The 121,896-nt window shown below is 44.2% G+C and overlaps 4 protein-coding genes across 29 annotated transcripts; 2 read left to right on the forward strand and 2 right to left on the reverse strand.

Moving 5' to 3' along the window:
* Positions 1-26,425: 26,425 nt before the first annotated feature.
* GCC1 (GRIP and coiled-coil domain containing 1) lies at positions 26,426-84,933 on the reverse strand. Of its 25 annotated transcripts, none has more exons than XR_006198287.1 (8): positions 84,832-84,933; positions 73,171-73,236; positions 67,799-67,928; positions 65,613-65,709; positions 61,608-61,810; positions 57,838-58,287; positions 37,991-38,112; positions 26,426-26,549 (listed from the first exon to the last, which is right to left on the reverse strand). XR_006198287.1 is itself a non-coding variant. In XM_042923706.1 (2 exons), exons 1-2 carry the CDS (start codon positions 82,650-82,652, stop codon positions 79,348-79,350), a joined length of 2,328 nt encoding a protein of 775 aa, XP_042779640.1. In that variant the 5' UTR covers positions 82,653-83,300; the 3' UTR covers positions 79,223-79,347. The 25 variants fall into 25 exon arrangements, 1 of the variants encoding a protein (XP_042779640.1); XR_006198284.1 differs by lacking the exon at positions 26,426-26,549 and adding an exon at positions 31,863-32,116; XR_006198267.1 differs by lacking the exons at positions 26,426-26,549; positions 37,991-38,112 and adding exons at positions 56,145-56,219; positions 68,910-69,075 and having other exon boundaries at positions 57,502-58,287.
* Positions 84,934-86,149: 1,216 nt separating this feature from the next.
* Positions 86,150-89,519, forward strand: ARF5 (ADP ribosylation factor 5). Its single transcript, XM_042923805.1, has 6 exons — positions 86,150-86,336; positions 86,875-86,955; positions 87,310-87,419; positions 88,191-88,262; positions 88,805-88,930; positions 89,033-89,519. Exons 1-6 carry the CDS (start codon positions 86,270-86,272, stop codon positions 89,117-89,119), a joined length of 543 nt encoding a protein of 180 aa, XP_042779739.1. The 5' UTR covers positions 86,150-86,269; the 3' UTR covers positions 89,120-89,519.
* Positions 89,520-91,000: 1,481 nt separating this feature from the next.
* On the forward strand, positions 91,001-98,591 carry FSCN3 (fascin actin-bundling protein 3). Of its 2 annotated transcripts, none has more exons than XM_042923789.1 (7): positions 91,001-91,295; positions 92,349-93,045; positions 93,363-93,481; positions 95,038-95,197; positions 95,669-95,839; positions 96,175-96,375; positions 98,211-98,591. In XM_042923789.1, exons 1-7 carry the CDS (start codon positions 91,155-91,157, stop codon positions 98,441-98,443), a joined length of 1,722 nt encoding a protein of 573 aa, XP_042779723.1. In that variant the 5' UTR covers positions 91,001-91,154; the 3' UTR covers positions 98,444-98,591. The 2 variants fall into 2 exon arrangements, with proteins under 2 accessions (XP_042779723.1, XP_042779727.1); XM_042923793.1 differs by having other exon boundaries at positions 91,004-91,295; positions 96,170-96,375; positions 98,211-98,384.
* Positions 98,592-102,054: 3,463 nt separating this feature from the next.
* On the reverse strand, positions 102,055-106,487 carry PAX4 (paired box 4). The gene is given in 11 exon segments (XM_042927632.1): positions 102,055-102,358; positions 102,360-102,373; positions 102,703-102,841; positions 103,093-103,148; positions 103,609-103,678; positions 104,039-104,121; positions 104,345-104,470; positions 105,076-105,151; positions 105,432-105,647; positions 105,906-106,036; positions 106,436-106,487. Coding segments are annotated over 11 exon segments (1,146 nt in total). The 5' UTR covers positions 106,449-106,487; the 3' UTR covers positions 102,055-102,136.
* Between the last annotated feature and the right edge of the window lie 15,409 nt (positions 106,488-121,896).

The following is a 121,896-nucleotide window of genomic DNA, read 5'->3' on the forward strand; positions in this document are numbered from 1 at the left end:
TGCTTGAATCTTCCATGCTCATCTCTTACTTTCTGCCCTACATCAATATGTATGGTGCTTGTTAGTGATACATTCTAAATAGCAGCTCAAGGCTCCTTCCCCTTATTTCTCTTTAAGAAAAACTGATGTGGCCAGAAGCCAAAATCACTACCATTGAGCTATGGGATTATAGACTGAAGTTTTCAGTATGAGTCAAAGTCTCTTGTCAACCTGGCTTGCTGCCTTGGATTCCTTACTTTAGACTGCCATTGATAGCTTCTCTACTGTTTACACTTAAGTACAGAGTGACAAAACCTATGTGAGGGGAGGGATGGACCTGTATGTCGTTGTCCATGGTCCTGAAATGTCATGCATGCTAGGTTTGCTCCTCTGGGAAGAGATGTGGTTATGGATGTGGTACAAGGCACAAACCCGGGAAGGTTTGGCAGAACTAGCTGTGGTCCGAAGAAAAGGATGCATAGAGTAGATGGCTTAACCGCCACAATCCAATAGAATTTTTTGTAATGGTGATAATGTTCTACTCCTGCATCTTTCGATGTAGTAGCCATTATATGTGGCTACCGGGCACTTGAAACATGGCTAGTAGATGAGTAATCAAATTTTTATTTCATTTAATTTTAACTAATTTAAATTTAAATAGCCACATGTGTACCATATTGGACAATACAGATTAGATCATCAGCACCAAGCTGTTTCCTGAAAATGCAAATTCCTGGGCACCACACCAGATGTACTGGGTCACAATCTCTGGGATGAGTTCAGGGATGTGCATTTTTATTTTTTTTTTTATTTATTTATTTTTTAGCGTTTATTTATTTTTGAGACAGAGAGAGACAAAGCATGAACGGGGGAGGGTCAGAGAGAGGGAGACACAGAATCTGAAACAGGCTCCAGGCTCTGAGCTGTCAGCACAGAGCCCGACGCGGGGCTCGAACTCATGGACCGCGAGATCATGACCTGGGCGAAGCCGGCCACTTAACCGACTGAGCAACCCAGGCACCCCAGGGATGTGCACTTTTAACAAGGAAATTCCTGAGACCCTCTATCATACAGGGTCAGCCTTCCAAAACTTCTCCCCCGAGCCCACTGATGCCAGCCACTTTCACCAGTTTCTGAGCTTGTCCTGACTTAGAAAATTTAAAAGACTCAACCCCACTGTCACCCCTGCCTTTATACCTGGGACCCAGTGGCTCAGGATGGTTGTTGAGCTTCCACATCCTCCCTCTTCATCCCAAGATTACTTAAGGGCTACCATTAAGGACACTTATGATATGGAAACTCTAAGCTCCTGTCTGATCCTGCCCTAAGTCACAGTACCCCCAAATTCATATACCATTTGCCTTCCCTACCCATATAGTTTTGTGTATCCAGAGAAGCAGGCATTTCTCTTGGTTTCTTCTTCCTTAAGTCCCCTGTCCTTTCCCTAATTCCCTCTACTTGTAAGGATGGTGCTTTCCTAGTTCCCACCAGTCTGTCTCAAATGAATCTTCATCTCCACAATCTCTATCCACAGTCAGGATATGTGGAGAGCTCTCATTGACTCTCCACCTGACTACTACTCTTCTGACTTTCAAGTTAAACTCAGTTAGAATGAACATCCAGGTTCCGATGAATGACCAACTCATCCATAAATCTGATATATTTTGGAAACACAGAGTCTTTAATCCTCTGTGGCTAAATCCATTTCTCTAAGCTTCACATACTGATCACTTTACCCAGGTTCCAGCATGCTACACCTCTAAGCCCACCTTAATTAAATATTTTTAATTTAATAATGGAGGTCAAAGATAAAACTAAATAATTATTTTCAGGACTGTGAGTTCAATATCTATTAAAGTTTTCCTATCTCCTCCCCACCACCATCTCCACTCATACGTGCACATACACACCACATAGAATGTACGCTGATATAACACTTAAAAAAATCATTTTCCATGGATCACCACATTTGACTGAAAGAATGTATAGACTGTTACCTAAATCATCCCACATAGAGCCTCCACATTGTGGCATAGTTCCCTCTCTCATTGACCCTGAGCTTAGCCATGCGGCTTGGTAAGCCCTTGCACATTGAGACTTGCCTTCTTGGAATTACTGCCATTGCCATGTAAGAAACCCAGGCTCTGCTGTTGAAGCAGCCACATAGAGAATGGAGGCACTCTGCTGAGAGTCCCAGCTGACCTCCATGTGAGGGGGTAGCTGTTTGGGGTCATCCAGCTCCAGTCAAACCCCCATATCATTGTACCTGCATTAGTGACCCCAAAAAACCAACAGAAGAACTGCCCAGCTGAACCCAGATCAAATTGTGAGCAAATAAATTATCATGTTTTAAGCCATCAAGTTTTGGGTCAGTTTGTTACCTAGCAATAGATGACTGACCCTAGGAGATATTACCATTATTCTTTAAAAAAATTTTTTTTAACATTTATTTATTTTTGAGACAGAGAGAGACAAAGCATGAACGGGGGAGGGTCAGAGAGAGAGGGGGACACAGAATCGGAAGCAGGCTCCAGGGTCTGGGCCATCATCAGCCCAGAGCCCGTCGCGGGGCTCGAACTCACGGACTGTGAGATCGTGACCTGAGCTGAAGTCGGACGCTTAACCGACTGAGCCACCCAGGCACCCCAACCGTTATCCTTATTTTATAAATTAGGAATATGAAGTTCAGAGAGATTGGGTAATTTATCCAAGATATTAGAGCTACAAAGCAGCAGAAGAGGATCTAGAACTTCAGTCTTTCCCCAAGTTCAGCACCTCTGCACGCTAGGCTGAATCCATACAACCTCCATTCAACTAGTAAAGGGTCTTCGATGACCCCAGTCCTCCCCAGACTGCATTTTGCCAACCTAGTCCCCAACCTCCAGCATCCCTTTATTGAGGATAAGAGTCCATCAGCTCTCTCTCTTGGCCTGCTGGTGATCTTACTTTGTCACTTTCATTCTGCAAAAAACTAAGGCCGGGACTTATTTTAAGGGAGCTACTTGAAGACAGCTAGTGGAAACATTAAAAGGCGAGACCTACCTCACACGCAAAATGAATATTCTGGTCTACAGTACTGACATAGGTGATCATAATGGAGAAGAGAGAAATCAACTTATCTGGTCTGGAGGAAAACAATAAGAATCACTTAAGGATTAGAAGAAATATATTAGTGAAAAACAGATTTTGGAGTCAAAGTTCTTATTCATAGAGAACACTACAGTTATATAAATTCTTTAATGCAAACCTGAAGAATGAAATGGGTTTAAATGGCAAAACTGTGAAAATGTGCCACAAAACTGAATAAAATTTTTAAATGGAAATGTTGGGGTAAATAAAGCCATGATAAATGTATTAAGAAAAAAAAAACTTGCCTTTTGAGAAGTCTGTAGAGGAATTACTAAAAGAGTGAGGAGATATGAATAAGTTCATTCACTTCTTCTGTAAATTCTTAAATAACGCCATCATGCCCACTGGGCTAATTCATGGATTTAGTTCCAGGTGAAACAAATGATTTGGAAGAATTCCCTGCTTCTTGGCTAGAGATGGGCTTATTTTGCTATTACCAGAAGACAGGTTAACCAGTCTTATGAGTGTTTGGCTTGGGAGCCCAAAAGTTAATTTCAAAATGAAAATTCTCCCATCTGAATGTTATTTTGCCTATAGTGATAAAACAGTAAGAAAGTATCTGGCATAAATTAAGTGAACCAATTTCCAAATCATTGTCAACTCTTAGCATGATGATGTGAAGTCATTATGAAAATTGGCTCACCCACAGGGTTCACACGTCAGTGTAGATGACACATGTGAACTCATAAACAAGCTTTCTCAGAACACATCCATCTTCCTGCAGCCCTCTGTTTATGCAGCAGAGCAAGCAATCACACAGGTGTGTCAAGTAGCCTACACAACCCAGCTTGTGTTTGTTCCAGGAGAGCTCGTGTGCCCACACAATTTCACTGAAGGAAGGAAAGCAGAGTAGGCTGGTGAGGAAGCACCACTGCTTTAAGCCATCATTCAACCTCTCTGTGGCTCATTGTTCAGTAAAAGGTGGGTCGTGAAACTCCTGCTTCCTACTTCACAGAGTTGCAGGCATAAAAGGTGTAACTATGCTTTGAAAAAGTTCAAAGTGCCGTGTGGCTACAAAGGGCTTTGTATCTGGTGAAGGGTATGAAAAGGCAGCGATCCCACCAGCCAGCCACGAGGCTGCAGTGATGTCTCACATGAAGGCAGAGGCATCTGAAAACACAAAAGACCTAACAGGGAGCAGAAATAAAGATACGCTGCTCACAAAAAATGATTGTGCTTATTCTGGGGTCCTCACATAAGAAAATAATATTTTGAAAAACTGTCATGTTAAATTTAAGCCAGCCTTGGGTGACTTCACACTATGCAATTTGCATTTAGCCCACGCTTAATTATATCCTAGAAGAATTCCTCTAATTCTCATTCTTGACAATAATCCTGCAAAATTTAACTTGGATCCGCTTACAAAGACTTATGCACAAGGTCAATGATAATAAATCAATCATTTTTTCCACCTACCTCCTGAATAATGATTCTCTTTCTTCTGCATAGTACAAGGGCTCCGAATCCTGCTTACATACAAGCCACACTTTTTTCCCATATCATCTTATTATCGCCTTTCATAATTTCACACGCACTGACACTGAAAGAAGAGTGCTCTGTGCTCAAGCCAGTCTATTTCATCCCATTAAATAGATGGGTTTTGATTATATTACATCTGGTGCTTTTCTTGTACCTACACCACATGTTTTGGACACTGTTTTTGGCATCTGGAGGGGAACACACACTTACGAATAAGTCTCCGCATCCAAGAAGCTTACTCTAACAGAGAGGGTAAGAAAAAATCAAAATGATAATGCAAGCCAGAATAGAAGAGCTTGAAGACAGGTTTAAAAGGCTCTGGGTGGTAAAGAAAGAGATCCCATCTTGTCTTGTCAGGATGAGGCTTCAGAAGGATGCTTTCTAAATAAACCTCAGAGCAGAAATAGAGGTAGAAAAGATGCATTATTTCCCCAAAACCATATTCTTTGCAAAAATAATCAAGGCATGGGTGGGAAGAGGAGGCAGGACAAATGCAAAGGCTTTGAGGTAGCAAAGCAAAGAACACAGTCAGGGGCTACTAATGGTGAAGAACACAGTCAGGGGCTACTAACAGTGAAGTCTGGATGTGGAGAGTATCACCCTCTACAAAGGGAGCAAGGGAAAAATGAAGCAAATGAGCTCTTGTCATTTTGAAGAGCCTTCATTGCCAGGCCAGCATTCAGGATATTAGAAGGTCTTTGAAGAGTGGAAGGCAGGAAAATACAATATTTCACCCCCATAAAACCCTAGCTCTATTACACAATCATTAACACAAGTGAAGTATTAAATTATAAAATCAAATATACATGTTTGCATTAAAATCCTGATCTGGCACCTGGGTGGCTTGTTGAGCACCTGACTCTTGATTTCAGCTCAGATCATGACCTCACGATTTGTGGGTTCAAGCCCTACATCAGGCTCTGTGCTGCCAGTGCACAGCCTGCTTGGGATTCTCTCTCCTCTCTCTCTCTCTTTCTCTCTCTCTGCCCCTCCCCTGAGCACATGCACGGTCGCGTGCATGCCCTCTCTCTCTCTCAAAATAAATAAACTGAAAAAAAAAAAACCCTTATCAAATACCACTTCACTATTTTACGTATGTCATTATAATATTATTGCTAGCTATACTTATAAAAAGCACTGTCATGTGTTTCATTCTGGGGTCATCAAATGCTCTTCTAGTTATTCAGTATTAGGAAAGTTTTCCCCCAACATAATATCAAATTGATATCTGGGCTTTATTTCTAGCAATTCTGGTTAAAAGAGTACCCTACCTGACCTTCCTGCAGAAAACAAAATACAAGATAAAATACAATAAAATAAATTACCTGGCTATTGAGTATATGGGGAATTCAGTGAAAGTAGGAACTGAGAGGGGTAATCAGAGAAATGAAGCTAGTTTTGGCTTGGGGGGCATTTGCCAAACTGAATGAACATGCTCCTTGTTTTTCCCAGTCCAGTAAAGCCACAGAATAAAGGCCACAAAGCCCAGGATTCACACAACATGGGTGGTTTAATAGGAGATCCCCTTTCATAAAGCCAAGACTGCCAAGGGCCTCACCCCCAGTGTAAGAGTGACCTAGGAAATAATTCTGGCACTCACAGAACTGAAAACAATATCACCTATCCAGAAATTTAGTCTCAGAGAGGGTGGGACTCTTCCCTAAAATTTCTTAACCACAGCCAGCCTTCATGCAGTTTTATAGGCCACATTCACACTACCTGGGAGGTCCAATAAATCACAAGCTATAAAGTCAATTTAGAGTTGTCCTGGGCTGGTAGTTCCTCCAGGTTCCTGACAGAAACAAATTCAAATCCTCTCTGGAGTATTAGATTTATCACAGTTTCAAAGAGTTTATGCAAATAAGTTTCCAAAAAACATGAGGTCACGCTATTAAAAAAAAAAAAAAAGACCCTTCTCCCAAAACTACATAAAACACAGAGGAAAAAACCAGTACCATGTGCAAAAGCCAACAGAAAAGACCTGAAAAAAAAGTCTAAAAGGCTTTGTATCTAAATAAATTTAAGAATGGTTTAAAATATGAGGAAAAAGAAAGACATCATAGAAATGATGAAGCCTATTTTTAAATAAACAAAAAATATATACGTAGTGCTCACTTTTGCAGCATATAGACTAAAATACAGCTTCTACAACTAAAAAAATTTTAATTTTAATAGGCTAAAAAAGCTGAAGTGTGAAACAGGAAGACAGAAACAATCATCCAGAAGGTAACATAGAGAGATCTTGATAGAAATTACAAAAAAGAGACCAAAAGATTATGCCAAACCAGAGCTCTAAAAGGATAAGAGAGGGGTGCCTGGGTGGCTCAGTTGGTTATGTGTCCTACTTCAGCTCAGGTCATGATCTCATGGTTCTTGAGTTTGAGCCCCATGTTGGGCTCTGTGCTAACAGCTCAGAGCCTGGAGCCTGCTTCAGATTCCGTGTCTCCCTCTTTCTCTGCCCCTCCCCTGCTTGTGCTCTCTCTCTTTCTCTCTCTCTCTCAAAAATAAATAAACATTAAAAAAAAATTTTAAGGACAAGAGAGAAAAAGAATAGGAAAAAATATTTGGATTGATGATTAAGAATTTTTCAGAAATGATGGGACATCTCTCCTCCACTGAAGAAGCCTAATGAATCCCAAGCTAATAAACAGAAATCCATGTTTAGACATTTATCTGAATTTTTGCACCCCCAAGACTGGGTCAGTTTTCAGCTTTAGGTGTAATCTCATTTGTTAAAATAAAAAACAAACAGAGAGAATCTTTGAAAATTCCCTGAGCAGACCAAACCAGTTTAGTCATACAAAGTTTAATTTAGCTTATTTTGCAAGACTAATTTGACCTGGGTGGTTTCTTGCTTATGCCTCTGATAATCATATGCAAAACCTAAACTGCAAGGTTGATATTAGGTAACCACTGACCAGTTCCCTATCATCTGAGAGAATTCTTATATTATAACCAATATAATAATTACTATGAAGAATAGTCAGTGCTTTCTCATTACACGAGCTGCTTTATAAAATTACACCCCTGAGCCTTATTTTGTGCCTTGGTTTGAGTCCTTCCAGTTTACAAACTGTCTTACTAGTGTGTGCTCAATAAACTTTTACTGATTACTACTTCAGTGATTCATTAGTTTTACTTTGGCTATTTCTGAATGTTTTTGTAAGATTTTATTTTTAAGTAATCTCTACACCCAACATGGGGCTCGAACTCACAACCCCAAGATCAAGAGTTGCATGCTTTACTGACTGAGCCAGCCAGGAGCCCCTCAACTTCTGACACCTCTCTGGCGGTCCTTTGTTCAACCCCAAATTCTCCACTGCAAGAAGAGGCGAGCATCCTCAATGGCAAGGAAAGTCTGGTTGACAGCAACAACCACTAAGTGTATTTTAAAATATCTTGCCACGTAAAGCCAAAGAAATACCCACCCAATTCCAGTCACCGAAGGTTGTCATGAACTCTCTTTAGGTTCTCCAAAAAGAAGTTTGTTTTGTGTCACGTTATTTTTCTCTCTCATTTGTGGGCCAGATTCGGTTTGTCACTACTTGGATATTGACCACTTTTTGCAAATTAAAGACAAAGTCACCTCGGGCAAGTCTTAAATACAGGCTTATTGGGAACTTGATGATACTGTAAATCATTACAGAGCGTAGGTTCTATACTATTGCCCTCACTGATCAAATAGAGGGCACTGCTTTGAAGCCAGGAAGGACCCCCGGGACTGGCCTAATGCTTTTTGCCTTCAGCTTCTAAAGTTTATCACATTACTAATGTTTGAGCTTCTGGATGCTGCTGGCTAGTTTAATCATCTTGAAGTACAGTAATACCATTAACAGTGTTAGAAATGATTTGTCATTCTTTGCACTATTTCCCTCTGCTTGATTCATTCATTTTATTTATAATTTTGCACTTACCTTCCCATGCTTCTCTTTCTGGCCATTCGAAGTAAAGACCACACTTTTCTTTCTTTTATGATAATCTTTCTTTTATGACAATCTGTTACTATGGAAATAGAGTTTTCAAACAGGGATTAAATGATCCAAGAGTAATAAAGAAAAAAGAAGCACTTTCTAAGAGAAAATTTGTGTTCATATACAATCCCTTTAAACTAAACTGTTACATAAACATTGTACAATTATTAATTGAGCACTATGTATCTAGCAAGCTGCTTGGTCCTAAGCAATTCAGAGAAACATAAAATCCATAAAATTGTGTTCCAGCTGAGGAAATAAGACACATAACACAATGTACAAGCAATGTAGTACTATATATAATTCAGATGTAAAAATTAAATAATGTTTGGGATCATAAAATCAGTAAAAACAAAAAATCAGAGTAGACTAATAAATAAAGGCAGGTGGGCTTAATGTGTATAAGTCAGTGAAATAGGCTTTATGCCAAAATCAGGAATTTTAATTTCATGATCAGAAATTACACTTAGAAAGAAAGTGTACTATAATCAACATGCTGCCCAAGGAAGATGATTCCATTTTTTCATTCAGTGAACATTTTCTGAAGGTCTAATTGACATTGGGTCCTGGGCTAAGAATGAGGGCATGGGAGAATAGAAAATATTGAGACAGTGTATCTTAGATCAGGTTCCCTAGAAGCCCAGCCTGAAACAGGGGTTTGGGTGCACATGATGTATTAAGGGAGTGCTAGAAGGAGAGAGAGAATAAGAGAAACAGAATAGGGCTGGGGAAGGAACTAAACTAAGATATGTCAGCAGGAGTCTGGCTTCAGCTTGATCCCTTGGAAAGCCCTGAAGCATGAACAGTCCCCAGAATTGGTCCCACCTTGAGGCAATATTAAAAGCCTTTTATACTCCCCTATCAGGCAATAATTGGCTGGAGGCTCCCCCAGGAGTAGTGGTGAGTAATTTACCAAAAGGGTTAGCGGTCAAAAAAAAAAGGGGGGGGGGGGGGGGTGGTTAGTGGTCATTGAATAAAGAACAGTTCATGCAACGGTGGGCAGGAGTGAACTGTTAGTAACCAATGCTCACAGTGGTTGAGGGCCTGCTAAAGGGGATCTGCCCTAGCCTGCTAAAGGGGATCTGAGTGAGATACCAGCAGTTTAAACAATAGCTTCAAATTAAGAGAAATTAATTTTGAACTTAGAATCCTATACCTGGCCCTCAAAGTACACTGAGAGAATTACTCAAGAGCAATATTATAGCAACAAGATAAATGAGCTTAAGAAAGAGAAATGCATGGTATATAAGAAAAAATGATAAAGAAATATGTAAAATTTCTAGTTAATTCTAACAATTCTTAATGCAGAAAGCAAGAAAAAATTGGAAGTAGAATTCTAGATGATTACCATATAGCAGATGGTGGGACTGGATGAAGAGGAGAAAAATCAAAGTATCCTAAGGTGAGTAGCTGTGTATCTGGGGTGCAAAAAAAGTACAGATTAACTTTGGGCCTGCACCCTCCAATATGGTTGTTATGGGCTGAACTGTGTCCCTGTAAAATTTATAAGTTGAAGCCCTAACCCTCAGCACTTCAGAATGCAACTGTATTTAGAGATAGGGCATTTAAGGGGGTGATTAAGTTAAAATGAGGCAGTCAGGGTGGCCCCCTAATCTGATCTGATGGTGTCCTTATAAGAAGAGGACAGGTAGATGCACAGAGAGACACCAGGGACTCATGTACACAGAGGGAAGACCAGGTGAGGTCATAGCAAGAAGACAGCCATCTGTAAGCCAAGGAGAGAGGCCTCAGGAGAAATGGAGCCTGCCAACACCTTGATCTTGAATTTCTAGCCTCTAGAACTTTGAGAAAATAAGTGACTGTTGTTTAAGACACCAGTCTGCGGTATTTTGTTATGGCAGTTGTAGCAAACTAATATAATGGCACTCACTGGTTACATGTGGTTGTTGAAATTTGCATTGATTTGAATTTCTTAAAATTAATTGCATTAATTAAAATGAAAATGAAAACTTCAGGTCCTCAATTGCACTAGCCACATTTCAAGTACTCAACAGCCACATGCAGCTAGTGATTACTATGCCGTAATACAGAAAGCAGTCTTCTCTGCAGAATATAGAACATTTCCATCACCACATTAATTTCTATTAGACAGCGCTGCTCTAAAATCTGAAGGCAAATTTTAATTTTAAATATCTGGGATAAAAACTTAAAGGAGAATGATCAGGAAAAGAGAAATAAAAATTAAATGAAGAAAAGGTAATAAATCCAGCAAAAGACCCGAAAGGAAAACAAAAAGTCGAGAGATAATGATAAATATAAGATAAAGTAGTAGGGCTATAATCAACCATATCTATAATCATAATAAACACAAATATGTTAAATTCCCCTTTTAAAAGACAGAGATTTGCAGATTGGGTAGAGGAAAAAGGAAGGAAGGAAGGAAGGAAGGAAGGAAGGAAGGAAGGAAGGAAAGAAGGAAGGAAGGAAAGAAAGAAAGAAGTAGTAGAAAAAGAAGGAAGGAGGGAAGGAAAGGGAGTGAGGGAGACAGGGAGGAAGGAAGGCAAGAAGGAGGTAAGGAAGAAGGAAGGAGGGAATAAGAGAAGGAAAGATGGATGGAAAGGAATTATGAAGAAAATTTTTAAGTAGAAGTATGGAAAATACAATTGGTAAGAAAAAAATAGCAAATGTAGTAATATTAATATTAAACAAAATGGGATTCAAGACTAAAAAAGAAAAATAGTAAATGAAACAAAAAGAATATTTTATACTAAAGAAGATATAATTGATTATGAAGACTCTCAGAACTATAAGGTAAAATTGACGAATCCTTGAATGGCTACATTCAGAGAGGAAACTTCCTACTTACAAATGAAAAATATACTATTGGATGGTAAGGAAATGTGACATATATTAGATCACAGGTAAACTTTCAACAAATTTCAAAAATAAAAAATCATAGGGGCATCTGCGTGGCTCAGTCGGTTAAGCATCTGACTTCGGCTCAGGTCATGATCTCATGGTTTGTGAGTTCGAGCCCTGCATCGGGCTCTGTGTTGACAGCTCAGAGCCTAGGGCCTGCTTCAGATTCTGTGTCTCCCTCTTTCCCTCTCCCTTCCTCACTCTCTCTCTGTCTCTCTCTCCCCCTGTCAAAAATAAACATTAAAAAAAATTTTTAAAAGATAATCATACAAGCCGTATTAACTGACCATATCACAAGAAAAAGAGAAATTAACAACAAAGAACAAAAATATTTATCAAGTGGGAAATATTTTAAATGCTTCTTTATTTTCTTTTTTTTTCAACTTTTTTTTTTTTTTTTTTTTTATTTTTGGGACAGAGAGAGACAGAGCATGAACGGGGGAGGGGCAGAGAGAGAGGGAGACACAGAATCGGAAACAGGCTCCAGGCTCCGAGCCATCAGCCCAGAGCCTGATGCGGGGCTCGAACTCACGGACCGTGAGATCGTGACCTGGCTGAAGTCGGACGCTTAACCGACTGCGCCACCCAGGCGCCCCTTCTTTATTTTCTTGAAAGAGAGAAAGAGTGAGAGAGAGAACAAGCAGGGGAGGGGCAGAGAGAGAGAGAAAGAGAGAGAGAGGGAGACACAGAATCTGAAACAGGCTCCAGGCTCCAAGCTGTAAGCGCAGAGGCTGACGTGGGGCTCAAACTCACAAACCATGAGATCATGACTTGAGCTAAACTAGTATGCTTAACTGACTGAGCTACCCAGGTGCCCTGGAACTGGGAAATATTTTAAACATCCTTCTAAATAATTCCTATGATAAAGAGGAAACTAAAATGTTGTTTAGAAACATGATTTATTTGAAAGCAATAACAATGAAAGCACGTATTGAGTCAAGATTCTTATGTGGAAACAATAGAAACCAACTCTGGCTGACTAAGGCAGAAAATGAATTTATTAAAGGACACAGATTAGCTCACAGAAACACTGGCTTAGCAGTAGAACCAAGCTTAGAGGTGCACAGTTAGGACAATGCCCACCATAGGTCACCAGACTAGTCTGCACAGGACAAGGCTACTGCGACCACCAGGTGCCAGCAGCTGCATCTGGCACCAATGACCCTGACAGCCTGATCCCAAGAACTTGATCTTGTTGCAAATGCCACCACAACCACTTCTGTGCCTTGCTGGCTGCCAATTCAAACACTCGGGTAGGTAGCTTGGCTTTATTTAGAGCCCAGATCATGTGCCTGTGTCCAAGTGACAAGAAAGACTGATGTTTTCAGCTTTTATAGAGAAGTCAGGCTTGGTCTCCCTTGAAACTTAACAACTCAAAAGCAAAATAAGCCCAAAGAAAGTAGAAAAAAACAATTAATGAAGACGAATGCAAATATTAACAAAATGGAAAAGAAAAATAGGATAGACTTAATATTTGAAAAGATCAATGAGGTAGACAAACTTTTATCATGCCTGATTAAGGAGAGAGAAAGGACACACACCAAAAAAAAAAAAAGGACAAAAAAAAAAAAAAGGACAAAAAAAAAAAAGTCCTTTTGTCCTTTTAGGACAAAAAAAAAGGGGGGGGGGGACATAACAATAGAAAGTTCTTATTTTTAAAATAATATTACATACAGGTTATTATCAACAAATTGAAAACCTAGATTAAGTGGGTATTTTTTTTTAGTATAATTGAGTCAAGAGAAGATAGAAAACACAAAGAGACCAACAACCACTGGAGAAAAGAGAAATGTAATTTAAAAAATCTATCCCTGAGAAGGCATCAAGAAGATCTAGATGGTTTTACAAGTGAGTTCTAGAAAAAATTAAGGAAAAAAAAATGTTTTGTTTTGTTTTGTTTTTGAGAGAGAGAGAGAGCGGGGAGGAGCAGGGAGAGGGAGAGAGAGAGTCTCAAGCAGGCTCCTTGCTGTCAGCAGAGAGCCCAAAAGGGGGCTCAGTCCCACGAACTGTGAGATCATGACCTGAGCTGAGACCAAGAGTTGGACGCTTACCTGACTGAACCACCCAGGCACCCAAATGATTCTACTTTAGGCAAACAATTCCAGATTATCATAGAAAAGGTAGAAAGTTTTCCCACTTTATTTTACAAAATAAACATAACTGTGTCATTAAAATTAGACAAAAATTACACATTAAATAAGACAGTTATTGACAATATTATTCAAAAATATAGGTGCAAAAATCCTAAACCAAATACTAGTAAATCAAATACAGCAGTGTGTGTGTGTGTGTGTGTGTGTGTGTGTGTGTGTGTGTATAACACAAATAAGGCTTGTTGTAGGAATGCAAGGATAAGTCAATGTTAGGAAATCTCACTGACAAAGGAGAAAATATCAGGATTTTCTCCATTTTGATACATCTAAAAAATGCATTTGATAGAAGAGAGCAGTCTTTTTGAAGCAAAAATCCCATTTTAGATTTCAGAAAACCTTTTATGAGGTAGGAATGGAAAGAAACTTCCTTTTTCTAGATAGAAGTTAACCATCAGAAACATGCAAATTATTTTAGATGGTGAACTGTTAAAGGTACTCTAATTAAAGATAAGACCAAGAAAATGTATCAGACTAAAGTTTCTGGGTTCCAAGCAACAGAAACCGATTCAGACTAATTTGATCCAAAGGGAGGATGGATTTACTGGAAAGCTTGTAGAAAGTTCACAGCCTCAACCAGAAGACTGGAGAACCTAGTTCAGAAACAGACAGGAATTCTTTGGTCTCTGGAATCAATGAATTGCAGTTTTTCTTGCTTACTTACATATGGTTCAATTTCTTCAAGAGCCAAAGTCCTAGGAATAGTAAGTCTAATTGGCTAAGCTTCGGTCATGGACTTGCCCCTTGACTATGCAGGGCATCTAATGGGAATGACCTAATGAAAAAATATCCAAGGGCTTCTTTTACTTCCATCATGGGAACGTAGGGTCCCTGGATTTACCATTCTTCCATGACTGCCCACAATGGGGGAGAGGTAATTCCACAAAAACAAATAATCAATCAATCGAGATGTGGTTAGGAGAAAGGGATGCTGGGAAACAAACAAAAGTGCTACCACAACATCCTAGCCAGTGTAGGTTTTTAAGAAAGTTTTTAAGAAAAAGGAAATAAGTGGGAAGATCTCAAAGGAAGAAATTAGACAATCATTATTTGGAGATGATGTCACTGTCAAGCTAGAAAGTTCATTAGCATTTACTGAAAAAATATTAATATATAAATAATTTTTTTATTTTTTTTCTGAGAGAGAGAGAGACAGAGACAGAGGGAGAGCTCAAGTGGGGGAGGGGCAAAGAGAGAGGGAGACACAAAAATTCAAAGCAGGCTCCAGGCACTGAGCTCTCAGCCGACTGATCCACCCAGGCGCTCCTAATATATAAATAATTAATAGAAGTTCATTAAGCTGGCTAAGCACAATATCAATACAAAAAATATATATAAATGTCCTTCATTCCAGCAATAATCAATTAGAAAATGTAAGGAAAAAACATCTGGGCTCCTGAGTGGCTCAGTCGGTTAAGCATCCGACTTCAGCTCAGGTCATGATCACGCGGTTCTTGGGTTCTGGGTTCGAGCCCCATGTTGGGCTCTATGCTGACAGTTCAGAGCCTGGAGCCTACTTCAAATTCTGTGTCTCCCTCTCTCTCTGCCCCTCCCCTGCTTATGCTCTGTTTCTCTCTCAAAAATAAACATTAAACGAAAAAAAATTCATTCGCAGAAATAGCAAAGGTTTGAAATATTCAGGAACAACCCTCATGAGAAATGCATAATACTCTTGTAAGTAAAAATAAAATTTACCTGAAAGATACCCTAAAGAAGACCTGAGTAAATGAAATATACCATATTTCAGGATGAAAAAATTCAAAATTGTAAAACTATCCAATTAATATAAAAATATAATCTCAATCAAGATTCAAGCATGGAAAAAAAAAAAGATCCAAGCATGGTTCTTTATGGGATTTATAAGCTTATTATGAAGTTCACCTGGCAGAGAAAAATATATAAGAATACACTTAAAAAAGAACAACAAGGGAGCATTTACCATACCAGGTTTCAAAACATAAAGCTTTAATGATTAAAACATGTGGTGTAGTCAACAGAGGACACAGAGGGAATCTAGAAGCAGACACATATTTATACTTTCTGTCATGATAAAGGCAGCATTTTACATCAAATGGCATTGGCACAAATAGCTAACCATTTGGAAACAAAATTAGATTCCTACTTCCTGTGTTGCACAAAAATAAATTCCACATGGATTAAAGAGCTAAGTGTAAAAACAAAACTATAAAAGTGTCCTAAGAAAATACAACACCCTTTTAATATAATCTTGGAGTGAAAAGTTTTTTTTACCAGACCCAAAGGCTATATACTGACCATTTCACCATATAAAAAATTTAAACTTTTAGATAAAACAAGGTACCTTTTAAAAGATAAGAAAAAGCAACAGACTGGGAGAAAATATTTTTAAGAGCTCCTACAAATCAGTAAGAATAAGACAACACAATTTAAAAACAGACAAGGATAGACCACCTTGGTGGCTCAAGTTGGTTAAAAGTCTGACTCTTGGTTTCAGCTCAGGTCATGATCTCACAGTTCATGAGTTTGAGCTCCATGTCTGGCTCTGTGCTGACAGTGCAGAGCCTGCTTGGGATTCTCTCTCTCTCCATCTCTCTCTGCCCCTCACCCGCTCTCGCTCTCTCTCTCAAAATAAATAAATGAACTTCAAAAAAAAAAAAGGCAAGGATAAAACAAGTATTTCACCAAAACTTTTCACACTAGACTTGTGAAAAGATGATTGGGATTACTAATGATCAAAAGAATGCAAATAAAAGCAACAATTGGATGCTTTTTACAATCAGATTTGCAAATGTTAAACATTCAATGTTAGTGTAAGAGTATCAGGAAAAGGTCTGTATGGAAATATAAGTTGGCTACAGTTATTTGGAAGACAATTTGGCAGTATGTATTGAAATTTTAGATGCATATACTTTTTGACCAGCAATTCCACTTTTAAGTATCTATCCAACAGAAATACACTCTCAGTTATGATCCAATATATGTAGAAAGCTTTTTACAGCAGTATTCTCTGTAATGGCCAAAATCTGAAAAGAATCTAAATGCCCAATAGTAGGAGAAAGGGAAATTAAGCCTATCCTATGTAAAATTATAGAGCAATTTAAAGAATTATGTGGACGTGTATATACTGAGATAGAAAGTGTGTTAAGATACGTTAAGACAAAAAACTCAACAGGGGTGCCTGGGTGGCTCAGTCAGTTAAGCGTCCAACTCTTGGTTTCAGCTCAGGTCATGATCTCATGGTTTGTGAGAACGAGTCCCTCGTCGGGCTCTGTACTGACAGTGCGGAGCTTGCCTGGGATTCTCTCTTTCCCTCTCTCTCTGCCCCTTCCCTGCTCACTCTCTCTCTCTCTCTCTCAAAATAAATAAATATTTTTTAAAAAAGAAATACATTTTATATTATGGCCCAATACATACGTGTGTGTGTATATATAACTAACACAAAAGATTCGTGAAACAATATTTATGCTTCCTTTCTGAGATGAACGCTTTCTACTCCATCCTATTTAACCTAAAAAACAAACACCCCCCAAAACCCCCTAGACTGAATTCATCAGTGGGTTGTGACTCAATTGGAAAAACACTAGTTGAGTGCACCTAACCGACTTCAGTTGTGTATAATTTTGTCAGTTTTCCTGCTCCACTTACCTGATAGGGGGCAGAGAAGTTAAGGAGGATATATTAGAAGGATAAGCATTTGTAGAGTCTAGGATAATGGCAAGAGGAGCATGTGAAGATGGACACTAGGCTGGCTAAGAAAGACAGACAAGTTGGGGCACCTGAGTGGCTCAGTCGTTTGGGCATCTGACTTCGGCTCAAGTCGTGATCTCATGGTTCATGAAACCCCATGTCGGGGTCTGTGCTGACAGCTCAGAGTCTGGAGCCTGCCTCTGATTCTCTGTCTCCTTCTCTCTGCCCCCCCCCCACTTACCCACTCACCTTCAAAAATAAATAAACATTTTAAAAATTAAAAAAAAAAAAAAAGAGGAAGATGGCTGCCTAAGTGGACACGGGGCTCACCGCGTCCTGCTGATCACTTAGATTCCACCCACACCTGCCTAAATAACCCAGAAAACCACCAGAAGACTGGCAGAACGGATTCTCTGGAGCCAAGTGTAGACAAGAGGCCCACAGAAGAGGGTAGACAAGAGGCCCACTGAAGAGGGTAGGAAGGGTGGAGAGGCAGTGCGCGCTACACAGACTGGCGGGAGGGAGCCGGGGCAGAGGGGCAGCCCACCGGCAAAGCAGACCCCCGGAGTCTAGCTGGCAAAAGCAGAGGGGCCGGACGGAGTGTGTTCGGACAGCGAGCGGGACTTAACATCTGGAAGGTTATAAGCTAACAGCTCTTCATGGAGAACGGGAGGGCTGGAGGACAACGGGAAGGAGAGTTGTTGACCCCCAGACGATAGAGATCAGCTTGGCGGGGAACAAAGGTGCTCACCAGTGCCATCTCCCTCGCCCATCCCACAGCCAAAATCCCAAAGGGAACCGCCAACACCCAACGCCGTGCTTTTGCGGACCCATCCCTCCAGCGGTGGGTCTGACTCACTCCCGGTGCCTCAGGACCCCTCCTGAAGTAGATCACTGAAGGAAAAGCCAGCTGAGCTTGCCCCTCCCGCCTCCGTGCACCTTACCAATCCACCCCAGCTAATACACCAGATCCCCAGCACCACAAGCCTGGCAGTGTGCAAGTAGCCCAGACGGGCCACGCCACCCCACAGTGAATCCCGCCCCTAGGAGAGGGGAAGAGAAGGCACACACCAGTCTGACTGTGGCCCCAGCAGTGGGCTGGGGGCAGACATCAGGTCTGACTGCGGCCTCGCCCACCAACGCAAGTTATTCAAGACAGCACAGGGGCAGTGCCCCGCAGTTCTGCACCACTCCAGGGACTATCCAAAATGATGAAACGGAAGAATTCCCCTCAAAAGAATCTCCAGGAAATAACCACAGCTAATGAACTGATCAAAAAGGATTTAAACAATATAACAGAAAGTGAATTTAGAATAATAGTCATAAAATTAATCACTGGGCTTGAAAACAGTATACAGGACAGCAGAGAATCTATTACTACAGAGATCAAGGGACTAAGGAACAGCCAGGAGGAGCAAAAAAATGCTATCAATGAGCTGCAAAATAAAATGGAGACAACCACGGCTAGAATTGAAGAGGCAGAGGAGAGAATAGGTGAACTAGAAGATAAAATTATGGAAAAAGAAGAAGCTGAGAAAAAGATAAAAAAATGCAGGAGTATGAGGGGAAAATTAGAGAACTAAGTGATGCACTAAAGAGAAATAATATACGCATAATTGGTATTCCAGAGGAGGAAGAGAGAGGGAAAGGTGCTGAAGGTGTACTTGAAGAAATCATAGCTGAGAACTTCCCTGATCTGGGGAAGGAAAAAGGCATTGAAATCCAAGAGGCACAGAGAACTCCCTTCAGACGTAACTTGAATCGATCTTCTGCACGACATATCATAGTGAAACTGGCAAAATACAAGGATAAAGAGAAAATTCTGAAAGCAACTAGAGATAAACGTGCTCTAACATATAAAGGGAGACTCGTGACTGATCTCTCTACTGAAACTTGGCAGGTCAGAAAGGAATGGCAGGAGATCTTCAATGTGATGAACAGAAAAAATATGCAGCTTAGAATCCTTTACCGAGCAAGTCTGTCATTTAAAATAGAAGGAGAGATAAAGGTCTTCCCAAACAAAAACTGAAGGAATTCATCACCACTAAACCAGCCCTACAAGAGATCCTAAGGGGGATCCTGTGAGACAAAGTACCAGAGACATTGCTACAAGCATGAAACCTAAGGACATCACAATGACTCTAAACCCATATCTTTCTATAATAACACTGAATGTAAATGGACTAAATGCACCAACCAAAAGACATAGGGTATCAGAATGGATAAAAAAACAAGACCCATCTATTTTCTGTCTACAAGAGACTCATTTTAGACCTGAGGACACCTTCAGATTCAGAGTGAGGGGATGGAGAGGTATTTATCATGCCACTGGAAGTCAAAAGAAAGCTGGAGTAGCCATACTTATATCAGACAAACTAGACTTTAAATTAAAGGCTGTAACAAGAGATGAAGAAGGGCATTATATAATAAACACAGGGTCTATCCATCAGGAAGAGCTAACAATTATAAATGTCTATGCACCGAATACGGGAGCCCCCAAATATATAAAACAATTACTCACAAACATAAGCAACCTTATTGATAAGAATGTGGTAATTGCAGGGGACTTTAACACTCTACTTACAGAAATGGATAGATCATCTAGACACACGGTCAATAAAGAAACAAGGGCCCTAAATGATACATTGGATCAGATGGACTTGACAGATATATTTAGAACTCTGCATCCCAAAGCAACAGAATATACTTTCTTCTCGAGTGCACATGGAACATTCTCCAAGATAGATCATATACTGGGTCACAAAACAGCCCTTCATAAGTATACAAGAATTGAAATCATACCATGCATACTTTCAGACCACAATGCTATGAAGCTTGAAATCAACCACAGGAAAAAGTCTGGAAAACCTCCAAAAGCATGGAGGTTAAAGAACACCCTACTAAAGAATGAATGGGTCAACCAGGCAATTAGGGAAGAAATTAAAAAATATATGGAAACAAACGAAAATGAAAATACAACAATCCAAACGCTTTGGGATGCAGCGAAGGCAGTCCTGAGAGGAAAATACATTGCAATGTAGGCCTATCCCAAGAAACAAGAAAAATCCCAAATACAAAATCTAACAGCACACCTAAAGGAAATAGAAGCAGAACAGCAAAGACAGCCTAAACCCAGCAGAAGAAGAGAAATAATAAAGATTAGAGCAGAAATAAACAATATAGAATCTAAAAAAACTGTAGAGCAGATCAAGGAAACCAAGAGTTGATTTTCTGAAAAAATAAACAAAATTGATAAACCTCTAGCCAGGCTGCTCAAAAAGAAAAGGGAGATGACCCAAATAGATAAAATCATGAATGAAAATGGAATTATTACAACCAATCCCTCAGAGATACAAGCAATTATCAGGGAATACTATGAAAAATTATATGCCAACAAACTGGACAACCTGGAAGAAATGCACAAATTCCTAAACACCCACACACTTCCAAAACTCAATCAGGAGGAAATAGAAAGCTTGAACAGACTCATAACCAGTGAAGAAATTGAATCGGTTATCAAAAATCTCCCAACAAATAAGAGTCCAGGACCAGATGGCTTCCCAGGGGAGTTCTACCAGATGTTTAAAGCAGAGATAATACCTATCCTTCTCAAGCTATTCCAAAAAATAGAAAGGGAAGGAAAACTTCCAGACTCATTCTATGAAGCCAGTATTACTTTGATTCCTAAACCAGACAGAGACCCAGTAAAAAAAAGAGAACTACAGGCCAATATCCCTGATGAATATGGATGCAAAAATTCTCAATAAGATACTAGCAAATCGAATTCAACAGCATATAAAAGAATTATTCACCATGATCAAGTGGGATTCATTCCTGGGATGCAGGGCTGGTTCAACATTTGCAAATCAATCAACATGATACATCACATTAATAAAAGAAAAGATAAGAACCATATGATCCTGTCAATCGATACAGAAAAAGCATTTGACAAAATTCAGCATCCTTTCTTAATAAAAACCCTCGAGAAAGTCGGGATAGAAGGAACATACTTAAACATCATAAAAGCCATTTATGAAAACTCCACAGCTAACATCATCCTCAATGGGGAAAAACTGAGAGCTTTTTCCCTGAGATCAGGAACACGACAGGGATGTCCACTCTCACCGCTGTTGTTTAACATACTGTTGGAAGTTCTAGCATCGGCAATCAGACAACAAAAGGAAATCAAAGGCATCAAAATTGGCAAAGATGAAGTTAAGCTTTCACTTTTTGCAGATGACATGATAATATACATGGAGAACCCAATAGACTCCACCAAAAGTCTGCTATAACACTGATACAGGAATTCAGCAAAGTTGCAGGATACAAAACAATGTACAGAAATCAGTTGCATTCTTATACACTAATAATGAAGCAACAGAAAGACAAATAAAGAAACTGATCCCATTCACAATTGCACCAAGAAGCATAAAATACCTAGGAATAAATCTAACCAAAGATGTAAAAGATCTGTATGCTGAAAACTATAGAAAGCTTATGAAGGAAATTGAAGAAGATATAAAGAAATGGAAAAACATTTCTGTTTTCATGGGTTGGAAGAATAAATATTGTCAAAATGTCAATACTACCCAAAGCTATCTACACATTCAATGCAATCCCAATCAAAATTGCACCAGCATTCTTCTCAAAGCTAGAACAAGCAATTCTAAAATTCATATGGAACCACACAAAGCCCCGAATAGCCAAAGTAATTTTGAAAAAGAAGAACATCAAAGCAGGAGGCATCACAATCCCAGACTTTAGCCTCTACTACAAAGCTGTAATCATCAAGACAGCAAGGTATTGGCACAAAAACAGACACATAGACCAATGGAATAGAATAGAAACCCTAGAACTAGACCCACAAAAGTATGGCCAACTAATCTTTGACAAAGCAGGAAAGAACATCCAATGGAAAAAAGACAGTCTCTTTAACAAATGGTGCTGGGAGAACTGGACAGCAACATGCAGAAGGTTAAAACTAGACCACTTTCTCACACCATTCACAAAAATAAACTCAGAATGGATAAAGGACCTGAATGTGAGACAGGAAACCATCCAAACCCTAGAGGAAAAAAACAGGAAAAGACCTCTCTGACCTCAGCCGTAGCAATTTCTTACTTGACACATCCTCAAAGGCAAGGGAATTAAAAGCAAAAATGAACTATTGGGACCTCATGAAGATAAAAAGCTTCTGCACAGCAAAGGAAACAATCAACAAAACTAAAAGTCAACCAACAGAATGGGGAAAGATATTTGCAAATGACATATCGGACAAAGGGCTAGTATCCAAAATCTATAAAGAGCTCACCAAACTCCACACCCGAAAAACAAATAATCCAGGGAAGAAATGGGCAGAAAACATGAATAGACACTTCTCTAAAGAAGACATCCGGATGGCCAACAGGCACATGAAAAGATGCTCAACGTCGCTCCTCATCAGGGAAATACAAATCAAAACCACACTCAGATATCACCTCACGCCAGTCAGAGTGGCCAAAATGAACAAATCAGGAGACTATAGATGCTGGCGAGGATGTGGAGAAACGGGAACCCTCTTGCACTCTTGGTGGGAATGCAAACTGGTGCAGCCACTCTGGAAAACAGTGTGGAGGTTCCTCAAAAAATTAAAAATAGACCTACCCTATGACCCAGCAATAGCACTGCTAGGAATTTACCCAAGGGATACAGGAGTACTGATGCATAGGGGCACTTGTACTCCAATGTTTATAGCAGCACTCTCAACAATAGCCAAATTATGGAAAGAACCTAAATGTCCATCAACTGATGAATGGATAAAGAAATCGTGGTTTATATACACAATGGAGTACTACATGGCCATGAGAAAGAACGAAATATGGCCCTTTGCAGCAACATGGATGGAACTGGAGAGTGTGATGCTAAGTGAAATAAGCCATACAGAGAAAGACAGATACCATATGTGTTCACTCTTATGTGGATCCTGAGAAACTTAACAGGAACCCATGGGGGAGGGGAAGGAAAAAAAAAAGAGGTTAGAGAGGGAGAGAGCCAAAGCATAAGACTCTTAAAAACTGAGAACAAACTGAGGGCTGATGGGGGCTGGGAGAGAGGGGAGGGTGGGTGATGGGTATCGAGGAGGGCACCTTTTGGGATGAGCACTGGGTGTTGTATGGAACCAATCTGACAATAAATTTCATACATTTAAAAAAAATTAAAAAAAAAAAACAAGAAAGGGAGTCAAATGAAAATAAAGAGGGGTCCAGGAACTGGAGGTCTCAGTGTAACTGAAGAACAGACACGGTGGTATCAGATAGCAAAGCAACTCAAAACTAGTTCTTAGTTCTTAGATTTAAGTGTCAGAGGCAGTGATTCTGGGTGATGACAAGACCCAGGCGTGACCCTCAGATTCAGGATGATGTCATGGAAGGACATCAGAAGGACTGAGAAACTGGAGAGAGAAGACCGTAAGATGTCTGTTGTAAAAGTCTAGGCACACCGTGGGTGTTGCCTGGGTTAGCTGGTAGAGAACAGTGAAAGCTCAAGAAAAATACAAGAAATGTCCTAGATCAGCACTGTCCAATTTTGTCCAATGACAGAAATGTTTTACATCTGTCCTATCCAATTCAGTAGGCACTAGCCACATGTGGCTATTGAACACTTGAAATGTGGCGAGTGTGACTGCCAAACTGAAGTTTTAATTCTAGTCATTTTAATTCATGTAAGTTTAAATAACCACATATAGCTAGGGGCTACAGTAGTAGGCAGTACAATTCCAGATGAAGAATTATCAGGAAGACATATAGTCCGTTCAAAGTACCACAATGTAGTGATTTTAAAGCACTGGGAATCTGTTGATATCATTTACATTGATTTTAAAAAAAAGGCAACGTAATGTTTATTACATTCTGTTATTATTAACAGAATGTTCCACACAGAGAAATGTACTTTAGAGATCCCGAATCCTTGGTCTGCAAAAATAGAAGATACTAGGGCAGGAGGTGTAGAAATACAATTTATCCATATAAGCTAGCACGTAAATCATGTATGATGAGTTCCCCAAGGCAGCAAAAGTGGTGGCAAACCAACAGTGCTTCTATGACCATGGTCATACCCTTGGGGGAGCTTCAAAGTTAGTGATGTGGGAAAAAGGTTGAGGGGCACTGTAGGACTTCACAGGGGACATAAGAAGAAATTATAAACCACTACAATGACTTCAGGAAGATTTATCTGCATGTTTATAGCTCTTGTCATTAAATTTTCCCACTTATTTCCATATGGTTTGTGTTTCTCCCTTTAACTCTAAGAAATTCAATTAACGTTAAAAGCTATCCCAGGTTTTGAAACAAACATTATCTCAGCCTGAACTCAGCCATAGCTCCCCAAGCAACTGCTTCCCAAGTGTAGGAATCTCAAATACAACGAAGCTTCGTACCCACTGTACCCTCCAGGCAGGAACCCTTGAACTATAGAGACCTGTGCACTTTGTCAGTGACACCTGTGGGGAAACTCAGATGAACCTCTGAACACCTCACGCTTACCATCCTGTCTATCTCTTCGATTTTGATGGGGCCTGTGGCATCCTTCATTCCAGGTGGAAGGTGTTTGTCTTAAGGAAAGATTCTGGAACTTAAGGAATCTGACAGCTGATGGAGAGATTTCCTCTATTATGCTCTCAAAATTTTGGTTCTAAGAACAATGCCTCTGCTGGAGGCACTTTTTTCTTGCCCAGAGCCCATTTCCTACACTTCCGGGGTCATGTAACATTCTCTGTAAGAGCAGCCCCTTCTCAAAACAGAGTTTATTCCCATTTTAGAGTTCTATCCTCAGTCATAAGGCTTCTTTAGGAGCAGTGCTAATTGTCACCGTGTCACCCTCCTGCTCCATCTCAGAGCTCCACTCTGTTGAATGTGTGGTCAGATGAAACAACTATGCCAACCAGAGCAGGATTCGCAAAAGGTCACTGATAAAACTTGTACTGATTTTCGGCTAGGCCTCAACATTTACTAGGACCATACAGTTTAAGAAAGAAGCCTCACACTAAATCCCAGGTAGAACCACAGAACTTCAAAATTACTTCGCTCTCTAAACATTTCCATGCCAATCAAAGAAGTTGAAACACTGAATTCTCCTTTACTCCACACTCTGTAGAGCCAGGCTGTTACTCAGGATCCTGGTTCTCTGCCTCCTCCCCACTACTGCCCAGTTTGGGGTAATTTGGCTATTAATTCCTCAAACAAGAGGTAGGAAGAAAGAAGGCGAGAGTTTAAAGTTCACAAACAGTAAACTGCGTGGTATGAACATCCTTTATAAAATCTCCATAGCTCTTACGGTATAGAAGTTGATACTGCTTCAACATATTGGAAAACTCTGCATGTTTAGCCCTATGGTACATGCCTCTGCCATCTCCCTCCTCAACAACACAGATACCAAGATCAAGTATGAGTGATACTTCCTTCGAGAAAACTGCTTCTACTTTCTGTAGTTCGTCCTCCAGCCTCATTGCTCTGACAGAACTCTGTTTGGTATCGACCGTGCTCTAGTAGTCGGCATACTGTATCTTAGTATTTTTCAGGCATGTCTTGCCAGCTAGTCTGTGAGTGCTCATGCACAGGGATCTGTCTAATGCATCTTTATATCCACGCCAGACACGGTGTTTCATACACAGGTAACAGAGTTTTCTTGAATGAATGAATGAATGAATGAATGAATGAATGAATGGCTTTCATTCACCAGTTTACCACTTTTGACCAACCGTTGCCTTGTCCACTAAGTAAGCCTCTTTACAAGTTTACCCCTTTCATTTTTTTGTTACAAGCATCTGGATACTGCTTCTTACCTCCTTACTCCATTTTAGAGAGACATTGTCCCGACACCTTACATTTCCATTCAGACTCAAAGAAGGAGAGGAAGCTGGCAGGAGAGGCAAAGGAAATAGAGAACTCAGTTCCATAACGGGAGCCACGTAATTTGGAGTACAGCTATAACCCAGGCCTTAGAAAGCGTTTAAAATTTTTCTAAGGCCTACGTTTTGAAATGCCCCTCATAAGGGAAAGAAACAATCCTTGCAAATGTTTACCACAAAGAATGTAAATATTAAAATGTGGAAACCATATAGTAATAATAACTAACATTTATTGAGTACTAACTCTGGGTTAGCTACTTTTGAAATAATTGTAATTGTACCGTAGCTTTATAAGCGTTCCTGACAACTGGTAGGTCAAGTTTCTCTTCTTCCTGTTCTTCAGGAGTATTGTGGCTCTATTTTTGGTTTATGGCCCTTCCATGTAAATTTTGCAGTCAGCTTTTCCACGTTCTACCAAAAAAGAAAAAAATCCCTACTGATATTTTAATTGGAATTGCACTGACTTTACACATTAATTTGGAAAGAATCAATGGTCCAAGATATTAAATCTTCTACCAAATCAACACAGTATAGTTCTCCATTTATTTAGATCTTCTTTAATATCTTTCTATAAAGTTTTAAATTTTACTTCATGAAGATTATGTACACCTTTTGGTAGATTTATTCATAAGTACCATTTTTTATTGCTATCATAAATGAGATATTCTTCCTCCTGCTACATTTTCTACTTGTTGATGGCAAATAGTTTATGTAATAACATGATATCCAACCACCTTCTTACTAATTCTTTAAGAAGCCTATAGATTCTTTTAACTTGCTGGGTAGAGAATCATATTATCTGCAAATAATGACTAATCTGCTTCTTAATTATTTCTTGCCTTACTATAAATCCAATAAAATGTTAATGAAAACTGACATTAGTGGGTGCTCTTGCCTTTTCTGGATCTTAAAAAGAATGCTTCCAAGATTTCATCATTAGGAATAATGTTCACTGTACGGTGCTGGGTTTTTTTGTTTGTTTGTTTAATGCCCTTTATCTGATTAAGGGAATGTCCCCCAATATTCAGCTTCAATATTAAGGGAATGTCCTCCAATATTCAGATTTCTTTTTAAAAATCATAGATTTGGAACTGGTCAAAAAAATTTTCTGCATCTATTGGATTCTTTTTCTCATTTAATCTCTTGATATAATGAATGGCATTTATAAATATTTGAACATTAATTTTTAGAATTTTTACACCAATGTTCAAGAATGAGACTGGCCAATAATTTTCCTTTTTGTACTATAATTGCCAAATTTGGGTGTTAAGTTTACGTAAGGTTCACAGAATGAGTAGGGAGGTATTGTCTCTTTTTCTATATTCTAGAAGCATTCGTATAAGGCTGCAATAATTTATTCATTAAAGTTTGATAAAAAAATATCTGGGCCTGGTATCTTTTCTGGGAAGATTTTAACTACTTATTTAGATTACTTTTTCTGCTTGCTTCCTTCTGATGAGTTTGAAATTATAAAATTTATTTCTATTCTTTTAGTAGCTGCCTTTTTAAAAATCATTTTAATGTTTATTTATTTTGCGAGACAGAGAGCCTGTGCAAGCAAGCAGGGGAGGGGCAGAGAGACACAGAGAGAGAGAGAATCCCAAACAGGCTCCATGCTGTCAACGCAGAGCCTGACGCTGGGCTCTAGCTCACAAGCCCTGAGATCATGAGCTGAGCCAACACAAAGAGTCAGACGCTTAACTGACTGAGTCACCCAGGCACCCCAGTAGTTACCTTTATAATTTTAAAATTTCATTCTTATTTTTATCAAAGATACGTGTAGACATAGCTTAGAGGCAAATAATTTTTTGAGTCAAACGCAGCCTCATTTCCTGATCCCCAGAGGTAAATACTTCCAATGTTTTCAATGAATCTTGTACTGTTTATGTCCATGTCTCTACGTAACATGCTAGCATTGCTACTTCTTGATTTTTCTGTTTTAGGCATTGTCTATTGCCTTCCCATTCTGGAAAACAAAGATTTAACACACTTTCACACATACCCCATCTCCTCTTACAAGCTACCACACACGCACAAACACCATCCCTCAATCTGCACAACATAGTTATTTGAATTTGAGATAGGGACAGCTGTTTTGCACACACTCAGTACCTACCCTTCAGTATTTATAAGTTTAACCATACCCCACTCACAGCTGAGTCTGCCCCTTGCCAGCCCAGAAGTCATGAATCATCCTACCCACAGGAAATCTTCAGGTAGAGAAGGAAGCTGGAAGGCCAGCCACTCGGTGGAAAATCTTTCGTCCACTTCTCCTTTGATAGCCTCACCTCCCCCCACTTCCAGAACCCGCCTGGTGACACCGGAGCTATCGGAGCATTCCTCAACAGGTCGCTCCTCAGCTTTCTCCATCTGGATGCACATGATGCCATTTATTTCTTCCAGGTACACATTGCACTTCTGAGAGTGTCTTGTTGCCTTCCTTTTTTTATGCGAGTGCATATGTTATTTCTTTAAGCAATTTTGTACATAATTAATTTATATTCTGCATCTGGTAATTCTAAATCTGAAGTTCTTAGGAATCTAAATCATTTTTCATTGTCTCTGCTGACTCCTCACGCAGCTTGGGAGTTAGCTTTCCCAGGCTGTCTGAGACAATTATCACTCATCCACCTGCTTTCCTAAATGAGCTTTCTACATTTGGCTGCCATTGTCTCCTCACTTGGGTCTACGGACTTCTATCTTTTAAAAATATCCATTTGTTGCCATGCTTGTGATTTGGGGAAGGGAGTGAAAATAAATGCATACATGCAATCCATAATGTTTAATTGGGTATTCCCCATTCTTAAAACGTTTCCTTCATATTTAAGTTAGATTCTAAAGCTATTCAGTGCCCTAACCCTCCCTTGAACACCCTTCCCAATTCACATGCTATGGTCACCTCTTCCAGTCTACATGCCACCATCCCATCTAATTTAACTCTAATGTTTTAATCCCCAACAAATAAGACATTATTATTTTATACACATAAGATTTGTTAGATTCCCAGTTTCTTTGTTCACTAGACCTTCTTCTATTTCAGACCTCACTTCTGGAGATTCTTCGCATTCCTTTGGACTAGCAGTCTCAAAGTGTGCTTTATGGTTCCAAGACCCTCTTAGGAGGAGTCCAACAAGGTCAAACTACTTTCATAACAATAGTAAGGTGTTATTTGTCTTATTCACTGCATTGACACACACCTTAATGGTGCGAAAGCAATCGTGGGTAAAATTGTTGGTACCTTAGCACAAATCAAGGCAGTGGACCAAACTATGCAAGGAATCGTGTTCTTCTCTGTCACCCACTCATAGTAAATTTTCTGAAATGCTAGTTCCCTTAACGGTATACTTGGTGAAGCAGAAAAAAACATATTAATTTTTTTAAATCTTGGCCCTTACACAATGTCTTTTTAATATTCTCTGTGACCAAATGGGAAGTACAAAAAGCACTTCTGCTGAATACCGAAGTATGATGGTTGTCTCAAGGAAAACACTTGTGCGATTGAGTTGCAAGCTGACGTAACCACTTTTTTCATGGAGCACCATCTTTACTTAAAAGAATGACTGACAGATGAACTATGGCTATTCAGACTTGGATAATTGGCAGACATTTTCTTAAAATTGAATGAACTAAGCCTGTTACCTCAAGGAAAACAACTGACAGAATTTGTTGCCAATGACAAAATTCAAGTTTTCAAGGAAAATTAGAATTTTAGAAAACTTATATTTCCCACCATGAACTTGACAGCTTCTCAATACATGGGCTTTTCTAATAAGATCCGCGCAGATGTTATTAATGGATGTGACTTTCATATCAATGTTTGGAAGTCCTGCATTACTCAACGAACCAGTATTTTCCAAATTACCAGTCCATGATGTGACAAAATCATACATAGGTGAAAGATCCATCTAAAGTTGAAGATAGGCAAATAAACTTTAATGTAACAAAATGCAACACGTTTATTGATATGGCTTTCAAATTCCACATGGCAACTAACCATTAGGAAACTGCCATTTGTTGAATTTTGGTATAATACCAAGAATAATATCCTCCATTATCTGAAAAGGCTATTAAAATACTTCTCCCTTTTGCATCTACACATATGTACGAGGACAGATTTTCTTCATATATTTTAACCAAAACAACATACAGCAACAGAATGAGCGCAGAAGCAGATATGAGAATCTAGCTGTCTTCTAATTACCCAGACAATAAAGATTGTCAAAAATGTAAAACAATTTCTCCCTAATGTTTTTGTGTATGAAAATAAGTTACTCTTTATTAAGTAATTTACGTTAACATCAAATGGGCTTTTTTAAAAAATAAATTTTCATTTCAATTTTAACTTCTAATATGATAAATACAAATAGATATAACCCACGTACACAAAAGATCTTTGGGGTCGTCAATAATTTTTAAGAATGTAAAGGAATTTTGAAACCAAAGTGTTTGCTTTAGGGGGTCCCTGGGCAGCTCAGTCCGTTGAGTGTCTGACTTTTGGCTCTGGTCATGATCTTGCAGTTTGTGAGTTCAAGCCCCACATTGGGCTCACTGCTATCAGCATGGTGCCGCTTCGGATCCTCTGCCCCCCCCACCCTTCTCTGCCCCTCCCCCACCGGCACGCTCTATCTCAAAAATAAACAAACATTAAAACAAACAAAAATGTTTGCTTTAGCAGTTCATTCGTTGAGGGCCTATTGGTGATAAACTCTCATACCTTCCATCACCATGTCTTTCTGTGCTGCATTCTAGGTAATTTCTTTCAATCCATCTATCAATGATTATCTCTTCAATCGTTTGATTTGCTGTTTAACCAACTCATTAATTTTTCAAAACTTAACAATTATATTTTCCCATTTTGAAATTTGTTTTTTGGTTTCTTTTCAAATCTTCCCGCTTCCTGTGAATAGTTCCTTATTGCTCTCTCATTTCTGTGAGATACCCGGTTATTTCCTTAAACGTTTCATATACAATCATTTGATATTTTAGATCTCATAATTCTGAAGTCTGAATTTATTAGGACTCTAAATCCTTCGTTTATTGTTTCTGTTGACTCTTCTCATGGTGAGACAGAGGCTTTCTCTTCTGTCATTTTGGTGATCTTTGACTGTGAGTTTATATTTGGTAGATATTAATCTATAGGAATCTCGAGCGCCAGCTGAGGTCACCCTCCTCCAGAGCAGGTTTTCCCTTGCTTTTGCTGGGGGTCACGGAGCACTAGACCTGGAGCTGCCTTATCTCCCTTCCAGGGTCTAAACTAAAATAGAAGTCTCGGGGCACCTGGGTGGCTCACGTTGGTTAACAGTCCAGCTCTTGATTTCAGCTCAGGTCATGGTCCCATGGTCCTATGCTTTGGATTCTCTCTCTCCTCTCTCTGCCACTCCCCCAACTCGCAGGTGCACTCTCTCTCTCCTTCTCTCTCTCTCTCTCTCTCAAAAATAAACAAACATATTTTTAAAAATAAAATAAAATAAGAGTCTCATGTTCCATTCACTCACCTTCATTGGGCACAAGGCTTAGTCTCCTGATTGCATTTCCTTACTGCTCACTGCATCTGTTACTCAAATTTCAACAAACGATTCTTTTTTCTACACTGTTAGATATTTCCCTCATTTCCTACAAACAGCGCTGCATTTGAAATCACGATGTTACTCAAGCACATGTACATCATAATGTAATCAAAACACAACTTTATTTTTGCCTCTCACTGTTCCATTAGGCTTTATTTAGCAGGGGTAATGTTTCCCTACGCCTGGAAGAAAAACAGTCTTGATTCAGAAACTAGAATGTCCAATTCTGTATAATAATTATAACTATGGGCTTGATTTAGCAGTAAATCTCCTCCTCTCCCAGCTCCCTCCTGCTTCAAGCTGAAAGCCCACAATGAGAAAGACAGGCTGATTGGCTTCTTCCCTAATTCACTGCCTTCGGCTTCTCTTCTCTTCCTTCCTCTTCCTTCTCCCGAGCTGATGTGTTGATGTCTTCAGGGTCAAAGCAGGAGGATGGCAAAGAGACATGGGACAAATATTCTTACTTGAATTGATACCCTCATGAGTTGAGGATTAATGAGCTCTTCAGAGCTTACTATATCAATGGACAGCTTTCTCTCACAATGTCTAGCCCCAAATGGGTGCCTTAATAACCTTAGTGGCCATTCATAATCCCTCCCAACCCTGCCCTTAGTCTTTGTACACCAGTGGTATATAACCAGCCTCTATCTTCTGATATCTTCTCACCCATTGCAGATGGTAGGCTCTAAGAGAAACCACACTGGCTTTTTCACCCAAGTGCCCACATATCGTATCTTGTCTCTGAATCCATAAAGACAGCTTTTTCAAAAAAAAAAAAAAAAAATTCAAAGCCAATCCCTCCCGATGTCTGCCACAGGGTGGTTGATCAGCCCTTCTCTTGTCCTCTAGATTTCTGACACCAGAATCAGACTCCAGCCCACATATATCAAAGCTCTGCAGATGGTGCCATGGAAGTCTCCCTGGACCTGAGATGAAGAAGGAATATCTCCCTCTGTGTGGGGAGAAGCTGTGGGATTTATCGCACAGTTTTCTCCAAAGATATCCTCCCCACTGATCCTTTCCTCTCCCATGCAGTGACCTTTGCGTGTCCTTAATCTACTGCCTCATCGACACGGTTCTCAGAATGTTCTCTCTTTGGTATCTATCATATTGGCGCTTCAGTCAAAACTCAGGGGGAAGAATTTTGGCCCAACATTCTGTTACTCATCAGTAAGTATGTTTTATCCAGGAACTAGCTGAGTATTTAGTTCACCAAACTGGAGGAAGCAGAAGCATATTCTAATAAACTTAAGTAACTCATTTAAATGTTGTAAATGCATGATAAAATGCCTTAAAAATAAAACTGCAGCATTTAATCATACACTGAAGGTCCTGAGCTGTGAAGAAGAGTGTAGTCACAGCCACAAATCAATGTCATTTCTGGAAAATAATGATCAAGTATACTATAGTAAAGGACCTGCCTTCTTCATTAGGCAACGCGCTCCATGGACCCCGTTACATGACCAAGTCTCAACCCGCTTTTACCTCATTTGGATGCACATGAGGCTATTTATTCCTCCAGATACACATTGCATAATTATTTTCCGCTCTAGTAAATGAATAGCTTAATTAGCTCCTTAATTTGATTTTAAGAGCCGAAAAATATAAGTGATAGGACAGTCTTTGTAAAAAAAATATTCTAAATAATCACACTTTGTGACTAGTTCTTAAATGTGCAAACTGTACAAAAAGAATAGGAAAAAAAACAACAACAACAGAAAAAAGCAACCTCTACTAAAAGCTGTTTTTGACAATAAGAGGATTTCTTTTGTTTACATTAGAGGAGAAATAGTACAAAAGTAACTGAATACATGCCAGAATAATTAGCAGCTCTTGGCTCATTTAAATTATGTGCACATTGCCATTTTAATGCATTTTTTAAACACCCACTTGCAATTCTATTTTATTCTTGGAAGAAAATTTATGACTTTCCACTAGATATGACTAGTAAAACCAAATTTGTGTCCTGTTTTCTTGGAAAACATATATCTTCCTGGCTTTATAGAGCCACTTTTAATAATAATTAAAAACATAAAATAATAATAATTGTACTTTGGACGTATACAGTACTTCTGCATGAAAACTGGAAGCATTCTTTCATGTAAGATAAATACCTCTGTAAAAATATCATGTTGTTTCTTCATGCTTACTATATAACATGTTCTAAAGATAATCTAATATTAATAATGAAAGGATTAAGACTGTGATTTTCTTTTTTCAGGAAAATATCTCAGTGGCTCCCTAAAAACAAATTCAGGTCATGAATTTTACATATTTTCTTCTACATTTAAGGTCCCTGATGATTAGTCACAAAGTAGTGATTAGCAAGAAATGCATGCATAAGCATGCTTCATGTCCTAGGAGATAAAAACAGGGAACAAAGAGAAGAGATAGCTACTTCTCCTTTTGAAGACATAAATGCAGGAAATTTGGTCATAAGGACACCAGACCCACTGGTTCAAAAGCTATAATCCAGACCAACAAAAGCTTTGTCAGTAAGTGTTACAGCATATATAGCTCAGCTTAAATATCATGAATATGCCTCACTCAGACTTCAGAATACGTGCAAAACATTGACACAACCCGCACACTTTTATCCTGTGCCTGGTCTGCTCAGGCCCCAACCAGAGGCCATGTGAAACCACAAAAGTGAAGGTAGCCATGACACATCCTGAGCCCTCCAGAGGCTCCCAGCTTATTGAGAGATATGACTGGTGCATAGGTAATTATATCAAGGCAAAGAGTTGGAAATTCTCAGAATCAGAAGAATCAGATGGAGTACTGAGGAAATTCACATAAGGGAGCTATTACTTCTGCATGGAGGGACTGAAGAAAGCAAACTCAGCCCTCAACCATATGGCCAAGTAAAGCCATGAAAGTGTATGGGCTGCAAGAGGGGCCCTTTCAGGCTAACGTAAGCATGTATCACACTCAATCATTGGACAGGAATGCAGTCCCATTTCACCAATGTTTGCATAAGCTATTCAAAGACTAAATAAAGGTACACATATCAGAGAATTGTCCATAAGCCAAAAAGAATGAGGCAAGGTCAGAAAACATAAGTAGGTGAGCCAAAGAGACAAAAAGCAAGGATTCTGTTCAAGTAATTAGCCTGACACATGTATTTTTACACTGGGCCCTTTTAATTCTAGATCCAAGCCTTAAATAGGATATTTTAGAACTGTGATCTGGCCATTGGGCATTAGGGAGCTATCATGGGAGGCAGGAGCACGCATGTCATGTGACATGTCCATGGCCAGTCAGACGCTGAGAATGAAGAACAAGCACACGTGTGGAGCCCACAAGTGGGTAGAGAAGACACGCTACGCTGTTAGCCTAAAAAGACCAAAGTTTTCCACTTTCCATTAGAATATTCGCTTCTGTCTTTGCTTTGAAAGAAGAAAAACTAATTATAACAGTGCCATTTTTATTTTTGGAGCCTTATTCCCTTCATTTGATGATCTACAATCAAGCTACAATTGTGGAGACCAGATATATCACCAAGGGGTCCTTGAAATTATGCATTCATCATTTCCAAGATACGTGTGCAGCAAGAACATGCATATTATTTGATCGTATTTTTGACAACCAAATAACATGTATAACATATATTCTTTAAAACTAATAATTTTTGCAAAAGTATATAAACATCTGATTATATTTTAAAATCTCTCTTCCAGCACATGTAGCAACTAGTTCGTGAGCTGATTTAATTTGACATGTGAAAATTAATCAACATCCTATCTTTGATCCATGCATGTAATTTCATTGATTTCAGTGGAATCTATCTTCAAGGGGCAAGGATAGAATCACTCCATAATTATCTCTATCAATCCAGTCGCTAGAGTTATTACAAAAGCCACTTCACTTTCCATATTGACTTTTGGAAACTCAAAGTACATATATTATATTCTGTTGAATTTGTTCCTGCCATATGCAGAGTATGAAATCCATCATGAAATTTGTAATATAAAATTACCAGAACAAAAATGTATCTGAATTGATGAGAGTGAACGTTTCTGAATATTTCAGAGGGAGATACAATTTTACATTTACTTCTTCAGTATATAATCTAGGATAGAGAGAAAGGCCCTCCATGGGCCTCTTATTACCACTTAGCAATAATACCAACAATCCTTGTTTCTGTCCCATCCTTCAGAATGCTGCTCTTTACCTTTTACAAATATCTCCCTAACTGCTTTCCAAAATTCACTCTCTTCCTTGCCTCAGCAGTACTCCCCAGCCATAGTCCAACAATATAATATGGAACTTAATTAGAAACTTAGCCCTGAAAAAGGCACTTCGTGCTTCTGAAACTAGAAGAAGATGTAATGAAATAGCTAATACCAAGAGCATTAAACCAGTTCACAGAGCTCTTTTCTGTATAAGGCATCAGTTAAAATTACTCAAGCCCACAACAAATAAATTGAGCAAGAAAGATGTCATAGAATCTGTTTTCATTATCTTTCTTCAAAAGAACTACAAATTCAGGTATTCTTTTTTTTTCTTTTTCCCTTGAAGCTCCAGTTTAATTCTCTTCTGAGGTAATGTCTTTTATTATTTTTTTTAATCGAAGTAAGGAATTAAGGAATTTCTTTCTTTCTTTCTTTCTTTCTTTCTTTCTTTCTTTCTTTCTTTCTTTTTTTGATGTTCACATGAAAAAGAGCCCAGAGCTCTGCCCAGGGGAATCAGAAACATTTTACATTTGTTTTGCTGTTAAAACCTGCACAGTTTATCTGCAAAGACAATGTCTATTTTCACATCCATTGACAGTCTTACTAAATAAGTGATACCATGAGTACAATCTTCAGGAGCCAAAAAACTAAAATCAGCACATATCACCCAATTTTTTCTATTAAAAGCATTTACTCCTTCTAAACAAATTAACTCAAAATGGATCATGGCTTTAAATGGAAAACATAAAACTATAATTAGAAACAAAAAAATATACACAAAAACTTTGGGTCTCGGAACAGGCAAAAAGTTCTTAGACTTGACCCAAAAAGCATAATCCATTAAAGGAAAACTCGATAAATTGGACCTCATCAGATTGAGGACTTTTGCTTTGCAACAGACTGTGAAGAGGATGAAAAGCAAGCTACAAATGGGAAGAAAATGTTTGCAAACCACATGTCCCACAAAAGACTAAGATCTAAAAAATATAAAGAATTCTCCGAATTCAACAGTTTAAAAAAAAGTAACAATCCTTTAGAAAATGAGCAGGGGCATCTGAGGGTCTCAGGCGGTTAAGCGTCGACTCTTGATTTTGGCTCAGGTCATGATTTCAAGGTTAGTGAGTTGGAGCCCCCTGTCAGGCTCTGCACTGACAGCACGGAGCCTGCTTGAGATTCTCTCTCCTCTCTCTCTGCTCCTCCCTCTCTCTCTGCTCCTCCCTCTCTCTCTCTCTCAAAATAAATAAACTTAAAAAAAAATGGGGAAAATCTGAATATCTGGGTTATGATACTGTACTATAGTTTTGCAAGAGGCTACCATTGGGGGAAAGTGAGTACATGGTACGTGGGATTTCTCTGCATTATTTCTTGCAACTCATGGGAATCTCAAATTATCTCAATAAATGTTCAATTAAAAAAAGGCATTCTTTACTCTCAGCATACTAAAATAGTATCTTCCTCTTTAACAGGAGTTTTACGTCCCTCACACAACCAAATACTGTTAGCATTTTAGTAGAAGTACTCTTATAACTATTACAAATAGTTACATATTGGTACATAATTTTTTCAGTCATAGAAGAAAACTACCTTTAAGTCAGATATGATTCACTACTCTAAATATTTGCTTTTATTTTTGCCATGTATACATTTCAGCATGCCCTACTCTAATAAACCCTTCCTATCTTCTACCACAAGTAGCATGGTGGCTAAAGCTTCAGTCTTTAAAATACAATTATCTGGGTCAAACCCAAGTTTCACATAAATTTATGATTTATGTGTGCTTAAGTTCTCCATGACCCAGGTTCCTCCACTGAGAAATGGAATGAAAAGTAATACTAACCTAAAAGGGTCATCATGACAATTGAATGAGTTCACATGTGCATATAAAGACTTGACCTAGAACTTTATACAGAGAAAATGCTCAATAAATATTACTTACTATTCCAGGACACACATTATTCCTGCTGTTTTATCACCATCAGGGTGACTATGGCCACACACAGATGGGATTCACAAACCGAAGGGGAGAAACTACGGTGAAGGCCATGCCATATGAGGGAGTATCCATTCTTGTGATGATATGGCGCCCTTTGTTGGCAGCTGAATGACTGACTCTGGAAATCTCTTTATGCTCTGTACGAAAAAGCCACTTTGCTCTGTTTCTCTCTTGATGTCCACGCTCCCACAGTCCTGTGACACAAACTCATCTCTTTGATTAAACTGAATTCAGGGTACCTGTAAATAGTAACAGATTGTGTTTCCATGTTTGGTTTGTAGCCTGATTTTTTTTTTTTTTTTTGGAACGTAGAAGAGATGGCTTAGGTTTGTAATGACAGAAAAGGCAAAAAGTTGTAACTTTAAAAAATTGGGGTAAAAAAATAGGTCTCATAAAATTTACCACTTGAATCATTTTTGAGTGTACAGTTGAGTAGCGTTAACCACATTCACTTTTTTGTGCAATAGATATCCAGAACTTCTCATCTTGCAAAACTAAAACTCTATACCCATTAAAGAAAAAAAAAATTCCGTTTCCCTTTCCCCCAGCCCCTGGCAACCACCATTTTACTTTCTGTTTCTATGAGTTTGACTACGTTAGACACATCGTAAGTAAAATCACAAGGTAAATGTCTTTTTGTGACTGGCTTATTTCGCTTAACATAATGTCCTCAAGCTTCATCCATGTCACTCCTTCCTTTTTAAGGCCAAATGATAGGATAATATTCCCTATCCATGGTACATTTTCTTTATCCATTTACCCATCAATGAACATTTAGATTGCTTCCATCTCTTGGCTATTGTGCATAATGCCACTGTGAACGTGTAAATACATGTCCTTGAGACCCTTCCTTGAATTCTTTTTTTTTTTTTTTTCTGCTTAAAATTCTTTTGGATATATACCCAAAAGTGAGATTGCTGGATCATGTGGTAGTTTGATTTAAAAATTTTTGAGGACCTGTTATACTGTTTTCCATAGTGGTTGCACCATTTTACAATCCCACCAACACTGTATATGGTCGCCCACACTTGCTTTTTTCTGGTTTTTTGAGAGCAGCCACCCCAATGGGCATGAGGTGATATCTCACCATGGTATTTGTATTTCTCTTATGACTAGTGATGTACTGCATCTTTTCATGTTTGTTGGTCGTCTGTATGTCATCTTTGGAGAAATGCCTTTTCAAGCACTTTGCGTACTTTTTAATCGGGTTATTTGGTTTTTGTTGAGTTGTAGGACTTCTTTGTGTGTTCTGGATATTAAAAGAATGCAACTTTGAAGGTAGAAATAAATGGGAGTGAATTTTTAAAAATATTATGAGTCAATAAATATTATAATTAAGTATGTCAGCAGCTTGAATGGCTCTTACATGCAGCAAGGTTTGGGACAGAGTCTTAAAGCTTTCTTTGTTTCTCCCTCCAGTGCCTTATCAGCACTTTATATCCAGGACCTACTCTATGTTCTTTGTCAATGGCTTCTCTCTCCTCTCTATTGACCAAGCCAGAAACTCCACTTTTTTTTTTTTTTTTTATCTCCTATTTCCAACCAGTTTTCAAATACTATCCACTTCATCCATGACTAGATAACTCCATAAAAATATTAAGTAACTTCTTAGGAAACAATGAAGGAAGGTCTCCAAGAGCATGAAAACAAACTTTGTTTGTTTTTAATTTTTTAACGTTTATTTATTTTTTAGAGAGAGACAGAGTGTGAGCAGGGAGGGGGCAGAGAAAGAGGGAGACGCAGAATCTGAAACAGGCTCCTGATCTGTCAGCACAGAGCCCGATGCGGGGCTCGAACCCACAAACCATGAGATCATGACCTGAGCCAAAGTTGGACGGGTAACTGCCTGAGTCACCCAAGCACCCCTGCTTTCTGAGTCATAATCAGAATTTGGGCACTTCTTCCACAACTTCTGGCAAGTTGCTAGGCTTTCTAGTATCATCCCAGCACAATTCCTGGTGCCAGATATGTGCGATTGTAAGTTAAAGATCTATCCTCAGCATCCGGCTACCATATTTCTGGTTTCTAAGTTAGCTTCAACCAGGAACAGTGAAAATGACACGATGTAAATGTACCATATCCAGTCAAATATCTCAGAACGCACTATGTGTCATCAGCATCCACCTTGTGTGCTGATAGAATTTGCTTCCTTACACTCTAAGTTTGAATCCTCCTACTACATGAAGCAATTTTACAGTCATCATGTTCAACCACTACCATGTGCAAATCCTTCTCTTTTTAGGTTCCTGGACCCAACTGCAATGTGGTGAGGGCCAGGGAGGGGCAGGAGTCTTCCACACCAACAAGCAATTCTTGGGACACCAATTGGGTGTCCATGAATTCAACTCAATTCTGACACTATTGGGGCACCTGGGTGGCTCAGTCAGTTAAGTGTCCAACTTCGGCTCAGGTCATGATCTCCCGGTTCATGAGTTGGTGCCCCATGTTGGGCTCTGTGCTGACAGCTCAGAGCCTGGAGCTTGCTTTGGATTCTGTGCCTCCCTCTCTCTCTGCCCCTCCCCCACTCATGCTCTGTCTCTGTCTGTCTCAAAAGTAAACATTAAAAAATAAGAATTAAAAAATATATTTAATTTAATTTAATGTAATTCAAAAAGCAATTCTGACACTATCTATCCCTAGATAGCATCAGATTCCATGAGGGCACAGTCCCACAAGACACACACACCCCCCAACTTCACACACCCCATCTGGGTAGCAAGCCCAAATTGTTACCTGGTTTCTGACCAAACCACTAGAGACTGGAGGTCTCCACACCCCCCCTCCTTGTACTTCAGATTCAAATCACATTCCAGGTTGTTACTGTACTTCTGACTGACCGGCTATAAATCTGAGGTTCCCGAGACCCTTCCTTAGATTTGACTAATTAGAGCAACTCACAGAACTCAGGAAACCCATTTACTCACTAGATTACCAACTTACTATAGAAGGATAAAACTCAGGAACAGCCAGATGGAAGAGATGCAGGGCAAGGTGCCGGGCGGTGGGGCGGGGGGGGGGGGGGGGGGGGGGGGGGGGGGGGGGGGGCGGGGGTGATGTACCTTCCAGGCACACTACTCTCCCCAATCTCCCCAAGCTCACCATCCTGGAAGTCCTCCGAACCTTTTTGGTTTTTATGGAGGCTTCATTACGTAGCAACTGATAAAACTCAATCTCAAGCCCCTCTCCCTACCCCAGAGGTCAGGAGGGGCAAGAAGTTCCAACCCTCTAATCACATAGTTAGCTTCCCTGGTGCCAGCCCCCGTCCTTAGAAGCTTTCCAAAAATTGCCTCATTTGCATCAAAAAAGACCCCTGTATGGCCCTCAGCACCTAGGAAATTCTGAGGGTTTTAGGAGCTCTGTGCCAAAACAGGAACGAGACCAAATATACTACATTTATTATTATAAACTACAACATCACACCTCCCAACGGCTGAGCAGTCAGTACTATCTCTACACTGTAACTAGATAAACTTAAGTCCTGGAAACCAGCATTATTTTCTCCAGTACCAGTAGAGTCGAAGTTTCTTTCCTTTCAAATACAATGTTGTTCAAAAGAGCAGTTGGTCTTGGGGTGCCGGGGTGGCTCAGTCGATTAAGCATCCGACTTTTGATTTCGGCTCAGGTCCTGATCTCACGGTTCGTGGGTTTATGCCCCACATCGGCTCTGTGCTGGCAGCGCGGAGCCTGCTTGGGGTTCTCTCTCTTTCTCCCTCTCTCTCTGACCCTCCCCTACTTGCACTGTCTCTGTCTCTCTGAAAATAAATTAAAAAAAAAAAAAAAGAGCAGTTTGTCTTATCTAGGAAGCCAGGTAACAAGGAAGGCCAAATCCCTGGATAGACTTAAGAATACAGGATAGCAAGGCAGCTACAAGCGTTGGAAGTACAGCTTCTCTCCCCCTGACTTTGACCCCTGTGTCATTCCGTCTTACCTGTGCTTCCACCAGACAGTTGCTTACATATCAGCAACTCTGTCCCATCCACAGAGAAACAGAAGTTAGACTTCAGTCTGCAAGCTCATCCCCATTCGATCTAAAAGTTTGATATCCAAGCCACTGCTTTGGGTAACGGTCTAAAAACCAGCAGCCTGGTGAGACACACAGCTCTGTTCAGCCTCTAACAAATGCTTTTGGTCACAGTAGCAGGCTCTCCAAAGAACAAGAAGGAATCAACTGCTGAGCCCTCTCAGTGTTACAGACACCCCACAAAGCAACTGGGCCCCAGCCTCCGAGACACCTAGACATGAAACGAGAAGGATGAGCACACTGCAGAGCTCCTGCGTCTTTTAAATGAACATAATTTTTCAGAGGATACAACGGAGCCTGGAGAAAGAATAAATACGGCACTCTTCAGAACCAGTGACTATGTAAAAAAAAAAAAAAAAACAAACAAAAAGATATGTGCTAACATTTAGCCAATATATTCCTCACCATTGACTATTTTCCCTGTCCATTCTAAGACGTTCATTATCAAATAGCTTTGCCTAAATGCTATCATTCTACCATTTGTTGCAAGAGATGCAATGAAATGCCATCAGCTCTTGTCCATGCTCACGATCAGATAAATGGGTGTGAGAAGCAGTTCTCTGTACATAGAAAAGCTTTCATTATCATGTACTTTTGCTGGCATTTTTTAAAGGGGAGAGGGAGCTAACATTATTCATACATTAAATCAGAGCCTTAAGTGCAGCGCGAGAGAAGGCTCCCAAACTCGGCTGTGTATCACATCACAACACTGACATCTGTTGGCTATAAGTGTACTGGATCATCTAGTCCTTCCTTTCCCTGCAGCCACAGAACAGCTTCTAAACCAAATCTTTTCAGGGTCCTCGGCCATTTAAGGTATATTACGTGCTTCATTCCCAATAGACTGCAAACTTGTGTTCACAGTTTCTCGTGTTAGCCTTCAACTCTCTCATGACACAAGACTTTATGTCATTTTAATTCTTTTCTAAAACCAAGCAGACATTCGTGTATGCAGCATACGCGCTAATCCAAACATAAGCTACAAAAATGAGGGGACTGTCCTTTTACTGATACAATTTTGAAATGTATGTCATGAGGAAGATGACACAAACGTGTTTATTGACACATCAGCATGTCCCCCCACACGAATGCTTCCTGTTATTCACCATGTTAACTGCTCTTTCCTCCTTTCTTGACCCCATTCTCCACTGTGTTCTTTTCCCCGGGATCCCGCACTCCTCTTTTTCTTCCTCTGCCCACTGAACTATGAGAATCCACAAAGACTCCCTCGCCAGGCCTCCAGAGGCCTTCTAACATGCGGTGTCTAGGGAACTGTATCTAAGCACATGGTTTAATATTGCATACTAGAAGAACACCTTGATCTTTCCTCTTCTGTATCTCCTGAGGTTTCAAAGACTAAGAGTAAGAGGGATTACCTCCAAAGCCCCTTATTTAGTGCTGTGGTTTCATCAGTATCAATCAGCATCTGTATCAATATCTATAGCTTTACCATAAAAACTGAGCTTTGTCTCCCCTTCTGAATCAACACCCCATTCCAACTCCCCCATATCTACCAAAGGCAGCACTCTCCTTCCAGCCCCTCAACTGCAGCTGGGCATGGTTTCGTGGTGTCGTGGTTGCCTCCTCTCCCTTCTCCCCCACAACATTCCTTACCCCTTCCCGTGGCAGGAGGCCTGACCCCCTCCCACTGCCTCTCACCTAGACAGAGACAACAAGACACTCTTCCTCTTCCACGACGCCGATTACCATCTATGTACTGATGACTCCCACGTCCCGTCTCCAGCCTAGACCTCTCCCCTAAACTCCAGACCCATGTAATCCCCATAGTCCACAGTGGATCATCTTCACTCGGCTATGCCCCGGCACCTGAAACTCTACATATCCAAAATCAAATCCCTATTCTTTCCCCTCTCCCCCACAAACTGCTCCCTCTCCTCTGTTCCTTATATCTCTGATCGCTGACTTCGCTACCCAAGCCAAAAACCTTGGGGTCATCCACAGCTTTACCTGTCCCTCAGATAGCAATATCCAATCAATCACAGAAGCTTAATTAATTCACCTGTTGATTCCAGCTCCTGGTTTACTCTTTATTTCATTCATGTCTCACCAACCCAACTATAGCAGACACCACCGTCTAACACTTAAGACGTGTGCTCCTTCCTCCTCTGTAGCATGGAATTGTCACCTATCCAGATGGAAACTATATTTTCTAGCCCCTAGTATCCGGGGATAGGGAAGAGAGCATACGATTAATTGTTGCGCATGGAATATAAGCCGATGTTACTCGTACTACTTAGTATTTACAAAGCAGATATACATTCCCAAGGCTCTTTCCTCATCTACCAGCAGAATGGAGTGGACTCCTGGGTCTTGGAAGATGATGGGACCACAAGATAGAAGGAACCTAGGACTCTGAATGAGCACTTAGAACGCTGTCTACCAGGGATACTCATATTGGGCCGTGATACCACTTGAAACGAACTTTTGTTGTATCGAGCCACTGAGAGTTCTGGGCTTTATAGCCTGAAAAGTACTCTCTGACACTAACTAGTTCAGGGCCCCATCATTTCTCCCCCACGTTACAGCAGGTGACTCTCAGCTGATCTGTGCCTTTAGCCTTGGTCTGCATGCCTCTCTTGCTTAGTACAAGCTCCATGAAGGCAGAGGCTGGCTCTGCTTGTTCAGCGTATCCCCATCAGGAGCACAGTACCTGGTATGCACTAAAACTGACTAGGATCCTTTCTTCCCAATCTCTTCCTAGCCCACACTCTTGGTTTCTATTACCTCATGCCCCTTTCCCTTTTACCCCAACACACACACACACACACACACACACACACACACACACACTCACCAAGGTTCGACTTGAGCCCTCCTTCTAGTCCTCACATCCCATTCCTTCCTACCAAGGCCCTTTCCTCTCAAGTCGCTTAGAGCTCAGCTTCTGTGAATTTTTCTGTAACTTCACTGGGAATGATCATGCTAACATTTATCTATCCCATTGCATTATGTACCTTGTCTTAGACCTCCCCTTGCATTTGCAATAAATTCCTCGTGTGTGTGTGGCATGTATTCTGTCCCATCTCCTGTGCTACCTTACACACTCCTGGGGGAAGAATTGAGGTTCACTCTTACACACAGAGCTCCTCAGCAAATGCTCGATAAACGCCACCCACTGAATCCAATAATTTGCTTTGTATCATACATATTCTACGTAGCATCTTCTGGGATGCCTCTGGATCCAAACCTTTTTTTTCCCCCATACTTGAATTAGAGGGATTTTAATAAATCCTACGTAAATTCTACATAAAACTAAATTCTACATAAATCTAAAAGGAAACACAGCATTTACAAAGAAAAGCATCTCTCCATTACCTCCTTTGTGACTATGTAGTTTTCCATAAAGGGGAAATAGATTGTTAGAGTATGAAATAAGCTATTAGGTCCAATGCATAGTTGTCATTAATAACAATTAATAGTAAAAGTTACAATTTAATGTCTATTAAACCAGTGTCTGGCCCACAGTACACACAAGTTGTTTTCTTGCTGTTTCTGAATTTTATCAACTTCTTCCTGAGCTTCCTTTCTTGAGGGAGCCCGTAACTGAGGAAGGGAGCTATACCAGAGATACCTGGACGGCTCACTGGTGAGGCCTTCCAAAAGACGAGGGGTCTGGTGGGCATGCCAGAACATAGCTCGAGAAGAAGCACCAGGGGTGATCAGCCTCGGAGAAGACTCCTATCTTCATAGGGTGGCTGCTGGGAAGTCACAGGAGAATCCTGGCGATGCGAAGCCCGGTCATCATACAGACACCATTACCACCACCGTAATCCACCCAGTTCATATGCTCCGCTCCTCACACAGTCTACACATCAACGTCGGACATGTGGTCGGTCAAGTGACGTGGGTCATCTTACGCACATGGGAGGTGTGCATCTATCATAACTCCCAGTAGGCTGACACACGGGCCAGCCTAGGACCAAAATCCCTCCAAACTTTTCAGTTTAGCGCCCTTCAAAGAGACATACCCTAGCCCTCAAATACAGTTGTTAAAGCTTTCAGGCGTGCCTCACCGTGCATCTGAAAAATCATTTTTCATTTATGAGCTGTACCTTATCACTCTGTGCAGCCACCATATATGTTATGCTGCACAAAAATAATTGATTACTTATGAGTGACAGAGTAATTGGCACTACCCTGGTTATTCAGCTATTTTTATGCATTATAATTACCAGCTTCAGTACACTAGACAGAATTTAATGTTCTTGAAAATTAATATTATTGAAGGACTTAATACAAAAGCATGTAATGTTCTTAAATTAAAAACTTGTCACACACGCTGATAGAGTCTCACACTGTTGGCTATTTATCAACATTTTGTTTTAATCATTTCAAACCTTTTTATCAAGGTACAGAGCCTGGAGCTCGTGTCAGTTCAGTACAACTGAATTCTAGTGGCTCACAGTCTGAATTAAAGTTGGCAATAACAATGTTATATGTCTAATGTTATATCGAAGACCCAGAATCTGTTGCCTACCGACCTGTATTACAGCTATGAGTTCCTTGAAAGCAAAAAAACAAAAACAAAAACAAAAACAAAAACAAACAAACAAAAAAAAAAAGTCATTTATATATGATTCTAATAAGTGGCCGGTGTGCTGAGGCTGTGTGAAACATATTAAATAAGCAGAATAATACACAACAATGATGCCTGTGAACTCACTAGAAGAAATTCCATCTTCCACACCGGGGCTAGCTGTGATTGAGGAGACAGACGCGGCCAAGAGAAAAGATGTGGTTTGTGAAGCTGGGGGGCTTCTAACCTAATGTCATCCTACCCAGGGTGAGGGTACCAAGATGGGCTATCTTTCATTTTTTTGATTGTATAAAGGGAACACACACACCCCCTTTAAAATGACTTAATCCCAGTCTCTCAAAATGCTTATTACTTCATGAAACCTGCTTTTCTCTTCAGTGCTGTGATAAATTTCTATGTTTACTCCAGTCTCCTCCTTTCCTCTTTTATTCTGTTTTTCTTTGTATTATAACAGCACAAGAATTTTCACATGTTCAACTGAGTGTCATTCATCTAGGCGGGTCTTCTGCACCCTGCCACAGTCCCCCTCACTCCATATGAACTGCCGTCTCCATATGGCTTTCCTGACTATTCGTCTCTCTCCTGAATTCATTTTCCCTCATCCTTCCTTCCCAATCCCGGCGCTCCTTTTTCTCTTCCTCAGCAGTTGGCCAACATATAGAACTATAGCGTGCTTAAATACTTCTTTTTTTGTTTATTTTTGAAAGAGGGAGAAAGAGAGAGAGAGAGAGAGAGAGAGAGAGAGAGAATGAGCAGGGGAGGGGCAGAGGGAGAGGGAGACACAGAACCCAAAGCAGGCTCCAGGCTCTGAGCTGTCAGCACAGAGCCTTACACAAGGCTCAAACCGACAAACCATGAGATCATGACCTGAGCTGAAGTCGGAAGTTTAACTGACTGAGCCACCCAGGTGCCCCTAAATACTTAATTCTTTAGTGCTTACATAGTACTTTCGAATATTAAAGTTATGTTTTACTCCTATGGCTCAATGAATTGCCTTTTTTTTTTTTTTTCTGTTAGAAGTCCCTTAACAGAAAATTATTTCCCATCCCCAGTATAGTGGCTTAACAGGTAGGAATCAAAGAATCATAGAACATTTTACCATGATTAGTTTCAAGAAAATTAAAGTTAGAAAAGACACGGCTAGAATCAATTTTAAATTTGAAGCCAAAATTCTAATATTTCTTCACAATCACATTAATAGATTAACATAATTTCAAGTAATGGACTATATGGCTTTAATACACATCAGTTTAATAATCAAAGTGTTATCTGCCAACTTGATTAACTCCCATAAACTTGCATCAAAAATGCTTATTACCTCGAGCCGCCTAGGTGGCTCAGTCAGTTAAGCGTCTGACTTCGGCTCAGGTCATGATCTCATGGTTTGTGAGTTTGAGCCCTGCGTCGGGCTCTGTGCTGACAGAGCCTGGAGCCTGCTTCAGATTCTATGTCTCCCTCTCTCTCTCTGCCCCTCCCCTGCTCATCCTCTGTCTCTCTCTCAAAAATAAATAAACATTAAAAAAGAATTTTTAAAAAAATGCTTATTACCTCATACTATGTATAAAAAACCAAAATGGATTATAAACCTAAGGTTTTAGTTCTTACTATAAGAACTAAAAGTACATATTTCACTTCGAGGGAAATACAGGCATAAATCTTTGTGACCTTGGATTAGGAAATGGCTTCTTAGATACAACACAAAAAGCACAAGTGATACAAGAAAAAATAGATAGGGGCACCTGGGTGGCTCAGTAGGTTGAGCGTCCGACTTTGGCTCAGGTCATGATCTCACGGTTGGTGGGTTCGATCCCCGCGTCACGCTCTGTGCTGACAGCTCGGAGCCTGGCGCCTGCTTCAGATTCTGTCTCCCTCTCTCTCTGCCCTCCCCCACTTGTGCTCTGTCTCTCTCTGTCTCTTAAAAATGAATAAAAGTTAAAAAAAAATTTTAAGAAAAAACAGATAAATTGTAATTCATCAATATTAAAAACTTTGTGCTTTGGAGGACACCATCAAGAAAGCAAAAAGACAACCCACAGAATGGGTGAAATATTTGCAAATTATATATCTGATAAGGGTCTACTATCCAGAATATATAAAGAACTCAACACAATTAAAAATGGGCAAACGATGTGAACAGCTATTTCTCCAAAGATGATACAAAGATGGCCAATAAGCACATTAAAAGACGTTCAACATCATTAGTCATTAAGGAAATACAAACCAAAAACCATTATGAGATACCACTTCACACCCACTTGGTTGGCTATAATCAAAAAGATAAATGATAACGAGTATGGGCAGGACGCGGAAAAACCGAAGCCCTCAGTGTTGGTGGGAATGTAAAATAGTGCAGCCACTTTCTTTCTTTTTTTTTTTTAATGTTTATTTATTTTTGAGACAGAGAGAGACAGAGCATGAACGGGGGAGGGTCAGAGAGAGAGGGAGACACAGAATCGGAAGCAGGCTCCAGGCTCTGAGCTGTCAGCACAGAGCCCGACGTGGGGCTTGAACTCACGGACCGTGAGATCATGACCTGAGACGAAGTCGGACGCTTAACCGACTGAGCCACCCAGGCGCCCCGTGCAGCCACTTTCGAAAACAGTTTAGCAGTTCCTCAACAAGTTAAACGTGAGAGTTACCGTATGACCCAGGAATTCCACTCCTAGAATACCCCCAAAACATGAAAACATACATCCACACAAAAACTAATACGTGAATGTTCATAGCAGTATTATTCACAATAACCAAAAAAAAAAAAAAATGGAATAACCCAAATGTCCACTGATTGATAAATGAATAAACAAAATGTAGTATATTCATACAATGGAATATTATTCAGCCATTAAAAGGCAACTAATTCATACTATAACATGGAAGAACCTTGAAAATATCATGCCAAGTGAAAGAAGCCAGACACAAAAGGCCACATACTGAATTATTCCATTTAGTTAAAATGTACAGACAGGCAAATCCATCGAGACAGAGAGCAGATCAGTGGTTGCCAGTGGTTGGTAATGGCTCCACAACTCTGTGAATATACTAAAAACCACTGAATTGTCTATTTTTAAAGGCTGAACATTATGATATGTAAATTATATCTCAACAAGCTGCTATTTCTTTATAGGTGCTTATTGATAGAATGTGCTCTGTGTTCTGATCTGTGAAGAAGTTTGCAGAGATGGGGAAGAGGAAGTGTCTAAGACCTAAAAGGGATAGAATTCCATTCCAGAACACCAGGTTCTTCACCTGGCCTTCCCCTTTTTTTTTTCTTCACTTAGTTAATTCAGAAAATCAGCCATTTGTTGATGTTACTTGAGCTAAATTAACTTCTCCTGACTTCAGTTTTCTTTTCTAAGGTAGTCACCCAGAGTTAGAACCTGGACATTAAGAGTACACACATGGGAGTCAGAGCAGTTACTCTTTTCCTCCCAGCCCTACCAGATGGCAGACTTTGGTCGTGTTTTTTAACCTTGCCAGGCCTCATTGATCCTCACTGTAAAATGGAGATCATTCATACTCACCCCACAGATTGTAGAGAATGAAACATACATTGATTGGCATCGCTGACAGGGACTAAGTACTCTACTCTGCAACCGTGGCTATTATTGGTTCAAAGGCTCATTCCAGTCTTTTTTTTTCTTTTTTTTTTTTTTTTTTTTTGAGAGAGAGAGAGGGGGGGTGCAAGTGAACCAGGGGCAGAAAGAGAGAGAGAAAGAGAGAGAAAAAGAGAGAGTGAGAGAGAAGCAGGGCTCACCCAAAGTGGGGCTTGGTTTACTGCAAGCAGGGCTCGGGCTCACTCGGAGGGGAGCTTGAGCTCGCCCCATGTGGGACTCGAACGAGAACAGTGACAAACTGTGAAATCATGACCTGAGCGGAAGTCAGATGCTTAACGATGGAGCCTTCCAGGTGCTCCAGCTCTTTTTTTCTTCTTAAGTTTATTTATTTTTGAGAGAGAGAGAAAGTGTGAGGGAGGGAGGAAGAGGGGAAGAGGGACAGGGAGTGGGAAGAGGGAGAGAGAATCCCAAACAGGCTCCACACTGCACAGAGCCCGATGCAGGGCTTGAACCTACAAACCTTGAGATCATGACCTGAGCCACAGTCAGATACTTAACTGACTGAGCCACCCACACGCCCCTCATTCCAGTTCTAAAAGTCTCTGAGATATCAATAGGATTACAATTTAAGTAGTATATATAATAAAAATAGTAACACCACTTCAAATAGTTGAGAAGGTTTTCATAATTCAGTGAAGTCTGAGGCAAAAAAGAGGGACTATATAGGAAAAGTGGTTTGTTTTGTCAATAGAACTTGTCCTTTTTAGCATGCATAATTATAAACTGTAGTTCTAAAGAACTAACCAAGTGAAAACTAAATGAGGAGGAAAATAGTAACAAAGACAGAATTATGACTTAAATTGACTTGGCATAAAGGTTAAAATTATAAGAAAAAGCTGAAGTCCTCTTGTCATTCTGTCCAAATACTGCCATGACAACCGTGTGTACTTGATGCTTCTTTCCACCTTTTGCCAGTTGCCTGATGGCTCAGATAAAGTAGAATTTCCAGAGTCCGGCTAGATACTGGGCCATGACTTTCTTATCATACTGAAGATTGCTCTGGCGGGTCACCCAATCGATGGATGTACAAGTTTAAGTCTTATGTTAAGCCATGGTGACACTCTTCTCTCTGTCCCTTATGTTCTGAGTCAGAGAGAAGATGCTTAGATGATGGCATGGGTTTTTTTCCTACTAATTTGGATGCCTGGGTGCTTGAGATGCTATTAGATTGTCAAGCAAACATTATTGCCATCATTGGCAAAATGACAAAATTACAGGGATGTCTCCACTGACTGCTTTGATGGACTGACTTCTAACTCTCAAGGTGTCTTCCCTTTGCCTCAAGCAGTAATTTATCTAAAAGTTAATTACCAACCATTAGCTCCCCTACTGAGCTAGCCCAGCAGTCTGAGAGTGAAGAAAGGGGGAAATCATGTAAGCTATCCTTAGTGCAGCCACTGATCTTTCTCGAAAAAAGAAAGAGGAGCAATACTAAAGGACAGTACCAACAACAACAAACTCCTGCAAGAAAAATCCCTTAGACCTGGCTGCAAGATAACATGGTCTCATTTCGTTTTTGAAGGAATATGTGCTACACTAAGAAACAGCAGCCTGTTGATTAAATCTAGAGCCATTCAAATCCCTCCAAGCCTGTGAACATATCATAGAATAAAAAACATCCTGATGTTCATAGGTCAGCCCATCTGCGGTAGATTTGCCAACATGGGAGAGGGGGAGGGGCAGATACACACTTGAGATAATCCCTTTAAAACATACCAGGGCTTCTACAGCAAGCTGTCCTTCGCCTTCAAAGGTGCCCACGGGGAAAATAACAATCCATGAATACAAATCATAATTTTGAATCATAATTTTAAATAAGTGAAAATGATACCATCCAACCAATTATTCCATAGCACCAGTAACTGTTAAATTATGCAGGCCTCATCAAAACAGGTGACACGCACAATGACATTTAGAATAATGTTATTGCTCTTGATCTTGTTTTGCCATTTGTGAGACTCCACAAATAATGCAACCTACCATGGGTTACCACTTTGTCAAATTGGAATATTGCGTTTAAGTCCATGGGCTTTGTGATATAGACTCTTTTTTAACGTTTATTTATTTTTGGGACAGAGAGAGACAGAGCATGAACTGGGGAGGGGCAGAGAGAGAGGGAGACACAGAATCGGAAGCAGGCTCCAGGCTCTGAGCCATCAGCCCAGAGCCTGACGCGGGGCTCGAACCCACGGACCGTGAGATCGTGACCTGAGCTGAAGTCGGACGCTTAACCGACTGAGCCACCCAGGCGCCCCAATGATATAGACTCTTAATAGATAAACTGATTCTGAAAAAGGCACCTGAGTGGCTCAGTCAGTTAAGTGTCCGACTTCGGCTCAGGTCATGATCCCACGATTCATGGGTTCAAGCCCCAAGCTGGGCTCTGCACTGACAGCTCAGAGCCTGGAGCCTGCTTCCGATTCTGTGTCTCCCTCTCTCTCTCCTCCTCCCCCACTCATGTGCATGTGCAAGCTCTCTCAAAAATAATTAAATATTTTAAAAGAAAAGAAAAGGGAACCAAAACAAATTCTAGAACGTTTAAGGTATATTAAAATAAAAATATTTGGCATTCAAATAGACCTACCACAAAACCTGTGTATTTGCATATTCGTTTTGAAAGGGAATGAACTCCAGAGCCAGATGAACTGGGTTTGAACTTTGGTTCTGCTAAGCTGCATGACCCTGGGCAGTTTAACTTCTCTGTGACTCAGTTAACTTATTAGTAAAATGGAAATAGAAATAGTACCTATCTCACAGGCTTGTAAGGCAAATTAAATGAGTTAACATGAGTAAAATACTTAACGGCAACGTCTGGTGCAGGGGAAGTAAGTACTACATAGGAGTCAGTTGTCATTATGTCTACGGTACTAGAGGTGAGGGGTCCAGGAGGGCGCTATTTTAGCATGAAAAACACAAGTAAGCCCCTTGGCTTGGTACTTCTGGATGCTTGGGCCCCCAAATCCAACCTGGTGATCTGAACCAATGAATAAGCCCTTCTATTAGCAATGTAAGGAAGCACTCATGAGTTCTCTTTTGTCCAGATCCCTTCAATTCCTGAACATCCAAGCGATGGGAAAGACCATGATCTGGATCAGCAAACCTTAATCAACTAAGAGATGCCATGACAAGACCCTCCATGATTACCACATTGCAGAAAATTGTGATGCTACTGTATCTACGCATAATAACATTTATAAAGCAGTTTTGCCAAGTCAGAAAGCACTTCCTGATCCAATCATTATTATGAACGTTTGTTATCCCTAAACTATAGGGCTACAGACCTAGAAGAATATCAAGTTGACCTTGCATCAGCTATATCCTAGAAATAGTCTCTCTCTTTTTTTTTTTTAACTAAATATCCTCAATATGCGTATTCTTACTTACAACTTGGCTTTGGTAATTTTTTTTTCCAGTTCATTGTGTCCTCTTTTTCTGCTTCTTACCCAGCCCCTCAGAGAGTTCTTCTCAGCTCACCACACAGGTTGACTACCCTCTGAACGTAGAACCCCAAAGTCAAATATCCAGACCTGGCAAGCACTGAACTAGGAGTTCCCAACATTTTCGCCTCCTTTTATTTTCTTTCCCCAAAAGAAATGTTTTAGGAGACTTTATCTACTGAAATGCGATCACTGGCTCTCCATGCACTTGTTGAAGGATCTCTGAGTTGTTTCCAATGTTTAGCTATTACAAATAAAGCTGTTATGAACATTTGTGAACAGCTTTTTGTGTGAACATAAGTTTTCATTTCTCTGGGATAAATGTTCAAGAGTGCAATTGCGTGGGTATATGGTAGATGCATGTTTCATCTTATAAGAAATTTCCAAACTGTCTTCCGGGGTGGCTGTACCATTTTACATTCCCACACACAACATATGAGTGATCCATTTGCTCCACACCCTCACCAGCATTTGGTGGCGTCGTCATTTTTCATTATAGCCAATTCTGATAGGCATATACTTCATTGTGGTTTGAATTTGCATATCTCCAGTGACTAGTGATGTTGAACATGCTGTCATGTGCTTATGTGCCATCTGTATATCCTCTTCGGTGAAATGTCTATCCATGTCTTTTGCCCATTTTCTAATTGCACTGTTCGGTTTTTACTATTGGGTCTCGACAATTCTTTATCTATTCTAGATGCTAATAGTCTTCTATCAAATATTTGGTTGCAAATATTGTCTCTCAGTCTGTAGCTTATCTTTTCAACTTCTTCACATAGTCTTTCACAAAGCAAGCATGTTTCATTTAGTGAGGTCCAATTTGTCAAGTTTTCTTTCCATGATTCATGCCTTATGCATCAAGCTTGACAACCCTGCAGCAGGAGTCGGGACACTAGGACTAAGGTGACCGCCAGCTCGCCCGGGTTTATCCAGGTCTTTCTTGGGTTTAGCACCAAAAGTCCCACATCCTAGGAAACCCCTCGGTCTTGGACAAACTGGGACAGTTGGTCACTCAAACAAGAGCCGATGGAGTCCTGCCCGTCTTTTGCACCGACACAGCCTCAGCTGAGAGTGGAGGGACCAGTGCCAGAGAGACACCCATCCTGGGCCTGAGAATCAAGACATGATATCACTGACGCATGAGTAGCTGTGATGCCACAAGGTTCTGAAGGGCACACATGATAACCTTGCCATTTCCTCTCTCACGACGATGGGCAAGATTTTTCAGAAAAGGCAGGCTGGCAGGGAAAGAGAGGTCCCCTTACCTTGCACGGCCATCCCACTGTCCTCCCCTCGCTTTGGAGCCTGTACTTGAGGTGGCTCCCACCCACATGCTTCTGGTTCATCCCGTTCAACACTTTGGGCCAAGGATGCCCAGTCCTGGGCACACTAGATTTCCCCCGAAAAGCACTTCAAAAATGCGGATGACTGAGCCCCGTCCCAGACCAGTTAAATGTGCTTCTCTCCAAGTGCGAGTGGGGCTCAGTGAATATTAGCCACAAAAACTCCCGAAGTGATTCCAGTGTGCAGCTGGGGTGAGACCCTTTGCTGCAGGCTCCAGGGGTGTGAACTGCTTGTGGACATGGATGAGAGCACCCACAGCACCCAGCACAGTGCCTGCATATAGCAGGCATCCAATATACATTCGGTAAGTTTTTTAAATGAGCAAATAATATAGAAGTGATCAAAGACTGGGCCCAAATATCATTTACTTTGTCTCTCCTGCTTGTAACTGAAGGACCAAATGAGGTGCAAGATAAACTGTAGGATAAGCCTCCCTAAAACTAGACTGTCTCCAAGCCTTTCCCAATCTCCCAAAAAGTTGAAAAGTCAAGAAATCCCTGACTGCCTCAATGGGCATTTTTACAGATGGATAATTAGGCTGTGTCAGTGTCACCAGGGTTGTTAGAAATGCAGATTTTCAGGCCCCATCTCAGAGTAACAGAAACACAATGTGCTTTTTAACAAGACCCCAGGTCATTCGCCGCAGCTCCTTAAAGTCTGAGAAGCACCCACCAGGCCGAGAAGTCCCTGTGGGAGAGAACCAGCTGGCTGCACTCCAGCCGCTGGGAGAGCATATGAAGGGAAGAGACCCTCAGGAGAGGTTGAGGGAAGGGGTGGAGCCACACCCGGAGGCCAAATCTCAGAGCTTTTTGACTTTTACAAAACCCCCAAAGCATCTAAGGACTTGAATCCTTAACTCACCAAGTCTAAACCTTGAGCAGGTAAACTGACACAGCAGAGAACTACCTGTACATACTGAACAGTGTACTTGTTTGTGGATCGGAGCGAATTTAGGGCTGTGATCAGTTACTAAGTACCATCCTGAGATGGATCAAAGAATGTGGCCCTGTCCATGAATTACCCTGCTGAGAGAGAGGCAAGCTCTTTAAGGTTTGCTCAGGGAGGCAGGGTGGGTGGGCCTCCTCACTCCCTCCCCCACGTGGCCAGAGTTTTATAATTCCCACGTGACGTCCACTGTGCTGGGCAATCCCCCCCCCAAACACACACACACACTCACCAAGATCCCTTAGAAACCCTCTCTAATAATTCCCTAACTAGAAGTTGGTCAGCCTACGGGCATCCTACCAGCGTTTTACGGTGGGAAGCCATTATTTTCATCATTTGCTTCATCCTGAAAGCAGCCCGCTGTGGGGTTTGCAGATGGAAAGAGGTGCCTGTCTTTTCTTTTGTGTAGCAGGAGGACTTACACCTGTGAGGACATAATTTTTTTTTTTTTTGCAAATTCTAGATAACTTTATGCAATTTCCCCCAGATTCTAGTATCACCTCTGTGTCCTTCCCTGCGGAGACGATAGCTGAAGCTCACAGAGAACAGCCCCCAAATCAGGGTGAACATCAAGGGAAAAGCTAAAGCCTCAATTCCAGGCGAAGCACCTCTCTGCCTACAGTGTCACCTGACCGTAGCTACACACACACAGAAGCACAGAATGGGTGCTCTTGGCCAGAGATTGTGTTGAAATAATTATGCTCTGCCCTCGATGAAATTGCTTAAACTGCTTTCTGCTTTACAACATCATACACAGAAAACAATTTTCATGCCCGCACCGTGGCCTGAGGCAGATTTTGCATTCTGCATCAGGAGGAAATTGATTAATGTGAATGTTTTAGCTGTGGTTGTTGTTTGTGTATAAACTTTTGTTAAAACAAGTACGGCAGAATAAATGACCTTTATGTAGACACCTATTAAGGCGCTAAAAGGCTTGGCTACATTCATCTGAGACGCGTACACATAACGAGTGGAACAATGAGGGGATCAGCAGCTGCAAGGGGTTGAATTGAATTCTTCAACAATAGAAAAGTTTTTCAGACCCAAATACCAGCAATCAAAGAGAATTTTTGCAGATAATCCGAGAGAAAGAAAATAATAAAATAAAAAAAAAAAAATGCTAGCCAACTTTGCACCAGTTAGCATAAGGTTGCCATCTGAAACATGTCAGCTTAAGAGCAGACCGAACCACCATTCTTTTGCCCAACTGCAGTATTCAGAACTGTTTCCCCAAATAATCCCAGATGGCATGCCACAAAATTTCAATTCATTTTAAAAGCTTTCTTTGCTGTTATTATGTGATTGAAAGTGCAAAAGCAAGTTGCCATTCTCATGGCACTATTTGCATTGGCTATTATCCCCTAAAATCCCCTTTAAACAGCTACATTGTCAGCCCATAGGCCTCATTTAGAACTACAAAAAAGCCCAGATTAATTCGATCAAAGAAAGAGCCAAGTACAAAATGCACTTTTCAAACTGTATCAGAGTGGGTTCGCTTTACAGATCGCTTCGGGGCAAGAACCGCAGGGGAAAGAAAGCCCTGAAAATAAAGCTTGGTTACGAAGCGAAATAACTAGGTTTGGCTCCTTCTCTGATTTACTGGAGCACCTCAAGGCGAAATCGCCAATTAAAAATTCTTAGAGGGAAAGATATTTAAATATAAATGCTGAAACAGACCCCCACAAACCACAGCATCACATTCGTACCCCTGGCTTTCGGCCACCATTCTTCGGAGGCAGTTCGAAGCCTTGCCTGGGTAACCCGGTTAGTAGGAGGCTTTTCTGAAGTCGCAGACACCACATTCAGCCAAAGGACTTTGCACTGGCAAACATTTATGTCCGACTCTTCTCACCCCATCCCCAGAGGAAATGTTTTAAGTTACCACAAGAAAAGAAAATGCTGGAAAACAAAGGGGGAAAAAAACCGGTGATGACAACATTTCTTTTCACAAAACAAAACCTGCTCAAGATTCCGGTCGAATTCCGGGATCGGAAGCTGGCTGCAAGCGCCCTTCCACAGGCAGGCTGACGGCGCTGTCTCACCTGGGGGTCTGGAGGTGGGGGAGAAAGCTGGGGTGAGCCAAGCTGGAGTTTGGGTCTCTTAGGGACGCTCCATTAGTTTCCTAGGCGGGGTGAGCGGCGTCCGTTTTCCACTGCAGATGGTGCAGCCGGCCAGCTCCCTCCCTCTCGGCCCGAAGCTGTTCCTTCCCCTCAGCGGCGGCTTTTGTGCGCTGAGAACATTTTACTGGGGAGGGAAGGGCTGCACAGAGGTAGGGCTACAGGACGCGGGCAGCGAGACGTGCCGGTGCCTCTTCTGGGACGGAGCAGAGCCGGGAGAGCGCTGCAAACGCAGGCAGCTGCAATAAATATCAAAGTCGTTTGCAGGAGGGAGGAACCAGGGAGGATTTCAGCCGGTTGTGTCGGTTCAAGCTTTTGCTCCGGGAGGGACAAACTCAAAAGTCCTGAGTTGTCTGCTGTTTCCCCAAACCCACCCTGGAAACAAAAGAACATCGTGCTGCTGTAATCACATCTCATAAAATGTTTAGGAAGGGCACGCTTACCAAGAGGCTCCAACCATAAAACAGCAGTCCTGAACTTCCTGGTCGCATGCTCAGCTAGAAATGCACAGGGCTATTAAGTTACTCAGTTTGCTCAGAGGTGTTCACCACCCCCAGCAACCAAATCCTCATCCTCCTGAAAATTATCTGGAGGAAACAAATATGGATAGAAAACTGCAAATTTGGATGTTATTCCTCCTCCCATCCCTGAAATCAGGCAAACAGAGAAAGAAGTAAATGGTGAATACATATACAGGAAAGAGAATATAGAATCGAGTTGTTTTCTGTGAAGGAAAACCTTCTATTTTCCTCCCAAATCTTCAAAACAAATTATTCAAACTCATTCCCTGGTGGGGAATGAGCTCTCTGGTGGGGAATTTAACTACAGCAATACAGTACCAAAAAAAAAAAAAAAAAAAAAAAACAGTTCTGGATTTTTGAGATCTGGATAAACTTTCTGAAACTCTGCAACCTAAACTTAACAGAGGAAGGACCACTGTATCTATTTGATTCGTGATGAGACAAATTGAATGAATCACTGTGAAAAAATACACCCACAGTAATTTCTTTCCGGTAAATTTCAGTAGCCTGTTAACTAGTTGGAATAGGAATGTTTCTGTGACTTTTTGTAGGTCTCGCTGCCCTAAATGAATACACAATTACTTCCCTTGGTGGTAAAGATGTGTTTGATAATGAGTCAAGAATTGTCCAAGCAAAATAAGAAAGGAAGATCAGCACCTCCCAGATTACCACCACTGCCAGTGTTCAGAGACCCAAGGTGATCCCATCAGGACTCACAAGGACATTGTTTAAGGTAAATCCCTTGAGGCCATTTTTTTAGGAGGCCAGGAGAATAAAGGAACAGGTGTCAGGGTATATTGTAAAAGCTTCCACTCTCTGTTAGGAGATCTAATTCTGGTCCTGGCTCTGCCTCTGACTAACGAAATGACCTTAGCTTAGTTGCTTTCCCTCTCTAGATCTTACTTTTCTCATCCATAAAATAAGGCTAAACTAGATGATTTCCAAGGGCCATCCCAGAAATAATATCAAAGAGTGATGAGAGCATTCCTATGGAAAACACAGACAACACTAATTACAATGGGTCTAAAATGAGTTTCTCATGTTATGTGCTATCTAGGTAACAGAATAGCTTCACTGGCATAGGTTGGGGCTTGAAAGATTTCGTCTTAGCCTCCTAAAGGCTCTGGTCATCCCTAGGCTATGCATAAGAATTAACTTCAGGGAGGTCCATTTGAAATTAGTCACAGAGCTTCTGGCAGTTGCCTGCACAACTGATCCCCAGTTTGAATTGTCCATAGGGAAGCCTATTTGACCTATCTGGCCATGGGGCCCAAGCTGTTAGTCCTCTAGAAACAGTTTCTAGGTTTTCTTCAGTCAAATGAAAAACAGGATGCCACTTAAAAAAAATTACTGAGGCGCCTGGGCAGATCAGTCGGTTAAGCCTCTGAGTCTCAATCTCAGCTCAGGTCTTGATCTCAGGGTTGTGAGTTCAAGCCTGGCACTGGGCTCCGTGCTGGGCATGAAGCCTACTTAAAAAAAGGGGGGGGGGGGGGTGGACGCCTGGGTAGCTCTTCATTTCAGCCTAAGTTGTGGTCTCGCAGTTGTGGGATTGAGTCCGCATTGGCCTTCACACTGAGCATGGTGCCTGCTTGGGATTCTCTCTCTCTCTCTCTCTCTCTCTCTCTCTCTCCGCCTCCCCCACTCATGTTGTCTCTGTCTCTCTCAAATTAAATAAATAAACTTAAAACATTAAAAAAAATTTTAATGTTTACTTATTATTGAGAGACAGAGAAAGAGCATGAGCAGGGGAGGGGCAGAGAGAGAGGGAGACACAGAATCTGAAGCAGGCTCCAGGCTCCGAGCTGTCAGCACAGAGCCCGATGCGGGGCTTGAACTCACAAACCACGAGATCATGACCTAAGCCAAAGTCAGACGCTTAACCAACTGAGCCACCCAGGGGCCCCAAAACATTAAAAAAAAAAAAAAAAAAAAAAAAAAGAGTGAGGGGTGCCTGGGTGGCTCAGTCGGTTGAGCAGCCGACTTCGGCTCAGGCCATGATCTCACGGCTTGTGGGTTCGAGCCCCGCGTCGGGCTCTGTGCTGACAGCTCGGAGCCCGGAGCCCACTTCAGATTCTGTGTATCCCTCTCTCTCTGCACCTCTCCCACTCACACTCTATCTCTCTCTCAAAAAAAATAAACACTAAAAAAAGAATTTTTTAAATAAAATAAAACAAACCAAAAAAAAGAGTGAAAAAGAATAAGCTCTCCACTCCTCACACTCTAATGGAGGTCAGCAAGAGAGAGCAAATAAACAAAAATTATATCAGCATAGGGTGTGGGACAGGAACCGGGTAGGCCACACTGCGTTGATGGACTCTTCAGAAGAACTAGCCATGCACGGCTCAGGGAGGAAAGCCCTCCGGGCAGAGGGAAGAGCTACGGGCAGAAAGAAAGCCAGGGTGGCTGGAATGCAGTGGTGGAGGAAGTGAGTGGTATGAGATAGTCAGGGAGAGAGGCAGGAGCCAGACCACGTACAAGATTGGATTTTATGCTAATTATAGGAGGGAGCATAATCAGAGAGTTTTAAGCAGGGTACTGACATGATCTGTGTTCCATTTTTAGAAAGTATTCCTGCTCTGTGAAGAACGGACGGAGCAAGTGTAGAAGGGAGGTTGTTTCAATAATACAAGTAAAGGTAAAAACGGCTTCAACTGGGAAGTAGTGGTGAAGTGAGCATATTCAAGATATGCCTTGGAAGACCTGTTGCCGGAGCAAATGGAGATGAGTCACGGGAGAGGTCGCTGACAGAGAGGAACAAGTGTGTTGAGCAACTGCTTGAAGGAGAAGCAAGTCTAGTGGGGTGGCAGGAATTACGAGTTCTGGTATGGCAACTTTAAGTTTGAAATGCCATATTAAATGTGTATGTGGCCAAGATCAACTAGGCAGTTGGACACATGAGTTAGGAGGTGCAGGGAAAGGTCACGGCTGCCATGAGATCTGCAAGTCCCTGGGATAGGGTAAATGACCATCAATAGTCAATTATTCTGATTAAGACCCTTCATCTCACAGACAAATGTAGCAGAAGCTCCCCAACCCAATTTCATCTGGGATTTGTAGTTGGTTAATAAATCAAACACTCCTTTTGTGTTTTGCTTCGGCACTCTTGGTCTACCCGAATCCAGGGATTTTGGTCACTTGTTCCGGGCCCAGCTGCCGCAATCTGACAGTACCTACCTTTGTGCCCACGCCCCACTTCTCTCACTTCCGCCTCCAGGTTTTCCTGGAGGAAAGACCTGCCCACATGTATATACATTGCCCGCATATGTGCAATTGGGAAGTGCGAGGAAATTAATGCCCAATGGGGCAAGTTTTTGACTGAGGCAAAATGGCAGCTGACAGATCAATTCTTCCTTCCATCAGACTCTATATGAACTGACCTGAAAACAAAACACAGCAAAGCAAAGCCTGTCAGAAAATGACCTCACAAGGTTGAGAAATCATTAATTTTTTTTGAAAAAAAAGATTTTAAGTAATCTTGGGGCACCTGGGTGGCTCAGTTGGTTAAGCATCTGACTTCGGCTCAGGTCGTGATCTCATGGTTCATGAGTTCAAGCCCCACGTCAGGCTCTGTGCTGATAGCTCAGAGCCTGGAGTCTGCTCCAGACTCTGTGTCTCCCTCTCTCTCCAACCCTCCCCTGCTTGCACTCTGTCTCTCTCTCTGTCAAAAATAAATAAACATTAAAAAAATATTTTAAGTAATCTCTACACCCAACGTGGGGTTCATACAACCCCGAGATCAAGAGTCACTCGCAGTTACTTCTCACCAAGGCTGATGTAGCTCGTACCACTGCTGAATGCTCAATCTGCCAACAGCAGAGACTGAAATATTTATTTATTTCACTGAAATATTTATTAACGTACCACTATTCCTCATGGAATTACATTTACATCACCTTCTATGTTAGATGGGGAACACCACCATCCAGGGTTTACAAATGCCTATTCTATTGACATTATATCACATATAACATTGCCTTGGTCCAAGGGACCCACTTGATAAAAGAGAAAGTATAACAAGGGACACATGACTATGGACTCCACTATCTCACCATATGCCTCATCACTCTGACACATTCAGGCTAATAGATAGTGTCAAGCCATGGGTCAGAGGGCAGCGGCAGGGGTGGGAAGAAGGTTGCTGAGAACCCATCCCAGGGAATCAGGGAAAGAGGAGAGCCAGGACATCTTGTGAGCAGGAATCCCAAGTCCCCAAGCACAGGCTTCATTGTCTCTCAAATTCTCTTACAAAACACACATTCAGAGATAAAATTATTCAGAATTTCAATGAGGCACCTGGGTGGCTCAGTCAGTTGAGCTTCAGACTTCAGCTCAGGTTATGGTCTCATGGTATGAGGGTTCGGGCCCCACTTAGGGCTCTGTGCTGACAGCTCAGAGCCTGGAGCCTGCTTCGGATTCTGTGTCTCCTTCTCTCTCTCTGCCCCTTCCCCACTCACGCTCGCTCTCACTCTCTCTCAAAAAATAATAAACATTAAAAAAAAAAAAAGAATTTCAAGACAGTAATACAGAACATTAAACCCCAGGAGTCAGCCCCCTCCTGAGCTTGGGGCTCTGTATATTGGTCACATGCCCAAGAAGTCAGCCCTAGTGCCCATACATGTCTAAATGGGAGTGTAAGAAAGTTAATACTCCATGGAGCAAACTTTTAACCAATGGGAGGTGGGAAGTAGCAAGTAAATTCTTCTCCCTCTTTTCACTAGACATACTGTCCTAAAAAGCAGCCATGTATATAGTGTCTCAGAAAACAGTCCCATAAGATCAAGAAATCGGTCACACTTGATTGTAAGCGTGGGCCACTTCAGCTTGGCGTTTTCATACTGGCTCTCCCTCTTTCCTTGCCTCACTCCCCTTTTCTTCATCCTGCTTGGATTGCATTCCTGATTAAAGTAATAGCACATAAGCCATTTCCACAAGCTCTGCCTTCTGGGTAACTCAGGCTAAGACAATCGGTTCACTCAAAAAGCAAGGAGGGAACATACTTTAAATATTTATTTTAATTTAAACATTCAGTTTTAATTTAAAATGTTATTTCAATTTAAAATGTTTGAGCATGCATTCGTTTGCAATTTCTCCAAAGGTTTTTGTCTCTTTAAAGACTGGAACCAGAGACTGAAGTTCTATTTTGTTTTTATTGACTAAATCACAACCACGCACATCATTTACAACTCATAGCCTCCACCATCCCTAGTTTATTTAAAGTAAAACAATAATTTAAAGACCCTGTTAAAGCAGCTTAAATGCATAATTCCTCTAAATTTTTACAGACTTTTTTTTCTGGTCTCAACAGTTGCCCCACCAAACCAAACATTATTTTAGTGAGCACCTATATTAAGTCCCTCCAAAAACATTCAGCTTGGCTTCGTAGTAACAATCGTTTTTTCCAACTACTTTTTCATAGGTTGATGTGATATTTAATTAAATTGTAATCACAAGTACATTCCGTATAAACAAATTGACATCGTTACAATTGAAAAGACGATCAAAAATACAATACATACACAGGTTTCAGGATGTACCTAAGTGATTCCTGGCAACATTCAGCTCTCCCTACAAGGACAGAAGACTGTAGTGTCCCCAGACCAATAGCATCAGTGTCGCCTGGGAACCAGTTAGAAATGCAAAATTCTCCCAGGTGCCTGGGTGGCTCATTTGGTTAAGCATCCCACTTCGGCTCAGGTCACGATCTCGAGGTTCGTGGGTTTAAGCCCCGCTTTGGGCTCAGTGCTAACAGCTCAGAGCCTGGAGCCTACTTTGGATTGTGCGCCTCCCTCTTTCTGCTCCTCCTCTGCTCTCTCTCTCTGTCTCTCAAAAATAAATAAATGTTAAAAAAAAAAAAAACTAACTAAGAAATGCAAAAGTCTCAGGCCATCCCAAACCAACTGAATCAGAAACTCTGGGAGTGGAGCTCGGTAATCAGTTCTGAGTACAGGCAGGTTTGAGAAGCACTGTCCTAGGGGCGCCTGGGTGGCTCAGTCGGTCGACTTCGGTTCAGGTCATGATCTCACAGTTCGTGAGTTCGAGCTCTGTGCTGACAGCTCAAAGCTTGGAGCCTGCTTCGGATCCTGTGTCCACCTCTCTCTCTGTTCCTCCCCCACTCACACTCGCTCTCTCTCTCTCTTTCAAAAATAAAAAAACATTGAGATGCACTATCCTAGAGCATATAGTAGCCAGGAGCCTTCACATGATGGACAAGTAGAGAGAGCCCTTCATTTAACAAGATAGTTAATTGGAGATCAGTTAAAGAACTTCTATTGTGTTTTAGTTAGGGTTAGGTTTGGCTTCATATAAACAAAAGCCAAAACAACAGTGGTTTGTGTGCAGATAGTGAACACTACTGAAATATACATTTAAAAATGGTTAAGATGAGAAATGTATTTCACTTTTTGACCACAATTTTAAAATGACCAAATGCATCAATTAAAATTTTAAAAACAGTAGCTTACGCAAATTAGGAATTTATTTTTCTTCCATCTAGAAGAAATCTAGAGGTAGACACTACAGGGGTACCTGGGTAGCTCAGTCAGTTGAGCATCCAACTCTTGATTTCAGCTCAGATCATGATCCCAGGACGGTGGGATCGAGTCCCGTGCTGGGCTCCACAATGAGCATGGAGCCTGCTTAAGATTACCTCTCTCCCCCTCTATCCCTCTCTTTTATGCTCTCTCTCTCTACAAAAAAAAAAAAAAAAAAAAGTAGACAATCCATTACATACATGACACTCCAGTAAGTAACAAAAGACCCAGGGTGCTTTCCAGCTCACTCTCCACCATCCCTAGTGTGGGGCCCTCCTCCTCATGGTCTAAGAGGGCTGCTAGAGCTTTAGCCACTGAATAGCTTTTCCAGGCAGCAGAATAGAACAAAGGAAAAGACAGGGGTACTTCTTCCCTTTAAAAAGAGCCTTCGGGGTGGCTGGGTGGCTCAGTGGCTCAGTCAGTTAAGTGTCCGACTTTGGCTCTGGTCATGATCTCATGGTACATGGGTTCAAGCCCTGCATTGGGCTCTGTGCTGACAGCTCAGAGCCTGAAGCCTGCTTCAGATTCTGTGTCTCCATCTCTCTGCCCCTCTTCCACTCGACTCTCTTTCTCAAAAACAAAAACAAAATTAAAAAGAAAGAGTTTTCACAGCAATCCCAAACAGTACTTTATTTCAACATTTCCTTACGTAGTAGTCACATGGTCTTGCATAGCTGCAATGGACCTTAGCAAATGTCTTTGATCTTGAGGCACAACATGCCCACTTCGATACTGAGGTGCTATTGCTAAGGGAGAAGAAGAGAATAAATATTGGAAGACAATCAGCAGACTCTACCACATATTGTAACTGTAAAATCATGCCAGCCATTACCCAGACCTCAAATGAAGAAATCTCTCATAGGGGGCGCCTGGGTGGCTCAGTCGGTTGAGCGTCTGACTTTGGCTCAGGTCACGATCTCACGGTTCGTGAGTTCAAGCCCCGCGTCGGGCTCTGGGCTGATGGCTCAGAGCCTGGAGCCTGCTTCCAATCCTGTGTCTCCCTCTCTCTCTGCCCCTCCCCCACTCATACTCTGTCTCTCTCTGTCTCAAAAATTAATAAACATTGAAAAAAAAATTAAAAAAAAAAGAAATCTCTCATATAAACATTTCTAGACATTGCTGTAGTAAAAATACACATGAATTCAGCTCTCTTTTGAGAAGTAAGAATTCCCATTTTTCATGAGATTTTAAAAGGGAAAAGGGGGGAAGAAAAACGCCTTCACCAAGGCGTATTACAATCCAACCGCTGTGCCTTTGTATCTGTGCTCTCATTGATTGTCCACCAGCCGGTGTGGCAGGAAGTCTCACTTTCTGTAACAAGATGGGCTAGATTTGATCCAGTTAAAAAGAAAACTCGCTGGCCACTTGTTGGCCGGGAGATAGGGAAGTGAAGGAATCATACAAGAGTTTCTATAGGTTTTGACCTATTGAAGGGACATGACCACACCCAGCTTCTAGCAGGTGACCAGTTGCCCCGGAGATCTGGAAACATCAGTTACTAATGGCCCAAGTAAGAAAGAAGCTCCTTGACACCAGGTGTCTCCCTGCGTGATAATTAGCAGCTGGCCCACATCCTCACACAGCCAAGGAGCCCGATAAATATTTAAATTGAATTGTTTGTGATTGTAAGTTTAAAAATCCCCCCCCAAATCTCTCATGTGAGCTTCAATCATCTTTCTAGAACTACTGTTGTCTCAAAAGAATTAGCTGCTGCAGGCATTTATTCTTAGAATTCATCCAGGTAATAAAAAGTAAGAAATTGCTGAAAATTAGGTTCTGCCCCACTCTGTCCACACTGCCTGCTGCCCCTGGGGCAGGGGGTCGGGGTTGGGGGGGCGGCTCCCCAGGACAGCATGGGTACCAGCCCTCTAGTGGAGGAAGCATTTACTTTGATTTTCAGGCTGCAGTACAATTGGATGTGTCAAAATTCTGCCTGCCCTTTTACGAGGCAGTAATAACAGATGTTGCTATGGGAATTACATTTTTCCAATGATTAGATTATATAGCGAGCTAATCACTTTTGCTTTTATGAAGAATAAAATGCACCACCACACAGCTGGAGTTGTTATTAGCAATTGTCAACTAAATAATTTAAGCGGTGCTGTTTATGTAAGTCCCTAATTACTGCTGGGATTTGTACAGTGAGATAGAATTAATGATCTTTTCTGTCATATCTCTTCTGTAATGTGATGACTTTTGTGAGCTTCCTCCTTCTAATTGCATAAAACAAGGAAAGCACCCTGTTAAGGAAAAATAGGTACCTAAATAATGATGAGTCAAAACCCACCTAATTAAGACATGTGTGCCATAGCTGAGCCCAGAGCAGCTCAGGGGCACATTTCTAATCATTGCGGATGTCTCAAAAACAAACTGTGCATTCATATACCAAGGGAATGGCCAGCATTATCCATTCAAACATCTTCACCTATATATTTCTCGGCCTCTAGAGTCAGGATTTTATCATCTTTATCAATGGGATGCTGGACTTGGATAACTTTATACCACCTTTGGAAATAAACCTTATTATGTGGGTTCTCATCCCATCTCACAACTCCCCAGGCCATTTCTGGATTCACAAACCCTTTAAAGTTTTTTTTAATGGCCCTTGGACCATTACAGAATTTTGATATTTCTTATGATTTCATAGAGGTATTAGCTGGCCTGGACTCTGACCGAAGGCAGTTAATGCAAGCAGTGACAGGGTACAGAGAGAAGTGTGATGGTCTAAAGGCTCAGGACCATGGCTCACACAGGAGGTCTAGGTTCATCAGCCTGCTGGGTGTACCAGAACAAGGCCAGAAAGACATCATTTCAGAGAAGAAGGGCAGAACTCACCTGCACAAAGGAGGATGGAGACAGGGAAAAAGTACTTTTCCATCCACTTAAGAGACTTCAAAGGGCTCAGCCTGGCTTGAAGACAATACCAGGTTACCAGGAAGAGTGGCCTCTTAGTCAGGGCTAAGATCTGGAAAGGGGAGAGAACAACGTGGCTGGAAGGAGCTATTAAATGTATTATACTTTAGCCTATGGTTTCCTTAAATGTGTATTTTGTGTCCTAAAATCCTCTTGCATCATAATAAAAGTGAGTATAGACAAGTTTTGACAGTCTATTGATTGGGTAATTCTTACCCTGGTACCAACTGTGGTGTGTGTGTGTGTGTGTGTGTGTGTGTGTGTGTGTGTGTGTTCACTTCAAAACTGTTCAACATCTATCTTTTAAGTCTTCACTGAAAACTCTTTATGAATTCTTCATCTCACCAGAGGGGAGTCTGTGGTTCTAGGTGAGGGAAGAGACACATCAATACGGCTTTGAGTCACAAGTGACTGGTACCACCAGACAGAAACCCTGCATTGGGTATATGAAGTTGAAGCTCAAGGAAGGGTCCAGAACTAGAACATGGGGTTAGGGGTCACATGGTGGTGGCAATTAAAGCTAGGAAACTGGATGGTTCCCCAAGAGAGTTGTGAAGTAATGAGAGAAGTTCAAATACAGAACTCAAGTCAACAGCAACATTTTCTAGTGAGTGGGGAAGACAACTAAGTCACAGAGGTAAGAAGAGAGGAAGTCATAGGAGAAAGAAGACAGAGGTGTTGCTACCTAGGAGAGAAGTTTTGGGAAGGGATGGTTCATAGTGTCAGAGACTGTGGCCACACTATGACCATAGTGCGGTCAGAGGCCACAATGGTCAAGCAGACCAAGGAGCCTAAAAGAGAGGCATCTCTGCTTGAAGGTGCAGGACAGGTAACTCCTAGAGAAGAAATTGTGGTCACATCCCATAGAACCACTGGGAAAACTTTGCAGGAGGAGTTTACATAAAGATTTCACAAGGAAACCCCACATGGGCAAGCCTTCGCTGTGGGGGAAGGGGTGGGTAGAAGGCAAGGGTAACCCACATTATCACCCATACGAATTTCTCATTAATTTGGGGACCATGTTGGGGCTCACAATTATGAGGCTCCAGCTCCAGACTTTGGATCTGCCAGGGACCAGGCATCACCACAGCCTCAGGCCTTCCAAGTATAGCTGGTGCTGCACACCTTCCCATCATCATCCCCATCAGGTGTACCGATTTCCTCAGGCCGCCATAACAGAGAACCACAAACTAGGTAGCCTAAAACAACATAAATGTAGTCTCTCTCAATTCTGGAGCCTACAAGTCCCAAATCAAGGTGTCAACAGTGCCATACTCCCTCTTTCTGCCTTCTGGTGGCTCCTGGCAATCCATGCTGTTCCCTGGCTTCCGGCCGTATCACTCCATACTTTGCCTCCGATTTCACATGGCCTTCTTCCCTGTGTCTGTGTGTCTCCTCTTATAAGGACAAAAGTCATTGGGTTAGGGTCCACTTGAACCCAGAATGACCTCATCTTAAATAATTATATCTGCAAAGACCCTATTTCCAACTAAGGTCACATTCTGAGGTTCCAAGTAGATGTGAATTTGAGAGACACTATTCAGCCCATCACACTGAATATATAAGCACCTCCCTAGGAAAACCAGGCATTGCTTAAAGAGTAGGACAGGCTGCCAAGTTGTTTCTCTCCCCTCCCTCCACCTCTTCAATCTCTCTTTTCTCTCAGCAGTGTCCCCTAGAGGAGTGGACGGAGGCATTTTGTCAGCCAGGCTATCTATCTTTAACGGTTTGTCATGAGAAGTGTGCTGGCCCATTGTGCACCCAAATCGGAAGCCTGGGAACCAGAGCTTCTGAACCCACTTCTGAATGACCCAGTTACGTGGCTTACACATACCCCTCAGCCCCTGCTCATTCTCAGACTGTGCTCATGAGTTTGGCACAGAGCCCGGCTGCACTTCAGCTCCTGACCTTTGGCTCTGCCATGGATGCAAAATTTACCTCAGTGCCCTGAGATGTGTCTTCATGGGTCAGTTCTTTCCTAACAGCCATTTGGACATGGCCCAGGGTTACCACAGTCACTCACTGTCCTTTAAGGCCTCATTCACCCTGGGACCAGAACGTGCACCTCTGCTCATCTTCCTATCCACTCACCCAGGACTTTAAAACCCTGTCCTTTATACGTGGATAAATGGATCTTTTCCAGGCTGCACTGATGATACAAGTAGTATAGAGAACTACCCTTTAAAGAAGGCATATGGAGGGCGTCTGGCTGGCTCAGTTGAAGAAGCTTGTGACTCTTGATCTCGGGGTTGTGAGTTCAAGCCCCATGTTGGGTGCAGCAATTACTTAAAAATAATTTTAAAGATCCTTAAAAAATAGATTCAAAAAAGAAGGCATATGGGATGGCACGCTTCCTTTAAAATGGTCTGGCTAGGGGCACCTGGGTGGCTCAGTCAGTCGAGCATCTGACCTCGGCTCAGGTCATGATCTCGCAATTCATGGGTTCGAGCCCCACATTGGGTTCTGTGCTGACAGCTCAGGGCCTGGAACTTGCTTCGGATTCTGTGTCTCCCTCTCTGTGTCTGTCTCTCTGCCCCTCCCTCGCTTGTGCTCTGTCTCTCTGTCTCTCTCTCTCAAAAATAAATAAAAACATTTAAAAAATAAATAAAAAATAAAATAAAACAAAATAAAATAAAATGGTCTGTCTAGTCCAGAGCTAAATGCTCTGATGGAGATCAGGACACTGTATTGGGGGGGGGGGGCGGTTAATGAAGTTTTAATTTTAGAATAATTTTAGATTTATAGAAAATTTTCAAAGATAATACAGAGAGTTTCCATATACCTCAAACTTGTTTTCCCTGTGATGAACATCTTACATTAGTATGGCACATTTGTCTCAATTAATACACAATATCAATATATTATTATCAACCAAAGTCCACACTTTATTCATATTTTCTTAATTTTTAACTAAGGTCATTTTTCCATCGCAGGATCCCATCCTAGATACCATGTTACATTTAGTCCTCATGTCTCTTTACACTTCTCCTGGCTGCGACACCTGGGACTCTATCCTTTAAGGTGGTTTCTCCACCTCAGACTCAAAGTTCATGCATCTCCACCCTACTTAGACCCCCGGAAGCCATGAATATGGGGACAAAGTTCACAAAGGCAGACGTGAGTCACTCGAGGTTAACACACGGAGCTTAATCCAATCTATACTTAATCCAATCTATGTCTATTAGAGTGAAATAACCCTTAGAGTGGTGTCAGAAACAGTACTTGAGGAGTCATGGCTTTGGAAGTTATTCTCTGTGATCTCCTTATTTGCCACAAATAAAGTTTCATTTGTGTGACAACTCCAAAAAAAGAAAAAGAGAAAGAAAGAAAGAAAGAAAGAAAGAAAGAAAGAAAGAAAGAAAGAAGAAGGGAGAGAGAGAGAGGAAGGAAGGAAGGGAGAGAGTAAGGGAGGGTACTTGGTTTGTACAGCACAAGACTAACAGGAGACAGATCAATAATAAAGCCACATGTCTGTGAAGGAGGTGTCAGAACGTATGTTCTACTCTATAAGTGGGGACTGGAGGGAGGACGAATAGCCTGAGGGCCCAGAGCAAGGCCAGCCAGGGGAGCGGGGGACGGGCACTGCTAGTTCACATCCCCCATGGAGATTAGGGACACAGGCAGCCCTAAGATTCTTCATCCTCCAAACAGATGAGCAAACTGCACAGTGGGCCACAGGGATGTATCAAGCTCACAGAGCCCCTCCCCTGTCCCATCAGGGCCAGAGACTCCCAAGGACACTTGTTCTCTTGAACCAGAAGTGCCTCCCATGTGGGGACACCATCAGTAGCAGGGGGCATGAACCCTATTCCATTCTGTTTCCATCAACACATTCTCCATCCATAGGGATCAGAAATGCCATCTCTCTCCCTGTCTGGGGCCAGGTCAGCCTCACCCAGTGAACATTCTGCTGTTTGTAGTTGGGTAGGAGGAGAGGAAGGAGGCCCAATACATGGGAAAGAAAGGGCAACCACTCTAAGGCCTGGAGAAGGAGCATGTCCTCTAATTATTCCTCACCCATTTTTGCCTCCTTGATCCTCCTAGCATGCTTTTAGTAACTTTATTGAGATATAATTCACATACCAAACAATTCACCCACTTAAAGTGTACAATTCAATGGTGGTTAGGGCTTTTAGCATATGCAGAAAGCTATTCGACCATCACCACTAATTCCAGAACATTTTCATCACCCCCCAAATCAACCCTTTGCTCACTAGCGGTCACTTCCCTTCTTCCCTTCCTACTCCCCAGCCGCTGGCAACCACTAATCTGTTTTCTGTCTCTATGGATTTACCTGTTCTGGACATTTCATATAAATAGAATCATACACTATGTGGCCTTCTGTGTTTGGATTCTTCCAGTGAGCATAATGTTTTCCAGGTTCTTCCACATTGTGGCATGTATCAGTACTTCATTCCTTTTTATGGTTGAATAATATTCCATTGTATAGAGAAATCGCATTTTGTTTACCCATTTGTCAGTTGGTGGACCTTTGTGATATTTCCACTTTCTGGCTATTATATGTGTTAATAGGCATTAGTGTAAAAGTTTTTGTATGGAAGTGTGTTTTCAATTCTCTTGGATGTGTATTTAGCTGTGCAACTGCTGGGTCCTGTGGTGACTCTATGTTTAACTTTTCGGGGTGATGCCAGTGACTATACCAATTATTTCACCAGAACAGAAAGTGAATTTCTCCGGGATTTAAGCCAGTGTTCTTTCGGGTTTTGATATATGTACAACTAAACCTAATTATAACTGGTACCCTTGGCCATTAAGTCTCTAGTGGGTACATATCTATGAGTAAATGAGTACATATATATGCTTTTATTGCCAGCGTGTGGCTTGTCTGCCCAATAAGACTGGAAGCAATTTGAGGATGGGGATCGTGTTCTTATCTTTCTCCATCAATCACAGAACCCAATATTGTGCCATGCCCCAAACAGAATTAATTTAAATACTTCTGGATGTATGCATGGATGTGGGGGCTCACAACTAGGTCTAAAGAACAGATAGAAGAGAGAATCACCAGCCTTTCCCCTCTATGAAGTCATGAGAATTTCCTTTCTCCACCACCAGTCACTGAGCTGTACCTTCTAGTCTATTTTTAATTACAGGAAGCTTTATGTTTTCTGTTGAAATTTATTCGGAGAGACACTAGGTGTTGCTGGTTTCCCATGAAAAAGAATATCACTAGGAATTATCCAGTAGTCCTGGAAGGCTTTATTACCAAGAAGTTAGAGTTTGGATTTTCCATTTTTGCTTTTGCTAAAATTATTTTCAGATAAAATACTTACCAAATATATACTGTGGTCGGCAGAATACTGTCCCCCCACAGATGTTCATGTTCTAATTTCCAGAGCCTGTTAGGTTACATGGCAAAGGGGAATTAAAATAGGGAGACCATCCTGGTTATTCCAATGGGCCTAATGCAATCACAAGACCAATCAAGAGTAGAAGAGGCAGAAGAGACTATGGGAGAAAGGCACAGAGAAATGTAACATCACTGGCTTTGAAGATGGAAAAAGGGGACCATGAGAAAAGGGATACAGGCAGGCTCTAGAAGCTGGAAGAGGCAAGGAAACAGATTCTCCCTTGAGCCTCCAGAATGGGACGGAGGCCTGTGGACACCTTGATTTTACTTCAGGGAGACACCTCTCAGACTTGTGACCTCCAGAACTGGTAAATAATAATTTGTGTTATTTTGAAGTCACTAAGTTTGCGGTAATTTGTTATGGCAACAGTAGCAAATCAGTACTTATATTAATATTTTCCCCCACTTCATCCTTTTGAGAATATGACTATATTTCTTAGGGAGACAGTGGGATGGGGGAGCCAGGCTGGGGGGTGGGTGACACTTCACCAACATGCAGTTAATTTATCATTGCATTGTGTTATCTAGTGTAAAAAATGTCAGACATTAATATTAACTGCAATTTATAGTACTTTATACTTTCCAAGAACTTGCAACGCATTGTTTGGTTTGATCATTAGAATAACTGAAAAACTATGTAAATGCATTGCTTCTTCTCTAACAGATTAAAAACAGTGAGTTGCAAAGGCCCCAGGGTCCCAAAGACAGGTGACCACAGAATCGGCATGCTGTTTTTATCTCTTTCAGAAGTCAGCCTTTCCTAGCTTACTCTTTCAAAGAATTTGAGTCCCAGGGTGCTAGAAAGACAATGGGCTTTACTCTAAATACTAACCTCCAAAATATTTTGAGAGTGGACAGCACACCCCCGGTTAATAAAAAAAATGTATGTGTAATCTACATTTGAAAAGTAATGTTTGTAGGGGCATCTGGGTGGCTCAGTCAGTTAAGCAGCCGACTTTGGCTCAGGTCATGATCCCACTATTCACGGGTTTGAGTCCTGTGTTGGGCTCTTGTGCTGACAGCTCAGAGCCTGGAGCCTGCTTCAGATTCTGTGTCTCCCTCTCTCTCTGCCCTTCCCCTGCTTGCACTTTGAATCTGTCTTTCTCTCAAAAATAAATAAACTTTAAAAAAATGTTTTTAATAAAAAGTAGTATTTGTATAGGGGCTCCTGGGTGGCTCAGTCGGTTGAAAGTCTGACTTCAGCTCAGGTCATGATCTCAGGGTGTGTGAGTTGGAGGCCCGCATAACGCTCTCTCTGCTGTCAGCGTGGAGCCCACTTTAGATCCTCTGTCTCCTTCTCTCTCTGACCCTCCCCCACTCATCCTCGCTCTCTCTCATTCTCTCTCAAAAACAAATAAAACATTTTTAAAAAGTAACATTTGTATGAAGTGGTGTCAGTCTTCAGAGTCACACTCTCAAACATGAAAGGGAACATTTGGTCCCTTGTCCAGAGCCTATAGGGACAGACAAATGTACAGGGAACCAGAGAAGGTCTACCTGCTAAAGTGAAAAGACAGAGGGGCGCCTGGGTGGCTCAGTCGGTTGAGCGGTTGAGCATCCGGCTTCGGCTCAGGTCATGATCTCACCGTTTGTGAGTTCAAGCCCCACGTCAGGACTTGTGTCGACAGCTCAGAGCCTACAGCCTGCTTCGGATTCTGTGTCCCCCTCTCTCTCTGCCCCACCCCTGCTTGTGCTCTGTCTCTGTCTTTCAAAAATGAATAAACATAAAAAAATTTTTTAAGTGAAAAGACAGAGTTTGCCACGTTAGGTGGGTCATTAGCCTCTTGGTGGCTTTTGCTTTTTGGGGCTCCCTGCACTGTGGGTTGTCAGAACCTTCGACATTTGGGTTATCCAGGAGATCAGGGTCCCAGGAAAAACAGGCCGTCACTACCCAAACTCACATAAAACTGAGTTGTAACACACGAGCCCATTTCATGATTTTCGGGGTGAAAGGGCTCCGTTGCGGGGCTAGAATGAGGCTTCTAAGAAATTAGAAGACAGTCACTTGCCAGTGCAGAGAGGGTGACCCTTCTCCCCTGCCTCCAGAAACACAGCCCCCTAAATCTCTCAGCGAGCCACACATTTCCAGTATTTCCCCGTTGCCCTCTGCTGGGACACAGAACAGATAGAGACCGGGCCACACGTGTTTAAATCCTGAGTCTGTCATTACTAGCCCTGGGCCTTTGGCAATTCATTTTATTTTGCCAAGCCTCCATGCCCTCATTTGCAAAATAGATATGCTTCACAAGATTGTGGTGATAATTAAGTAAAGTAATGTAGGAAAATGCTAGCAGTCTGCTTCATAGCAGGCACTCCACAAAAGGCCATTGTTATTTCTTTTTGCTTACAGCAACATTTGTGGCTAAGAATCACTAGACTCAAATCCAGAGAGCTCAGTCTAACTTCCATTCTGCCACCTAAATACTCTTGGGAAAAAAGAATCTAACACGGTTTAGAACCTACTTTGTTTTGGGTACGTACTATGCTGGTTCGTTACTTACTTAATTTTTCTCTAAGATGAGGAAAAAACCCTGAAAAGGTATTATTATCCCCATGTTAAGAAAATTAAGTTCAGGAAGATTAATTTATTAAGGTCACAGAACCGGCAGGAGATTGGATTGAGACTTCCACCCAGAATGTGTGAACCTAGTTCTTTGCTCCAAAACCATCAGCCTGAGGTAAGGCTGCCTAGCAAGGCCCCCGAAAACAGAGAGGAGGCAAAGGGGATTGAAGATGAGGTAAAGTGACCCATTCGTTAGGGCTCTATTTTTAATTCCCCAAGCTGTGTCCCCAGCTTTACAAGAGGCTATAGTTGGAACCCACCAGGGCAACAGCTGGTACTCAGCCCTCCTTTTGCTTTGTTAGAGTGCTTTGGGTCCTAAATATTATCTGTCATCTAGAACCTGGGGAACAGGGAAGTTTTTAGGGCTTTTTATAAAGAACCAATGTTGCCTGTTTAATTCTACAGCATAGCAAATTTTCTTGGCTGCAATTTATAGCTGGAGATTATCTCTCCATTTGAACCAGCCCAGTTCAACCTAGAGGTCAGTCTCTCCATCCCTAGTAGTCATCTGTGGAGACAGGCCTTGACCCTCCCAAGTCCTGAGAAGACAGGAACACACCCAGATTAAATAGGCATTGGGTAACCTGACCTGGTTCAGGCATCCACCATTTACATTGTCTTGGACAAATTTAACATCTCAGCCACTCTCCTGATCTGTAAAATGGAAGATAACAACACGTGTGTGGCGTAACAGGGGTGAACGGCTCGACGTGGTGCTCGCAGTTGGCGAAAGTGAGCAAACACAACCCTATAGTGGCAGCTTCTCAAGACAAGGAAGAGCCTTAGAGTACTGGGTAAGAGAGGGGGACTTACATCCAGGGCGTGATTATATGGCGATTTTTTTCCCAGAGAGGAGGTGCCCAACAAGAGGAAAAAAAGGAAAGCAGAAAGCCCTTAGAATCATCAACTTGCCTTCCTGCCCTTCTCCCTGCATCTATTCTCAGCAATCCTCCTGATTTGTGTGATAATAAATGAAAGTAAGGTTGTCTCCTTACTTTATTGACACACCTCGTGCACTGATATTCTGGAACTGAGACCAAGAGAAAACTCATTTTTCTCTGTATCTGATCTCAGTTCTTTTTCTCTCTCCCTTTCCTTAGAGTATCTAGCACCAGAAAACCAATCAAGTAATTGGAAAACATATTTGGGAGGAAAATGTGGGAAGACAATGAACTTCTTAAGGGTAGGAAGGGAGCAAGCTTTATCCATTTCAGTTGGGAGCATTCACAGGCTTATGAATATTAATACTTTAAAAATTATTAATCAGAGGGGCGCCTGGGTGGCTCAGTTGGTTAAGCGTCCGACTTCAGCTCAGGTCCTGATCTCATGGTTCGTGAGTTCAAGCCTCGCATCAGGCTCTGTGCTGACAATTCAGAGCCTGGACCTTGCTTCAGATTCTCTTCAGAGGATCTCCAGATCCTCTTTCTCTGACCCACACTACTGTGCTCTGTCTCTCAAAAATGAATAAACATTAAAAAATTATTTTTTAATTATTAATCAAAACTTGACTTGCTTCTTTCCCCATGTGGTATCTACTCAAAAGTCAAAAGCCCCGGAATTACTAGTCCTGGGAAAGCAGCTGGGACTATGGATCTTTCTATGCTGTCCAAAACCACCGGAGAGAGGAATCAGAATATAAGCTACATTTAAGGGGATCAATTAAAAGATGACGATGATGATTTACTTTAGCTTGCAATCCTGAGAAACGTTCCCAGGATACCATGAACCCTAACTTGAAGCATAATAAAGCGTTCAATAAACGGATTAACTCTAAAAAGTTTCAAGCAGCAATTATGGAAGTTTTAAGCCTGCTCACTAAACCCATGAGAAAGCTTTTTCCAGTGTGGCTGCTTACACACAAACACCCGTAATTCCAGGCTAAAAAATTTGTTTTGTAATTGAGGTAAAGCATGGAGACATGTTATTTCCATCCTTTTCATTCACTATTTACATTCACTCTGTGTGTGTGTGTGTGTGTGTGTGTGTATACCATTAAGAAAGCACACAGGTCAGGCTGTTCAGATTTAATGATTCCACAGTTTATCACTTGGACACATCGCATCTGTTTCATTAAGTCTGCTATTTATAGATAGTGCAGGTCACCCAGCCTCCCAATGAGAACATTTCATCAAAGTCTCCTGCATCCCAAACCCTCACAAAGCAGATCTCTATGATGACATAACAGAAGGATATACATTAGTCCAGTCAGTGGCAAAGCACCGGTCTTTGGGGTCCAAAGATCTCTATAACCAGCAAGAGAAGACGGGGAAAGGAAAAAATAGGGGAACTGATACTGTTTGAACCCAACTTTTCTGAGTTCCCCCTTTCCAGATGCCTGAAGCCCCCTTTCCTGAAGTGCAGAATAAACCTACTTACACAAGACCAAATATAAAAAATTGCAGGAAGGAGGGAAAATTATAGTGACGCATGTAGGAAAGACAAGGATTGTGTACTGTAACTATATTAACCCCTAAAGGCAAAATACCCTGGTGACAGTAACCTATGAACACCCTGGCTGCAGGGACATGGAGATTTAGCCAGAATGAATTTACTCCAGGCCCTTGACTGAATTTCCACCACTTTCCTGTGAGAGTCACAGCAATCTTCTGGAATCAGCAAATCCCCCTCCTCTTCCCTGTCCTATAAGGGCAGAAACAGCTGGGGAGGGGCGAGGTTGTAAATCTCTGAGCTATTTCTTTGTATCCAGACAGGGTCAGAGTTTCCCAATCTGACCACTCTCATAAGAAGCTCGGGTTTTTTTCTTAATCAAAGTTCAACGCTGAGGAAAAGACAGCAAAGTCATTCATCTCAGCCCACTCTTAGGCAGACAGGTTAAGGCAGGGTCAAATGTGAGAGACCTAACATATCCTTACCCAGGCCAAAAGCAGGCTACTCAGGAAATCCCGAAGACCGAAGTGGTGCTCAGCGCCCCCTACAGGATGGTCACAGTGATGTGTTTTGTCCAGATTAGGTCGTTATCCAGTCCCAACTAGACCAAGCCTCCCAGTTCCAGGACTGAAGAATGTGTGGATAATAGTGGACAATCTGTCACTATCTGAAACTTCTTGATCCCTCTCCAGCCTGGATTTACGTCCCCAGAAAATTGGGGCAGTGGTGGACCAGACTCAGATTGTGACGAGATGGGGAGTAAACGGCTGGTCCCGAGAGTGTTTAGAAATAACTGAACTCCCTTTGGAGTCACATTTACTCCTGGTTCTGCGCTAGGAGCATAATACTCAAACAAAAAGTCTTATTTTAAAAGATTCTCATCACTTCCCCAACTTTGGCACTTCTCAACCTTCATCTCTCGCAAACACACCACCCCAAGATGTTGGGACTCTTCCAGTATCTCTAGGGCCCCAGGATAATGTGGCATTAATGGCATTTGGCAGAAAAATCCCGTCCCACAATCAAGACTCTCCCATTTCAATACACAGTGAAGAAAAAAACGATAATGTAAGAGAAGAGGCGGTAGAAACCAGTCTGTCCCTTCCCACGTAAGAGGCACAGAAATTTCAGGAGTCAGTGAAAATGGCATCATCTCTTGCCAGAAGGCCACCAGCTACCACTGGTTGGGAGACGCATTATCACTTGTTTCTCCTCTGGACTGAAATGCAAGATAGTCAGGATGGCCGTGAGCGTCTGCTGGCGGCCCAGGGTGTCAGGCAAGGTCAGGAAGCGGTAGATGATGTTTTTGAGGTACTCCAGGTTGGCTCCCTCCCTACTCTGGTCCCGGATATTCTTCTCGATGTGGCTCTGCAGCGCTCCAACCTCCTCGCGATGGCGCTCCCCCTCCTCCAGCAGCCGGTCCTGCAGCTGATGCACCTCAACCTCCAGCCTGTGTCTCTGCTTCCTCAGCGATGTGATCTCCACCTCCTTGCGGGCCAACTGCTCGGCATACAGGAAGAAAGTGGGCTCACTGGCCGCAGCCAGCTGCAGCGCCTGGGTCAGGCTGTCTGGGGAAGACGCGTCAGCCGGGTCCCCGGGCCCCCCGCCACCCACGGGGCTCCTGCGCCCTGGAAGCCCGCAGGACAAGGCCACAGAGCGCAGCTGCTCCAGCTCCAAGTCCTTCTCGGCCAGCACGGCCAGGGCCCGGTCCCGCTGCTTGTGCAGCTCCTCCTCCAGCTTCAGCGTGCGGTCCCGGAAGTCCAGCTGGCTGCGCTCCAGCTCCTGCCGGTGGAGGTGCTGCAGCCGGGCCAGCTCCTGCTTCCAGTCCTCAGCCTCCTGCTGGTGCTGGCGCTCGAGCTCCTCGCAGGACAGCCGCAGGGAGATATACTTCTCCTTCAGTTCCGCAAGCTGTTCCTGGGCTTCCTCCAGCTCCTTGGCCAGATTACCGTCTTTGGTGTTCTTGCTCTTGAGGACAACCTGGGCCCTCATCTTGTACCTCTCGAACTCCTCCTTCAGCTGTTTCAGCTCCTGTTGGTAGTAGAGCACAGAGGCCTTCTCCCCGTCGGCAGCCTCTGAGCTGGGCATTATCTCCAGGTCACAGAGCTTCTCCACATCCAGGGTCACCTGGCTTTTCCTGGCTGCAACCTGCAGCAGCCTCTTCAGCTTCTCCATCTTATCCTTCAGGACATTGACGTCCAGACTGGACTCCTCTCCATGGCCGTCGAGAGGGGACCGGCTGGAGGCTGCCAGAGCCAGGGTCTTGTTCTCCAGGTCCAGCTGCAGAATGCGCTCCTTTAGCTTCTGGATGGCCAGCTGGTCCTTCTGCTTGGCTTTCTCATAGGTGCCCAGCAGTTCCGACACCTCGGATATTTGATTCTCCAGGGCCGCCACCCTCTGTTCTTCCACCTGAGATTGCTGGCGTAGTTGATCTTCTGCAAGGGCTGTCTGGAAAACAACGGAGCAGATGGAAACGCATCCAGAAAAGTCACAAAGCCCTACGGCAATCTTTGAGAAAGCAAGAGAAGGGAGCAAGAGGGTCATAGGATGGGAATGGCCTGGCAAGAATGGGAACCGGGGATTTTTCTGTTGATGCAGAAGCTAACCAAAGTTCCTATAACCTGCCTGGGTTCTGCTGCCAGAGATACATTCTACCAAACGGCATTTCTGTAATATAATTTGTTGTCAAATTGGTTTCCATACAACACCCAGTGCTCATCCCAGCAGTAAACCGAACAGTATTAAGAACCTCTGTGTATCTGCTGTTGTTCTGCTTTAGCGCCTCCACTTTCCCCCATCATACACCAAGTTCGCACATGAAGTGTGTGACTTTTGTTTATCATCTGCTTCCCCAGATCCTACTAAGAAATCACAGGACATTCTTTTCCTCTCCCAATATTCCCGCAGTTCAAAACTCAGTTGGATCTCTCTCTCTCTCCACACTGAAAGGAGCACTGTAAAATGGCACACCTTTCCAGAACAGGCAAATTGACAGGAAGCAATTACAAGAGGTGACTTCTGCAAAAATTCCTTTTGCCCCGCCCCCCCCCACCCCCCTCCCTATAGGCATACACCACGGCCTATCTAAATATAGGCATATACCTATGGTATACACACCACCTTTCACTGAGTGGCTGCCACGACACTGCTTCACAGAGCAGGGCTGGTAAGACGCCAATGCCCAGAGGTTCAGAGGTGTCTGGCTCCAAACCAGCCTACACTGAGAAACCCCACATCCTGTTGGAAGCACATTCTGTGGACACCGTCAACACCACACAGAACAGATGTCCCAGGGCTCAAGGTGGAACCTTCTGAATGGCATCAAAACCTGACAGCACAGCCCCTTGGTTCTAATTACCAAAGAGAAAAATACCCTAATATTTTCCACTCCAGGCTAACTGACTAATGTTTGGAGCAATAATTACCTTCCTCATTTCCTGCTGCAACTGAGCCTGGAAATGGCTCTTCAGGAAGGCGGCCTCTTCCTGAAGCTCCTGCAGCCGAGGGTCAGGCCGATTCTTCTCATCTCGAAGAGCCTGCAGCTCACCTTTCAAGTCCTCCACCTCACGGGTCAGCTGCTTGGTCTGCAGTTCGAACCCTTCCATCTGACCAGCTGCATATGCCCGCCCCGCCAGGGCTTCTCGGGTCTCTTCTAGCCGAAGCTCCAAGTCCTGGCGCTGGGTCCTCTCCTCCTGCAGCAGTTTCTGGAGCTCACGAAGCATCAAGGCATGATCACTCTGCTCTTGGGCCCGATCATGCTGCTGGGTGATAAGCCGCGCTTTGGTTTCTGCGATCTGGTCCTGCAGCCCCTTCAATTCTCCCTCCAGACGGCCCCTCTCCTCCTCTGCCTTTTTACTGGCATCCTCTAAGTCCTGTTTCATCTTCTTCTTGTCTGCCAGGTAAGACGCTTCCATGCGAGACTTCTCCTGGGTGACTGTAGCCAAAGAGCTGGTCAAAGTAGCCAACTGAGTCTTCAGCTGGTGCAGTCGTTTGTCCACTTCCCCACCCCCAGACGGTCCATCCCCACTGCTACTGCTGACGCCACTCTCCGACCCGTTGGCCTCTTCAGACTTTGGAGGTGGTGGTCCACGAGCCAGTCTGTCATCCTCTACCCCAAACTCACCCTTGGTGCTGGTGAGACTGGCCGCAGTATCCAAGCTGGTGGCGGTCCCGGTGCTATCCTCGCTGTGAGTGGAGCATCGGTCATCTACAGAGTCAGGAAAAGTGAGGCCTGGAGGCTGGACACCTGTGAGGCCCACATCTGCCTCATGGGATACCGACAGCACCTTAATGCTGGCCTCTAGAGCCTCCTTCTCTTTCAGTAAGCTTTTATAGGCACGGACCACATCCTTGAGACGTGCCTGGTACTGGAGAAGCTGCTTCTTCTGCGTCTCAATGGTTTCCAACAAGTCCTTCTTGCTCGGTCCGCCCCCGAAATTCATCCCAAACTTCTCCATGTTCAGAACGGGTTACTCGACGTCAGCGTTCTGGCAGCTCAGAAGAGGGTCGCGAAGACCCTGGCGGGGACAGTAAACTACAAAAAGAGACTTGTCCCCACAGCCGCACGCCCGCTCCTCCTAGCTGTCCGAGACCGGATGCCGGGTACGGTGCAGCCTAGCAGAAGCGCCCGCCAGGTCCCAGGCACCGAGGGCGGGGGCGGGTCCTACCTTAGAGGCGGGGCGACGCCGGGACGAGAGCAGCACACGGCGAGGGCTCGCCTGTACTGTCTCAGAGGCTGCTCCGAGCTCCTTGCCTGCCCGGGTCACAGCAGTCCCAGACGGCCCTCAGCCCACGATCGGCCAAGAGTTTAAACCGAACGTAACCCCATCAAGACTTCCTAAGTAGAGCTGCCCGAGAACGACGCTTCCGGGTCCGCTGGAAGTGACGACACCGCGACGCATCAGGTTCCGCCCCCAGCGGGCGCGAGGTGGGTGGGGCTATCTCGCCGGGGGAGCGGGAGAGAGGCGGTTCAGAGCGTAGCTGCGCTTTGAACGCAGGGCCCGCGAAGTCAAAAACTCGGGAGTGATTATGGTTTGGTGGAGTACCCTAGGGTTACGATGAGCGAGAGAGAGTGGGCAACATGGCACTAAGTCCTTACCAAACACCCGGATGAGCGACGCGGCCCCGCATTTGCGGCTCAGCACCTTTGTCTCTAAAGATCAACAATTAAGACTCCCTTTTAGAACACGAAAACTTCAACCCTTGATGGGACAGTTTTGGCAACTCCTAGGCATCTAGTATAATTATTAGCACCCTTCCTGAGTTCTGTTGTGTTGATTCAACAAATGCATGTAGACGGCACCCTATAGCCAAGACCTCCGTCCTATGTGCCAAGTATATTTCAGGACCTTCGCAAGAGTTTTGGTATTTAGCCCTTACAATTGTTCTGCTCAGTGGGTGCAAACATGAGACACAGAGGCTAAATAACATGCCCAAGGTCACACAGCTAGGAATTCTATCTATATCTGTCCAACTCTCAACATACCAAGCGCTGCTCCTGGTGATTACCATGAAGAGACAAGGTTCTGCCCTCACGGATCCCCCATCTAATGAAAAACCCGAGGTGCAAACACAAGTCCTGCTCTCATGACTATGTTTGGGTTTATTCAAAGTGGTATGGGAGTTAGGAGGGAGGCCTGTCTAGAGTAAGAAGAGAAGGTTCTCAGGAAAAATACTTGGGTTGTTGAAGCATGTGTAGTGATCTAACTAAAGATGAGGGAAACAAGCATTCCAGGCAGAGGAAAATGATTGCAAGGACTCCTAGGGCATCAGAGAGCCTGGCTCACCCAGGAAGCATTGAGAATCACTTCATGGCCGTAGCTTAGGGTGAAGGAGGTGGCAATAGATGGGGCTGGCCGAATAGATAGGTACCTAAATTAAGGCATTTTTTAATTTGTTTTAATTTTTTTAATGTTTATTTACTTTTTGAGAGAAAGAGAGAGAACAAGTAGTGGAGGGACAAAGAGGCAGACGGAGACACAGAATCTGAAGCAGGCTCCAGGCTCTAAGCTGTCAGAGCAGAGCCACACATGGGCCTCGCACCCACAAACTCTGAGATCATTACCTGAGCCGAAGTCAGACACTCAACCGACTGAGCCACCCAGGTACCCCAAGGCATTTCAATTTTTATCTTGAGTGCTAAGACACTAAAGGATTTTAATATTGAGTAGCATCATCAAGATTTGTATGATGGGGTAAAGATACCAAGGGGCAGGAGACTGGTAAGGAGGCTATTTCTGTCCTGAGGAAGAGATGATAGTGAAATAGGGCAATGACAACAGGGATGGAGAAAAAGAGTCTAATTAAAAGACCTAAAGATTGGGGTGCCTCATTCGGCTAATCATCTGATTCCTGATTTCAGCTCCGGTCGAGATCTCACCATTGGTGAGATCAAGCTCTGCATCAGTCTCTGTGCTGACAATGCAGAGCCTTCTTGGGATTCTCTCTCTGCCCCTACCCCCTCATAAATAAATAAGTAAGTAAGTTCAAGATGTAAAACTGACCTGACTCAGTCAGTTCTAGTTGTGTTATTATATTGGAACTCTTTTAAATGCACTCTTCAACCTTGTAAAAAGCCTTCTTAGGAATGCAAGTATATGGCTAAAGAGTAAAGGAAAGTCTTAGACTCACTCCTACCTGGTGCCCAAAGTGTATTCTCTTTACAGACTTTTCAGGTCAGTTTGGGACAGACCCTGGAGGTATTTTCAGACCCAATTTCTTAGTTGCCCAGATAACATCCACCTGAAACATACAGAACATTCAGATAGTCTCATAATTTTAATATTCACCATCACCTCATGAGATAGGGCAGATATTGGTCTCCTTTTACAGAAAATAACAAGTTATGAGGATTGTTGAAGCCAAACCCTCAAAAGGGGGGCGGGGGGGGGTGAGATTTGAACTGAGACATGAACAATGGTACATAGTAGGCATTCAATATTTGTTGAATAGGTGAATTAATGAAGGTTTTCTGATTCTCAGCTCACCTCACCATGTCCAGTTCATAAGCAATTGATTCCAGAAGCCAACTGGCAATCCGGTTTCAAATCGCTTGTCCTTGCTCCAGTGAGCATCCTTTTAGTCCGTTCAAACCAGCAAGTATCATATTTGCTAAGCATGTATTACGTGCCAAGCACTGACCCAGCCTCTCTCATAGAAGAAACTTAAATTCCTTTCCTGCTATTTCCCCTCTGTTGCTGAGTGGGGAAATTACTTCTGAAGCTCTTGGAGTCTAGGGCCACAAGAGTCTCATAAAATCCTGGATAGGTGTGCATTAAAAATCCGGGTTCTCAGGTCTGTGGGAAAGTAAAGAAGCTTCAGAAAAGCTGCGTGGATCAACTGAAAGGTGTTGTGTCTGGAACCATGGAGGCGAAGGTGGAGTTCTCCAGCACGCAGGAGAAGGTTCTGCTGATTGGAAAACCAAGAAGTCCAGCTAGCACTAGGGCACCTTCTTTTTCCACCTCCGGCGCACTCCTCTCGAGATTCTAGGGTCACTTGAACCACCTGCCACGCTCAAAGCCTCTCTCTGGGCGCTGAGAGGGCCAAATAGAGGAATAAGATACTTGCACCCACCTTCCGCTCCCCTCGGAGGGTGGTGCATACAGTCGATTATGCTAGTTCGCAAACGCTACACCGGAGCGCAGGGTGGGCTGGACGCGACAAACCAAAGCCGAAAGGCCGGCCAGTTAAGCTAGGGGTCGGGGGCCGTGTGGAGCACTGTAGACTTTCCTCGACCCCGCTCGGGCTGCCGGTGAAGCAGCCATAGACCTGCCAGCGCTCTTGAAACGGAGAGACCCAGACCCTTCACTCTTTAAAGCCGGCGCCGGATTCAGCAAGGATGCGGGGACTCGCTTAGCTTCAGAATTTGCCGGAGAGGTAGCCTGGGGGTGGGGAAGGGGCGGGGAGGGGGCGGGGCCCTGGCGGGGGCGGGCCCGCGATGACGTAGGGCGGGCCGGGACGCGCGGAGGCGGCGGCGGAGCCTCCTCCTTCTGCTGCTGCGCCCCATCCCCCAGCAGCCGGCCGGTTCCAGCCCGCACCCCGCGTCCGTGCCCGTACCCCCTCCCCCGGCCCCGCCATGGGCCTCACCGTGTCCGCGCTCTTTTCGCGGATCTTCGGGAAGAAGCAGATGCGGATCCTCATGGGTGAGGCAGATCAAGCGCGCGCGGCCCGGACCGGAGCGTCGGCCCCCGCGGAGTCCTCCCGCCCCCGCATCCCTCCGATCCCGGCTCAGCCTGGTCTCTGACCCTGAGTCACCCACCTCCTAACCACCCCCACCCCCCGCCGGGGTCACTGTTCTCGGGCGGCTCGCGGTCTGCAGCGCCGACCCCGGGGCCTGAGCTTGGGAGCTGCGGGCCTGGGTGGGGTGAAGCTCCCTACGCCCCAGCCCGGCTGGTAAGAAGGGAGGATTCCGCCCTTGGAGACGACTTTTAAAAGGAGCGTGGCCCTCCTCTTATGCCCTTTACCCACTAGCCCTCTTCAGCCCCTCGCCCGCTTTGGGGCTGGAGTTGGTGTTCACCATCAGACCGCCCTCAAGGCCTCGAAGGCAGATAACAGCGCGCACCTGCAGGCGCAGGGGCTCTCCGCCCCCGTCTCCATCGGCTGTCCTGGCCTCTCCCCTTCCCTGGTCTCTAGAGGGCTCCCTCGCTCCCGTCTCCAGCCCTCTGCCCCTCTCCTTTGCAGTTGGCTTGGATGCAGCTGGCAAGACCACAATCCTTTACAAACTGAAGTTGGGGGAGATTGTCACCACCATCCCCACCATAGGTGAGTTCTGAGGCGAGGCCGGGAGGAGCGGGAGGCTGGCGGCAGGCCTTCTCTGGGTCTGCTCGCGATTCTGCCTGAGGCCCTTATCTCTGTGCAGGGGCTGACCCTGACACTAGACACGGCTACCTGAGAAGTGGGTCACAGTTACCTTTACTTGCTGGATAGTGCGGAGGCTGGGTGAATGCGACCTAGCCCCGCCTGGTCTGTGGACTGCAGGTCCTCTGGGGTTCTGTTCCCAGCAGACTTGATCGTTTCCTGGTTTTAGGTCTCTGATGACTCTACATAGATTTAGTGAGTTCCTTTCTTTCGGGACTTTGTTTTCATTTTTTTTTTTTTTTTCCCAATTATCTCCAGGCTTCAATGTGGAAACAGTGGAATACAAGAACATTTGTTTCACAGTCTGGGACGTGGGAGGCCAGGACAAGATTCGGCCTCTGTGGCGACACTACTTCCAGAACACTCAGGTGGGGATGGGGCTCTCCAACCCCACGAGAAAAGGTGTTAGGACTGCAAAGACTGAGATGTTGGCCTAGGCTGGGCCCCCAAGCCAGGAAAAAAACCCTTCACCTCCTTCTATCTGTGTTTGTAGGCTTGCCTCTACTCGTCCTTCAGAACTGGCATTATTAGTCTTCTGAGACTTAGCCACCCTACACTCTCCTGACAAGCAGGGTTCTGGGTCCATCCTGTCTTATTTACTTTTTTTTTTTTTTTTAAGTTTATTTATTTATTTTGAGAGAGAGAATCCCAAGCAGGACCCGTGCTGTCAGTGCAGAGCCAGACAAGGGGCTCAAACTCAGGAGCGGTGAGATCATGACCTGAGCAGAAATCAAGAGTGGACATTTAACTAACTAAGCTACCCTGGTGCCCCTATTTATTTTATTTTATTTTATTTTTTTAAGTAAGCTTTACCCCCAGTGTGGGGCTTCAACTCAACTCCAGGATCAAGAGTCACACATACTACCGACCAAAACAGCCAGGCGCCCTCATGCTGCCTCATTTAAGTCTCATCAAGTCTTTCCCTGTTCCCTTGCACCTCTCCTAGCCACACTGCTTGCCTGAGGGCAGAGGCTGTATCCCGGGCAGGGTGTCTCCAGTTTGTGCCAGGATGTTTGCAGAGCCTTGTGAAAGTTTAGATGAGAAGGGTTTGGACACAAAGATGGGAAGAAGAAAGCCAGACTAGGGTATGTCCCAGGTGGGAGTAATTGCTCGCCCTTTCTTTCTTCCTTCCCACCCAGGGCCTCATCTTCGTAGTGGACAGTAACGACCGAGAGCGGGTCCAGGAATCTGCTGATGAGCTCCAGAAGATGGTGAGCCCCTAGAGCACTGGGAACTGAGCCCTGGTTTGGAGGCAGAGCTCTGACATCTCTGTGCCAGTGAGAAAGCCAGGAAATGCCTCACAGGCCTTGAACGTGTTTCTCTTTGTGACACCGACACAAGGAGTATCTCACCCTGTTTTGAATTTGAGTCAGGTGAAAAGTATAGGACTGACTTTTTCCTTGTCAGGAAACTGATTTCTTATGGCTTCGCCTCTGAGAAGTTGGCAGGGAAAGGAGGATTATATGTCGTGGAGAGAAACTGCATCTTACATTCTTCATTCTTGGTTTTCCATTTGGAAATGTTGTCACTTTGACTAGGGCAAGTCATTAGAAAAAGGCTCTGGACTTCGGGCCAGATGGCCTCAAGCTGATTTATGAGTCTGCGTCTTGTGTTCAGCAGCAGACTGCACAATATTACATTCTTCCCCACAAATATGCTGGAAGGTAGAAGGGGGGGCTCCCTCCACAGCAGGGAAGAGGAAGCCTGGAGACCCTGCTAGGGCTCCAGATTCCATCCCCTTCGTCTCTCTCAGCTGCAGGAAGACGAGCTGCGGGATGCGGTGCTGCTGGTGTTTGCCAACAAGCAGGACATGCCCAATGCCATGCCCGTGAGCGAGCTGACCGACAAGCTGGGGCTGCAGCACTTGCGCAGCCGCACGGTGAGGGTCCTGCCTCTCCCAGGGGAGCCACAGGCTGGGGCCAGGAGGAAAGGCATCCCCTTGTCTTCCCTGCTACTGACCTTTCTTTCCTTCTCCCCACAGTGGTACGTCCAGGCCACCTGTGCCACCCAAGGCACAGGCCTGTATGATGGGCTGGACTGGCTGTCCCATGAGCTGTCGAAGCGCTAGCAAACCAGGGGCCGGCCCCTGCTGCCCGGAAGCTCCCGCGTGCATCCCGGGATGACCAGATTCCCGGACTCCTCAGGCAGTGCCCTTCCCTCCCACTCCTCCTCTCCCACAGACACAGGCCTCTGCTCCTGCTCCTGCCTGCATGTTCTCTCTGTCGTTGGAGCCTGGAGCCTCGCTCTCCGGGCACGGAGGGGTCCACTCTCCTGCCTGCTGGAGCCTGTGGAAGGGACCTCCAGGGCTAAGGCCCCTTTTTCCAGAGGAGGAGCAGGGATCTGGGTTTACTTTTGTTTTTTCCATTTTGGGTGTACCCTTGGGGCCAGATGGGGAGGGAAGGTGAGGGCTCCGGGTGGTGCTATGATGTGGCACTGGATATTGAGTAATAAATTTGCTGTGGTTTGTACACAGTGTTGTCTGTAGCCTAGAAGCCAGGGTTTGGGGGGAGGCTGGGTTGTTGGGTACAAAGGGACAATATGACGGGGGGAGGCTCAAAACGCTAAGGCTGCACAGCCAACCCCTTCCCCCCAGCGCGCACACACACATCGCTGCCTTCCCCTAGCTCAGCCTCTCCCTCCTTGTTCTTGAGGATACAGTACTTCGGGGGTTCCAGTGGAGGAAATTCCACTCCCCAATTCCAGGGGGCCTTTGCTGAGGATAACAGGCTCTACCTCATGGTTCTGTAAATCACACACTTCCTGTTCCTCTCCATCTCCTAGCTACTTAGAGCAGTGGCTCTTCATGGTTACTGTGCACATTAAAATTCAGGGGGAGGGGATATTTATTAAAAAGAGGGTCCCGAGATAACCTTTAGAAAATATGATTCATCAGGACCAGTGTGAAGCCCAAGAATATGCATCTTAAAGATTACCCAGGTGATTCTGTCACCCGTAGTCTATTAGCCGCCTTCTGTAAAACATTGGTAGGGCCTTGCAAATTACAGTTCCTCACCTTGCACTGGAACTCTTTCTACCTGGGAAGACAACCCTGCCCTCTACTCCCCTACTCCCACCACGGGGAATAAGAAAGCGTATGAATGGAACCAGGAGTGTGGGCTATTCTCCAAGTGTGGTTGCTCTGCCCGTTCTTTGAATCCCAGCAAAGCTTAAGCAAAAACCACCATCACCACCATTATTTCCTCTTGCCTTTCTCCTTTGATGTTGTCAATTCCTCCATGTTCTTCACTGATTTTCTCCGTGAGCTTTGTAGGAAATGAGCCCTGTAGGGGCTTTTCCTACAGAGGAAATGGCCGTTGGCCAACAGAGACCCTTTGAGGGCAAGGGCTCATATCCTGAGGGCCAGCACTCGCTGGCTGCCCAGCAGCAGTGCGGCTGGGGATTATGAGGAAGATGCCCAGTGCTCTCCCCATCTAGGGCATTTTCCTTACCCTGCTCTAAGCCAGCCCTTTCTGATTAATATGAGTAATATGATCCTTGCTGGTTATCTGTCTAGGGTTTCCTCACACTTCCTGAAAAGCACCTTCTGGGACATTTTGGCCTCATCCTCCCAAGAGCTGTAAAAGTTAATCGATTTTTCTTGGATATCTTGAACTTTAAAAACACTTGAGTCCCAAGGGAGCCAAGCAGAACTCATTCCGGAGGGTGGAAAGAGGTTGGTTTTTACCCTGCCATTAAAATGGGGAACAGACATGAAGAAGGAGAAGGACTTGCCTGTAGTCATGGGCTATCACTGGTACAGGCCAAAGTTCTGATGCCCAGTCTTTGTTCAGCCGACCTCGGTGCCTGGAGTCATGTGAGGAGGTTAATGCCCAAGGCCCTAGACCCACTTCCTCTGGGCTGTAGATTGACACTGCTGTGCCAGTGCCCTTTCCCCACTATGGATAAGAGGCAGCCCTCACAGTCACAATGCTCCCGGGTCACAGAGGCGCTGGGCCCTAGCCCAGCCTCTGCCTGAGAAGTTCCCTCTGGGAACGTCTTCTGGTGGGTACTACAGGCCTGATTCTAGGCCCTATGGCCTGTGGAACTGCACCACTGGGGGGAAGGCTGGGCCGGACAGAGTCATCACGTGTGGTGCCGGCCCCATGGATGACGTGGAGTGGACGCAAAGCCCCAAGCCTGAGGAGCTAAGGGTTGGGCTCATCAGCTGGGCAGGATCCTACCTCACTTATGAGACGTATAAGAATATAGTCACTGCTACTGCGAGGGGTTTGGGCCGGAGACAGGTAACAAAGCAAACCTGTACTGGAGCCATTTTTCCCAATGGCCAAGCTCTCGTGAGCGTGTGCGTGTGTCCGTGTGTCTGTGTGCGCACACGCGGTGGTGGCAGGGGTACACTCTCAGCCTAATCATCTTCCCAGCCTTTGACATTGTCAGGCTGAGAGCCTCCTACCCCAGGCTTTTGGTCACAGGTCTCCACTGCTCCGTCTCCCCCTCTCTAAACCTGTTCCGAGAGACAAAGCGTTAGCCCTTCCTTCCTAATCTTCCCTGGCTGCTCTCTTCCTTCCATCCCAATACAGAGTGGTTGTGTCATCACAAAGAGACGACATAACAGCCCAGGCTGGAAGGCAAAATTGTGGGCGTCCAAGGGAAGTTGGACAAGTGGAGTGACGGCAAGGCCTATGATTCTGTTCTGGTTGTAGTTCAGGGGTGGGGTACTCTACAAGCCTAGGAGAGCTCATTTTAGAAAGGGGTATAAGCAGCCCTGCAACAGTACAACAGAGTGAGGCGGTAGCAAGGTCCTTGTTTAGAACAGGGTTGATCACAGCTGAACCAGACAATTGCATCTCAACTGTGTGTGTTCCCATCCTTATCCCTGGAGCCTGGACCCACCTGTAAGAGGTCTTGCTCTTCTCCTGCCATGCTGGCGAGGTGGGCTTTGGGGATGGGAGTGTGGCTAGTGTGCTCTCCAGGGGCAACAGTGAGGAAGAGGAAAGTAACATTGAAACCAAAACACTTCTTGGAAAATTAGGTATTGAAGGAAGTCACCAAGTAAGAGAGAGGGAAGTTTACCTTCTGGTACCTGGAAGAAGTAAGCATTTAGAGTTTCTCTTGGGATCTTGAGAAGCGCTCTGATTCCAGGAATAGAGGCCCCCTGAAATCTTTTGATTACTGTTGGATGAGAGGGTGTAAGAGCTGACCGCAAGGAGGCTGACGGGGAGGAGAAGGTGGTTGGTCCCAAGGAAGGTTCTGGAGTGATGCCAGGGGTGATGGTGGTAGGGCTCCCTGGCCTAGTCATGTGGCAGTACTGATTTCCTTCTTCCTCCCAATGCCTCTAGACCTGGGAGATCTTGGTGAGCAATCAACACGACGCACAGGCTGTTGTACGACTAAGGAGCTTTCAGGGCCTCTACCTCCTATGCGAGGCAGATGGCAGTCTATCCTATGGCCGGCCAAGGACCAGCCACCATGGATGCTTCCTACTGCGTTTCCACCGCAATGGCAAGTGGACTCTCCAGTGCATTATTAGTGGTCGTTATCTGGAGTCTGATGGTGAAGATGTGTTCTGCAACTCCAGGGTCCTCTCGGCTTACCACATGTGGACCCCCCGGCCAGCTCTGCATGTCCACGTGATCCTCTACAGCCCCATTAACCACTGCTATGCCCGGGCAGACACTACCACGGGCCGCGTCTGGGTGGATGCGCCAGTGCCCTGCCTGGAGGAATGTGGCTTCCTGTTGCATTTCCAAGATGGATGCTACCACCTGGAGACCTCAACACACTTCTTCTTGTCCCACTTAGACCGGCTGGCCCCCCAACCCTCATCACAGACAGCTTTTCACATGCAAGTGCGACCTGGAGGGCTCGTGGCACTGAGCGATGGAGAAGGAGGCATATTGTATCCACAGGGCACACGTCTGCTCCTGGGCCTGGGCTCCAGTCCCCATAGGGGTGAGGAGTGGTTCATCCTACAGCGCTGTCCGACGTGGGTCAGCCTCAGGTCAAAGACTCGGAAGTTCCTCTCCATCATCTATGGCAAGTGCTGGGTTCAACACTGCTGTGGAGGGAGGGAGAGCTGGCTGCTGAAAAGAGAAAAATATGTTTGGGATCAGCAAAGATTTTTGAATGTGCTGGGATCCCAAGAAGATCTCTTGTGCCATGGAGCAGGGTGATAAGGCCAGGGTCATGGGCTTTAGGGGAAAGTAGCCTGGGTCTTTCCAAGCTCCTATGGTCCAGAAGGGGATGAAAGCTGAGGGGGGCAAACAGAGGGAACCCCAGCCATAAATCGTGGAGGAGGGGCTGACACTGAGGGTGAGACCAGACTCTCCCTCTGACGTATTCTTTCTCTGCAGATGTTGAGGTATATGCTGCCTCTGAGCATGTAACCCCAATGTCCTTGTTCCAGTTTGAATGTGACAACGAGAGCCTCACCCTGCAGCTTCGTGCAGCAAATGGCTGCTACCTAGCCCAGGTAAGACCTTGGCCTTCTGAGCAAGAGAACCCTTGATCCCTGAGTTCTCTCATTCTAGACGTACTTTCTCCTTCTTCAAGGCAAGTGACTAGATGCTGAAGTGAACAATGGAGGCCCATATCAATTTTCAACCAATGGGCCCAATTTTATCCAATAGGGCCTCTTAAAAAAAAATTACTTTTTTGAGGCAGAATTTATTTACAATAGAATGTACCACTTTTAAGCATACAATAAGTTTTGACAAATATATATATACCTATGCAAGTATGCCACAATCACAAGTTAGAGAATATTTCTATCTCCACAGAAATTCTCTCTTTTCCCTTTTATGTATTCTGTCACTATAGATTAGATTTGTCTATTCTAGAATTTCATATGAATGGAATCGCATGGGGTTGCAGTATGTATTCTTCCATCAGCATAACGTTTGTGAGATTCATGATCTGTGTACCACTGGTTTGTTCCTTTTTATTGCTGAGTAGTGTTCCATATTAGTACTCATAAACACAAACGTAATTTGCTTATCCATGTGCTTGTCGATGAACCCTTGAGTTGTTTCCAGTGTGGGCTATTATGAATAAAGTTACTATGAACATCTGTGTACAAGTTTTTTTGTGGGCCTGTATTTTTAGTTATCTTAAGGCAAGTACCTAGCAGTCGAAATGTTGGGTCACGTGATCAACGTGCATTTATATTTTTAAGAAAATGTTAGTTTTTGAAATGGAGTATACAATTTTACATTCTTGCCAGTAATGTATGAGGGTTCTAATCACTCCACATCCTCATCGTGATGTCTGTCTTTTTAATTTTAGCCACTCTAGTAGGTATGTTGTGACATCTTACTGTGGCTTTAATTTGCATCTCCCTTATAATTAATAATGTTGAGTATCTTTTCATGTGCTTACTGGCCATTTGTAGATCTTCTCTGTGAGGTGTCTGTTCACATCTTTTGCCCATCTGTCACTGGGTTGTTTATCTTATTATTGAGTTTTGAGAGTTCTTTCTATGTTCTGAAGTCAAGTTCTTTGCCAAATATATGTGTTGTGTTTCCTCCCAATCTGTGGCTTGCCTTTTCATTTGCTTACAACTGTCTTTTGAGCAGCAAGTTTTTAATTTTGATGAGGTACCAATTTCTCCATTTTATAAATGGTTAGTGAGTTTTCATCCCAATAAATCACTGCCTGTCCCAAAGTTGCAAAGAATTTCCCGTGTCTTCTTGTAGACATTTCATTGTTTGGCTTTCATTTTTATGTCTATGATCCATTTTGAAATGATTTTGGAGTCTGGGCTGAGGACTATTTCTCTCCCTATGGATATCCAGGTCCCTTTTTAATAATGGGCTCTGAGAAATAGCAAACTGGGGAAGTGGGAGAGCTAAGGCCACAATACGTTTTCCAAAAAGGATGGGAAAGCATAAAGCATACCCTCCCAGAGTAGGGAGAATGAAGAAAACTAGTGGGTGGTATGTGGGAAAGGGTCTAGGAATAGAAACGCTGGGAAGAAAGCTGAGATTTTCAGTCCTTGTTTCCCCTCTCTGCTCCCTATCATCTCTCCAGAGGCACCACAGGACAGTGGTAGCTAATGGGCACCCAATGGAGCCTGGCACCTTCTTCTACATGCACTGGAACTGCGGCAGGATTATCCTGCAGGCTCCCAATGGACGCTTCTTGGGCATCATAGACAATGGCCTGCTGATGGCCAAAGCCACCATTCCAGGTAAGCACAACAGCCTTCCTGCCAGGTTATTCCAAGTCAGAGATGCTTTCAGAGGGAGCTGAGATATGACAGAAAGAGCACTGGAGTTGGAGCCAGAAGATTTGGGTCTGTATATTTGCTGAGTCACTGATTTTTTGTCATTGCTTGGGCAAACCACTTCTTTGAGCCTCAGTTTCATTGGCTCCATTATCAGTGGAAGTAATATCCAACCTGCCTGCCTCACAGGATTATCGTGAGGATTAAATAGTCTCACACATCTCAAAGGAAGGAAGAACATCAACATTTCTCGGGTTCCACAAGTGCTTTCACAAACATTTCATAAGCACGTAGCATACAATCCAGCACATAGTAGGTGTTCAAAAATTGTTAAAGTATTGACAACAACTTACAATTAGGGCCCCTCTTCCTGCTTCTATCGGTGAAGGCATCTAGAAGCAGCTCATCCAGATAACTCCTTTCTGTTTCTTTTAGGCCCAAATGAAGAATTTGGGATTCGATTAGCTAACCGTCCCTTCCTCGTATTGCGAGGTCGTTATGGGTATGTGGGCACCTCATCAGAGCACGACCTAATGAAGTGCAATATGGATCAGCCTGACTGCATTCACCTGCTGCCTTGCCGCCAAGGCATCTACCACTTCCAGGGTGAGGAGCTCCTCTTCATCCCTGGGGTCAGAGTCTAGCCCTGCCTTGGCCCCAACTCAGACTTCAGGGCCTGCTGCTCAGACCCTACTCACCATAAAAGGAGAAACAGAGTTTCTGTTTGTTTTCACACTTCAAGACCCCCCCCCCCCCCCGAGAATGGGTCGGCAGAACAAAACCCAGCCCTCCTGTGTTTCCATAGGGGGACCTGCCAACACAGGCAGGGTAGGGTAGTCAGGGAGGGTTGGCATGCTTCCCAGGAGCCTCCTCAGGCTGTACTGTTGGAGAACTTTGTCCTGAATAGGGCACTGACCTGAGCTCTTCCCTCCTCAGCACAGGGTGGATCCTTCTGGTCAATAACGTCCTTTGGCACCTTTCGCCCTTGGGGAAAGTTCGCGCTCAACTTCTGTATAGAGCTTCATGGGAGCAACTTGCTCACAGTACTGGCACCCAATGGCTTCTACATGCGATCCGACCGAAGCGGCACCCTGTTGGCAGACAGCGAGGAGATTACCAAAGAGTGTATTTGGGAATTTTAGGTAAGACAAAATGGGCAAGGACCTGGAGATGGGGGAGCAGGAACTGAGGGGCAAGAAAGGAAGGGAGGTGGGTGAGAGTGAGAGCAAAACACCTCCTCTGGGCTGACGTCTGTCCCACAATTTGATCAATGCCAGACATTTGTTCCAGATATGTGCCTTTCCTCTTAGGGCTTCTAAACCCAGCCTTGCTAGAGAAAGGAGGGGCAATCAGATCTAGATTTCTCACTATTATGCCACACTGACACGAGTGTGCAAGCAAACTTGCAGGGGACAAAATTGGGTGTACTCGTGTGTGTTTATCTTTCTTTGTTAAGATGCAGTTTTGTCCCATGTTTCGGGGAGACAGGTAACTCTGAGGGTATGCTTTCTATCCCATGCACTTTCTATCCCTACACCCTTGGATCCCTGGAGTGCTAATGGCTCCCAAATATTCATCTGCAGCTTTGACCCTCCTCCCGAACTCTAACTTCATCTCTTTCCAACTTCCTGATGGGCACTTGACTTGACTTTGTCTTGCTATCCCCTCAAAATCAGCCAACTCACCCTCCCCTCCAAAGATGATCCTTCCTGCCCTCCCCATGGCCATCTAGGGCATGGCTGCCCTCTCCAATGCTTCTGGATCAAGACCTCAGCACCATGTCTCCTTCCTCCCGTTCATTCCCTTTACCAAACCCTGAAAATTCTTGGGTACTCCCTTAACTATGCCTCTTGAGGGCTTACTCTTTCTTAACTACCTTTGGTACCTTTGGTTCCAGGCTTGTCACCAAAAGCCTTCACCGCAGTAACCCCCCGCCCCAGCAGCACTCCCCTGCCTCAGGTCCATCCTATTCAATCTCCTCTCCACACCAAGTTTGCTTTCCTAAGGTGCTGCCTCCAATCCATCCTTCCCTGTTCATACCTCTTCAGGACGCCTCACTGCCCTTAGCCCCGTTTCTTCACAGCTGACCTCGCTTTCTCGACTTGGAAAGTTATGAGGATGTTGTAGGAAGAAGAACTTTGGTTTTGGTATCATATAAACCTGGAACTTTAGGGAAATTGCTTTAACATTTCTAGGCCGTGGTTTCCTTATCTGTAAAGTGAGAATAATATCTACTTCATAGGGTGGTATGACGGTCAAGTGACAATATGAATCTAGATATAGACCTCTAATATATGTTCACTCCCTTCTTCCATTTTCTACCAGTTTTCTACACAGACCCTTTACTATGGCCAAACTGGATGAAATCACACTGGGCTTGTTTTCTTATCTGTTACGTGAAGGGTTTTGATTTAACTAAATTTCTCAGGCTCCTCCCAGCCTGACATTCCAATAGACAGTGTATCATAGTGGTTAAGAGCTCATTTTTGGCCTCAGAACTGGGTTCTGATAAAATTAGATTTTTATCAGTTTAACTTGTTGTTTGACCCTGGAAAAATGAACCTCACAAAGCCTATTCCTTGTGGATAAAATGGGAATATAATATCTATCTCCTGGGATTGTTGTGTTATGTGAGATAATGATTATAAAATGCTCAGTAAACAGCCTGGCACCTAGCGCATTCTACTCTATCAGAAGTCTTCCCCAATCCTGTTGAATTCTTAGTAAATATTTTCTGTTGAATTTAGTATCCCTTTGAACTCTGATGCTATTTTTATGCCATTAATATGATTTAAAAAATAAGTTTTACTGTCTTTTCCTATCAATTAACTTCACATGCATCTATGTGATCCCTCATCAAGAATGGAACAAATCATTTTATTGTCTCTTTTCACAGATGGTCTTACCAGATTTTTCTTAAAAGCCTAAGCTCAGCAAATGACTGACTGAAGCTTTCTATTTCCTCTTCCCTTCCCAGGTCAATGGGATGCTACCTACAGAAATCCAAATCCTCCAGGAAAAACTACTACGCTAAACACAAGAGGAACCCCAGAGTCCAAATCCATGAGAATATCTGTTACAGAACTTTCCCTACCCAGTTTAGCAAAACACCTGTTTCGAGTGACAATACATCACAAAAGGCCACCCCCAAGACCCTGGTGTGCATCTGACTCAGTACAGAATAGGGGTCTGGATATGGGTGGAGACTGAGGCCCCAGACCACTCCAAGTTCTATCCAGAAGAGGCGGCACCAAACGGTAACCAGTTCTTACAATGATCTTTCCCATTCCCACCAGAATCGCTAGACTATTTCCAGTGATTCCATAAGGAGCCAGTTTTGCCCTGAAGGATTAAGAATCCAGATATGATTAGCTGTCCTTTTGGTTTTGAAAGAATGATTACTAACCCTATGGGCACAGGGCAATGGTAATAACACCTTAGGCTGGTATAGCACACTCCCTCAGCACCACCCGGGAGGTTTACCAATTATCCCACCTTATCATTACCTTTGATCTCATCAGTTGGGCAAGACAGGTACTTTCCCCATCACTGCCCACCTTTTACAGGGAGCTGAAGTGATTTGCCCAAGGTCCCACGACTGGGGTTTCTGACTCAATTTCCTCAACTAGAATGGCCTGTAATGTCCACTACTCTTTCCATCAAAACAGAGTTTCCAAAATGACCATCATTCTTGTACTGTCTGTATAACTTTGGCCTTCATCTGCCTACCATATGCTCTATCAATGTCTTTATTGACATAGACTCTTAAGTACTTTTATTTAGAAAGGAATATTTTAATCACTGTCATAAAATGGAAGACCAGAATCACTTGCCATAAATAGAAAGTGACCTTAAAAATAAATACAATCAGGGCCACCTGAGTGGCTCAGTCAGTTAAGCATCTGACTCTTTGGCTCAGGTCATGGTCTCACAGTTCGTGAGATCAAACCCTGTATTGGGCTCTGTGCTGTGGGCACAGAGCCTGCTTGGGATTCTCTCTCTCTCTCTCTCTCTCTCTCTCTCTCTCTCCTCCTATCTCTGCCCCTCCCCTGCTCATGCTCTCTCTTTCTCTCTCTTGCACAAATATAAATAAATAAATAAATAAATAAATAAATAAATAAATAAATACAAACAAAATGATTATCAAATCCTAGTTAGATTTCCCTCCCCTGTCCAAGGCTCAGAACCTGTGTTTCCCTTTCCCTCTGTTAAAAAAAAAAAGGGGGGGCTGGGCAGGGCGCCTGGGTGGCTCAGTCAGTTGAGCATCCGGCTTTGGCCCAGGTCATGATCTCACGGGCTCTGTGCAACAGCTCAGAGCCTGGAACCTGTTTCAGATTCTGTGTCTCCCTCTCTCTCTGCTCCTCCCCTGCTCATGCTCTGTCTGTCTCGCTCTCTCAAAGATAAACATTAAAAACAAAAAGATTAACAACTGTTATAGAGGCACTAAATACTAGGACCAAAATGAAAGCTTCTGTTTGATGCAATCAAATTGAATTGAAAGGGAGTTGAAAGGTGAATAATTTTCTCATTTCTGACTCACTATTATTTAAATTTTTTTTTAACGTTTATTTATTTTTGAGACAGACAGAGACAGAGCATGAACGGGGGAGGGGCAGAGAGAGAGGGAGACACAGAATCGGAAGCAGGCTCCAGGCTCCGAGCCATCAGCCCAGAGCCCGACGCTGGGCTCGAACTCACGGACCACGAGATCGTGACCTGAGCTGAAGTTGGACGCCCAACCGACTGAGCCACCCAGGCGCCCCATCTGACTCACTCTTATTTAAAGCAGTGTCTACATGCCTCCTAAAATGTTCTCAAATACCAACAGTGATGCCTGACCCCCACTTTGGGGGAAGTGCACCACACTATAATGAGTGCCTGGTTTTTAAATCTGTTGAGAAAAGAAGCTAAAACCACAACATGAGAGAGGTTCCATCTGCACAGAGGAAAATGACCTCAGGTTTTGTAAGTATGTTTCTCCTCAAGAGATATAAAAGAACTTTGTAAAAATTTTAATATAATAAGTGAAGCTTGAGAACACTAGAGACTAGGGCATTTCTTTCCCAGAGAACAGGCCAAAGATATGGAGTGGAATACACTCTTCAGAGAGATAGGACCTTGAGGGTCATTTAAGGCAGGATCTCTTCCTCATCGTTCCATAAACGCATGTACAAACTCGGATGCATGGGTATGCATGTGCATGGAGGCACACACACCCCCCACTCATAGTCTCTTAGGCCCCATTCCCCCAGGTGGCCATCCATCCTCCGCTTGATCGTGCTTGGCCATGGGGCCTCAGCTGACAGCTCCCTCCATTGCTGACATCAGTCCTGTAGTTGAATGAATAGCTTGTTCGCAGACTGTGCCGTGCAGATTGTCTTCCCACAAAACCTTACCCATTTACCTAGGCCGTCTGTCAGCAGGGCAGAGGCAGGGTATGCTCCGTCACCCTTGGAATTTCATTCTAGAGCTGTGCTGTCCCATAGAACGTTTTGTGCTGATGGAAATGTTCTGTAATGTTTACTGTCTGATATGGCAGCCAGGAGATGCATGTGACCTTTGGGCATTTGATATGTAGCTAGTGGGAATGAGGAGTTGGGGTGTTCATTTTACACAAATTTTTGAAATGTTTTGTTTTTGAGAGAGAGAGACAAAGAGAGAGAGCAAGCGGGGGAGAGGCAGAGAGAGAGAGGGAGACACAGAATCTGAAGCAGGCTGCAGGCTCTCAGCTGTCAGCACAGAGCCCAACCCAGGGCTTCAGATTAGCAAACCATGAGATCATGGCCTGAGCCGAAGTCAGTTGCTTAACCAACTGAGCCACCCAGGTGCCCCAGCATTTTACTTAATTTTAGTCACATTAAAATAGTCACATGTGGTTGGTGGCTACTTATTGCAGAGCACAGCCCTAGAGTGTTTGATGAAGATAACTTCTGGATGAGTAGCACTCCCAGATGAGAGAAAACAAACGTGCCCCCACTCCTTTTATCCCGCTTTGTGCCATCAGCCATTATCAGTCCATGCCCCTGCTCTTCAAAAGGGAAAGAATTTGGATATTATTCTTCAAAATATCCCATTCTTTACCCCATTCTCCCCATATTCCCCCTCTTTCTCTACATACCAAGGCTTCCCAGGGGGAGCCAGATTTTTTTTTTTTTTTCAGAGAGACAAAACTGAGAAGATGTGAAACTTACTGCCAAGAAGTTGCAAGCAAACGTGCCCCAGGGGTGTGTATAAAGGGACAGAGTATGAAAAATGGCATTTCCACTCTGCTGCTTTGCAAAAAATACACATGCAATTAAGGAAGTAATGTCTATTTCCTTAGATTAAGGAATTACTGTATATTGTAGTTATGTAAAAGTCCCTTATTTTTGGAGATACCTGTTGGGACTTAAAAGTGACATGCCATGATGTACTATCAGTGTGTGTGTGGGCACAATATGAGTGCATGAGTGTCCACACTAATATAGATACATATCTACATACATATGTAGATATACACCCAGGTAGATGAATATATAGATTAGACAGATTGGGTAGATAGTTCCATAAACATATAGATAAATTAAATAGATGGCAGCTAGATACATACATAGTTACATACATAAAGAGATCATACAGATAGATAGATAGATTGGAAGATAGGAAGATACAAGACAGCTAGCTAGCTAGCTAGATATAGAGCAAACTATATCATTGTTAAAAGTAGGGGTGGGAGTAGAATGTTCACGGGAAAAACACAAACAGGAAGTACTGCTAATTAAAAAAATGCTTTTATTCCTGCCAACTAGAGGCCATTTAAGGCCAGTGTGAGTGGGCATGGCTTTCCCAGCCCCTCCAAACAGGTGCCGCATAGAAGGGGCAGCGAGACAGGACCAGACCGGGTCCACAGATGAGGAGAAAGAGTCACAGGAAGGAAGAGGAACCAGTAATCTGCTTGGGCAGGATGATATTAGATCCTCTCCACCCCAGCTCCTTTCCACTCTGGCCCTCCTCCTTCATTCCAGGCCTTGCAGGGGTGGGGAGCTGGACCAGAGCAAGGCTGCAGGGGCACCAACACTGGCCACGGGGGCAGTGGAAGGAAGGGTAGGAATGGCAAAGCACTACTGAATCCAGGGAGCTCAGCTGCAGGAGGCAGGTGGCCTGCAGAGACAAAGAGAGGGTGAGTTTGGGTTTGTTGCTGTCACCCCACCCCTCAAAGTCACTGGTGGGGAGAGGGACAGATATCAGCTCTCTACCCTGGATATATACACTCACATCCCAATCCAACCCCCTTTTCCTTCTACATCTGTCAGTGGAAATATAGACTCAGTGGGTGTTAGCATCCAACCTTGTAGGCCATGGAAGGAATGAAGAAAGCTGTATCAAGGTTCCCTTGGTGACCCCAACTGGAGATCCATGCCCTCTTGTGGGTCAAGGAGTAAGCCTTCCCCACACCCTGCAGGAGTGAGGCCTGGCCTGTGGATTCTTACCCCAGCAGGGTTTGAGAGAGGCTTGGGGTGGGTTGTCACTCAGACACCTGTCTGGTGCTGTCCCCCAGCACAGCTGATAGCAGGAGGGCCCCAAGGATTCCAGGGCAGGCAGGACTGCTGAAGACACACTCCCAGGGGGCTGCCATGAAAAGCAAGAGGAGACCCTCAGTTGTCAGTGATGCCTCCTATTTAGCAGAACTGGGGCCCCAAGGCTGCTCCCATGCCTCCAACTGTCTCCTGCACAACTCTAGAGGGCACCATTCACATAGTAGACTGTGAGCATGGTGCTTTCTGAAATGTGAATTGTAGGAACCAGGAGCAGTCAGGAATTGGGAGAAGCAGTGAGCCCTTGTCTTCCCCGTTCACAAACTCCCCTCTCTTCCTGGATACCTGTGTGGAGATGATCCCAGGGGAGGCATTGGGCACAGCTGGTACATGGGAAGCACCTACAAGGTGAGAGTAGATCCACTCAGAAGGAGGAATAGGTTTGGGGAGCGGGGAGTAGCGGGGAGGTTCTAAGAAAGGTGGCAACTTCTGGCAGGGATGGGAGGAGATGGATGCTATAACCCTAAACTGCCTTCCTCCCCCAGGCAGGCCCTTGGGAGACTGGGGAAGAAGGATTAAATGTCAGGGATGGTAAACGGTGCAGTGCAGACCTAAAGAGCAGAGACTCTGAATGCTGAGCATCTAACACAGAATCTGGCACGTGGAAGATGCCAAGTAAATGTTTAGTGGATGGATGGATGGATGGTGGATGGATGGATAGTGGAGGGACAGACAGGTGGGTGGGTGGATAGATGGATAGGTGAGTGGATGGATGCATGGATAGATCCATGCATGCATGGATGCATGGAAGGATGGGTGGGTAGATGAGTGGATGGAAGGATGGATGTGCAGGAAAATTACCTGGAATCTGCATTTCCCACTTGAGCTTCTCTTGTCGGCGCCATTTGGCTCTTCGGTTGGAAAACCAGACCTGAAGGAGAGCAGAACGGTGTAGCTGGCTGTGCCCTTCGCTACCTGGCACCTACTGCTCTCATCACATGTTTCTGGTCTGGACCCAGAGCACAGACCCTTCCTCAGACCTGATGTCCCTCCTCCCTGCTCTGGCCTTTGTTCTCTGTCCCCCTCCTCACTTCAAAGGCTTGGAGTGGGGAAGAGAAGAGAGGAATCGGCAGAAGGAGAACAAGGAGGGTCTTGTGTCTGACTTTTTTCTACAAACGAATCTCTTTCCACCTTTTCCCCACCATCTGCCCCTCACCAGAACCCAAAACCACCTCAGCACAGAGTCTTTGTTCTTGCGTTTTGTGCATCTTGTGTGGCAGAGTTCACTCACCCTCACCGTGTCCTCAGGCAGAGAGGTGGCAGCGGCCAGCTTTCCACGGGCCACCGAATCAGGATACTGCCCACGCTGGAACTCTGCAGAGATCGAGGCTCAAGTAGTAAGGTCACAGGGAGAGGAGCAAGGCATGGATCTCCCCCTCAGGCCCCATTCCCACCTGCTATGACCCTAAACTACCCTTCTCCTTAAGGTAAGGCCACCCACAGCCTCCACTTCTCAGCCTTTGCCCACAGGCCACAGGGCCGTTGCCTGTGTCACACCAAGCACCCTTTCACCTGCTGTCTGCCCCAGCCCTGGCACCTTTCTCCAGAGCCTCAGCTTGGCCTGGGGAGAAGATGGTCCGATTCCGGTGGCCAGTCCCTGGGTGGGGACCCCGAGGAACCTCACAGCCACTGCGGGGAGTGTGAGGAACTGGAGTCAAAACATCTGTAAAGGGGGACAGTGGCTTGTAGCGGTTTGTGATGTTTCTTCTCATCAGATGGGGTTCCCAAGGCCCTGGGGCTATGGATAAGGGACAACATGGATATAAGAGCAGAGCCATGCTCATAGGGCATTCACAGTTTCTTGGAGGTTACTAAAGGGGCACTTAGTGGGAGGCACTCCCAATGCCATGGTTGAGTGCATGCTTCGTGTTTGGGGAAACAGCCCAAGGTTGGCCCAGGTTTGCATGATTCCACAGAATGTGAAGAGCACTCTGAGAGGCTGTGCATGAGGCATAGGGAGGGTGTGGGAGGTCCAGCCCTGCCTCTTCCTTGGCAGATCCTGTGAACCTAGGGGCCAGAGGACCTGAGTTCTGTCACAGGACCTGCCAACAACTAGCCGGTAACCTTGCGTAAGCCATTTCTCTTCTCTAAGCTTCAGTTCTTTTCTGCCAGGAGAGAGCAATACTCCTTGCCAGGCCCTCCTTATTGTCTTGTTGTCAGTGAGGGTGATCCAAGAAAGAACAAGAAAGGGCTTTGCCAACTGTAAGATGCTTATGTTTGCTCTGATCATCCCTGTAAAATGCTTACGTTTGCAACTCCAAGACCCACCTGGTGACCTGAGCTGTGCCCAGGGCAGTCGGTGGTCCTCCTGTAGTGCCCGCAGGACTCGGTTGATGGAGGAGACCTGGGGGCGTCAGGGTGTTGAGAGGGGAGGTGGTGCACAGACCCAGGGTTATATCCTGAGGATGTTTCCCCAGTAGCCTTTCTCTCCTCCGTCCTGGCCCACACATCTTTCCCAGGGAAGCCTCCTCTCTTCTCTCCTATCTCGCCACTCCCACTTTACAGAAGGGGGCCCAGCAACCCTGCCCTGCCAGGCTGGAATGGCCTCATTGCCAAGTAAGAAGGGATCTTCTCCCCAGACGGCCTGTTCACCAGCCTTGGTGCAGGGAGGGGAGGGCACTTACACTGGGAGTCTTGTCCTGGGTGCAAAGCCCTTCAGCACAGAGCTGGCGTTGGATCTCCCAGGCAAAGAGGGCAGGGCGCTCACCCTTCAGCTGGGCAATTCGAGCCACCACAGGGGGTGTGGCCAGTCGGGGTTTGCTTCCCCCAATCCCCTTGGGCTCCAAGACACCTGTGCGGTAGTAACGCGCTAGGATCTTGCTCACACAGCCATTAGATACCTGGGTCAGATAAGAAGCAAGGACAGGTAAGGCATGATGGGCAGAGGGTGAGTGTCCCTAGGGCAGCAGGAGGCCCCAAGGCAAAGAATTCAGCCTCACCTTTGGGAGCCTGAAGCTCCCCATCCCAGGCCCCAAGAGGGTCTTCTAGGAAGTAGCCCAAGCCTCGAAAGCCCTCAGAGTCTGCAACAGCCTCAGACTTGCCTTAAGAGGGTGCTTTGTTCCTGCTTCTTGTCCCCATCACCTGGTAAAGCATACTACCTTAAGGCTCCGTGAGATGTCGCAGGGCCGCATCCCGCTGACTGCCAGCCGCACAATCTGCTGCCGGGTGTCCAGGGGCAGGGGCCGGCCGTTCACAAAAAGCCCCCCCAGCTGATTCACACTGCTGGTCCCTGGGCATGAGAAGGAGGCATCCACACATCTCCCCTCTCCCCGGCCCACCTGTGGCAAGGAGGACCCTCTTGGGGAGGGTTACTCAGGCCCCTCAAGTCTGGTTTCCCACCACACAGAAAGTCCTCTCCCCAGGGGACTGCTCCCCTTCTGCTCCCAGGGTCCCCCAGCTCTCACTTTCTTTGGGAGGTGGCTCATAGTTGAGTCTTTGCTTTGGGGCCATTTGCACTGACCCCACTGATCTAAGGGAAGCAGGGTGGACCAGAGAGGGAGTGACTGAACCAAACTCCCCCAGAACACTGGCCAAGGGCATGGAAACCATGTGGATGAAAGCAGGGCCCTGAGATATACCTTCCCTCCTTGCACCAACCTGTTCTTCCCACTTCTCCCAGGTGTCTTACCATCCTGTGGCATGTTCCAGGCTGACACTTCTCACAGAAGGGCAGGAACTGGGAAGACTGGGGAGAGGGGTTCCTCCTGGCAGCTCCTTCTTTGGTCTTGGAGCTCGGTCTACAATGATTGAGGTTATTTGGGTGAAATCTCTTGCTCAGAACCGTCTTGGGTTGTAGTGTTTTGTGATAGAGGGCCATGTTTCTAAAATTTGCCAGAAGGTTGGCTGAGAAAATCCAAATTCTCTTTACTTATGCCCTTCTGTGATGAACTAATACATCACAGGGCGAGCAGAGGACTGGATCTTTCTGGATGACCTGATAAGGGCCTGGAGGGTGAGAGGGTTCTCACTTCTCACACATTCATTATAAGAATCCAGGGAGGTGGAAAAGGATTATGCTCCCAAACGCTCATGCCTTTCCCTTTTGCAAATGGACACCTGTTGTCTCTGATCCCTCAAAAGCCTTCTCAGCACTTGGGCCTCCTAAGTTCAGTCTCAATAGGGTCAAAACCCAAACCTTAGAATATTCTGCCCAGCCAGAAGAGGGCAATCAGTGACCAAAGATCCCCATTGCCTTGGTCTGAGGTTAGAGACCAGGTTCAAGACTCTGCCTTCACTATCAGGAAGCTATTAAGGTTAGTTTCTCCAAACCACCAACCAGAAAGCTTTCCTCAGAAAACTTCCCCTGGGAGGCCTTGCTCCTGACTTTTTTTGTACTCTCCAGGGGGACCTCTGGGGAAACACAGGGGCTCTGTCCTCGCCCCCCCCCCCACCTTGCCCTGGGGAATCGAGGTTCTCGTTCCACCCACTGGAAGTATTGATGAACAAGCATGAATTCTTGGCTTCTCTCAGAAGACACATCTCTTGGCATCTTCTAACCTGCTGAGGTTGTTGTTCTTATTAACTCTGGAGAGTTCTAGATCTCACAGAGAAGGAGCTTCACTCTCAGAGACAAATTCCTTGGGATCAGACACTCACTCGTTGAACTAACACTTATGGAAAGCATGTTGAAGGCAGAGAGCGAGGAATAGGAGAGAGCTGCATGGTGACACAATACATTGTGAGGACAGGAGAGTCTCTGAGCAGCAAGGGACGCTTTGTCTCTCTTGCTTTCCTCAGCAAGTAACAGGAGTTGAAACCACCTCTTTTCATGCCTGGAACCCTGGCAGGGCTAGAGGTCACCCCAGGAAATAGCTTGTGCATAGAACTTTCTGTAATAACTATGCCATCTTGGCTCAGTTAACTAATCTGCAATTATTTGCTGAATAAAGTATTAACCATCAGCACATTGCTGGTTGTTCAGGATGAAGGGAGTGAAAAGAAAGGAACAAGGGTTTTGCCCTCCAAGAGATTACAGTGCAGCCGGGAAGAGGAGAGAAGCGCAGGGGGGAAACAGGGAACTCACAGATCATGGCATCCGGAGCCGCTTTTCAACTCGGTGGCTGAATTGGCTTTTACTCACTCCTCTCCAGACACATTCCCCTTTGAGCTCTCATCTTTCCAGAAAGTCAGGAAAGAAGGCAGAGATCTTTCCAAAAAGAAAGCTGAGGCACGGACCGGCATTCCCACAAATCAGGGACCACCCAGGGAACAAAACTCAAGGAGGGTTAGTTAGAAGCCAGTCCCTCACCAGAAGACAACATTTCCAACTCCTCATCGTGGGGCTCTTTCTCTGTCCCCAACCCTGCTTCCCATAGGTGCGATTGCCGGCTAAGCAATGGAGAGAGGAGAGTCAAGAATGCAAAGGGCTCTGTCGGGGCAGTGGGATATGGGAGCTCAGGATATCAGCCAAGCCTTTGAAATGACTGTGTGCCCTCTAAGTGACCAGAGCTCAGAGGAGGAGGGGGGACTCAGGTTCCACATCCAAACTTAAATCATCTCCAAATGTAAAATTCACAAACAGAAACCCCTTTCCCAACAGCCACCCACTCCTTCCCAGCACTCATAATAACTTGTCTGGTAAAAGACCTGGTGCTCGCAAGTTGGAAAAGCAGGGTAGGAGTTGGAGAGGCAGGAAGGCGCTAGGCTGCAAAGACAGAAGGGGAGAGAAGTTGGCTTGGTCACACAAAGACATGGAGACAGCATGGGAGGCAGAGCAGACAATGAGCTGTAGGTGAGCTACCTGTGTGGAGGCAATGAGGTGGGTGCTTCAGTGGGAGGGTCTCAGTCTCCTATGCTGGCCTCCTGAGACCCCTGCAGGTTCCAGGGGTGATGGTGGTCTGGTCCTAGTAACAGCCTCCACTCTGCTCCTGCTTCAGTCCTGCCAGGGGGTCCAGAGCTACAGAGAGCCCGTGCTCAGGAACAGAGGGCGGCCTTCTGGGAGCAGCCAGTGATGTCACAGGCCATGAGCAGAGGAGAGAGGAGGAGGGAGGTGTGCATGGGGCTGACAGACACCGGCCCCGAGGCAGAGCAAACCACAGCCACTGACCCATTCTGTCCTTCCATGGGAAGTCCTCAGAGCCCACCTTGTGTCTACCTGCCACCATAAAGCAGGTACAGAGCCATCTTCCATGCAGGCCCCCCTGGACCCAGAGTGCACCCACTCAGGGGCCAGTACTCCTGAAGGGAATGGAGAATATGGAGATGGGGGAATTTCAGACTATATCCTCAAGGCTTGGAATGCACAGAAGCCCAAGGGGGACTTCCAGAACCACAGACAGCTTCCCAGCCAGAATGTACACGCCAGGGGTTTGGGATCAACTCCTGGGTCTTGTGTGTATTACTAGCAAAGATAAATGGGTATACAGACTGATACCGAATACTGGCCAAGTTGACCTCTAACTCTCCGAGAGAACGATGGTACATGTAGAAAAGCACGTGTCACACAGCACCAGCTCTCTCCACAGAGCATCTTCACCAATGCTCCAATTGGCTCCTTGACTGAGGTGACACCAAGGGTGAATTTTTGCCTAGAAATAGGGGGACCCTCGACTCTAGAACCCTGGCAACAGTGGTGATGGTAATGAGCCTCTAAGGGTAGTTAGGATGTAGGTGGGGTGTTTACGAGGAGGAATGCAGCTTGGTTTTTATTCTCTCCATCTCTAGATGTTAGCAGGCTCCATTCTACTAGGGATTTGGTGCTATTAAACTCTATGTTATAAATGACACTCCTGTTTCCACAGAGGACACCAAAGGTTATCTGGATCACTGTTGGGGTGGGGGAAACCAGTAGTTGGCTAGGTGGTTCTTCCGGAGTGGGATGCTGCAGGTGAAAGAAACACAGCCCTAGCGATGGAAGCTTCATGGCCACCATGGTTTTGGGCAGATCCTTCATGAAGGAATCAACACGGGAAGTCCTTTGGGTCCATTCCATACCTTGGATTCTGTGAAACCCTCTCAGAAGTCAGGCTGAAAGTAAGTAGGGTGTAGGGCAATAAGAGTAGCCCCAGAGGGTGGAAGAATGGATTTCGCTGGCCAGTGCTCTGGTTTGGGGGAGGAATGGGGTGGGTTGTTGTACATTCAGCTTGATCCTTGGATTGAGAACACTTGTTCTCAAAACAGGGCCAAATGTGTCACAGAAATGGATTTTCTGTCTTACCCCCATTTGTACTCCCCTCCTCTTCCAGCCTCCTTCAGCACCCTCAGGCTGGCCTAGAGCCCCTGGCCATGGGGGGAGACTGTAGCACGTGGCTTTTGCATCGTGGGTAGGACAGCACATACTCTAGTGCCCATAGAGCCCATTCAATCTCTGGGCAGCTGGGTCGGCTGCTCACTCTACTCAGCCATGCCTGGGTGAGAGAGGGTCCCATGGAAGTCCTGCCCTTAGTCCTCCTTTTCTGCCTCATCCCTTCCCCCCACATCTGCCCCTGATCTGGGGGCGCAAGTCCTGACCCGCTATTCTCATAGACAGCTGCATGAGGGTGGAGATAGGGGTATCAGGGGGAGAAGGGACAAGCCCTGGCAGATGGTGGTGGCAGCGATTTCCCCCATAAACTACCCTCTCCCCCCCCCCCACCTTTACAACACGCTCTTGGGTCTGAACAAACAGAGTCTTTCGACCCAGAGATGATGAGGGGAGGGAAAAGAGAGGAAGGGCCCTGGCAGGGGGGCCTAGCCTGCCCAAAGGCTCAGCCACTCAGCCCTCTGCCCAGCGCACCAGACTGTTTGAGGAGCAAATATCTGCCCTCACCGTCTGACTCTCTCAACCTCCCCCACCAGGTTTGGGGCTAATTGTCCCTCATTAGCTAGGCCCAGGCTGCTACCAGCCCCCGCCATCTGCTCGAAATTATACATTAACTCAGAGGTCTTGCCACCCGCCAGCCAGGCTGTGCGCCCCTCTCCAGGCCACCCGTGGCCATTCCAGCCTGTCCCTCACCCTGATGCAGAGCCCCAACTGCTGGCTTCTTCTGCCCTCAGGACCTCCAAGTATAAAGCCCAGTGGCTGTGGGAAAAGATCTGTCCTCAGGAGAGGTGGCAGGAAGTCCCCTGCCCTCCTCAAGGGGCCAGAAGACAAGACAGGCTCGTGCGTAAAGCTGGAGAGGGCAGGGCGCAGCCAGTGCGGAGTCCGGGGCGGGCGGCTTTGGTCTGACGCCTCACCGGGGGTTTCTGGCACTCACGGGGGGAGGTAACACCAATTCCAGGCTGTTTCCACCCCTCTCTGTGGCATCTGTTAGTAGGCTGTGGGGTTCTGTCTCGCATCTTCCCTCTCTCCAGCAAGCACCATCTCATACCAACCCTCAGCTTTCCAGAACGCACTGTTAACCGCCACCTCTCCAAAATCCCTCTCTGGGAGCGCCTGCCTCCTGGTTTAAGGTCACTAGTTTCCTTGCTACAAAAACATGGGGAATCTTCAAGTGCTCTGGATATTCCTAGGCTTGACATTGAATTTGCAACCCCTCCTCACCCTCAAAACTTGATGTAGTCATCCTGCTCTCCCCCCCCAGACCCTGCTCTTTTTCACTCAGTTTCTACAACGCTATCTGGCTCCCTCCCTCCCAATGCGCCTGGGAGGCAGTGAAGAGCCCATCCTCACAACTGTGGCTTTGAACTGGGGCACAGAAAATGCCCCTCTTGCCCAACGTCCTTTTTACCATGAGCCCCTAGCTTCTGAGCTCAACCCTTCCCCATGTTTCTCTCAGGACTGGGCTTCGCTGGGTAGGGTGGGGAATCTGCACTCCCCTGGAGAGAGCCGGAGAGTTCAAACGTTAGAACCAAGTGCCTAGGGAGGCCAGGCAAGGAAACCCACGGGGACGTGAAGGGCAGGCGAGGAAGAGCCCAGCCCAGAGCCACCGGGACCAGCACTGCGCGCGCCTCAGACCCCAGCCGACCGGGGCGCTCAGATAATGCTCTGCGCGCAGCCTGTGGCGTGCGTGTTCGGGTCCGCATGCGCACCAGCCCTGCCAGTGGGGAAGGGCACCAGCCCTGCCAGTGGGGAAGGGCACCAGCCCTGGGGAAGGCGCTGCGCTCGGGCTGGGCCTTCACACCCACCCGGTAACCTGAAATCCAGTCTGTTCCCAGGAGACCGGCAGCTCCATGCTCCCCAAAGCTTCCCTCCTCACCCCCCCCTCCCCCCGCCAGGTTGCAAGGGATAGGGGATCTGGGAAGGCAGAATAGCAGGCCAGGGTTTTAAGTACACTTGATAACCTTTATGTTTTTAGAGCAGTGCTAGATTTCAGAGAGCTTTCAAAGATAATACAGAGAGTCCTCATATACCTCACACCCAGGTTCCCTGATTATTAATATCTTACATTAATATTGTATATTTGTGGTAATTAATAAACCAACATTGATATGTTATTATTAGCTAAAACCTATTCTGTATTCAGATTTCCTCAGGTTTTCCCCTTTCCGGGAGCCATCCAGGACCCCGCTTTACATTTACCTGCCATGTATCCTTGGGCTTCTCTTGGCTGTGACAATTTCTGTTTCTTTTCTTGTTTTTGGTAACTTTGAAAATTTTGTAGAACTTCCTTCCATTGGGATTTGTCTGATTTCTTTCTTTCTTTTTTTTTTTTTTTTTGAGAGAGAGAGAGGGTGTGCACATGGGTGTGTGCAAGTTGGGGAGAGGGGGAGAGAGGCAGAAGGGCATAGGGAGAGAGAGCGCGCACGCGCGCACTCGAAATTCCCAAGCAGCCTCTTTGTTCAGCACAGAGCCTGTTGCGGGCTCCACCCCAGGACTCTGGGATCATGACCTGAGCTGAACTGGACTACCCAGGAGTCCCTAATGTTTTCCTAATGGTTACACTGGGCTTATGAGTTTTGAGGAAGACCAGAAAAGGTAAGTGCCATTCTCATCACATTATGGATGGTAAGGGTACATGTTGTCAGGGACTCCCGGGTGGCTCAGTCGGTTAAGCTTCCGACTTTGGCTCAGGTCATGATCTTGCAGTTTGTGGGTTCAAGCCCCGCGTCGGGCTCTGTACTGACAGCTCAGAGCCTGGAGCGTGCTTCAGATTCTGTGTCTTCCTCTCTCTGCCCCTCCCCCCTCCCCCTCCTCCCCCTCCCCTGCTTGTGCTCTGTCTCTCCCCCCCCCCCCAAAAAATAAATTTTTTAAAAAAGAGTACATGCTGTCAAATGACGGATCTCTTTTGATGTTGACCTTGATCACCTGGCTGAGGTAGCGTTTGTCAGGTGTCTCCACTGAAGTTACTCATGTGCCTCCTTTCCGTATAGTGCTTTTCTGAAGAAAGTCCTCACACGTGGGGGGGGAGTTATGTTTTCAGCTCAAGGGTGGAGTATCCACATAAATCGTTGGGATTTCTGCTGCCCAGGAGATTTCTCTCTTCCCTCTCATTTATTTATTCAATAATTTCTTTATATCAATATGGATTTGTGGATAATTATTTTATTCTTTGCATTATAATCCAGCGTACTACTTTATTTTGTTGCTCAAATTGTTCCAACTTTGGCCATTAGGAGCTCTTTCAGTTTGACCCCTGTATCCCTTTGGCATAGCCCCATTATTGTGGAGTTTGGTTTTTATCTCGAGCCTGTGTGTGTGTTTCCTTACTTTTTGGTGCTGGAAGAGGACCCAGGCTTATCTTGTATATTTCCTGCCCCAGGGCTAGACTCAGCCATTTCTCCGGGAATCCTGGGACCTTTTGTTGAAGAATGGTGTGAGAAATAAAGATCTGGTACTAGATAACGTTTGCTGCTATTGGGGTGTCAGTGTTTCGAGGTTCTCTCAGGTGACAGAGCAGAGAAATGGATGTGTGTGGACTAACCAGTGTCTATAGACATGTCTATAAATAGTTCTATATGTAACCATTTGAATCTATATTAAACTACACGCGTTTAACTAAATGTGATGTCTCCAGCTCTGATCCATTATTACATGGATCCTCCCCTCCTAGTTTCTGTGAACTCTTGCATAATATTGATGTACAACTTACTTTCTGTTCGTCTTACAGACTCCACTCATTTCCAAAGATACCTAAATCAGCACCTTTTCCCGCACTCCCTTCACTGAAGCTGTTCCACACATTTGCAATACAGTTAGATTATTTTGTCACATTCTGGATTTCGTCTTAGGAGCCCCTGACATCTACATCATTTTTTAAAAGTTTGCATACATTAAGGTTCACTCTTTGTGCTAGAAAGTCCTATAGTATGTGATAAATGCATACTGTTATGTATCCACAAGTACAGTTATTGTACAGAGTAGTTTCACCACCCTGAGAAATCCTCAGTGCTCCACCTATTCGACCCTCCTCCCTGCCCCCAAGCCCCTGGCAACCACTGATCTTTTTACTATCACTATAGTTTTGCCTTTTCTAGAATGCCGTGTAAGGGAGCCATGCAGTATATAGCCTTTTCAGACTGGCTTCTTTAACTTAGCAATATGCATTTAAGTTTCCACCATGTCTTTTCACCGCTTGATAGCTTATTTCTTTTTAGTGCTGAATAATATTCCACTGTCTATATATACCACAGTTTCACTCTCCATTCACCTATTGAAGGACATCTTGCTTGCTTTCAAGATTTGGCAATTATGACTGAAGCTGCTACAAACATCTATGTGCAGGGTTTTTTGTGGACGTAAACTTTTAGCTCCTTTTGGTAAATAACAAGGAGCACAATTGCTGGACCATAGAGTAAGAGTAGTTTTGTAAGTAACTGCCAAACTGCCTTCCAAAGTGGCTGTACCATTTTGCATCCCACCAACAATGACTGAGTTTTTGTTGCTCTGCGTCTTTTCTAACGTTTGGTGTTGTCAGTGGTCCAGAGTTTGGCAATTCTGTGTTGTGGTATCTCATTATTGTTTTAATTTGCATTTCCCTGATGACCTGTGATGTGCATTATCTTGTCATATGCTTATTTGCCGTCTGTGTATATTTTTTGGTTGGGGGGGGATCTGTTAAGGTCTTTGGCCCATTTTTTCATCAGATTGTCTCTTATCGTTGAGTTTTAAGTGTTCTTTGGATATTTTGGATAATGGTCCTTTATCAGATGTGTCTTTGGCAAATATTTTCTAACAGTTTGTGGCTTATCTTCTAATTTTTTGACATTGTCAAAATTTGCGATGTTGTTGACAATAAAATTGAAAATTTTATTTTCAATTGTAATAAAATCCAGTTTATCAATTATTTCTTTTGTGGATCGTATTTTAGATGTTGTATCTAAAAAGATATCACCATACTTATAGACTTCATTTTTTTAGAGCAGTTTTAAGTTCACAGCAAAATTAAGAGGAAGGCACAGGAATTTCCTGCAGACCCCCTACCCTCCACAAGGCATAGCCTCCCCTATTTTCAGTATCCCCCATTTGTTACAACTGATGAACCTAAGCTGTAGATTGTGTGGATATTCTTTATCAGGTTGAAGTAGTTTCTCTGTAATCCTAGTTTCCTGAGAGTTTTTATCATGAATGGATTTTGTTAAATGCTTTTTCTACGTCAGTTGGTACAACTTTTTTTATTCTGTAGCCTACTGATGTGGTGGATCATATTGATTAATCTTTAAAATGTTGAACCAGCTTTGCATACCTGGAATAAATCCACTTGGTCACGGTGTACAATTCTTTTTATACATTACTGGGTTCAGTTTGCTGATATTTTGTTGAGGATATGTTAATAAGACATATTGGTCTTCAGTTTTCCTTTCTTTTATGTCTTTATCTCCTTGGGTATTAGGGTAATTAATTTTGGTCTCCTACATTGAGTTAGGAGGTGTTCCCTCAGATAGCCAACTTTGAGAATGAAGGCATAGTCTGTAACTATAGTTACAGTAACTATAGTCTGTGTAGTTAGAGTAACTATAGTCTGTAACAAGCGGATGTAACTCAGGCTGAAAGAGACACACAAAGCTCGTCTCCTGTAAGTGCATCCAGGGCAGTTCGACTCAGTAATTAACAGTGGGACCTTTCTATCCATCAAACCTCAATTCCTATCCTATCCCTGCTATGTTAACGGCATGATCTTGGACCAATTCACTGTTAATTTAACAAATGATTATTGAACACCTACTATGTGCCAGACACTGGGGATAGTGGCAGGGAATAGTCAGAGAAAGACGCTTACCATGTGATTTCACTCATATGTGGAATTTAAGAAACAAAACAAATGAGCAAGGGAAAAGAAAATAAGAGAAAGAGAGAGAGAGAGAAACAAGCCAAGAAACAGACTACAGAGAACAAACTTATGGTTACCAGAGAGAAAGGGGGGTGGGTGAAACAGATGATGGGGGATTAAGTAATGTACTTGTCAGGGCGCCTGGGTGGCTCAGTCGGTTAAGCAGTTAAGCTTTTGATTCTTGATTTCAGCTCAGATCATGATCTCATGGTTCATGATTAGTTCAAGCCCCCAGTTCAAGTCTGCTTCGGATTCTCTCTCTGCCCCTCCCCTCCCATGCTGCCCCACACGCTCTCTCTCTCTCAAAATAAGTAAACACACTTTAAATGAAATAAAAGAAAAAAGAAGTACACTTGTGATGAGCACTGGGTTATGTATGGAATTATTGAATCACTATATTGTGCTTCTGAAACTAGTAAAACACTGTATGTTAACTATACTGGAATTAAAATTTAAATTAAATTAAATTAAATTAAATTAAGAATATAGGGGAGCCTGGGTGGCTCAGTAGGTTTATTATCCGACTCTTGATGTCGGCTCAGGACTTGACCTCATGGGTAGTGGGATCGAGCCCTGTGTTGGGCTCTGCACTGACAGTGCAGAGCCTGCTTGGGATTCTCTCGCTACCCCTCTCTCTACCCCTCCCTCAATCGCGCGTGCTCTCTCTCTCAAAATAAAGAAATAAACTTTAAAAAAAATTAAAAAAGAAAAAGACTAATCCTAGCCCTCTTGGAACGTGTCTTTTTTTTTGGCTTACATCTTAAAAATTTCTGTGCTTCAGTTTCCACATCTTTAAAATGGGACTATGGTAGTACCTACCTTGTAGGACTGTTGTATTATATAAGTTAATATACATAAAGAACATTCTATATGAGTATTATATTATTATTGTTATTACTGTTATTACCACTACTGTTGTATTCCAGTAAGTAATACCATTATCTGTTGACTGAGTTCAGTAGTTCTAGTCTAGGAAATTCCTAGTGCCCCCCGCCCCCCACTTGTTGCCCTTACTCTGCACTCCTGTCATTTCTGCCTATATGCTTCTTCAGTTGACCCTCCTGATCTCTGGGCGCATGAAGCCTATTGTATGAAATTCCTTCTCTGACCTAGAGTTACCTTACTGGGAGGTAGTTGAGTGGCTATCTTTCTGCTGCCTTTGAAATACACTAAAAGTTTTGCATTTTTGAAAGGGAGGGGGTGAGGAACAAAAGTCATCAGTGATCCAAGGTCTTTGCTTGTATGTTTTCTGAAGGTTGTGGGCGCTTGGTCGGGCCTAGGACAGAGTGAGAGGGGACTGTGTTACTTTAATCTAGCCATCACTGAAACTAGATCTGTAACAAGTCCTACGTGAGAGAGCTCAGTGCTCCCACTTGGGTAACTTTCCACTGCTTTGCAAGACCAAAGGCAATGGGGAGAAAACTCCCTCCCTAAGGATAAGGATCTTACCTCTGTCCCAGAAATCCAGAGCTCTTAATCTTTTTTTTTTTTTTAAATGTTTATTTATTTTTGAGACAGAGAGAGACAGAACATGAGCAGGGGAGGGGCAGAGAGAAAGGGAGATACAGAATCCGAAACAGGCTCCAGGCTCCGAGCCGTCAGCACAGAGCCTGACGCGGGGCTCGAACTCACGAACTGTGAGATCATGACCTGAGCCGAAGTCGGACGCTTAACCGACTGAGCCACCCAGGCGCCCCAAGAGCTCTTAATCTTTAATGTGCCTCCAAAGACCTCCCAAGCAACACCTGCTCGGGCCAACAGAAGTCACTACCCTATCCAGAGATCAAGCTATGTAAAGACAGGTGGTTGTAAAGAAAGTCTCATTATTGTCTCTGGCTTGGCACCATCAGACACAATAACCAGACTCTGGATGGTCCATGGTCCCAGGTTTCATTGTCAGCCCACCTGGCATCCCCTTTGCCAGCATCCTCAGCTCACCTGGACCATCCTTTCTGGTCCTCGGGTCCACTCACTCTTGGTTCTACATCAAACTGCCCTCACTTTCAAGTCTCCACTATCTGGAATCAATGATTTTAGCCTTCCCTGCATTGCAACACATTCCCCGCCCCCCCCCCCCTTCTTTTTTTCCTGGAAGACATGCAGCACTAATGCTTAGGGGAAGCCTCTGTTTATTCTCTAGTTTGCTTTCCTTCTCCCACTCCCCAGCATGTAGAGCGCCCACTGCAGCCCTGATTTACTCCACCCACTATGCCGCTTTCTCTTCAGTCACCTGGCACCTTGAGTTCTTTCTGTCTCTTAGTTTTCATTATATTTTTTTATAATTCAATGTATAATAATAATTGCTCCAACCAAACGGTGGTTGGAGAGAAAGCTGGGTATTGCTGCTTGACCCCGCTGAGATCAGTCACTTGGGAGCCTGGCAGATGGAGGAGGCGGCCCTCTGTGTCTGCAGGCGGGCTCCCCCTGCAGCCTGCCCAGCGCAATGCGTTTGGTGCGGACAGCCTGACAGTAGCTATGGGTGACCCAGAAAGATCCCATCTCACCTGAAAGCCTGAGCAGAGTGACTGTCAGGGGAGTGAGCAGTAGGTCAGAAGGGTCAAAGAAGATACACACTTGGGAATGACTTGGCCGCTGCGAGCGCCCTGAAGCACCAGGTCCCCTCCAACCCCACTTTCTCCCAGATCTACTCCCCACATCTTGCATCACGTGTCTTTCTGCCTCCAGGGATGGAATTGAAAAGACAGACTCTGGAACCCAACAGAGTAAAATCTTTGGGGTATTATCGTCACTGTTAGAGGAAGCAGGTTTGAGAATAGAATTCCTCCCTCATTTTTTTTTTTTCAAAAGAAAGCAGGGAATTTATTTTAAAACAACCAGTACAAATATCAGCCAAATTATCTAATATAAATGCCCAAAGGTATTAATCTTGGTAACTCAGAAAAGAAAATTGTAATTATGTAGGATCAGTAAAAATGTTGATTTTACCTCTGGTGATTTTCTTTTTCCATCGCATGAAAATATACATGACATAAAGCTTACCACTTTAACCATTTCTTAAATGTGTGTAAGTGTGCAGTTCAGTGGCATTAAGCCCATTCACAATGTCATATCATCACTCTCCATTTCCAGAACTTTTCATCATCCTAATTTCTGCACCCATTAAATAGTAATTCTGCATTCCTCCCTCCCCCAAGCCTTGGAGCTCCACACTACTTTCTCTCCATGAATTTGCCTATTCTGGGCACCACGTGTAAGTGGGATCATGCAATATTTGTCCTTTTATGTCTGGCTCATTTCGTTTGGCGTGACGTTTTTGAGAAGGAAGCTCTTGAACGTGCTTCCATGTTCCCTCCTCCTCATTACCTTGGTGTCAAAAACTTAAAGCTGTTTTGGGGATTGCTGCTGGAGGCTTGAGGAAGAATGGAGGTGTCAGTTTATGAAGATAATGGGTAAAAACAAAGCAAGTCTGTAAAGATGTCAGTGTATGAAACAAGAGCCAATGCCCTTATAGGTCTGAGTTCATATATCTTGAGTACTGGGAGAACCCCAGCTGAGAGAGAAGACAAGGCCAGAGACTGTAACAAAATACCACAAACTGGGAGGCTTAAACAACATAAATTTATCTTCTCATAGTTCTGGAGGCTAGAAGTCTGACATCAAGGTGTAAGCAGGGCCACGCTGCCTCTGCGGCTCTGGGGCAGGACCTGTCTTAGGTCTTTCTCCAAGCTTCTGGTAGTTCATTGGCTTGTGGCTGCATAACTCCCGTGTTCACATGGTGTTCTTCCCGTGTATCTATCTCCTCGCAAGGCATTTTTCATTAGGACACCTGTCATATTGGTGTCTACCATACTCCGGGATGACCTAATTTTAATGAAACTACATCTACAATGACCCTGTCTCCACGTACAGTCACATTCTAAGGTATTGGGGGCAAGGGCTTCATCACATGAATTTTGTGGGGGACACAGTTCAACCCATAGCAAGACCGATTCCATTGTTTCAATCAGAACCTTTCCTAAGGTAACCTCTGAGCACTGAGGCCTGGAGAGAGATAATTAGGCCAGGAAGGACCTAAGGTAAGGAGGAGATCAGGAGCTATCCAGGGTCCATATGATAAAAAGTCCTCCAGTTAACTGACTGCATCCTGCAAACACCTTGACCATCCTATGACATCTGGAATATGTGACTTGGGATGGAGAAAGAGGACGTGAGCTAAGCACCGGGCACGCCCTGCCAACAAGGCTTTGCTGGGCAGCCAGAGGGGAGTATTTGGCCATCAAGAGGGGGCAAAAGCCCTGGATGTGGGGATAGAGCTGGAACAAGCAAGGACTATTAAAGCAAATCTCCTCCTTAAAAATCATTCCCAGGAGTTCCAAACCTTCTCAGATATTGTCAGCTCTGCCTGAACCCAAGAGGGAATTTAGAGGAGATTCCCTCTAATCTCGCTGTGTAGGAACAGAAAATTCTTTGGCAGAAAAAGGACAATCAAGTTGGAGAAAATGGAAAAAAATTTCCCAAGGAGCTAGATAAGTTTCTGTAGGAGGAGCACAGAGAATTGCCACAGCGGCTGGCAACAATGACTCACCTCACCAGCATTTTTTTTCTAGGACTGAAATGAAAAGGATCATTTGATGGGGAAAATAAAAGATAAGCAGGAAGCCTTGTGAAGTAAGAAACAAATGGGCAGATAAATAAGGTGAATGTTATTAAATGGAAGTCTTTGACAAAGACTTCAACCTTTGGGTGGGGTGGGATGGACTCCTAAGGCTTCCAAAACAATGCTTCGTGAATAGATTAGCTGATAGAAGGATTAAGATCTTGAATTTAGTAGTCAAACGGAGCTGAGCTGGAATCCTGTCCTGAGCCTCAATGTTATTGTCTTTACAATGGAAACATTCCCCCATGGGATTATTTTAGCAATTTCAGGAGATAATATAATATATTCAAAATACCTAGCACTATGCCTCCTACATTGTAGAGACTGAATAAAAGGTAGTGTTTGTAATTTACAGAAGCACCAACAGAAGGCAACAAGAAGCTTCCTTGTTACCAAAAACGATGAACATGTGGGTTACGCAGGCATACTGAAGTGATGTCATACAAAATCAGGCTAAACAAACAGCTCAAGTGGGAAAGAGTCTTCTGCAGTTTTTCTAGGCTGATGGTTTACAATCACATGGGGCTCACTCCTATTCATTCTCCCTCATCTGGGTGGATGCTGAGCTAAAAGCTAGAAAGGTGTAGCTATCAATCATTCTGCCACTGGGGAGAAGCAATTTGCTCTTTTTCCATGGTGTTCTCTGGATTGTGCTGGCCAGTAGGCAGGGCTGGTGCAACTGAGTCCTGCAGAGTGGCCACAACACTGTCTGAATGAGTGATCAGGGCTGAATTTCTGGGCTTTTCTATAGCATTGTAAGCCGGCACCCCCCAGAGGAGTGCTGACTCTTAAAAATGCTCTCCCTACAGAGGCTGGGGGTGGGAGGGAGGTGAGGTCCTCTGTGAGCACCCAAACACTTCAACATTGCCTTGTTGGAGAAAAACTCTTCAGTACCACCTGCTTCCTAACCTCCTAACCAATTACAACCCTTTTCTCTTAGCATTTATTATGCTCCCACTATGGTTTTTTCTTTTTTTATAATTTTTTTTTTAGTTTATTTATTTATTTATTTATTTATTTTTTTAATTTTTTTTTTCAACGTTTTTTATTTATTTTTGGGACAGAGAGAGACAGAGCATGAACGGGGGAGGGGCAGAGAGAGAGGGAGACACAGAATCGGAAACAGGCTCCAGGCTCCAAGCCATCAGCTCAGAGCCTGACGCGGGGCTCGAACTCACAGACCGCGAGATTATTTATTTATTTTGAGAGAGACAGAGACACCAGGAGTGCAGGAGGGGCGGAGAGAGAGAGAGGGAGAGAGAGAATCTCAAGCAGACTCTGCACGGTCAGCACAGAGCCCGACATGGGGCTTGAACCCATGAAACCGTGAGATCATGATCTGAG

This window comes from Panthera leo, chromosome A2, assembly GCF_018350215.1.
Source record: "Panthera leo isolate Ple1 chromosome A2, P.leo_Ple1_pat1.1, whole genome shotgun sequence".
Taxonomy (NCBI): domain Eukaryota; kingdom Metazoa; phylum Chordata; class Mammalia; order Carnivora; family Felidae; genus Panthera; species Panthera leo.

Coding starts and splice junctions, on each gene's coding strand:
- GCC1 (XM_042923706.1), bottom strand. CDS start 82,652: ATGGAGAAGTTTGGGATGAATTTCGGGGGCGGACCGAGCAAGAAGGAC. Junction 80,644..81,620: donor TGCAGCAGGAAATGAGGAAG/GTAATTATTGCT, acceptor GTTGTTTTCCAG/ACAGCCCTTGCAGAAGATCA.
- ARF5 (XM_042923805.1), top strand. CDS start 86,270: ATGGGCCTCACCGTGTCCGCGCTCTTTTCGCGGATCTTCGGGAAGAAG. Junction 86,956..87,309: donor CACCACCATCCCCACCATAG/GTGAGTTCTGAG, acceptor AATTATCTCCAG/GCTTCAATGTGGAAACAGTG. Junction 88,931..89,032: donor AGCACTTGCGCAGCCGCACG/GTGAGGGTCCTG, acceptor TTCTCCCCACAG/TGGTACGTCCAGGCCACCTG.
- FSCN3 (XM_042923789.1), top strand. CDS start 91,155: ATGGATGACGTGGAGTGGACGCAAAGCCCCAAGCCTGAGGAGCTAAGG. Junction 95,198..95,668: donor GGCCAAAGCCACCATTCCAG/GTAAGCACAACA, acceptor TGTTTCTTTTAG/GCCCAAATGAAGAATTTGGG. Junction 95,840..96,174: donor AGGCATCTACCACTTCCAGG/GTGAGGAGCTCC, acceptor TCCTCAGCACAG/GGTGGATCCTTCTGGTCAAT.